Source organism: Sminthopsis crassicaudata, chromosome 6, assembly GCF_048593235.1.
Source record: "Sminthopsis crassicaudata isolate SCR6 chromosome 6, ASM4859323v1, whole genome shotgun sequence".
Lineage (NCBI taxonomy): Eukaryota > Metazoa > Chordata > Mammalia > Dasyuromorphia > Dasyuridae > Sminthopsis > Sminthopsis crassicaudata.
Genome location: NC_133622.1, coordinates 144402685 through 144546863, shown reverse-complemented (window position 1 = coordinate 144546863; position 144179 = coordinate 144402685). Strand labels below are relative to the sequence as shown.

The window sequence follows — 144179 nt, the reverse complement described above, 5'->3', positions numbered from 1 at the left end:
AATTGGGAAGAGATATTAGAGAGAAATTAATAACAATAAAAAACAACAAGTCAATAGTTTGATAAAGATGATTGAAAAAATACTAAAAAAACACCTTAAAAACAGACTAAGTCAAATAGTAAAGGAAGAATAAAAAGCCAATAAGGAGAAGAAAACCTTAAAAAATCAGAACTGACCAAATGGAAAGAGGTACAAAAATTCACTGAGGAAATAAAATACTTAAAAAGTAAAATTGCCGAATGGAAAAATTACCCATTAAAAATTAGAACAAAACAAATGAAAGTTAGTGATTTTATGAAAAGCAAGAAATAAATACCAAGAAAAGAATGAAAAAAAAATGTGAATATGAAATATCTCATTGAAAAAACAACTTATATGGAAAATAGATCCAGAAGAGATTTTATTTATGTGTGTATATATATATATATATATATATATATATATATATATATATATATATATATATATATATATATATATATATATATATATACATATATATGTATATGCATATATATATATGTATATGCATATATATGCATACACACATAAGAATATTTGATCATCATGATCAAATAAAGAGTCTAGACATCATTTTTCAATAATTATCTTGATACTACTAGATAACTAGATAATTCTAGAACCTGAGAGTAAAATGAAAATAGAAATAATCTATGGGTCACTTCACTCTGTAATCAAAAATGAAAATTTTCAAGAATGTTATAGCCACATTTCAGAGCTTCCAGATCAAGAAGAAAAGATTGAAAACAGCTAGAGAGAATAATGGAACCTTAGCAGGGTAACAGAAGATTTAGCAGCTTCTACACTAAAGTATCAGAGGGCTTGGAATTGTGAAGGAAAATATGATTTTCATATTAATTGATAGGATTTGTATAGTGAATATACTAATTACTTTACATTTTTCCATGCTGACTTTTCTGACTTGCGAGTCAGAAACTTACAATGAAGCTTAAAAATATCAATTATTCTGATAATGGCTATATTTTTGTTCTGTACTACACTGATATACAATAAGTAAAAGGAATTGAGGACTGTATAAACTGTTTTGATTACAAATCTCTGGTTCTGTACTCTGGGAAGTGAGGTGGTGGTCATGACCTATGTAATCTATCTTTTCTCTCCCTTCCCATTTATGATTTGTGTATAAAATCTTTACTTGTACTGTAACAGGTAATTTCTCATTCTCAGGAAATCTTCTAGTTTGCAAATTACATTATTCACTTTGAAACTACAATTCTAACCAAAGTGATAGAGTAAAATTACATTGACATTAATAGGTGGCAGTGGTTTTAAGGGGTGCATATAGAAGTGGAACCTTGAGCTCTTCAGTACTTGAGAGAAGGGATAGGTGCCACCGAACTTTCCTTATCTGGCATGTTTTAAACTCTGTCTCTTATTCCAATATCAGGTCCTGCCTTTTGCTGATATTGCTTTTTATTGGGAAGAATGTTCCAAAGACCCTTTTCTTGATCCAGATCACTTTCGTAAGGTCTGTTTTGTACACATTGGCATTTATATGTATATCTTTTCTCTTTTATAAATGTATGGACTGTATTTTTTTATTTTTGCATGCATAAATTTTATCTGCAAAGAAATTGTGGTTGATTTTGTGTGTTTTTGAAACTGGTTGAAATTGGCATTTAACTGGCTAGTGCATTGCTAGCAAATTGCAGATTACTTATATTTGTCTTCTCATATCCCTTTACAATGAACTTGTATTTGTATATTTATTGTATCTATGTAGTTAAATGATGTTATTATCTGTGAGTGCGTACCTGTAAAATGTGATAGAAAAGTGTGAGCAAGTCAAGGTAGTTCCTATCAACTCTCCCTCCTGAATGAACATAAACATTTTAAATGTATAAAACATTTAGCTCTGATTTTCCACCTTATTGACAGGATTGAATGGATTTGATTAGTGATAATTCCAAACTTTGCTGATCCCATTGGGGAAGCTATGATAAGACCCGATTTATTTAAGTATTTAAGGCAGGAATTGATGAATAAGAAATTTCAGTTTCTTCAATGGGACAGCTGTAATAAATGGCATTCAGAGGTTAAAGGGAAGAGAAGATATATCTTGTAAGGGCCCTGTAAATGGGCGGCGCCACAGAGCAACAGGAGATTTGAGTGGCCCAGAAGTAATCTCTATGGACATAGGACTGTCCTGTGGGTGGGATCCTGGCCATATTGAGATAGCTTCATAATGGGTGATGACTCTCTCGCTGCTTGGCTGTGTGTGTGACCTCACAGGACCTTTATAAGCCCACTGCAGACAGCAGTTGCTCTCTTTAACCTGGCTTCCTAGCCTGGGGTAGCCAAGCCAAGCTGATGGATAGCCGAGAGGTAAGGAGTTTGGTAGTGAACTAGGGAACCAACAAGTCAGGGCATCAAGTCAGGGCATTATGTGAGTAGGTATAATAAAGGCTTTTTAGATTACATGTGGCTATTCTTGAGTGCGCTACCAGTTATTAAACTACAGATTCAAGAAATTGTGGCCAGAGACCTTTGAAGGCCTCAGAGGAGGCGAGCCGGGTAGAGTTGATACTGCAAAGGTCAAAGGTACTCTGTTGGGCCTAGGACAGACAAGTAATTGTAACTGCCAGGAGGGCATGTTACAAAATCTGAATTAGAATTAATCAAAGAAAGGATTAAATCATTTGGAAATATCCTTAATAGCTCCAAACTATCCAATTCTCTAAACTGTATTTACATTTACCAAAAGACCCCCTCATTTTCCAGTGTTTCTTTTTCAAGGAAGGTCCAAGTCAAAATGTACTTAGGAAAAATTCCTAAAGACAGTACTTTGATCAGGATCTATGGTTTTAAATCCTGTCAGTAGGGAAAACTCTAGGTTTTTACCAAGGACAATCCTAGCTGCAGGGAGGATCTCATAGGCTTTGCTGAGCTGTTGTGACCTCAACCTTTTTCATATGGACCCTGGCATCTGGATCTGTAAAAACTCATGGCTGTCCTTGTTGGGAAGACAAAACTAACAATTCATGCAAAAAAAAAAAAATTTGATTGGGAAGAACTGGAGGAAGATCTTCACTTAGATTTGCATTTGGCCAGCACAGGTAAAGAACATGTTTTGGGTAAAACATTTTTTGAAGCCATACCTCTTGCTTTCCTTTGACTCACTGATTTAACAAAGGTCTGAGATACTAAATCACAGGTTCAGTTTTAGGACAGACTTGCCCAAGCTTTTGATTTCACTTCTGGTCTCAAACACAATAGTGCAGTGGGACAAGTTCACTTTCTTCTCCATTTTATTAATAATCTATTAATTATTAACCTATTTTTGATTGGCACCTCTCCAATATTGGAGATCTCCTTGAGATAGCAGCATGGCTAACAGTGTATCAGTGTATTCTGACAGAGGACGATGAAAACAGTAAAAAAAAAAAAAAAAAAAAAAAAAAAAAAAAAAAAAAAAGACCTTAAGGAAGCAAAAAGGAAACTTTTCCTTGCAACCCTTTTGCTGCTGCAGCAATCCATTCCTTACTATCCCCAGCTCATCCTTCATATCCACAGTAGCCTATCCCTTACCATCAAAATCAATCAGGCCAGTAATTTATTTTACCAACAGAAAATCTGGCCACAAGATTTGAGAATGTAAAATGGGGGCTGGGATAGAAGCTGAAGAGAAAAAAAAAAGATAAAGCATCCTAGAAAACTTTGAGCAACCTCCATATAATCTCGCTCACTCAATGTGACAGCACTAAGGAGGGCTGGCAGAATGGGTGTCACAGCAGTGGGTATTCAGTTTATGCCAGTTATCCCCATGACTCCTGTTGAGATACATGCTTACTCATGTAGGGGAAATATGGGTCCACTTGAGTTGATCCCTGTGACATACTATCTGTTTATATCCCTCTGCCTTCCCCACTCCCCTCTCCTGGCATCAAGATTCTATCTCAATTATAGGAATTGCTAATAAGATCATCTTGGCCCTTATCTCAGAGCCATTCTCTCTTTTATTGGAGAAATCAGCATCTTTCACTCTTTTATCCTAGTCCCTGAGACTTATAGTCACCTACTAGGATGTGATTTTACCTATAAATTACAGGCCACTATTTCATGTGACTCAGGAGGAAGCACTTCCTTGTGTTTTTTTATCCCTGGCACCCTCCACATCTGAAAGTGTCCCCACTCATTTAAGTTTTTTTTTTTTTTTCCTTGAATACAGTACACATCAACAACAAGATTATAAAATTATCAATTCTGATGGATATGGCTCTTTTCAATAATGGGGTTATTCAGGCTAGTCCCAATGATCTTGTGATGAAGAGAGCCATCTACACCCAGACAGAGAGGACTGTGGGGACTGTGTGGAGCACAACATAACATTTTCACTCTTTTTGTTGTTTGCTTTCATTTTGTTTTCTTTCTCATTTTTTTCCCTTTTTGATATGATTTTTTTCTTGTTCCTCATGATAATTGCAGAAATATGTAAAGAAAAATTGCACATTTTCAACATATATTGAATCAATTGCCATCTGTGGGAGGGAGTGGAGGAAAAACAGGAAAAAAAAATTAGAACACAAGGTTTTGTAAGGGTGAATGTTGAAAATGATTCCTGTACATATTTTGAAAATAAAAACAACAACAACAAGAAGTTTGTTTTCCTTAATGCCTTTTAATCATCTAGCTCTTAACCAAGTTCCCTCCATTTGGAGATTTCAAATGCCAGACATCAGATCAGTTAAGAGTGTCCCACTTTGTGGTATAGCTAGACTCATTGAAAACCTTACATTCCACAGGTGACTATCTATTCAGCATTGGAACCATTGAGTGTTTGATCCCTTATTAATGTCTATCTATCTAAAGGTCTTATTGTCCCTTGTACTTCCCCTGTGAATATGCTTATCTTTCCAGCCCCATTAACCTAGTGTGTGTATGTTTTACCCAGAGCATGTTTTCCCAACCCCCCCGCACTCTACTTAATCTTGTACCACTCTGAGCCACTCATTTCATGGTGGCTGACCTTTGCAGTTATCATCTTTTCAATCCCAGTTGCTCCTGAAAGGCATTTCATATTTGCTTTTACCTGGAAGGAATGACAATACACCTGAACTGTCCTTCCATAGGAATTCACTGAATCACTGACCTATTTCTCCCAGTTATTAAAACAAGGTTTGTCTTCATTAGATTTTGAAGGCTCCAGGATGTTGATGACTTATTTCTTTGTTCCCAGGACATTTCTGTTTAATATTCTATGTACTTCCTTAATGCATTAACAGCAAAAGGCCATAAGTTATCTAGAGACAAACTGATCTTTTACGTCCCTTGGACATTATCTTTCTGCTCCCAGCCTTTGTCTGGACTCATCCCATCTTAAAGCTGTCCTTCAGTTTCCTGTACTCTGCACCGGGTGTCATGCTTTCTTTGGTCTAGCAGGCTATTCTCTTTAGATTCCTTACTTTTCTGGTATTCTCCGAACCCCTTTATTACCTCCTAAAGGAATCTCTACCCGAGCCTTTGCTTCTCTCCTCTGAAACTCAAAACTCCTTTGATTTTCTGAAATTAGTCCTCCAACATTCAACAACTTCAGGCCTCTCCAACTATTTTCCCCATTTGATGTATTTATCTTTGAGAAAGGAAGGAATACAATTGGTGAACTGTGTGGGACAGCCACTCTTACCCAAATTAAAATCAGAGGCTCTCAAGGTAAAATGAAAAAAGGATTTATTACGATCTTGCCAGAAATGTCAACTCCCAACAGAGAAGGTATCATCAGTTTAGGAGTGCAAAGTACAAGCTTCAAAACCCAGGATTATACGGACCCTAGTAGAAGGCTCCCCACTCCCCCCTCATTCTTCCCATTGACTGGGAATCTGGACTTACACTTAAATCTATCTAAGGACAAAGAATAGCCAATGACATACTCTTTACTATATTATAAATAATGCTAATGAAAAAGTGTGGGTGGGGGGACAGCAGGTAAATGTATGTTTATCTAAGATAATCAAATTGGTCTATAACACAACTTGTTATTGCAAAATTTCAAATTATAATTAGAGTATAGGTTGAAACCAGATTCTTATGAATAGTCTTCACTTATTAAATCCTATTCACAATCCCTCCTCTTATTTATTAATCTTTGAAGTCCTCTCATATCCTTCTTGATACATTTCTTCAATCATCTTATCCTCAATCTCCAATCCCTCTGGGTCTAGTCTGCCAACAAATCCTGTGCCTTAATTATTTTGAAAGTGGCCTGGAACCTAATGAGCTTATTTAGCATATAAATGGGGGATCTGCACCCCAACTCCCATCTGGGACCATCCATCACCCCAATCATTTGCATCCCTGTCATTGGAGAAGGTAATCTTTTACAAATAAAGATGTCTATTATGAAAATAAGCAACAATAGAAATATTAATAGGAACAGACAGATATATACATCTAGCAACAGATAGATGACTAAGACAAATGCTCACTAAACTACTTACTTAGGATATAATGACACATATTTTCAGATCAAAAACTGCAAGTTCTTACATATTTGAATTGTGCCTATAATTTCTACTAGCCATTTGCAATGATTATAGAAATTTCATATAAGAGGAAAAAAGCAGAGACATGATATAATAGCATCAAAACTAGTCCTTCAGGCCTCACTCTGAGAGCATATGCATGACAGTATAAACATCTTTAACTAATTGTATGCATTAAAAATTTCACCTTACAGCAAGACTCAGAAATAATCAATAGGTTCTTATTCAAAGGAACACAATGGGGAAACTGAGTTAGAAGGATCCCATCTTAAGTGGAGGACAAAATTGTCCTCCAAAGTCTTATCCAGATACCAACCTCCATCTGTAACAATTCAGGATAACATTCCTCTGAGTAACTTGTGGCATTTTTCAGATGGTAGGTTATTGAGTTGATGATCTATCAGACAATCATTCCTGAATTCAAAACTCCAAATAATATCAGTTATAGTCCCAAGAGATTTCATCTCAAATAGCATATCTTATTAATTAAAGCTTCAGGTGAATTTAGCTCTCAAGGATTATATATCTTAAGTAAGTATTGACTATAATCTTACATTGCTAACAGTAAGAGATTCATATTAGAAAGTTCAAAGCTTATCCTTATATCTAAGTAGATGGTTTTAAATTCAACATTACACAAATCATACTACTTAAAGATATTCAATAACCAATCTATAGGAAAACATGTTCAGTTATTAACAATGTTCAGAGAGACAAACACATAAATCACTGTTATCAGAATTCCCCTAAACAATGGAAATAGCTTTAAGATGATTCAATACAACCAATTAAAACTCACATAGAATATAGAATATACGGTCCTAATTTCACATTAAAGAAACTATCAGAATTAATATTAAAAATTTCTTCATCCTAAAATATGTTACTTCAATGTCCTCCAACCATGTTCATGAGAGTCTCTCCTGTACAGAATCCTTGGTCAGGTGCCTTCTGGAGATTTCACTGGTGGTCCTTGGACTCAGTTCAGGAACTCCCACTCTGATAGAGTATGACTTGTGAATGCTATGGAACTATCAGGGTTTCCTCACCTGCTCAGAACTTATCTCTCAAAAACAAAAGAAAACAACTACAACAATAAAAACAAAACAAAACAAAACAAAACAAAACAAAAACTTATGTGTCACATGACAGAACATGTTCATTCAGTTTTTGAGCACCTATTGGAACTATACCAAAAATATTGATGAGAAAGTTTTCACAGCGCTGATGTCACTTTCTATGAAGTATGTTCCATCTGCCCAGGCAATGCATCCAAATTTCTGATACACCCTTTAAAACTTGATGGAACAACTTTATTCAACTGCCTCCTACTAGTATTAAACAAATATTCACTGGGTATGGTCTGTATTTTTTTCCCCAGTGAGTGGGAGTGTACCCCTGCCACAGTCTCTGGGGTAATAAAAATCCTCTTAGAAAAAAGTCATTACATTATTAGAGGATGAAGAAGAGGATTGATCCTAAAGAGATAAATAACAATACAAGTACTATTTTATTTACTAAACCATTTTCATACTGGCCACTTACTCAGCACCTCTGCTGTGCTCATCATCCCCAGTAACCAGGAATGGTTGAAAGAATTAATGGGAAACTTAAAACCTCTTTTGCTAAATTCTCTGAGGTGCTACATACTCCCAGCCAATAGCCTTTTCTTTAGCCCTGTTAAACCTTTGATTAAGAACATATGATTTCCCAAATCCAATCCTTATGAAATAGTAGCAGGATGCCCATTGCCATTATATTCATGACTGTAAATCATAGCAGCCAAAGGTTTCCTCCCACAATACTGTATTCCTCCTACAATACTCACTCAGAAAATAACAAACTTAGCCACTGGTCTCATTGTCTGATTCTTTAGAAATTTCAACTGAGACTCAGTCCCTAATCCAATCTAATCACTGAGTCTACTGAAAATGTAATCTCTGCAAATCCTCCTTGAAGTTATAATAGAAAGTTCCCTTTGAAGGCTTCTTCACTAGCCCAACTGCTGCCAAATTATGGGAAATAAAGTGCTGTATCTAATCATATCTCAAAAGAACAGTGTGGTATCACATGGATTGTAGAACCTACAGGTGACCTGACCTTGAAAATCAAACAGGGTCTGAAACAGCTGACATCTGAGGTAGACAACTGTTCCCAAGATCCCCAGGCTGAGAAACAAATGACAGCAGATATAGATAGCTGTTTCCAAGAAACCAGATGTTGGCTGACAGTATAAACAATATCTTTCCTCTCTATTTGCTACTGTCCTTTCAGTACCAATCACAGTATTCACTGTAGTAGCAGTTTTTATTTATTTATTTTTTTTATTTTCTTCTTTCTACCTTTAAACTATAAGACAGTCTCCTTCCTTCTGGGAAGTCATTTGTTCTTTTGTATATACACTATGCCCAAATTGTCCCTATTTCCCATTCCACTAAAGTTCCACTTTGGTTAAAGTTGTCCTTCTACTAGTAGTAGAGGCTTACTTTTCTGCTCATTGTGGCCCTAAAGGTGGATCCTTTTGGATCCCTTCCTGGTACTACAGCTACCTTTGGTATCCTGTACCCATCAGTTGGGAACCTCTAAAAAGATCTAGCAATGGACTTGGAGCATGCAGGGTAGCTTGTCATTAGCCTCCAAACCACATTAATTGATAAAATCATTGGAAGCCTTAATGGCCAAACAAGCAAGCAGAATATTTATAGAAGAGGGGCCAAAACATTCTGAAATAGTTCTTCTCATCTTCCTTTGATTTTGATTTGATCCACTTCCTTGGAGTTTGCCTTGTAACTCATTTATTCTTATATAAAAACTAAATAGTATTTCAAGTGAATATTCCTCATTGATCTTCAGTCTTTCTGATCTTTGACCAAAAAGAGGAAATATGAAGGAAATTATTTTCATATTAACCAATATTATAGACTTAATGAATATGTTTAATGAATAATAATAATTTAAACTTTTCAGACCAACCGTTTTCCCAGAAGATTCTGATTTGGGAGTCAGTCAAAATGCAGCTTGAAATAATTAATCAATTCCTATTAATACTCTCCTGTGTGTAAATTAAAAGGAATGAATCAAATAATTCAGAACTCGTTCCTATCATATAACTCTGGTCCTGTTCCTAACCAAGTAACAACCACATAGATTTGAAGCAATCACTTCAGGGACTACTCTTTTTAAAAATAGCTTTACATTTTCAAAATACATGCAAAGATAGTTTTCAACATTTACTCTTGCAAAACCTCGTGTTCCAAATTTTTTACTCTTTTCTTTCCTCTACTACTATTACTTGCTAGGCAGCAAGTAATTCAATATATGTTAAGCATGATCAATTCTTCTATACATATTTTCACAATTATCATGCTGCACAAGAAAAATGAGATCAAAAGGGAAAATATTAGAAAGACAACAAAAAGCATGCAAACAATATAAAAAAGATGAAAATACCATGTGGTGATCCATACTTAATTTTCACAGTCCTCTTTCTGGATGTAGATGCTCTCTCCATTACAAATCTTTTGGAATTGGTCAGGAACTATTCCCACAGGACTTGAGAAGATCCATATTTTCTTGTACTACTGGACTTTTCTTGGAAACTACTCAGAATGAAAATTACTGCATTATAATCAACTTTCTCTTTCCCTTCTTATTATTTATGTATAAAATCTCTGCCTTTACTGCAACAGACAATGTCTCCTTCCCAAGAAAGTGTATTGTTTGCAAACTGCATTCTTCACTCTGAAATTGATTAATTAAATCATTACTTAATCTCTTAAAAATCTGCCTCTATGCCTGCTTTATGCAACTCCAACTATTCACAGTTTACTGGCAGATACCCTGAAATTTTGTTATGATATTTTGGAGGGCAAAGAAGATAGGATTATAATCAAAAACCACTTATCCAGAAAAACAGTATAATTCTTCAGGGAAAAATTGGCATTCAATGTCATAGAGAAATTTCAACTATTTATGATGAAAAGACTAGAGCCAAATAGAAAACTTGATTTTCAAATACAAGATTCTTTTGAGGAGTCTTAAGTGAAAGGAGAGCAAGAATAGAATAAAGAGGGTGATACAGTTAGTAATAATATTTTTGAAAAAAAAATTGAAGCAAGTTTCTGTGGAAAAGGCATCATTTTTCAAACACATAGAGAACTAAGTTAAATTTATAAAAAAATAAGAGCCATTGCCACACTGATAAGTGATCAAAAGATATGAACCTTTTTCAGGTAAAATAATCATAGCTATCAAGTCATATTCAAAAAATGCTTTAACTCACTAGTGATTGGATAAATGCAAATTTAAACAATTCTGAGGTATGGGACAGGAAATGACAAATTTTGAAGGGGATATGGGGGAAATGAAACATAATGCACTGTGGAGTGCTGAGAGTCACTGAGAAGTGACTCAACCACTCTATAGAGTAACTTGGAAAGTTGCTCAAAGGGTAATAAAACCATGAATACTCTTTCACCTATCAATAACACTACCAGGTCTGTATCTTAAAAGAGATTTGAAAAAAAACTCAAATGATTTTTATGTATAAAATATTTTTAGTTGTTCTTTGTTGATGACAAATCATCAATTGAAAATTGAGGGGATATTCATCATTGGGGCCTGGCTGAACAAATTGTGGTATGCAATTATGATGAAATATTATTGTGGTATAAGTAATGACTAGCAGGATGCTCTAAGAAAAAAGTGGATAGACTTCCATGAGCTTATTCAAAATAACACATACTGGGTACAAAGTAACAACTATTTAAAAATGATCAGTTGTGAATGACTTAACTATTCTCAGTAATATAATGATCCAAGACAGCTCTGAAGGACTTAAGATGAAAAATGCTATTTGTACCCCCAGAAAGAACAGATAGTGTCTGAATACAGATGGAAACATATCTTTACTTTTTAACTTTATTTTTCTTGAGGGTTTTTTTTTTTTTTTTATAAATTTTTTATTTTATTTTATAATTATAACATTTTTGACAGTACATATGCATGGGTAATTTTTTACAACATTATCCCTTGCACTTACTTCTATTCAGATTTTTTCCCTTCCTCCCCCAACCCCCTCCCCCAGATGGCAAGCAGTCTTATATATGTTAAATATATTACAGTATAATTTAGATACAATATATGTGTGTAGAACCGAATTTTTTGTTGCACAGGAAGAATTGGATTCAGAAGGTAAAAATAACAGTTTACATTCATTTCCCAGTGTTCCTTTTCTGGATGTAGCTGGTTCTGTTCATCATTAATCATTGGAATTGGATTAGCTCTTCTCTATGTTGAAGAAATCCACTTCCATCAGCATACATCCTCGTACAGTATCATTGTTGAAGTGTATAATGATCTTCTGGTTCTGCTCGTTTCATTCAGCATCAGTTGATGTAAGTCTCTCCAAGCCTCTCTGTATTTCTCCTGTTGGTCATTTCTTATAGAACAATAATATTCCATAACATTCATATACCATAGTTTACCCAACCATTCTCCAATTGATGGACATCCATTCATCTTCCAGCTTCTAGCCACTATGAAAAGGGCTGCCACAAACATTTTGGCACATACAGGTCCCTTTCCCTTCTTTAGTAGTTCCTTGGGGTATAAGCCCAGTAGTAGTATGGCTGGGTCAAAGGGTATGCACATTTTGATAACTTTTTGGGCATAATTCCAGATTGCTCTCCAGAATGGTTGGATTCTTTCACAACTCCACCAACAATGCATCAGTGTCCCAGTTTTCCCACAGCCCCTCCAACATTCATCGTTATTTGTTCCTGTCATCTTAGCCAATCTGACAGGTGTGTAATGATACCTCAGAGTTGTCTTAATTTGCATTTCTCTGATCAATAGTGATTTGGAACACTCTTTCATGTGAGTGGAAATAGTTTTAATTTCATCATCTGAAAATTGTCTGTTCATATCCTTTGACCATTTATCAATTGGAGAATGGCTTGATTTCTTATAAATTAAAGTCAATTCTCTGTATATTTTGGAGATGAGGCCTTTATCAGAACCTTTAACTGTAAAAATTTTTTCCCAATATGTTACTTCCCTTCTAATCTTGTTTGCATTAGTTTTGTTTGTGCAGAAACTTTTTAATTTGGTGTAATCAAAATGTTCTATTTTGTGATCAATAATGGTCTCTAGTTCTCCCTTGGACACAAACTCCTTCCTCCTCCACAAGTCTGAGAGGTAAACCATCCCATGTTCCTCCAATTTATTTATGATTTCGTTCTTTATGCCTAAATCTTGGACCCATTTTGATCTAATCTTAGTATGTGGTGTTAAATGTGGGTCCATGCCTAATTTCTGCCATACTAATTTCCAGTTTTCCCAGCAGTTTTTGTCAAATAATGAATTCTTATCCCAAAATTTGGGATCTTTGGGTTTGTCAAACACTAGATTGCTATTTTTATTCACTATCTTGTCCTGTGAACCTAACCTATGCCACTGATCAACTAGTCTATTTCTTAGCCAATACCAAATGGTTTTGGTGACTGTTGCTTTATAATATAGCTTTAAATCAGGTACACTTAGACCACCTTCCTCTGACTTTTTTTTCATTAGTTCCCTTGCAATTCTCGACCTTTTATTCTTCCATATGAATTTTGTTGTTATTTTTTCTAGGTCATTAAAATAGTTTCTTGGGAGTCTGATTGGTATAGCACTAAATAAATAGATTAGTTTGGGGAGTATTGTCATCTTTATTATATTCGCTCGGCCTATCCAAGAACATTGAATGTCTTTCCAATTATTTAAATCTGACTTTATTTTTGTGGCAAGTGTTTTGTAATTTTGCTCATATAATTCCTGACTCTCCTTTGGTAGATATATTCCCAAATATTTTATACTATCGACTGTTATTTTGAATGGAATTTCTCTTTGTATCTCTTGCTGTTGGATTGTGTTGGTAATGTATAAAAATCCTGAGGATTTATGTGGATTTATTTTGTATCCTGCGACTTTGCTAAAATTCTGAATTATTTCTAATAGCTTTTTAGCAGAATCTTTGGGGTTCTCTAAGTATACCATCATGTCATCTGCGAAAAGTGACAATTTGATTTCTTCATTTCCTACTCTAATTCCTTGGATCTCTTTCTCGGCTCTTATTGCCAAGGCTAGAGTTTCTAGTACTATATTGAATAGTAATGGTGATAGTGGGCAACCTTGTTTCACTCCTGATCTTACAGGGAAAGGTTCTAGTTTATCACCATTACATATGATGTTTACTGAAGGTTTTAAATATATGCTCCTTATTATTTTAAGGAATAGTCCATTTATTCCTATACTCTCAAGCGTTTTTAGTAGGAATGGATGTTGGATTTTATCAAATGCCTTTTCTGCATCTATTGAGATGATCATATGGTTTTTATTAATTTGATTATTAATATGGTCAATTATACTAATAGTTTTCCTAATATTAAACCAGCCCTGCATTCCTGGTATAAATCCCACTTGGTCACAGTGTATTATCCTGGGGATGATTTTCTGAAGTCTATTTGCTAATATCTTATTTAAGATTTTAGCATCAATATTCATTAAGGAAATTGGTCTATAGTTTTCTTTCTCAGTTTTCGATCTACCTGGTTTAGGTATCAGTACCATGTCTGTGTCATAGAAGGAATTTGGTAGGACTCCTTCAATCCCTATTTTTTCAAATAGTTTACATAGCATTGGAGTTAGTTGTTCTTTAAATGTTTGGTAGAATTCACCTGTAAATCCATCTGGTCCTGGGGACTTTTTCTTAGGAAGTTGGTTAATAGCTTGGTCTATTTCTTTTTCTGAGATGGTACTATTTAGACTACTTACTTCTTCCTCTGTTAATCTGGGCAAGCTATATTTTTGAAGGTATTCTTCCATTTCATTTAAGTTATCGAATTTATTGGCATAAAGTTGAGCAAAGTAGCTCCTAACTATTGTTCTAATTTCCTCTTCATTAGTGGTGAGTTCACCCTTTTCATTTTCAAGACTATCAATTTGCTTTTTCTCTTTCCTTTTTTTAATCAGGTTTACTAAGGATTTGTCTATTTTGTTAGTTTTTTTCATAGAACCAACTCTTAGTTTTATTAATTAATTCAATAGTTTTTTTACTTTCAATTTTATTAATCTCACCTTTTATTTTTTGAATTTCAAGTTTTGTGTTTGTCTGGGGGTTTTTAATTTGTTCCTTTTCTAGCAATTTTAGTTGTAAGCCCAATTCATTGATCCTCTCTTTCTCTATTTTATGCAAGTAGGCCTGTAGAGATATAAAACTTCCCCTAATTACTGCTTTGGCTGTATCCCACACATTTTGGTATGATGTCTCATTATTGTCATTTTCTTGGGTGAAGTTATTTATTATGTCTATGATTTGCTGTTTTACCCAATCATTCTTTAGTATAAGATTATTTAGTTTCCAATTATTTTTTGGTCTATTTTCCCCTGGCTTTTTATTAAATGTTATTTTGATTGCATTATGGTCTGAAAAGGATGCATTTACTATTTCTGCCTTACTGCATTTGATTTTGAGGTTTTTATGCCCTAGTATATGATCAATTTTTGTATAGGTTCCATGAACTGCTGAGAAGAAAGTATATTCCTTTCTGTCTCCATTTAGCTTTCGCCAAAGATCTATCATATCAAACTTTTCTAGTATTCTATTTACCTCTTTGACTTCTTTCTTATTTATTTTGTGGTTTGATTTATCTAATTCTGAGAGTGCAAGGTTGAGATCTCCCGCTATTATAGTTTTGCTATCTATTTCCTCTTGCAGCTCTCTTAATTTCTCTTTTAAGAATTTAGATGCTGCACCACTTGGTGCATACATGTTTAATATTGATACTGCTTCACTATTGATGCTTCCCTTTAGCAGGATATAATGCCCTTCCTTATCTCTTTTAATTAGATCAATTTTTGTTTTTGCTTGATCTGAGATGAGGATGGCTACTCCTGCTTTTTTGGTTTTGCCTGAAGCATAATAGATTCTGCTCCACCCTTTTACTTTTAGTTTGAATGTCTCATCCTGTTTCAGGTGTGTTTCCTGTAAACAACATATAGTAGGATTCTGACTTTTAATCCAGTCTGCTAACTGCTTCCTCTTTATGAGGCAGTTTGCCCCATTCACATTTATGGTTAGAAGGACTAATTCTATATTGCTTGCCATCCTATTAACCCCTGCTTATGCTTTTCCCCTTTCCTTCCCTTTTACCCTCCTATCCAGTATTAAACTGGTAAACACCACTTGCTTTTCACAGCCCTCCCTTTTTAGGATCCCTCCCCCACCTTAAAGATCCTCCCCTTATTTTACCCCTTTTCCTCGAAATTACTGTATTCCTTTCCCCTTAGTTTACTCCTTCCCTTTCACTTTTCAATGAAGTGGAAGAAGTTTCACCATAAATCGAATATGTCTATTGATACACGCTATGTTCATCTCTCTCCTTTCTTTCTCTCAGATATAATAGGTTACCTTTGCCTCTTCATGAGATGTAGTACCACCACTTTACACTTTTTTATGATATAATCTCCTTTCCACCTCTAGTTTCTAAGACAAATTGTACATATGTTCTTTACATATTTTTTTGACAGAAGTATAGTTCTCAAGATTTCTTTTTACCTTTTTTAGAAGTCTCTTGAGTTCTGTATTTGAAGATCAAACCTCTTATGTAGGTCTGGTTTTTTCATCAAAAATAGATGGAATTCATTTATTTCGTTAAATGTCCATCTTCTTCCCTGGAAAACGATGCTCATTCTTGCTGGGTAAGTTATTCTTGGCTGCATACCAAGTTCCTTAGCCTTTCGGAATATCATGTTCCAGGCCCTGCGTTCTTTTAATGTGGATGCTGCTAGATCCTGTGTTATCCTTATTGTGGATCCTCCATATCTGAATTGTTTTTTTCTAGCAGCTTCCAATATCTTTTCCTTTGTCTGATGGTTCTTGAACTTGGCCACTATATTTCTTGGCGTTTTGATTTTAGGGTCCCTTTCAGTAGGTGATCGATGAATTTTCTCAATGTCTATTTTACCCTCTGTTTCCAAAACGTCTGGGCAGTTCTCTTTGATAACTTCCTCGAAAATGGTGTCCAAGCTCTTTTTTTCCTCCCATTTTTCAGGGAGTCCGATTATTCTCAAATTGTCTCTCCTGGATCTGTTTTCCAGGTCTGTTGTCTTTCTGGTAAGGTACTTGACAGTCTTTTCAATTGTTTCATTTCTCTGGTTTTGCTTGACTCCCTCTTGGTTTCTCCTTGAGTCATTCATTTCTACTTGTTCCAGTCTAATTTTCAATGATGTATTTTCTTCACTCACTTTTTTTATATCTCTTTGTAATTGTCCAATTGAGTTTTTATCTTCTATGGAATTTTTTTCCATTTTATCCATTTTATTTTTTTAGAGAGCTGTTTTCTTTTTCCAGCTCTCTAATCCTGTTTTCCTTGGAGTTGTTTACCTTTTCCAGCTCACTAATCTTGTTTCTCAATGATTTGATTTCTTTATCCATTCTGTCTTTGAATGCATGGGATGACTTCTCCAGGCTCTCTTGCCAAGCTTCCCTTTCCTTTTCCCATTTCTCTTCCAGCTCTCTTGTGAGAGCCTTTTTGATTTCCTCTATGAGGTTCTTTTGTATTGAGGAGCAGCTTATATCCCTCCCAGGGGATACATCTGGGGACAGTCTGTTCCTAGTCTCCTCAGCATTTGAAGTCTGCTCCCTCTCCACACAGAAGCTATCAATGGTTAGAGCCCTTTTGAATTTTTTGTTCATTTTGTCAGAGCAGGAATCAAAGAAAACAAACTGACAAGAGAAACAATTGGTCTGTTTTGCGGGGGATAGGGCTGGATGTTGTTAATGGGCTTCCTCTACAGACTGGGGGTAGGGCAGCAGAGAGCCACTAACAGAACAGCAATGACTGTACTGAGTCTGCGCTCTGAGGCTCTGAGAATGCACCGAGTCAGTCCAGGTGGGGGTTGGGGGTGGCCGGGCTCTGAGAGACGCTGGCTTTCTGGGGTTTTAATCCTCACCTCCGGTGTTTACACCCTCTCTGCTGCTCCTGGCTTGCTGCCAAGACGGAGCATCCACACTGGGGCAAAAGCCCTTTCACAGAAACGGCAGAGATCACACCCCTCCCCCTCCGGTCTGAGCTGTGTGAGCTGCCTGTCTTGCTCTGGCTGTCTGCCCTCAGTCTGCGCCCAAGTCTGATTGACCCTCCCCCGAGCAAACACAGACCTTTTCTGGCGACTTTCAAGGATGTCTTCTCTTGGTGATAATTTGTGGATTTCTTTCTGGGTCAAGCATTAAGTCAGAGGCTTGTCATGAAGTAAGTTCTGAGAGAAAACGAGGAGCTCAAGCAGCTGTCTGCCTCCACGCCGCCATCTTGGCCGGAAGTCTCTGAGGGTTTTTTTTTTAACAACATGGGTGTTATGGAAATATTTTGCATGACTGTGAATATTTAACCTTTAACAAATTTCTTGTCTCCTCAATGGGATTGAGGTAGGTAGGGTAGACAGGAGAAAATCTGAAACTTAAAATTTTAAAAATAAATGTTGGGGCATCTAGGTGGGGCAGTGAATGTCAACCCTGAAGTCAGGAGGACTTGAATTCAAATCTGGTCTCAGACCCTTAACACTGCCTAACTGTGTGATCCTGGACAAGTCACTTAACCCTCATTGCCTCACCAAAAAACAAAAAACAAAACAAAAAACTGTTTTTACATATAATTGGGAGAAAATAAAATAATAAATAAGAAAAAAACAACAAAAACTATAAAAATACTTCGTCCAGTCAACTTTTAATACAGAAACATCCTCTCCTTTCCTACCTCCATGTTTCCATTAATAATCTTAAATTCTGCTCTTCATGATCCATGTAAATTTGATTTCTGTTATGAAGGTTATGGAATATTACTGCTCTGTAAGAAATGACCAGCAGGAGGAATACAGAGACGCTTGGAGAGACTTAAATCAACTGATGCTGAGTGAAATGAATAGAACCAGAAGATCGTTGTACACTTCAATGCTGTATGAGGATGTATTCTGATGGAAGTGGAAATCTTCAACATAAAGAAGATCCAACTCACTTCCAGATGATCAATGATGGACAGAAATAACTACACCCAGAGAAGGAACACTGGGAAGTGAATGTAAACTGTTAGCACTACTGTCTATCTACGCAGGTTACTTATACCTTCGGAATCTAATAATTAATGTGCAACAAGAAAATTGGATTTCCACACATATATTGTATCTAGGTTATACTGTAACACATGTAAAATGTATGGGATTGCCTGTCATCTAGGGGAAGGAGTAGAGGGAGAGAGGGGATAATTTGGAAAAAATGATTACAAGGGAAAATGTTATAAAAAAAATTACTCATGTATATATACTGTCAAAAATTTTATAATAAAGTGACTTTGTTTTCAAAAAAAAAAAAAGAAAGTTTCCTTTATCCATCTCAGTTTGAAATTACCTTTTGTTTATTAGAAATATTGATGGATGAGTTTTCATCTATTTTATATATTTATCAAGTTCCATGTGCCTCAGACACTTATGGTGTGATTCTGCGCAACTCACTTAACACCTGTTTGCTTCAGTCTGCTCATTTGAGAAATGGGAATAATAATAGCACTTCTCTCTAAAGATTGTTGTATCAAAGGAAATAATATTTGTAAAGCTCTTATTATCATGTCTGGCACATAGTGAGAACTATATAAATGTTAGCTAATTGTGATTATTAATCTTTTAAAACTATTTTTGTATATTTTATCTTCATTACCAGGTTATAAACTCCTTGAAGGATTTTTGTTTTTTCTGTATCCTTAATGCCATGCTTTCTAAAGCAATTAGCATACATTCCTCAAATGAATGAATACATTTCAAATTTTCCTCTATGTTGTGTTGTTAATTCATTGGAACTCCAATGAATCAGCCCTCCTCTCAGGCTGCTGAAGAATAAACAATTTTTCTTCTATTTTAAAAATAGCCTCTAAAAGAAAACAAGTCAGGTGGATTTGTTCAGTTATACAAACAAGTCATATGTTCATACAATCTTCAAAAGGAGTTTGTAATGTTCATTACATGGAATTCCCTGACAATATGTAATTTTTTATTTCTTTCAGTATGGGACAGGCTTGCATAAGAAGTGTTTAATTGCACTGGTAGCAGAAAAAAATTAGGTATTTGTCTCCCAATAAAAAGTAGAGTTCTCTTCTTGACCTTTATTTATTTATTTATTTTGCTTATTTACTGTTGCAGTAAAGGCAGAGATTTTATATATAAATAATAAGTAAGAAGGGAAAGAGCAAGTTGATTATAATGCAATAATTTTCATCCTGAATAGTTTCCAAGAAAAGTCCAGTAGTACAAGAAAATATGGATCGTCTCAAGTCCTGTGGGAGTAGTTCCTGACCAATTCCAATAGATTTGTATTGGAGAGAGCATCTACATCCTGAAAGAGGACTTTGGAAATTGAGTGTGGATCACCACATAGATATTGGCTTTTATTTGGGGGAAAACTGTTGATAATTAAATGAAATTCAACATGTCAAGCTGTCCTTTCTCTTATACATAAATGTTTTTTCTACACATTTTTAATCATTGTCAGTCTTTGTCATGATCATTTTAATTTAAGGGATAGGATATGTGAATATATATATATATATATATATATATATATATATATAGATATAGATATATAGATATATAGATATAGATATAGATATAGATATATAGATATATGTGAGATACATAGGTAGATATTCTATCTATATATCAATAATGATTTACAAATCAGACCATTGAATAGATTTTCAAGCTATTTGGAGTAACAATTAGAAAAGATTAAAAAATTTTAGCCTGACCTTTCTGTAGTTTAGAATTATTTATTTATTTTTATATTCTCTATCCATTTCTTAGCCTTTCCAATTACTATTACAATTACTTTGAGCAGCAGGTTTAAATTCCAACTTAATTCCTTAGTTCAAATTTCTTATCCTGGCATTCACTGCCTTGTCTAATCTGGTACCAATATAACTACCGAATCAAATTTTATGCTACCTTCCCTTATGAACCCCTTTTTGAGCCAGAAAATTCCTGCAGGCATGCCTGAACATTAGGCTCTTTGAGTCTCAGTGTCTTTTCTACAAAATGGGCTTATATGTAATACTTATCTCCCAGGGAGTTTATTCATGAATATTCTCTAAGTACTATTGTCTTTTCTTACCTCCCTTGACATTTATTTCTCTATAGCATCTGTCTTTTTGTTTAGTTTTATTTTTTATTTATTATTTTTCATGTGTGAATCATATTTTCCACTAAAATAAGTTTCTATAAGAGAAAAAAAGCCGTAGGATTACTTTTTTTTGTGCCCCAGTACTCCACGATACATATTAGAGTACTTAGGTGCAGAATAGCTGAATTCTAGTAACATGGAGTTTATACTTTTATTGTTTTATGATTATGGAATTACAATTTAATTCATCTCAAACATATTTTATTAAGCTTCTATTGTGTGCAAAGCACATGATCTTCCTCACTACCTATTTTTTTGCAAGTTGAATCTCTGCATACTTCTCTCTGTGTATGAATATTTTCAGCAATGTTTGTAGGTCACTGATGGCTAGGATCAGCTTTTCAGTCTATGACACCTTGGTTTATTTCTTAAGCACCTGGTTAATCACCCCAGTTTGGACATTGTGTAGGAGTATCTCAGAATATCCTATAGATAAGGTACTGTGCTGAGCACAAAGAACAGAAGAGGATAATAAGGTATAGTTCTGGCCCTCAAGGACATTCCATTAGAGGACACTGGACATCAACAAAAGTAACTATAGTATGATATAAAATCAATGTTTGTAAGAGAGCTCTAAAGTACTATAAGAATTCACCCTTTAAAACAACAGTACAGCTAAAAAACCAGCAATGTAAAAGTTTTGCTCAATGCATTAAAATCAAGTAGCTATTTGCTGACAATTAAAAGCTGGTAAAAAAGAAACAAACACATAAAAAAACTCATAGTGTGCTGCATTAATTATTATTATTATTTTTCTTCTTTATATAAACATTAAACAAATTAAATATTAAATAAATATTAAACAAATCCCATCAGGATGAGTGTGGACACATTTTTTTTAGAGAATGTACACTCAAATTGATAAAAAAAATGGTCGAGAGGATAGAGTAGGAAGTAGAATAATGGTTTCATAGAGTGGAAATTCAGGTATCTTAAATATTTTTGTATGAGATTTTAATTTTCAGTCTTGTTATTTTGAAGGCTTAAAAATAAAGTTAACATGCAATGTATTTTGTAAATCTTTTTATTTATGTGTTTATAGTTTATGCATTTTTCTTATATGGAAAAGAAAAATAAATATTTAATCTAGTCTAAATAATTCTATTTCTTGGTAATCAAACTCATTATTGGATGAATTTGTATTTTTGTATAAACTTTTTATATTAGTTCTTCATAGAACCTCTAGAGTTACATTCTAGTTCTTAAATTATTAGTTTTCTACTGTGGAAGATGATCATGACAGTAAGTATTGAAACAAAATATGTTGGGAGAAGAAAGGAGGTAGATACATCACATTCTATATTAGGTATTGTATTACTTGACTAAGTGATGGGTTATTTATTGTAAGTTGCCCACTTTACCTTGCAGCTATTTTGTGATTCATATTATATGATATGATTATGGTTGCTATCCTTCTCTTTAAATTGACGTATCCTTCATTGCTGTTAGCTAAAATACTATTAAAATTCAAAACATTATTACATTTCTCTCATTTCTATTTCAAACCAAACCTGTTTCTTACTCATTTTGTTGTCAGAACCTGTAAGGTATACCTGAAAGCTTTCATACTTTTGATAGGAGGAATGAGAATCAATTTTACTAAAAAGAAAAGGAACCTTACAGGCACAATTTTTTAAAAAATGAATTACAATTTTGTACTGTATTTATCTTTTAAAGTGCTGTTAGAGGTTCTCAGAATATGAAGTCTAAATGATTTGCATTTCAAATATTTCATGTTCTTTTTTTAACATTAGGCATCAAGAAACTTAAACTTAATTCAGATCTATTTGCATTTAAACAGGTTATTTTCACTTCAATTGTTTATTAATCAATCAATTTTTGTTAAAGAGCTATAATGTGGCAGAAAATGTACTCTACTACTCAGACAACAATCACTTATTAAACACCTACTTTAAGTGAGGTTATGTGCTAAGCAGTGATGATCCAAAACGATTTATAAAACAGTCCTTGCCTTGTCTATCAATTTCATGGATATAAGTTAAAAAAAAATCTCTGCTTTCGTACATTCTGTCAAGTCAATTGTTTTCCTCTGTATAAAATCTTTAAGTTCTTTTAAGAATATAACTTTTTTGTTTTTCTTCTGCTTTTTTTTTAATGATTTCTGTGTTTTTGTAGTTAAATGTCCCATTGTCTGTCCTAAACTTTAAATACCTCCATAACTCTGTTTTTTTTTTTTTTTTTTTTTTTTTTTTACCCAAATTCTTTAAAAAAGCCATTTATATTTATTGGCTCAACTGAATTCTTTACTTGTTCATTTGGTCTTATTTAATCATATGTAACTGATATGTACACTGTTCTTTTTATTCTATGATTTTTTTCTTTAATTTTGCAGCATCTTATAATTGTCTTTTTAAAATTGTATATTTTTTTTGGCAAGACTACTGGGGTTGAGTGACTTGCCCAGAGTTACATGGAGTGTTAAGTATCTGATGCCAGATTTGAACTCTGTTCCTCATGATTCCAGTGCAGGGTTCTATTCATTGTGTTTTTAGTTATCCCTCATAATTGTCTTTCCATAACTTTTGTTTTCTAGTCTTCATCATTATCTGTTTAAATTGGATTATTATCATAGATTCATGTTTTCACTCCCTCTCCTAATATGTATAAGCAACTATTCTGTTAGTGACTTGCCCACAGACATATGTCTTTCTTGCTTTGATGCTATCTTTCCAAATACTATGTGACAGTGTCTTCTGTATGATATCAGTTCATTACATTCACACACTATAATTTGCATAGACATTCCCTTACATTGTTGGTCTGTAAGTTCCTTATGTAGAAACTATATAAGCTGCTTAGTTATTAATAAAGTGGTTTGGACTTATTAGGTGATCAATAAATTCTAATTTAATTGAATTAGACTTTAAAGTTTCATATTTTTACAAATAATTGAGCTACAAAAGTATTTCAACAGATTTTTCTTTTTTTATTTGTTTATTGTTTTTGATAACCATTATCCCAACAAAGGATATAGCAAGTTAACAGATATCATTATTTTCTATCATAATTCACTTGAAATATAGTTTGTCATTCTATCAACAATGATCCATTTTATCTCTTTCAGCACTCTCTTACTGATACCATTTCATTGATTTTAATATTTTTGCCATATTTATTAATGTGAAATGATAATCAGTTTTTCAATTTTATTTCAATTTCAATTCAATTCAATTTTAATTCAATTTAATACAGTGTTAAATAATAACATGTTGACATTTTTTCAAGTAATTAATAACATTTTTCTTCACTCTAGGAATTCATCTTATAGAAGCAAAAAAAATCTTAAGAAAATAGTGAAATAAAGTAATAGATTTCTATACTACATAACAACAAGGGAATAATACTCAAAACTTTGACATTGTTTTTTTTTTTAAATTATAAATGATTCCTCATGACTACATTTGGAGTTTTCTTGGAAAGATACCTGCATACCATTTTCTTCATCAACTCAATTTACCGATGATGTTATAAGTAAACAAGGCAAAGTGACTTGCCCAGCATCATACAACTAGTAAATGTCTGGGGCTAGGCTTGAACACTGACCTTCCTAATTCCAATCCAGGCATTAAATCCATTTCAAAATGGTCAAAAGATCAAGGTCTAATTATTCAACAAAAATTGCTAGAAAAACTTGAAAGTCTATTATTATTTAATACTGTATTACAAATTGAAAAAAAAAGACTTTATCATCTCACATTAATAATTATGGAAAAATATTTCAAATCGATGCATGAACTAAATTTTTTGAAAAAGATCATATTAAAAATTAAACAAGCAGGGAGGAGGACATAATTGACAACTACACATAAAAAGAAGAATTTTTGTCCAAACAAGAGAGAGGATTATGGGGGGGCGAAATGGAAAAATTGTCTATTTTGATTATATAAAATTGAAAAGTTCTTCATAAATACAATTAGAAAAGAATAAAAATGTCTAAAAATGTTTGCAGCAAGTTTCTCTGACACAGGTCTGATATGAAAGATATATAGGGAACTGATTCAATAACTAAGAATGATAGTTATTCCCCAAAACATATGTAGTCAAAAATATAACAAGCAGTTTTCAGAATAAGAAATATACCAGATGAAAAAAATGCTTCAAGTTCATAATGATAGAAATAATCCTGAGATTCTAATTCACATAAACAAGGTAGGCAGAAATGACAAACTAAGAAAATGACAGTGGAGAAACTATGAGGTAGGAAGGCAATCAGACTCGAAAATATTAATATATTACTAATCGTTATTGCTATAGGCATTTTGGAAAGAAATTTAGAAATAAAAGTGATGTCACTAAAACTTATACATTCCATGGGTCAGTGATACCATTTGTAGCTATATATCTGAGAGAGATGAAAGGGATCAAGAACCTAGATGTTCAAAAATAGTTATAAAAGCATAACAAAAATACTGAAAACCCAGAAACTGGGAAAGATCTTAAGAAATTATGATATGTGAATATCATTGAATATTATTGTTACATTAAAAGAAGTTACAAAAGATCAAATTCAAAGAAATGAGAGAAGATCTATAGGGATTGAAGGTGACTGAAATGAATAGGATCAGGGGACAATTTTTTCAGTAATTATAATATTTTGGAGAAAAATTATTTGCAATACTCTGATGGATGAAGTTAGAACCATTCTATAGTATTGATAGAGCATTATATCCATTAAATGGCTTATGGATATGAAGGGGATTTATCCTTTTGGACAATGTGCCAATTTGTTTTGATTTGAGTAAGATATTTTTTAAATTTGAAGGGAAGAAAGAGAAAAAAAAATGAAGATGTTTAAAAATTAAAGAAAATGTCACTGAAATATTTTAAAAGCACAGAAAAGATGGAAGTTAAAAGGTTAACAGATAATGTTAACCTGGAATAGGTTCTGAGACAAATGTTGAATTTAGTAATTTTTTAAAGTGAAGCTCCACATAAGAGAGATTCATAGTTTCATATATTATCCTTTCTTTTTTCTCTTTATATAAAAATGTTACTGTTTGACAAGTTTTTAAAGTTCCAAATAAAAATTAAAATTTGATAGACTTAATTATAGGTTTATGTTTAGTTTCTAGAGATGACAAATATACATTTTAAATTTCTATTCTACCTTCCTGATGGATTAAATTTAAGAGTTGGTTTATATTCACCATTCCAAATGTAGTAGAAAATTTGTGTTAGGATACCTAGTTCAGGTGTAGTTAAATTGAGCATGATTAATAAATTTTCCTTTGAAAAGCAAATGAAGAAATTGTAAAATTGGTTTTTATCATATATTCAAAGGTAAGAGAAAGCATCATTTCTTGGCATGCTTAACAGAATGTGCATTTTCAAAAGGCCACCATGGATATAATTAACATTTATATTCCCAAACTTGTTGCAGAAGATTAGGAGGTAGAGAAAATCATGATAAGCACCTTTAAATTAAATTAACTATAATTTAATACTCAATGATTTCAAAGTGTCTCAAGAGGAATATGGGGAACACTGTATTGGAACATGGTACTCAAGAGTAATAAATGAAAGAAGCTAAATAGCTTTTAGCATCATAAAAAACCTGATTATATCTTAACAGATGTGAAATGATTTCTTACTGATCTAAGAGTCACTTCTGAATTACCTGTATGAGTACACTCTGATCATCAACTTATTAGGGCAAAAATAAAAATCAATATTCAATTAGGAGAGAGAGGAAAAATGGAAAGAAAATGTGATGAGAAGTTAAAACAATTCTAAGCTTATCTACTTAGATGAACTATTGATGGATTAAAAAAATGGAAAAGGGATAAAAGTAGGGAGAGCATAAGCTAATTCTATTTGCTAAAAATGTTTAAACCATGGAAATGCAGTGGGAAAGCATGTTTCAAAAGACCGGACATATTTCTCAAAAAAAGGATCTTTATTATCATAAGCAAGCTGCATCAGGAAACTGGTTGGTTTCTAGAGCTTCTCTGTGATGGATATATTTATATGACAAGGTTATCTCTTCTCAGGGGAAATAACCATTCCACCACTGGTTGGGACTAACAAGGTTCCATTGTGATCCCAGACCTTGAAATATTTAGCAAGACCCAAACATTTTACACCTGGCTGAGTGGGCAATAGCATCTTTTTTTTTCTTGCCCCTGCAATTAGCTACCCCTACAGGAACTAACAAAGTCCCTGCTGGAGCCTATTACAGAAAATAAATTCATCTAATCTGAAGAGTATGATTGTCCAGAGTCTTTCTCACCAAATAAACACTTGCTTCTCTTATTAAGAAATGAAATTTTACAACTAAGAGGAAAAAACGTTTAGAAAAAAAAATTGTAAAATCTTGTGGGAATGGATGATGGAAATCTCTAAGGAATATCTCATAAAATATTGTTACAATTCATAACAAACCTTTAAAATGAGCAATTAAACCAGATCATTCCAAAAGATGTATAAGAATGAAACTGGATTGCCAGCAAAGGAATACAAGTTAGAAAAGATCTGTGAAGAATACTATGATCATTCTGATGGACAGGGACATCTTCAGCAATGAGATGAACCAAATCAGTTCCATTAGAGCAGTAATGAATTGCACCAGCTACACCCAGGGAAAGAACTCTGGGAGATGACTATGAACCACTACATAGAATTCTCAATCCCTCCATTTTTGTCCACCTGCATGTTTTATTTCCTTCACAGGCTAAATGTACACTATTTCAAAATAACTGTTTTATATATATATATATATATACATATATATATATATGTATATATATATAAAACAGTTATTATTATATTATATATATAAAATATTTAACTTATACTTTAACATATTTAACATGTTTCAGTCAATCTGCCATCTGTTGAAAGGGGTGGGGGGAAGGAAGGGAAAAGTTGGAACAAAAGGTTTTGCAATGATCAATGCTGAAATATTACCTATGCATATATCTTGGAAATAAAAAGCTATAATAAAAAAGAATATTATGATTAATTATTATATTAGGGAATAGATTGTATTCTTTGTGAATAGATTGACTTCAATAGGTGTCTCAATGCTAATAGTACAGTATGTAGAAGTGGAAATGGCACCAAACAACAAAATAAAAACAAAAAAACAAAAACAAAAACACCAGCAATTGGACCTAATAAAGAATCCATGCTAAAATTATACCATTTTCAGGTCTTTGAATAACTGATAAGTAGGGAAACTGGTAAGGAAATTTTCTCATTTCTACAAAGTTTTCATAAGAGCAATCTACAAACATATAAAAACATGATTAATGAATTATCAAAAAGGAATATTTAGTAAATGACATTCTGTAATTGACTGACTTATAGACATAAAATTAAATGAAAGATGTAAAAAATCCTGCTATTTTTCCTGACTTTTGTTTGTTAGTTTCAATAAGTCTGATCTTGTAATGAATAGAAGCTCTTACCCAAAAGCATGTTTTTTATTTTTACTAAAATCAAAAAAAATTCCTTGAAAGATGAAACAGATGAGAGCTGACCATCTCATTTTTAATATAATATGAATTAAAATAAATATATTTACTAACCAAATGAATTTGCCATTATCATGGAGGATGCCCCATACATTATCCATATGAGAAATTTCATATAGTGAATCACTCTAGATGCTCCATTTTGCAGATGTGATAAGTGTGGCTAATATAAATATATTGCATTACATGAAATCTATAGTCTAACTTATTCAACCAAGACTCTTAGCATTTCAATTTTTTCTTTCTTTTTATTCCTATCCATATGCTATATGATCTGCCGATACTAGATTTCTTCCTTTCCCTTATCTATTACACTTCATTTACCAATCCTTTCCTTTTTACTGAATCTTCTCCAGGCTCATCTGGCTCCTGGAAATTACTAGCTTACTTAATGTTTTGTCCAATCTGACACTGAATACTTTCCTGGTTCATCTTGTGGTGTCCCTTCCTCCCATCTCTCAACCCTAGCTACAACCCCACTACCAATTAGTGCTGACATTGCCTTCTATTTGCATTATATATTTTTGAAAGTATGGTGATTATTTTTCTCTTCTCCATTATAATAAGAACTCCTTGAGAGTAGGGACTGGTTTTTAAATTTTTTATGTGTTTCCAAGGCCTGTTTTCTCACTCAGGATTAGTTTTTAATAAATGATTTTTGATTTATTCATTTGTTCAATTGATGAATTCAAATGTATAGAAAACTGCTTTTTTTGGGAATTCATTCAGTGTATGTTTATTGGCAACTCATCTGTAACTTAATATATTAGAAAGTTGCTGGAGGTATTCAGGAGTAAGGACAGAAGTTGAATCATATCTACATCATGCTGCCATAAGGTTATGCTATGTAAACTATATTATGAGAAAATTTATAAGTGTAAATTTGTGTTGGTTACTTAGCAAAATTAATGAATAATCAGGAAATATGCTGGGCAACTCTTTCCCATGCAACAGCTAGAAATTTAAAAGAGGACCTCTGACTCATGGGAAGGACTTGATGTGAGTCCATGGGTAAGAGTCTTCAGAAGATTAAAAAGATAGAGATGGTTCCCTGGACCATGGAATAGATCAGATGGATAAGGTCAGGAATCCAATGAAGCAATTAGCAGTGGAAAAGCTTCAAGCACATTTCCTTGAGTGTCTAAATAAAAACCAATCATTACTAAGACTGGAGAGACTTTTAATTAGGTTGAGTAATTTTTTTTTCTCCATGGAAGATTTCAAAGATATATGATATTGAGTTAATAAATACATAGTATGTGATAGCAAAATCTTCTGCCAAATCACTAATCCTAGAAATATTAAACATTAAGAAGCTAATTATATAAAGTATGAACACTTGGATTTTCTTTACATTATTATTTTACTCTATGTGGTTTCTCTCTTGTTCCATAAGGTTTCTATTTTGGAAGGAGAAATGAACTAATTTCCATTTCACTTTTACCTCTATTTGCAAAATGTTTACATATTTCTTCTTAGTAAACCTTTTATCTCATTTCTGATTAACTTGTAGCAGTTCCAAGGAAATTGTTTTCCTCTTGGCCTTTGAAATTAAAATTTCTTTAAAAGCTCATTTGCATCATGTAAATAATGTGATTTAATAAACATTTTAGTTTTATCACCTGATTGTCAAAAAAAAAAAAATGCAGCTTCTTTTTTCTTTTGCAGGCTAAGCTGTGAATCATAAAGCAATACAGGGATTTATTCAGAGCTGACATTTGAATGATGACTAATTCAGTGTAAGTGGATATAAACAGTTTTTAGCATTTACATTAATTTTTTATCTTCATGCTTCTGATGTTATTGATAACAATACAAATAATACTTCATTTCATCATTATTCAAATACTTTGTTTTAGTGTTATCAGCACCTCATAAATGGTAGCTTTTTCTCTTATTACACCCATGAGAAGTTTTTCTACTTTGAGATTCTAAATCACAGAGAAATGTATTTTATTTTGTGGTCAATAGATGGACCTTAGTCTTTTTTTCTAGTAGAATGTTGTCTGGTCTCTTAATTATTTGAAATATCTTCCTGATTTTTGTCCTTGGTTTCCAAAAATTTGAGCAAAATTGGAATTGTGCTCTTCAGAGAATCAATAAAATATAATTGTTGATAGTCTAGACTTTCCCTCTAAACATTCCCCTCAACAGTCTTTGAAAAACACATATTTTATTATGGTATATTGCATTGGACTTTTTTGATTTGATTTGGTTTGATAAATTTCTAAGGTGTAAAGAGCTTTGAGTTGGGCCAAAAACAGTTTTGTTTTATCATGTTATTAAATGAGAACATATTAATATATAAGTACTATGAAATCATCTAATAGTCTAATAACATTTAAAAATTTCATGATATGTAAAATCCTTAACTCTCTCTTACAACTTCAACACTCTACTTATAATGATACCATTTGTATAACAATAAAACCATGAGAATATGGAAATTAATGCCATCAATTCATAATAATAATTCTTATATAAGGCAAAGACACCATTTAATCTAAAAGAATAATGTATGAGGGAGGAAATAAATGATTCAAATTTCACTGTCATAAAAAAGAAATCCATGATGATTACTAGAAATAGAAAGAAAAAAAAACAGTTGTAAAGATGCAGTCATAAAATAGAAGATTTTGATTACATCAAACTAAAAAGTTTCTGTACAAACAATACTAATGCAAACAAGATTAGAAGGGAAGTAACAAATTGGGAAAATATTTTTTAAAGTAAAGGTTCTGACAAAGGTCTCATTTCCAAAATATATAGAGAACTGACCCTAATTTATAGGAAACCGAACCATTCTCCAATTGATAAATGGTCAAGGGATATGAACAGACAATTTTCAGATGATGAAATTGAAACTATATCCACTCATATGAAAGAGTGTTCCAAATCACTACTGATCAGAGAAATACAAATTAAGACAACTCTGAGATACCACTACACACCTGTCAGATTGGCTAAGATGACAGGAACAAATAAGGATGAATATTGGAGGGGATGTGGGAAAACTGGGACACTGATGCATTGCTGGTGGAGTTGTGAAAGAATCCAGCCACTCTGGAGAGCAATTTGGAACTATGCCCAAAAAGTTGTCAAACTGTGCATACCCTTTGACCCAGCATTGCTGTTATTAGGATTACATCCCAAAGAAATACTAAAGAGGGGAAAGGGACCTGTGTGTGCCAAAATGTTTGTGGCAGCTCTTTTTGTAGTAGCTAGAAACTGGAAGTTGAATGGATGTCCATCAATTGGAGAATGGTTGAGTAAATTATGGCATATGAAGGTTATGGAATAGTATTGCTCTGTAAGAAATGACCAGCAGGAGGAATACAGAGAGGCTTGGAGAGACTTACATCAACTGATGCTGAATGAAATGAGCAGAACCAGAAGATCACTATACACTTCAACAACAATACTGTATGAGGATGTATTCTGATGGAAATGGATATCTTCAACATAAAGAAGATCCAACTCACTTCCAGTTGATCAATGATGGACAGAAATAACTACACCCAGAGAAGGAACACTGGGAAGTGAATGTAAATTGTTAGCACTACTGTCTATGTACCCAGGTTACTTATACCTTTGGAAGCTAATAATTAATGTGCAACAAGAAAATGGTATTTACACACATATATTGTATCTAGGTTATATTGTAACACATGTAAAATGTATGGGATTACCTGTCATCGGGGGGAGGGAGTGGAGGGAGGGAGGGGATAATCTGGAAAAATGAATAAAAAAAAATAAAAAAAAAAAAGATGCAGAGTCAAGATGACAGATTCAATATGAGCGCTCCCAAATTCCAAATTTGAACTCAAGTCTTCATGATTCGCTGCAAGGGTTTTCAGATGAAACTATGCCCAAAAGGCCATAAAACTGTTCATTGTTTTTTGACCCATCAATATCACTACTAGTTCTGTATCCCAAAGATCAAGAAAGAAAAGAAAATGGAACTATAGGTGCAAAAAAGTTTATAACAGGTCTTGAAGTGGTAGCAAAGAATTGGAAAATGAGATGATGCTTATCAATTGGGGAATAGCAAACTTATTGTGGTATATCATAATGACGGAATGCTACTGTGCTATAAAACATGATGTCCAAATAGCAAAAAACCTGGAAAGAGTTTTACAAATTGATGCAAGATGAAGAGAACTGTACATAAAAACACCAATACTGTACAATGATGACTTCACTATTCTTAGCAATGCAATCCTCTGAAATAATTTGGAAGGAATTTTGAGGAAAAATGCTATCAGAGAAAGAAGAAAAATGCTATCAGAGAAAGAACTGATGGAGTCTGAATTTATATTGAAGCATACACTTACTTTTTTTCATTTTTTGTTTGTTTCTTCTTTTGTTTCTGTTTACTTTCATGAATATGGCCAATATAAAAATATTTTTGCATAATTGCACTTGTATAACCTAGATAAAATTTCTTGACTTTTTGAAACACTCAGAATCAACACCAGATCAAGCCTCTGAATGGATTTTGGAGTGACAGAACCCTCAAATATTTGGAGTACAAAGTATCTCAGAGTTGTCTTAATTTGTGTTGCATCTTTTCATATGACTAGAAATAGTTGAAATTTCTTTGAGAATTGTCTGTTCATATCCTTTGACCATTTATCAATTGGAAAATGCCTTGATTTCTTATAAATTAAAAGACTCCACATTTTATAGATGATAAAACAAAGGTATAGATATTTAGCTACTATTATACAGGAAGTATTAAAGACAAGTTTTAAGCTAAACTTTTTTTGTAATACATGAAGAAGCAGGAGAAGGGACAAATCAAATTAGGAGGAAATTGTATAGGTGACTGGGAGAATTTGGAATATTGTAACGTTAGAAGTCAGATTTGGGGAAGAAAAATATAGTCAGAATCTGCAGGTAATTGAAAAACAATCTTCAGGTCCACATACTGATCAATATTCTGCTTCTGGATTGTAAAGTAAGAAAGATACATAATAAATAATGACAACTTAAAAATAAGGAGGTAAATAATGATCAAAGTAGATTAAAGAGTAGAATTTAAAGAGATAAACTCAAGAAGAATAAGATAGTTGGCAAAGCAATGTAACATATGTAAGGAAAAATAAGTGGAACAATTAGAGGGTTAAGAAAAATGACGGAATAAATCAGTGGGTAGAATAAGTTGGTGAAACAAACAGAAGATTGAAGTGAAGCTGAGGATAGGGTGGTGGTTGGTGTGTGTTTGTTCAAAAATTGACTGTATTTTATCTAGACTGGAGGCTTCTGAAGAAAATAAGAGATAATTGTATTGATATTGATTTCTTTATATATTGTATACACATCCCAAGGCAGGATTCTTATTGGATCTCCCCTCCTCCAACCCCCTTAGATGAAAATAAAGCTGATAACTATTGCTGTCTTTTTGGATTGGGGAAGATTTGGCACTATTGAGTCATACTGCCTTATTTTATATACCCCATCCATCTGGTATGCATGGGAATTTTTCTCTGTAGGAATAAAAATGTTAGGGCAAAGATTGGAGAGAAGGGCCTGTTTATAGGAAGAAAAAGAGTAGAAAAATCTGGTAACATCTACATCCCATGCTAGGGACACAAAAGATGGAGAAGTTACCCTATTTCATTGCTTTATACAGTTTTTACATAGCATCAGGCTATACTTTACTTGTCTTAAGGATAACATAATCCTTCAAGAATTAAAGAAATTCACAGAAGTGAATAGTCTAGTCTATCTAAATCTCACTATCAGGTGCTGAGGTAAATGAAATGAACATTTCATTGAACAGGGGAAAAGAAGTGGGAGGTCAACTGGAAAATGATCACCAATGCTAGGAGTATAATAGAAGAGAAGAAATAGGAATATATAAATATGTCTATTTATCTATCTATAGATTGATATATGGAAATTTGGAGAATTAATTCTAAGGAAAAAGAAGAGTATAATTGTGATGAGGATGAAAAAGTGGTATTTTTATAAGGATATCAAGGTAGATGAAAAGGGAACTTATTGAATAATTTAGTATTTAAAAGGACGTATAAAATATGGACATAAGTTCAGATAAGAAAACAAATATTTTTAAATAACTTGATCATTTACTATCAGCGAGAATAGTTCCAATTACTAGAAAGGGTTTTTATTAATCTGTTTTGGGAGAAAAAGGAAGATAAAAGAAAATATAGACAGTCTGTGTGGGATGGAAGGGATGATGACACCATACAGAGTAGAAAAGGCAAAGATTTTGCTTCTATATCTTCTGCTAAGAAGAGTGCCAGAGAATTCTGAAAAAAAATATCTAACAGAAAATTAAAGCAAATATAATGAAGATAGATGTCAGAGGCCATTTTCCTTTTCTTGACTTACTCAAGTCACCTACACAAGATAAACTAATCTGAACATACAAATAATGAAAGAGTGGGCAGATGAGACCCTGGCAATGGTATTTCAAAGTCTGGAGAAAAAGCAAGATATAAACGCAATGGAAAAAGGAAAATTTCATCTTGATTTTCAAAAGAGGGAAGAAAATAGTAAATGATAGGCTAGTGTGCTTAGACTTTAATTGCTGACAAAATTCTGTATTTCTTAATGCATATCAAATTATTGAAAATCTAGGGAAGGAAGAGATGGCTTCAAGGAGCTATAATTTGAAAAAGTCTGTTTTCATTTCATTTTTTAAGCAGAGAATAAGAAAAGCAATTATATTTCTTGTTCAGTCATTTTCAGTTGGACTTGAATACAAATATACACAATCTAAATGTAAAAAAAAATACTTGATTTACCATTTCCTTCTCCAGCTCATTTTACAGATGAGGAAACTGAGCCAAACAGAATCAAATTACTTGTCCAGAGTCACACAGGGTCTAAAGTAAGATTTGAACTCAAAAAGTCTTCCTTATTTCATTTTAGCTATAGTGTTTCCAGCAGTACTTACTGCATAACCTATCTGCCCTACAGTACTTATACAATAAATCACAACATTTTAAGTGCAATATTAAACTTTTGGGGACAGACTATAGTTTATTTTAAATTTATCAGAGTTTTATGAAATATCTTTTTATATTTTTGTGTAAACAACTATATTATAATAAAATTACACTGAAAAAAATGAATGACTGAATTTAGAAAATAATCATTAATAGTTCAGTGACAAATTAGATTGGAACTATGCCCAAAGGTCTATCAAATTGTACATACCTTTTCATTCAGCAGTGTTTCTACTGGGATTATATCCCAAATAGATCTTATAGGAAGGAAACGGACCCAAATGTGCAAAAATGTTCCTGCCAGCCCTTATTGTAATGGCAAGAAACTGGAAACTGAATGGATGCCCATCAGTTGGATAATGGCTGAATAAGTTATGGTATGTGACTGTTATGGAATATTATTGTTCTGTAAGAAATGATCAGCAAGATGATTTCAGAGAGGCCTGGAGAGACCTACATGAACTTATGTAAGTGAAATGAGAAGAACCAGGAGATCATTGTACACCGCAACAACACTAGTATATGATGATCAAATCTGATAAATGTGGCTCTTTTCAATAATGAAATGATTCAGCCAGTTCTAATAGTCTTGTAATGGAGATAACCATCTGCACCCAGAGAGAATACTTTGGGAACTGCGGATGGATCACAACATCGCATTCTCACTCTTTTTTGTTGTTGTTTGTTTGCATTTTATTTTTTCTCACTTTTTTACTTTTTGATTTGATTTTTCTTGTGCAGCAAGATAATTGTATAAATATATGTGCATATATTGGATTTAACATAGTATTTTCATTCTTATTATTTGCTTTCATTTTGACTTCTTTCTAATTTTTCCTTTTTTATCTGATTTTTCTTGTGCAGAACAATAATTGTGGAAATAGCTATAGAAGAATTGCACATTTTAACATATGGAATTATTTGTTGTCTAGAGAAGGGGATAGAGAGAAGGGAGGGAAAAATTACAACATGAGGTTTTGCAAGGATGAATGTTGAAAAATGTCTATGCATATGTTTTGAAAATAAAAAAGCTTTAATTAAAAAAAAAAAAAACAGAAAAAAATAACAAATTGGAAGGAGGCCTTCAGAGGACCGGTCCAGGAATCTGTATTTGGGTCTTGTGCTATTTCACATTTAGTGATTCACATAAAAGTATGCCTATGAAATTTGTGAATGATGCATAACTTTGGAAGTTAGCTTACCAAATGGGATAAAAATGCAGAAAAGAATAGTGCAATTGGTGGCACCTAATATATTAGAATTTTTATAATAAAACTCGATAGGTATACATATAAAATTGACTTTTACAAGATAGGGAAAGCAAGTTTCGACAATATTTTGAGAAAAGTTCTTACTAGACAAAATGCTAATAAGATCTTGGGCTACATTAAAACATACATAGCTTTCAGAAGTAGAGAAGTCCCACTATATTTTGCCCTGGGTAGGCCATCCCTAGAATGGTCAGCATATTAACCAAGATTAAGGACCTTGTCCCTTGTCTCTTATGATCACTTGAAGGAATTCATGATAGTCACCTTGGAGATGTGAAGACTCTGGGGGATGTAATTACTATCCAAGTATTTTTATGATTGTTATCTGAAAGAAGTACTATACTTGTTCTGCCTTTTTTTTTTTTTAGCTAGAGAGACGACCCTTGAGAAACAGGTAAATTGGAACAAGGTATATTTAGGTTTGATATCAGGAAAACTTCCTAAAGATTGTGCCTGTAGTCACGAAGACCTAAACTAAAATCAAGCCTTGGAGATTTAGTAGGTCTGTGCCTGTGGGCAAGCCATTTAATCTCCATTTACCTCAAGTTTCTCATCTATAAATTGGGAAAAACAATAGTGAATACATCCTTGGTCATGGTGAGGAAAAGAATGAATTTTTTTTAGGGGGGGAGGAAGGGAGAAAATTTTTTATTCATTTAAAATTGAAAACACAAAACTAGAAAAGAGAAACACAAGACTATTTCCATGTTCATAGCAGAAAATAAGAGAGGTTTCATTACAAGACAATAAATTTCAATTCAAGAAAACCTATATAATAAATGTTACGTTGTTTTCCAAGATAACTCAGTTTTTCTGGGTATCTTTGTAACAGAAATTCCTATAGACTTAGAAAAAACTCAACACTGGACATATCAAAAATATAGATCTCTCGGTCTTTTTTCTTTTTTTTTTTTTCTTGAAATGTTCAGTATTTATTTTTACCCAGTTACATAGAAAACATTTTTAACATTTGTTTTTAAGTCTTTGAGTTTCAGATTCTCTCCATTCCTCCACTACTATGATTGAGAAAGCACTTACAAAGTCATGCAAAACATTTCTGAAAAAGTAGTATTGTGAAAGAAAACATTCAAAAATACTCAAGGAAAATACTCCAGAAAAATAAGATAAAAATCAAACCAAAACAAAGCAACAACAGCAAAAAAAACCACACTTCAGTCTATATTCAGATACAATCAATTCCTACTCTGAGGATAGAAAGTATTTTTCATTATAAGCCCTTCAATGTTGTTTTGGATCATTGGACTGGTTAGAATAGCCAAGTCATTCACAATCTCCCAAAACAGTTATTACTTTCTACATTTCACTTTACATGAGCTCATGGAAATCTTTCTAGGTTTTTCTGAGAGCATCCTGCTCTTCATTTCTTATAGTACATTAGTATTCTAACATAATCACATATCATAATTTGTTTGTTCATTTACTAATTAATGGGTATCCCTTCAATTTCCAATTCTTTGCCCCCAGATAAGTACTGCTATGCATATTTTTGTACATATAATTCTTTTTCTTTCCTTTAAAAAATCTCTTTTGGGATACATAGCTAATAGTGGTATTGTTAGGTCAAAAGATATTAGGCCAGAAAAAAGAAAATGAGGAACTGTGGAAGAAATGAGACATTGACTTCTTGTTGGTGGAATTGTGAACTGATTCAACCATACTGTAGAGCAATTTGTACTATACCCAAAAGGCTCTAAAACCATTAATATCTTTATTGATTTTCTGGGATCCAGAAGGAGCTGGTAGGGCCTGTATTGGATTTCATTTCATTCTCACCCTGGTGTAATAGACCCTGCTCATCTTCATAGTTATCATAACCTGGAAAACTACTTCACACTATCTTTTTGTGGGTTTTCATATGCTAGAATTTATTTAGAGTCATTATTTAAAGATATTTAGATGGGTTTTGGGAAAAACTCAGGCAAGTTTCTGTCTTTACTCCATCATCTGGACTCCACCTAAAAAATTTTAATGCATTTTGCCTACCCCAACATGCTATACAAAATGCTTGCTGCTGTTGATTTTATTATTTAACTATTTTAGTGGGTTTTCCTCTCATGAAATCTTCAAGCAGGGGCAAGATGATACCATCTCAATTATGTTGTGGTACAAATTCTTTGTCCGGTATGGGTAGAGCTAGATGTCTGTTGAATTCCCTGAAATTCAATGATTTTATGATAGGTGATAGAAGACAGACTTTTGATGAATATGTGTTTGACCTCAGGAAAAAGAAAGAAAAAGAATAGGGGCCTTAAACAAATATCTTAATTTCCCCTGAGGGCATCTGACCTTTCCAAGGCTCAAATTGTACAAAGCCCAGATTTTTTGTCACCCCCATTAAGAAGCAGTCCTATTGACTTACCTTAGGGAAATTGAAAGTTAATTAATTGAGGTTAAAACATCCTCTCTCTTAGACCATGGGACAATGGAAACCTCATCTTATTCATCATGGTGGATTTGTGACCTATTTAAGCTACATTAAAAATAATTTTCTCAGCCAACTAACTACACTTTGATTCTTCTACATAGCTACCATTACATAGGGAAAAACAAACTCATGATCAGGCAGGGGTGGGGGAATTGGGAGCAAAGGGCACAGACCTGATACCAGCCACTCAATGGCCACAGAAATAATTACCAGTTGCTTCTGATTAGTGAATGGCTGGTTTCCTATTGACTGCAAAACCCCTTAATTGTTTCCCTGTTACTATTTATTTACCATCTATTTTCTCTTAAATCTCATATTGTATAAAGAAAACACTGTCAGATTGGAATTCTACTGTGTATTTTCCTTATTGTCTATGGTTTCACCTTCTTTGAGTGAAACCTGAAAGATGATTTGACTGTGACTACTTTAAAAGCAGAAGATGCCAGTGTGCAGCTATGTGACAAAACTAGGGGGGGTAATCTGGTTTCAGCAGATTCCGATGATTTCTGATCCCAAAGGAGTTTATAAACCCTTGGGTCATTTAAGGCAATTTGAAATTCATTAAATGAACAAAACTAGTAAATTAAAAACACACCTAATGTTCTCTTTTGTCTTCCATCTGGAGCTCACTTTTTAGAATTTCATCTTTCCTTTTTTTTAACCTCTTGACCTCCTTGAAGGCTTTCTATTTTTAAATCTCTTTCACTTTTTGCTTATTGTCACCTTGCTTCTTTCTTTTCTTCTTCTCTCTGGTTCTGTTTATTTGTTCACATCTCTATGAATATTATTTGGAACAGATTTCTGAGGTTTATGCAATAAGCATCCTTTAAATGAGAAAACACCAATTTTCTTACAATTGTCTACATTAGTTTGCTGATGTGTGTGTGTGTGTGTGAGTATGTGTGTGTGTTTCTTGAACAAAGGAACAAGAAAAAAGAAGAAAGGAAGAGGAAGAAAAGAAGGAATGAGGAAAAAGGAAAGGAAGGAACAAAGGAATAAAAGAAGAAAAAAAGGAACAGAAGAAAAGGAAAAAAACTTTCTTTTCTCTTCTTTTAGTCAATTTTCAATATAATGATTATAACATGGCCTATAAATGAGCACTTAAAAAATTTTTAATATAAGGGTAGCTAGATGGTGCACTGGATAGAGCTCCAGCCTTGGAGTGAGGAAGACATGCTTTCAAATGCAGCCTCAGATAATTAATAGTAAATAGCTGTGTCCCCCTGAGCAAGTAGCTTAAACCTACTTGTGTATGCTTCACATACACACAATAAATAAGCAAAAAATATATGAAGAGTTAATAGTTAATATGCTATATTATTGGAACAAACTCGATAATGCAAATATAAAAATATGATGTTTAACTAGAAGTAGTTGCCTATAATTAATATATGGACTTTGTAAACTTTTTCTCACTTAAATCTATTTATGGATAAATCACATAAATCACATCAACTATACCATTTTACTGTTATCATCTACCTCAAAGTCTTATAGTAATCAAGCAAGTGACAAAGAAGCAGGTGCAGATAAACTGAGAGCTTTAGTAGCAATCCTGTTCAAAAACAGCCCAAGATATAGTATTGTATTTTTAATGAATTCAAGAAACTATTCTGCAGCCCTCTGTATGTCTGAGATGCCTTTTTATAAACCAAACTGTTCATTTCTTGGCATGAAGAAGGGGATAGAACATTTGCACTAAAACGTGTCTGCTTCATCCAATCTTAGGACTGTTTCCTAAGAGAGGTAGAGATCCCATCCTATGGTTGAAACACACAAAAAAGTTGACAAAAACTTTTGAAAAAATGACTAGACTTGCCATCAGTACCAAATATACCATTATATACCACATGCTGATGGACAGCATGAAGTCCAGTTGTTTTTGCAAGAGAACCCCACAGATATTACAATGAAATAGAACCTTGAGTGGAACAAGGTTGGCCAATGAAATCTACTGAGACATTTTCAAGGTCTCTCTGAAGAACTTTGGAATAGGGACACCAGTACACAACTACCCAACAGATCATGTATGCATCAAAGAAAGCACTGTGCACTATAAGCATTTGTAATAGTTAAGAAGAAATGTTAGATGTGCAAATTTAAAGACATTGCCTCTCCAAATCTTCATGTGGACTATTTATGCCTGACCAGTGGTAGAAACTTCTGAGCTCAAATTGTTCTGATAAGTCACAGTCAGATTCACTGTACCTTAAGTCCAACAAAGTGACGTGATTTTGGTTCTCTCCAAGAATAAAAAATAGCAACTGATACATATGTATTTAAAGATGTATACACATATATTTCAAATACCACTTTCATTTTGGATTTCTACCCAACTGAAAATCCTTATTCTCTTTTCATTTAGACCAAAAGAATGTACCAAATCTCTATTCTGTGAGATAGCACCTTAAGAAAACCTTCCTCTTAAGTATGCTTTTCTTTCTGATTGACTTTCAGGTGAGTTTTCTTATTTCTTTGATATATATATATATATATATATATATATATATATATATATATATATACATATATATATATATATATATATATATATGTATAGTAAGAAAGCATTAGCTTTTCCTTGGAATATATTCATTTTTTATGAATGCTATTTGCTTCTATGAAACAAAATATTTCAAGCCAGTTTTTTTTTTTTTTTTGGCTTCCTAAAAGTGTGACTCTAGTTTTCAATTCATGATGACATTACAAAGTGAATATGGGAAATTTAAACCTAAAATAGTTATAGAAATATTATCTCATGAAATAATACCAGGTTTACCTGAAAGTTGAACTTTCTCCTTTGACCTCATGATAGAATTGCATTTTTTTAAAATGTACATATATGAGGATTCTAAAGCATTGGAAAATAGGAGGTCTTTGGAGAGTTACTATAATTACTCTGACCTCAAAGGCTAAAACATTAAGAAACTCAAGAGAATTGTAGAGCAGGGAGAGTAGAGTGCCTTCCAGCAAAAGCCACACTTTCTATTGTGATATTTCAATTTTTTCCCTGTGCCCTTTACCATAATCATTTATATCAATAGTTTAGTCTCACTTTTATAGGTCTAAATAATGTAAATCACCTCAAGACACTACCAACAGCACAAATATGAAGGACAATTAGTCACTGATTAATCATTTGAGTGCATGTGCTGTGAGGAAAAAAAAACCTTTTTATATTCAGGATGAATAGAGATTACGCAATGGAACTGTGAGTCCAAAGGGGGAAGGGGAGAAGGAAGTTTTGAATATAGTTGGTGCATTTCTTTATTTAAAAATTATATTTTAATACTTGCACAACCTAATCACATTTTATGGAATCAAGTTATATATATATATATATATATATATATATATTAAACAGTAAACTCCGAAACTTTTCTAACTTAGAACACAAAGTAACACAGAGCAAGTAAACAAAAGTGATTATGTCCTCACCTACTTTTCCTACTTGAAGAACTTCAAGCAATGGAATAAAGTGGAAAATTTCCTAGATCTGTAATAAGAGGATACACAGTCAGATTAAAAAATTCTGATATATACTTTCTATATGAGTTTAGTCAAATAAATTAATATTTATATGTCTTAGTTTTCTCATCTGTGAAAAGATGATGTTGGTCATAAATAACTGGAAAATCCTTTCCAGCTCTGTGGCTATAATGCCAAAAGTGTATTAGCCACCTATCTTTATTATCCTCAGGACTAAAACTCTGTACTCTGTCCCTGTGAGGGACTAAGATGAGATGAAAAGTGTCTAGAAGAGGGTAGTCTCATATGATGAAAGATCTCATGATTATGCTAACTGAAGATAAATTACAAGAACTAAAGATGCTCAACTTGCAAAAGAGAGAACCTGGATAATGGATAGGATGACTCATGTTTTTGGTTGTTCAGTTATTTTCAGTTATGTCTGATTCTGTTTCCCTATTTAGGATTTTCTCTGTAAAGATACTAAAGTGTTTTACCATTTCCTTCTCTAGAAAATTTGGCAGATGGGAAAATTGAGACAAACGGAGTTAAGTGATTTATTCAGGGTTATACAGTTAGGGAAGATTTTGAACTCAGGCTTCCAGATCCCCATACTTGGTGCTATATCTACTATATCACCTAACTCCCTTTGAAGACACCCAGCATGCAAGCAAGAAAGACAGTAAAGAACAAGGATCAGAGTCATATTTAGCATTTATATAAGATAAAGCAAGAGAATAACTGCCTTTTCAAACATCAAGTATTTCATAGCATCTCAAAATATGAACCAAAAATGAACTCATATGTGAAAGGAATATTCATAATATTCCAGAAAAAATGTCTTCATTTTCCTTTCATGATGTCCTTTAAGGGAGAAACCATTGTCTCTTAAATCAAGCGCTGCTATTTTATTTTATTTTATTTTATTTTATTTTATTTTTTATTTAGTCCTTTAATGTTTGCAAAACATCTTACATGCATTTTATCAAGTGATTCTCACAACATTCTAGGATGCTACTTATTAAAGGCCCTAGAGGAAAGTAAGACTGAAAGATTTGCTGTCTTGTTTATAGTTACACAACCAGAGAATATCAGAGATGGGATTCCAAATCAGGTTTCTCCTGATTTCAGCAGCCTTCTGTAAAACCCCATAACCTTTGATAGATCCCTTTAATAATTACCAAACATGTGACTTGCACTATCTCATTTGATTGCTATTATTGTCCCCATTTTACATCTGAAGATATTAAGTCTATGTGAGATTTTATAGTTTGTCAATCACCGTCAGAGGTGGGATTTGAATGCATGTTTTTGATGATAATCTTTCTTATTTTTTCAGTGTACTGCATGGCCGCTAAAGAACCACTGAGGTCCTTGAGGATTGAACAGCAAGAAAACTGATGTTTAACTACCAAAGGGCTTTTTGAAAGACAGGTGCTATTGTGAGCATTGTCAGAAGGCAGCTTTGGGGAACACTCAAGTTTGTGTTTTTATAAGCAACTATATACTTGAATAGGGCCTACTAACAGAGATTGGTATTAGAAAAGTTTGTAAAGGCTTGTATTAAAAGGTTATCAAAAGCAGTCTGGAATCACTACTACAAACTTGCCTTTGGTTTTCAAAGGAGTAATATAAAACATTAGTTTTTTTTTTTTTTTTTTTAAGTTCTCTAAATGTTCAAAGGTTTTCAAGCCAATACTCCCTCTTCTTATAAAAGTTATGGATTGATGAAGGGATTTTGGACTTGCAGAGAAAACTTGTTTTTGTTTCTTCTATTATAAACACTCCCACCCTGCCAGGAGTTCTCTTGATTCCCACGATGGGTGATGATCTATTCATTCAACAAATGGTTTTAAGACCTATATTAGCCAGAACTTCAGATGACTACATTGAAGAAGAAAAGGATTTGTGCACTGGCTAATTATTATGAACACACTCTTCTGAAATGGTGCAAAGTTAAAAGTACTTCATTTAATAATGTGAAATAATGTGAAATACTTCAAATATAATGGATTGGATTTCTGGAACCATCAAGTTGTTTAGCTACTGAAACTTGGTTAGATTTCTATGAATGATATAACTCATTATTAATGGGCTGCAGTATTAGAAAGTATGTCCTCAATGATTATATAGCTCTGTAAAGCATAACTGTTAATCTTATGGATAACTGGAATCTTATAAGTGGGAAAGTGAAAGAGAATGAGGAGTTGCATATTTTTAATTAATCTAAAAATCCATTGACTGGCATATTATTGGGTCTACTGGTTGGCAGCAGTATCAAAAGGCTTCATGATAAAATAATTTATTTGATATGTATCCCTGGTTTATAGGATAGTGCCTGGTACATAATGGACACAATAAGTATTTTTGAGTGATTCTTTCCATTGAAAATCAAGATTGTGACTTTTATTAAAGAATTTCAACACCCTAAATAAATGGGTGATTATTGAAATTCGTGAAAACAGGTAGGATTCTTTTTTGGTTGTTGTGGTTTGGAAAGAAGTAGAAGATTGTCCTTGAGGTGATGCAAGAGGAATTGAACTAACAACTTTGAGAAATTTTTGCCAAATATGAAGTATGATGTGAAGCCATATTTCTTAGAGTTGTCTACCTAGCCCTATATATCTTATGCTACTTGTTCAATTATTAGTGCACTTAAGGAACTGATCTAATGAAAACAAAAGCAGTGAATTGAGCAAGGAACTGATCTAGTGAAAATAAAGGCAGTGAATTGAGCAGGGCTCTAAGAATGGATTAGCTGGAGTCGAGTAGCCAGTCTAGTTAATTAGGACTTGTCTTCCTCTGAATTCATTCATGTCTTGGACAGGGTGGATTTGCTTTTTAGCAGATCCTCTTCTCACTGCTGCAAAGACCTCCTTTGGCTTCTCTCGTTTAATCAGGGGCTTTTTTGCAGGAGCCTTTATTCTCCACATGACCACAGGATGCCGGGGCCCTGTAGAACTTTGGATCCTGATGATCTTGGTGGAGGCAATGTAGGACATTTTCATGGTGGGGACTACAGTATTCATCAGGTTCTTGGCAGCTTGGATTAGAGAGGTGATACTATCCAAAGCATACATGATTAGCTCTCCTCCCAAATTCTGGATTTCAGCTTTCGCTTGACTGCATATTTTGAGCTGGTGAGAATAGAATTTTATCTGTTCCAGATAAGCCAATAAATCTTGCTTGCAGGATGGGTCAGGGCATTGTTTGGCGATCTGCCTAGCAAGAATATCCATCTTTGAGCCTGAATTGGATATCATTTTAATTGCATAAATCACATCAGTTGTGTGCTTCAGTGGGCCTCTGCCCTGGTGAAGTCTGTCATCTCCATCATAATCATGCACATCTTCTTGGCCAGGACGATGATGTCATTGCTGGTATCATCCCATATCTCAATTGCAGCATCCAGTTTGCTCTTGACTTTCTTGAAATCAGCTCCTTGCTCTGCAATCTTTTCCTTTTCAGCCTCAGGTAGTTGAGGCATTTTAGCCCTGTCTGTCTTCCCTTCTGTCTGAACATTCATGTGACTGCAAACATCATGATCTTCTTCCAGATCTGAAATGTCTCCCAGCTCCTCAGGAGTCCTGATCATCATGACAGCACAGCGGATATCGTGGATTGAGTCAATGTTGAGGCAATGTTGACTTGGGTGATGACCTCTGGGATTGCGTTGTTAAGGTAGCCAACTTTCCTCAGCACTCCTTCAGTGTAAGCCCCAGGCACACAACTGCCCATTTCTCCCAAAACGATGTGAGCAACTCTTACAGCCCTTCCTTTGATTGCTCCAGCTGCACAGTCTAAATTGTCAATATCTTGGTCTCTTAGAGCAATGAATGATACACTTGTTGACATCCTCCAGGTGGCTCTCAGAGACAGCAAGGAAGCCATCAATGTTTGTGATGTCATCTATTGCTTCAGTGAGAACATGGATGTGGTTTTCCCACAGACGCTTATACAGGTCCATATTGGATTTTACCGCCTGGCTTTTGGGTCGGGCAGTGAGAGCTAGAGCTGCATTGATAACCTGCAGGCACAATGTTTCCAGGTGACTGGCTGCTGTCTTAACAATTTTTATTCCGTCTTCATTTGCAGACAGGGAACAAGCAAGATTAGCCACCTTTGCAGTGTCAACTCTACCCAGCTCGCCTCCTCTGAAGCCTTCCAAGGTCTCTGGCCACGATTTCTTGAATCTATAGTTTAATAACTGGTAGCGCACTCAAGAACATCCATTTATAATCTGAAAAGCCTTCATTATACCTACTCACATAATGCCGTGACTTAATTCCCTGACTTGTTAACTCCCTAGTGAACACCTGGTCTGAAGACCCACGTGTTCACTACCAAACTCCTTACCTCTCTGGGCTATCCATCAGCTTGGCTTGGCTACCCCAGGCTAGGGAGCCAGGTTAAAGAGAAGCCCTGCTATTTTAAAAGAAGCTTTGGAAGGATTCTAGACATGAAACCTAAAATTGCCTCTTTATAACTCCCATGTATTGCTCTTGGTTTGGATCTCTACCTCAAATAAGGATGATTCTTCTCTTTTCTTCATATGATAGCTTTTCAAATGCTTAAAGAAAGCAATATCATTTTTCCTTCAGACTCTCCAGTCCTCTTTTATTATAAATTAAAATTCTCGAATTCCTCTGAAGAATTATCTTAGATTGTGAACCCAAGTTCCTCACTCTTCTGGTTACCTTGCTCAGAAAATAAATTGCTAAAAGATTTGCAGCAGCCTTTTTTGAAGTGGCAGGAACTGAAAACTGAATAGATGCCCATCAGTTGGGGAATGGTTGAGTAAGTTATGGGAGATAAATAAGTATTATGGAATATTATTGTTTTATAAGAAACAATCAACAGAATGATTACAGAAAAGCCTGGAGAGACTTACATGAACTGGTGCTAAGTGAAGTGAATAGAACCGAGAGAACATTATACATGGCAACAATATATGATGATTAATTCTGATGTACCAGGCTCTTTTCAACAATAAGGTGATTCAGGCCAATTCCAGAAGCCTTGTGATCTAGAGAATCATCTGCATCCAGAAAGAGGACTGAAGAGACTAAATGTGGATCACAATATAATATTTTCACCATTTTGACTGGATTTTGTTTACTTTTTCATTTTTTCCCTTTTTGATCTGATTTTTCTTGTGCAGCATGATAAATGTAGAAACATATATAGAAGAATTGCTGAAGCTTAACATATATTGAATTATTACTTGCTGTCTAGGGGAAGGGGTGGGGGGAAGAGAGGGAGAAAAAATTTAGAATACAATGTTTTGTGAGGGCAAATATTGAAAATTATTTTTGCTTTTATTTTGAAAATAAAAGAAACTTATTTAAAAAGAAAATAAAATAAATTGCTAAACTACAGTTTAGCGTTAGTATTAAATATTATATTTTGGTTTTTGGCTGCCTCATAAAATGTTGTATAATTGCAGACATATTAAACTTACAATGCACAAAAAGCCCTAGATCTTTTAATGTTTTAACTTTTTTATTATGCTTGGTTCTTATTTTTTTAAAAGTAACCTGACACTCTCACTGGCTCTGACCATAATTAACATATATGTGTGTGTGCATGTGTGTTTCTATTTCTGCATGTTTTTGTATATAAGCATCTATGTTATCATTGTGAAGTTGAACTAATAAAAACTCCTTTTTGAGTCCGTTCTTCCAAACAATTCTGAATCAATCTGCTTATATTATTATCTTTACGCTATATAGCTCCATCTTTTGAAAAAGAGAAGTATCATGCTTTATTAAGAACTTTGATGAAGTCTAAAATGTCCATATTTATGGAGTACAATATAGTAAACTGGATTTTAAAAGTTCTCCAAATTAAAAGATGAAACTTTTAATGTTTTGTAAATAAATGTTTCTATGCTTCATTGCATGATTAGCTGTTTATCAGTAAAACAAAATAAATTATTTCAATAAATAGGAGTAAATAAATGATTTTTGATAAAAAATAAGGTAGGGGGAACTATGCTTCATCAATATTTTTTTTAAATTTTATTTATAATTTTTGACAGTATATATTCATGAGTAATTTTTTTAAACATTATCCCTTGTATTCATTTTTCCTAATTATCCCCTCACTCCCTCTACTCCCTCCCCTTGATGACAGGCAATCCCATACATTTTACATATGTTACAGTATAACCTAGATACAATATATGTGTGTAAATACCATTTTCTTGTTGCACATTAAGTATTAGATTCCAAAGGTATAAGTAACCTGGGTACATAGACAGTAGTGCTACCAATTTACATTCACTTCCCAGTGTTCCTTCTCTGCGTGTAATTGTTTCTGTCCATCATTGATCAACTGGAAGTTAGTTGGATCTTCTTTATGTTGAAGATATCTACTTCCATCAGAATACATCTTCATACAACATTGAAGTATACAGCGATCTTCTGGTTCTATTCATTTCACTCAGCATCATTTGATGTAAGTCTCTCCAAGCCTCTCTGTATTCCTCCTGCTGGTCATTTCTTACAGAGCAATAATATCCCATAACCTTCATATAACATAATTTACCCAACCATTCTCCAATTGATGCACATCCATTCATCTTCCAGTTTCTAGCTACTACGAAAAGAGCTGCCACAAACATTTTGGCACATACAGGTCCCTTTCCTCTCCTCAGTATTTCTTTGGGATATAAGCGCAATAGCAGCAATGCTGGATCAAAGAGTATGCACAGTTTGATAACTTTTTGGGCATAGTTCCAAATTGCTCTCCAGAATGGCTGGATTCTTTCAAAACTCCACCAACAATGTATCAGTGTCCTTGTTTTCCCACATCCCCTCCAACATTCATCATTATTTGTTCCTGTCATCTTAGCCAATCTGACAGGTGTGTAGTGGTATCTCAGAGTTGTCTTAATTTGCATTTCTCTGATCAGTAGTGATTTGGAACATGAGTGGATATAATTTCAATTTCATCATCTGAGAATTGTCTGTTCATTTCCTTTGACCATTTATCAATTGGAGAATGGTTTTATTTCTTATAAATTAGAGTGAGTTCTCTATATATTTTGGAAATGAGGCCTTTATCAGAACCTTTAACTGTAAAAAATATTTTCCTAATTTGTTACTTCCCTTCTAATCTTGTTTGCATTAGTATTGTTTGTACAGAAACTTTTTAGTTTGATGTAATCAAAATCTTCTATTTTGTGATCAATAATGATCTCTAGTTCTCCTCTGATCATAAATTCCTTCCTCCTCCACAGGTCTGAGAGGTAGACTATCCTCTGTTCCTCTAATCTATTTATGATCTCATTCTTTATGCCTAAATCATGGACCCATTTTGATCTTATCTTGGTATATGGTGTTAAGTGTGGGTCCATATCTAATTTCTGCCATACTAATTTCCAGTTTTCCCAACAGTTTTTTTTTTCCAAATAAAGAATTTTTATCCCTATTGTTGGTATCTTTGGGTTTGTCAAAGACTAGATTGCTATAGATGTACCCTTTTTTGTCCTTTGTATCTAATCTGTTCCACTGATCTACCGGTCTATTTCTTAGCCAATACCAAATGGTTTTGGTGACTGCTGCTATATAATATAGCTTTAGATCAGGTACACTTAGACCACCTTCCTCTGAGTTTTTTTTCATTAGTTCCCTTGCAATTCTCGACCTTTGATTCTTCCATATGAATTTTGTTGTTATTTTTTCTAGGTCATTGAAATAGTTTCTTGGGAGTCTGATTGGTATAGCACTAAATAAATAGATTAGTTTGGGGAGTATTGTCATCTTGATTATATTTGCTCGGCCTATCCAAGAGCACTGAATGTCTTTCCAATTATTTAAATCTGACTTTATTTTTATGGCAAGTGTTTCGTAATTTTTCTAATATAATTCCTGACTATTCTTTGGTAGATGGATTCCCAAATACTTTATACTCTCAATATTTGTTTGGAATGGAATTTCTCTTTGTATCTCTTGCTGTTGCATTTTGTTGGTGATATATAAAAATGCTGAGGATTTATGTGGATTTATTTTGTATCCTGCCACTTTGCTAAAATTCTGAATTATTTCTAATAGCTTTTTAGCAGAGTTTTTGGGGTTCTCTAAGTATACCATCATGTCATCTGCAAAAGAGTGATAGTTTGATTTCCTCATTTCCTACTCTAATTCCTTGAATCTCTTTCTCAGCTCCTAATGCCGAGGCTAGCGTTTCTAGTACTACATTGAATAGTAATGGTGATAATGGGCAACCTTGTTTCACTCCTGATCTTACTGGGAAAGGTTGCAATTTATTTCTATTGCATATTATGCTTACCAACCGTCATAAGTATATGCTCCTGATTATTCTAAGGAATAGTGCACATATTCCTATACTCTCAAGTGTTTTTAGTAGGAATGAATGTTGGATTTTATCAAATGTTTTTTCTGCATCTATTGAGATGATCATATGGTTTTTATTAATTTGATTATTTGTATGGTCAATTATACTAATAGTTTTCCTAATATTAAAGCAGCCCTGCATTCCTGGTATAAATCCTACTTGATCATAGTGTATTATCCTGGGGATGATTTTCTGAAGTCTTTTTGCTAATATCTTATTTAAGATTTTAGCATCAATATTCATTAAGGAAATTGGTCTATAATTTTCTTTCTCAGTTTTCGATCGACCTGGTTTAGGTATCAGTACCATGTCTGTGTCATAAAAGGAGTTTGGTAGGACTCCTTCATCCCCTATTTTTTCAAATAGTTTATATAGCATTGGAGCTAATTGTTCTTTAAATGTTTGGTAGAACTCACATGTAAATCCATCTGGTCCTGGGGATTTTTTCCTGGGGAGTTGATTAATAGCTTGTTCTATTTCTTTTTTTCTGAAATGGGACTATTTAAGCAATTTATCTCCTCCTCTGTTAATCTAGGGAGCCTATATTTTTGGAGGAAGTCATCCATTTCACTTAAGTTATCAAATTTATTGGCGTAAAGTTGGGCAAAGTAACTCCTTATTATTTCTCTAATTTCCTCTTCATTGGTGGAAAGATCCCCCTTTTCATTTGTAAGACTAACAATTTGATTTTCCTCTTTCCTTTTTCTGATCAGATTTACCAAAGGTTAATCTATTTTATTGGCTTTTTCATAAAAGCAACTCTTGGTTTTATTTATTAATTCAATAGTTTTTTTTTTCTTTCAATTTTATTGATTTCTCCTTTTAAGTTTTTATATTTCAAGTTTGATTTTTGGTTGGGGGGTTTTCATTTGGTCTTTTTCTAGCTTTTTCAGTTGCAGGCCCAATTTGTTAATCTTCTCTTTCTCTAATTTGTTCAAATAAGCCTCTAAAGATATAAAATTTCCCCTTATTACCACTTTAGCTGCATCTCACAGATTTTTGTATGATGTCTCATCATTGTCATTATCTTCGGTGAAATTATTAATTGTTTCTATAATTTGCTGTTTCACCCAGTCATTCTTTAAGATGAGATTATTCAGTTTCCAATTACTTTTTGGTCTATTTACCCCTAACTTCTTACTGAATGTAGCTTTTATTGCATTGTGATCTTAGAAGAAGGCATTTATTATTTCTGCCTTCCTACATTTAATTTTGAGATCTTTATGTCCTAATATATGGTCTATTTTTGTATAGGATCTATGAACTGCTGAGAAGAAAGTATATTCCTTTCTATTGCCATTCAATTTTCTCAAAAGGTCTATCATACCTAGTTTTTCTAATGTTCTATTTAGTTTTTTAAATTTCTTTCTTATTTGTTTTGTGGTTTGATTTGTCTAAATCTGAGAGTGCAAGGTTGAGATCTCCCACTATTATAGTTTTACTGTCTATTTCTTCTTTCAATTCTCTTAACTTTTCCTTTAGAAAGTTAGATGCTATACCACTTGGTGCATATATGTTTAGTATTGATATGGCTTCATTGTTTATGCTACCTTTTAGCAGGATATAGTTTCCTTCCTTATCTCTTTTAATTATATCAACTTCTGCTTTTGCTTGATCTGAGATAAGGATGGCTACCCCTGCTTTTTTGGCTTTACCTGAAGCATAATAGATTCAACCTTTTACCTTTACTCTGTATGTATCTCCCTGCTTTAAGTGTGTTTCCTGTAAACAACATATTGTAGGCTTCTAACTTTTGATCGAGTCTGCTATCCGTCTCCGTTTGATGGGAGAGTTCATCCCATTCACATTTACAGTTAAAATTACTAATTCTGTATTTCCTGCCATCATATTATCCCCAGATTATGCTTTTTCCCTTGACCCCCCTGAACCCCTTCCCCTATATTTAATTTATAGACCCCACTTGAGATGCGCAGCCCTCCCTTTTTTATTATCCCTCCCCCTCCTTCCAAGTCCCTTCCCTTATTCCCCTTTTCCTTTTCCCTTTTCCTCTCCCCTCTTTTAATGAGGTGAGAGAGAATTCTCTGAAAAACAAATATGTCAATTATTTATTCTTTGTTGCTCCATTAATTTTGCAAACCATTGAATTAGATGTTACCCAATATTCTCCCTAATTCTAATATCCAGTCTTTTTTATCTTATATCAATTCTTATATTGCAGATTAGAAAGGAAATAGTAATTTCGGCACAGGTATTGCTCATATTCATCTGACCAGAAAAAAAAAAGAAAAAAAATTAATTGTGGTAACCAAAAATATGACTATAGCTTTAGGGGGCATTAAAAGAGGTGAATATCTCAATTTCTGCCTTAGAGATCCGAGGTGGAATTGTGTGCAGCACCACAGTCACTACATTTGAGCAAAGATTTTGGAGCAATTAAAGCAGTTCAGAGGAGTATGACTAAGGTAATTGAGAGGACTAGAATCCATGCTATTCAAGGACTATTTGACACATATTACATGGTTTAGTTCAGAGAAGAGAAGATAATAGATTTTCTGGAGGACAAAGATTTAATTTTATTTATTTATTTTGAGCCTTAGAGGGAAAAAAAAAACTTGCAATAAGAAAGGAGATGAAAGAAAACTAGAGGACAGGAGAGAAACAGAAAGACATACAGAGAGGGAGAGAGACAGAGACAGAGAGACAAACAGAGAGAGACAGAGACAGAGACAGAGACAGAGACAGAGATAGACAGAGAGAGAGAGACAGAGACAGAGACAGAGACAGAGACAGACAAACAGACACACAGACACAGACACACAGACACAGAGAGAGACAGAGACTGAGAGAGAGACAGACACAGACAGGAGACACAGAAACACAGAGACAGAGACACAGAGACAGAGATAGAGACAGAGATGGGGGCAATGAGAGAATATTCATCCAAGATGAGTATAAATTCCATTTAGAAATTGGCTATAATATTTTCCGTTTCAGGTCTTAAAGCACCAGACTGGCTAATTGCTTGATTAAACTCACTTGTAGTATAACTGCTATTTTTATGAATAGAAAGAGAGGTATGTGTGATATTTGTTCAGCCAATCTCAAGATTCATCATGTTCTGTGTAATATGTGTAACATCATGTTCTATAATCCATTCAAACTGAATAGCTAATTTATAACTATAAATTATAAACTTATTTATAACTAATTCTGATTAATTCATTCATAGAGGTGTCTTTTTTCTTCAGTGATTAAAATTGTTGTAGAATTGCTCTCCTAAATACACATTATATGATTTACCTTGGTAATCTTCCTACTGGATTTGAGATTCTACATAGAATTTATTTAGTCCTTAATCTGTTAGCACTCTACTGATTTTCCCTACACATTTGAATATTCATAAACATCCCCCCAAAGCTTCCTATTATTGTTAACGAATTATGAAAAAAACCCACAAAACTTAACTTTTGAACTTTTTTTCTTTTAATATTTTCTGGAGCTGTGCTGAATTTTAGAAAACATTTCCTCTATTAACTTAAAACATTGTTTTCCAAGGGAATCTAATTAACAAACCATGTTTTCTTTTTTTCTAATCAAAAGCAAGCCAAGGCTATACAAAAAAATAAATACTGTTGTTAGGAAATTATTCCTGCTCCAATTATTTGGATTTCTAGGGAAATAAAACAAAAACAAACAACTAAACAAAAAGCACACAACTGTTCAGAACTTGTGCTTTGCCAAAATCAAAATCAATCCAAAACATATGATTATGACATTATAAACCTAAGCATTAATAAAGTTCACATTTTCTAGTGTTTTTATGAGAAAAAAGTTTTTCTTTTAAAAAGTGTTACTATAAATTTAAATAAGCTTTACATATTTTATTTACTTGAACTTGAATATAAACATAATAAGTTATGTATAAGTGTGAAAAATATAAAGATAGGGGTCATATTTGATTATGAGCTTATGCTTAAAATTAAATATTCATTTAATAAAATTATAATCATTAGCAAACACATATGTAGAAGTCTGGAAATCTGAAAAGATGTACTTGAATCTAAGATAGCAGAGTGCTTAAGGTTAAATGCCTACTCAATGTGAGATAATGGTTCTTATGTTTATAGAATATTTAATTGATATGGTGATGTGATGGCTCTCCTCACAATTGGTGCTTGCTGAATGTGTTGTGGTGAGGCAAGAATTGGAGGACTGAGGGAGAGGGTCAGAGACTCTCTGTTGCAGCACATTCAGGAGGGGCTTCAGACTCCAGAGTTCAGGTTCCATCTTTGACAAGCCATGTGGCAACTTGTCTGCCTCCTTTACTTCTCCTCCTAAAGACCAAGAACTTTGACTGTTCCAGACTCTGACTGATCCTGAGGCCTTCCAGAGAGCTAGCCCAGACATTATACACATATTCCAATGTTAATATTAGCACAAAAAGAATTATACATGAAACCATGGACCTCTGTCAAGTATATTTTGTTTCAAGAGTGAGACATTAAATTTAACATAATAATAAAATTGGTTATTTGTAACTGAATATATTTTTTCTATTTTAATAATGTGATTTTATTTTTATTTTTTCTAATTAATAGTTTTTTTTCCCAATTATATAAAAGCATGGTTTGCAACATTCATTTTTATTACATGTTGAGTTTCCAATGTTTTTGTTTTTTCTCCTCCTTTCTTGCCTCCCCTTCAAGACAACAAACAATATAAGTTGCACATGTACAATCGTGTAATACACATTTCCACATTAGTAATGTAAAAGAAGAATCAGAACAAAGGGAAAAATGAGAAAGAAAAATAAATAAAAACTAATAAAAAGTTAAAAGTTAAAATATTAGCTTTGATCTGCATTCAAACTCCATATTTTTTTATTTGAATATAGATGCCATTTTCCATCACAAGTCTTTGGAATTGTTTTGGATCATTGTATTACTGAAAAAGTAAAGTTTATCATATTTGATCACTTTACAATGTGGCTGCTACAATGTACAATGTTCTCCTAGTTCTGCTTATCTCATCATCAGTTTATAACAGTCTTTCCAGATTTTTCTAAAATCTGCTGGCTCTAACACCATATACCAACATAAGATCAAAATGGGTCCATGATTTAGGCATAAAGAATGAGATCATAAATAGATTAGAGGAACAGAGAATAGTCTACCTCTCAGACCTGTGGAGGAGGAAGGAATTTATGAGTAGAGAAGAACTAGAGATCATTAGTGATCACGAAATAGAAGATTTTGATTACATCAAACTAAAAAGTTTCAATACTAATGCAAACAAGATTAGAAGGGAAGTAACAAATTGGGAAAATATTTTTACAGTTAAAGGTTCTGATAAAGGCCTCATTTCCAAAATATATAGAGAATTGATCCTAATTTATAAGAAAGCAAACCATTCTCCAATTGATAAATGGTCAAAGGATATAAACAGACAATTCTCAGATAATGAAATTGAAACTATATCCACTCGTTTGAAAGAATGTTCCAAATCAGTAATGATCAGAGAAATGCAAATTAAGACAACTCTGAGATACCGCTACACACCTGTCAGATTGGCTAAGATGACAGGAACAAATAATGATGAATGTTGGAGGGGATGTGGGAAAACTGGGACACTAATACATTGTTGGTGGAGTTGTGAAAGAATCCAGCCATTCTGGAGAGCAATGTGGAACTATGCCCAAAAAGTTATCAAACTGTGCATACCCTTTGATCCAGCAGTGCTACTACTGGGCTTATATCCCAAAGAAATACTAAAGAGTGGAAAGGGACCTGTATGTGACAAAATGTTTGTGGCAGCCCTTTTCGTAGTGGCCAGAAACTGGAAGATGAATGGATGTCCATCAATTGGAGAATGGTTGAGTAAATTATGGTATATGAAGGCTATGGAATATTATTGCTCTGTAAGAAATGACCAGCAGGATGAATTCAGAAAGGCTTGGACAGACTTGCATGAACTGTTGCTGAGTGAAATGAGCAGAACCAGAAGATCATTGTACACTTCAACAACAATACTGTATGAAGATGTATTCTGATGGAAGTGGATATCTTCAACATAAAGAAGATCCAACTCACTTCCAGCTGATCAATGATGGACAGAAACAACTACACCCAGAGAAGGAACACTGGGAATTGAATGTAAAATGTTAGCACTACTGTCTATCTACCCAGGTTACTTATACCTTCAGAATCCAATACTTAACATGCAAAAAGAAAATTGGATTTTCACCCATATATTGTATCTAGGTTATATTGTAACACATGTAAAATGTATGAGATTGCCTGTCATCGGGGGGAAGGAGTAGAGGGAGGGAGGGGAAAATCTGGAAAAATGAATACAAGGGATAATGTTATTTAAAAAATTACTCATCCATATATACTGTCAAAAATTATAATTATAAAATTAATAAAAAATAAATAAATAGATGAATGAATGAATAAATAAATAAATAAATAAAATCTGCTGGCTCATTTTTTCTTACAGCAAAATAAAATTCCATTACTTTCGTATACCACAACTTGTTCAGTTATTCCTCAATTGAAAGATGTTCTCTCAGTTTCCACTACTTTGTCACCACAAAAAGTTGTTATAAGTATTTTTCTATAGGGAATTGTGATGGAACATATCATCTACATTCAGAGGAGAACTATGGAGACTGAATGTGGATCAAAATATAACATACGCATCTTTTCTTTTTTTGCTAGTGGTATTGTTTGCTTGTTTGTTTTTTTTTTTAATTGTGTTTTTCCCCCTTTTGATCTGATATTTTTGTATAGCATGAAAAATATGGAAATATGGTTAGAAGAATTACACATTTGACGTCTATTGAAGTGCTTGCTGTCTTGGTGAGGGAGAGACTAGTTGTAAAAATGACTTTCCGGCTCTCTGCTTTTCTTCTAATTTTTATTGTATTGATTTTGTTTATGCAAAAATCTTTTAATTTAATGAAATCAAAATTATCCATTTTGCATTTCATAATGTTCTTTATCTTTTGTTTGGTCAAAACTCTTTCCTTCTCCATAGATCTGACAAGCAAACTTTATTTTGCTTTCCTAATTTCCTTATGGTATTCTCTTTTATGCCTAAATTATGTGCCCCATTTGATATTAACTTGATATATGATGAGAGGTATTGTTCTGTGCCTAATTTCTTCCATAGTATTTTCCAGTTTTTCAAGTAATTTTAATATAGTCTTCTTAATATTCCTTTAAATTCTATTGTGTAAAGGCTAACACTATATGTGATACATCCACACACAGGTGGCATACGAAAGAATGAATACTCAGGCTACATGTGACAAGGACAGCTGAATGGAAGGATAATTTGTAACTTAACCACTGCAAAATTATTATTGGCTCTTGCAGATAGCATTGTATTACTCTTTTGGATCCACTCTGCTACAGACATTCCTTTCTGCTGCTCTCTGACAAGCTCTCCCCTTTAAATCCACCCATTCATTGTCCTATACTACTTATTGTCCAGTATTTCCATGGTAAGGACACTAAACTGGTTCACTGTTTCCTTCTCTTGTTTATTTTACAGATGACGAAACTGAAGCAGATAGGATTAAATGATTTGCAAAACTAGTCACATCTAGGAAGGCCAAATATGAACTAAAATAGATAGGTCTTCCTGAATTTGGTGCCCATTATCACCATTACTATTCAATATAGTACTAGAAATGCTAGCCTTGGCAGTAAGAGCTGAGAAAGAGATTCAAGGAATTAGAGTAGGAAATGAGGAAATCAAACTATCACTCTTTGCAGATGACAAGATGGTATACTTTATAAATTTATAGAAACAATTGATAATTTCACCCAAGATAATGACAATGATGAGACATAATACCAAAATCTGTGGGATGCAGCTGTCCTCTATACATAGTATGTACCCAATGAATGTTTATTGATCAATAGTTTAATTGTTTGATGTCATATAAAATACCCTGTATATGCTGGGGCTTGATGAAATTAGCATTATACCATCTACAAACAAGGACTTAATAAGAACAGGAATTTCTTCTTGCACTTTTTGGACCTCACATGAGACAAACTCTATAGCAATATTAGAAACAATAGGCAAACACATTTTTATTGTGATGCTAGTATGCCTCATTGGACAATAATCAGAGAGTCAATGAGCAAAGATACCACAGTTGTTGATCTTTTATAGAATTCTTCATGAGTCTGGCAATGAACCAGAAAGAAATTAGGCACTTTTGTTAACAATTTTAACTTGTTCACAAGGGGAAAGAGAGTCACATAGTTCTAACACACTGTTATAATTGTGTTATGTTTTGAAACATACAATTTTTAAGGTAAGGAATATCTTTGAAGTATCTACATACTTTAACAAATTTGATAATGTTATTTTAGAACAAAGAAGAACATTCCTGGCACATTTTCCTCTATCATCAATATCTGTAGCTGATTTCACTAACAGATGTTTTGCTGATACATCCTTTAGTTCAACAAGCAACAAGTTTTGTTCTTTTTCAATTTCAACACAGGAAAGACTTTTGTTGGAGGAAAAAAATTAAAACAGCAATTGTTCTATCAAATCAAAAGCTTTGTTGTAGGAGGGGAAATAGGTATCTTATACACACTATACTGTTTTTCAGCCAATTAAATACCTATAAAGGTGTAATTCTATACAATTTTAAAAAGTCATTATTAAAGCTTTTCATTTTCAAAACATATGCATAGATAAATTTTAACATTCATTCTTGCAAAACGTTGTTTTCCAAAGTTTTCCCTCCCTTCCCCATAACTCTTCCCATAAACATCAAGTAATTTAATATGTGGATCCCTTGTTCTATATGCAGATGGCTCTCTCCATCACATCTGTTAGAACTGACCTGAATCACCTCATTGTTGAAAAGTGCCACATCCATCAAAATTGATCATTGCATTGTTTTGTTGTTCTAGTGTACAATGTTCTCTTGATTCTACTCACTTAATATCAGTTGCTGTAAGTCTCTCCAGGCCTCTCTGAAATCATCCTGATGATTGTTTCTTATAGAAAAATAATATTCAGGGGCAGCTAGGTGGCACAACCAGCCTTGAATTCAGGAGAACCCGAGTTCAAATCTGGTCTCAGACACTTAACACTTCCTAGCTGTGTGACCCTGGGCAAGTCACTTAACCCCAGCCTCAGGGGGGAAAAAAATTATTCCATTACATTCATATACCATAAGTCATTCTCCAATTGATGGACATCTACTCAGTTTCTGTTAGGTTCTTACTAAGTGCTAATGAGATAATGAGATATTAGGTTCTTACTAAGTGCTAAGTTGGTACTTGACAATTCTCTAGTTCCGGCCTTTCCTGGGGAAGAGCTTGTATGCTTAGGAGGAGCAAGTTCATTGGTTGAAGTAATTCTTCCCAGAAGCCCTTGCATTATCCCACGCCCATTCTCTGGGAGGATAAAGAGGGTAGCTCTGGAGGAAAAAGGGAGTTGTTTCTGGACCAGATTTGAGGCTGCTCTCTGCAGGAAGGGAAGTCGGCTCTCTACAGGAAGAAGAATCTGTCTGAGAGATTTGAGTTGAAAAAGCAGATCTCCTCCCAGAGAGTGAGCGGCAGCTTCTGGAGACAACAGCACATTACAAGTTTCCAGTTTATTGTCACTACAAAAAAAGGGCTTCCACAAACATTTTTGCACACGTGGATCTCTTTTCCTCCTTTATGAGACACAGCTAGATCAAAGGATATCCACAGTTTGATAGCTGTTTGGGCATAGATCTAAATTGCTCTCAAAAATGGTTGCATCACTTCACAACTTCACCAACAATGTAATAGTGTATGAGTTTTTCTACAGCCCCACAAACATTCATCATTATTTTTTTCTGACATTTTAGCCAATCTGAAAGCCCGGAATGGTGGACAACCATAGTTGTCTTAATTTGCATTTCTCTGATCAATAGTGATTTAGGGCATCTTTTTATATGACTAGAAATGATTTCAATTTATTCCTCTGAAAATGAAAATCTGAATCTGTTCTTATGTTTTGACCATTTATCAATTGGAAAATGGCTTGAATTCTTAAAAAAAATTGAGTTAATTCTCTATATTTTTTTGAAATGAGGCCTTTATAAGAACCCTTGAAAGAAATTTATTTTCTCAGTTTATTGCTTCCCTTTTAACCTTGTCTGAATTGGATTTGTTGTACAAAAGCTTTTTGAATTAACATAATCAAAAGTATGCATTTTGCATTCCCTAATGTACCTTAGTTCTTCTTTGGCCACAAATTCCATCCTTCCCCAAAGATCTGAGAGGTAGATGCTTTGTTCTTCTAAATTGTTTATAATATGACTAAATCATTTAGACATTTAGACTTAATCTTGATATGGGGTGTTATGTGTTGGTCAATGCCTAGTTTCTGTCTTACTAATTTTCAATTTTCCTAGTAATTTTTGTCAAATAGTGAGTTCTTATCCCAAAAGCTGTTGTTGGATTCGTCAAAAACTAGATTACTATCGTCATTGACTAATATGCCTTATTAACCTAACCTATTCCTCTGATCAACTACTCTATTTCTTAGAGACAGTATCAACTGGTTGTAATGTGTACTACTTTATAATATAGTTTTATATCTAGTACACCTAGTTTATATTCATTTGCTTTTTTTTTCATAAATTCCCTTGAAATTTTTCTTTTCAAAAAAAATGTATTAAAGTTTTTTATTTACAAAATCTATGCACAGGTAATTTTCCAACACTGATCCTTGCAAAACTTTTTGTTCCAATTTTTCCCTTCCTTCCTCCCACTACCTCTACTAGATGCCAAGTAGTTCAATACATGTTAAATATGTTAAAATATATATTAAATACAAAGTATGTATACATATCTACACAGTTATCTTGTTGCTCAAGAAAGGTTGGATCTAGAAAGAAGATAAAACAATGTGAGAAGGAAAACAAAATGCAAGCAAATAACAATAGAACGATTGAAAATGCTATGTTGTGATCCACACTCAAATCCCACAGACCTCTCTCTGGGGGTGTATGGCTCTCTTCATCACTGAACAATTGGAACTGGTTTGAATCATCTCATTGTTGAAGAGATCCAGGATGTCCATAAGAATTGATCATCATATAGCCTTGTTGTTCCCATGTACAATGATCTCCTGGTCCTCTTCATTTCACTTAGTAAGTTCATGTATCTCTCTTCAGGAGTCTCTGAAATCATCCTTCAGGTAGTTTATTTCAGAAAAATAATATTACATAACATTCATATATCATAATCTATTCAGCCATTCTCCAATTGTTGGGCATCCAGTCAGTTTCCACTTTCTTGCTATTACAAAAAGGGCTGCTACAAACATTTTTGTACATGTGGATCCCTTTTCCTCCTTTAATATCTTTTTGGGATATTATTCTTGTAGAAACACTGCTGGGTCAAAGGGTATGCACAGTTTGATAATTTTTTGAGCATAGTTCCAAATTGCTCTCCAGAATGGCTGGATCTGTTCACAGTTCCACCAACAATGTATCAGTGTCCCAGTTTTCCCACATCCCCTCCAACATTTGTCATTATCTTTTCAGGTCATCTTAGCCAATCTGACAGGTGTGTAGTAGTATCTCTGAGATACCACTGTGGAGTTGTCTTAATTTGCATTAATCTGATCAGTAGTGACTTGGAACACCTTTTCATATGACTACAAAGTTTCATCTGAAAATTGTCTGTTCATATCCTTTAAACATTTATCAATTAGAGAATGTCTTGAATTCTTATAAAGTTGAGTTAATTCTTTATATATTTTAGAAATGAGACCTTTATCAGAACCCTTGAATGTAAAAATGTTTTCCCAGTTAATTGCTTCCCTTCTAATCTTGTCTGAATAAGTTTTGTTGTACAAAATTTTTTTAACTTAATATAATCAAAATTGTCTATTTTGCAATTAATAATGATCTCTAGTTCTTCTTTGGTCACAAATTTCGTCCTTCTCCAAAGATCTGAGAGGCAAACTATCCTATGTTCTTTTAATTTGTTTATAATATCATTCTTTATGTTTAGATTATGAACCCATTTCAACATTATCTTGCTAGATGGCGTCAGATGTGGGTCAATGCCTAGTTTCTACTATACTAATTTCTAATTTTCTCAGCAGTTTTTTGTCAAATAGTGAATTCCTATCCCAAAAGCTGGGGTCTTTGGGTTTGTACTAAATTACTATAGTCATTGACTATTTTGTCCTGTGAACTAAAACTATTCCACTGATTATTCTATTTCTTAGCCAGTACCAAATGGTTTTGATGACCACTGCTTTATTATATAGTTTTAGATCTAGTATAGCTAAGCCACCCTTATTTGTTTGTTTGTTGTTTTTGTTGTTGTTTCACTAATTCCCTTAAAATTCTTGGCCATTTTTTCTTCCAGATAAGTTTTGTTGTTATTTTTTCTAGGTCAGTATAATAATTTCTTGAGAGTTTGGTTGGTATAGTATTATGGATTAAATAAATAAATTAAATTAATGGATTAGTTTAGGTATTATTGTAATCTTTATTATATTTGCTTGACCTATCCAAGAGCACTTGATATTTTTCAAATTGTTTATATCTGATTATATTTGTATGGAAAGTGTTTTGTAGTTTTGTTCTTATAGTTTCTAACTCTCCTTTGGCAGATAGATTCCCAAATATTTTATACTATTGATAGTTATTTTAAATGGAATTTCTCTTTGTATCTCTTGCTGTTGGGTTTTGCAAGTGATTATAAAAATGCTGATGATTTATGTGAATTTATTTTGTATCCTACAACTTTGCTAAAGTTGTGGATTATTTCTTAGAGTTTTTAGTTGTTTCTCTAGTGTTTTCTAAGTATATCATCATACCATCTGCAAAGAGTGATAATTTGGTTTCCTCATTACCCACTCTAATTCCTCTAATCTCTTTTTCTTCTCTACAAATCCCACTTGGTTATAGTTTATTAACAAAATTAACTTTTTTGTTTTAAAATTCATTTTCAGAATTCCAGGGATGGAGCCAAGATGATACAGTGAAGTCGGGAAGCTGCTCTAGCTCTTTTGGTTTCTCTCAAAAACCACATGAAACTATGCCTCTGAATAGAGTCTTATGAAATAAAACCATTCTCCAGCTCAAGATAGATTGGAAAACCTTCAAAGAAGTTCAGTCTCACTGATTTGAAAGGGGTGTATTAATTAATTTTAAATTTTAATAAATGAGTTACATTTTATTCATGCAATTTTAAAAACTAATTTGTTAACAATTTAACATATCATTGTAATGTAAAAACGCAAGTCTGCACACCAGGAACTGAAAGTTAAAGACAAAAATGAAACATTTTATTGCCAAAATGCTTACATTCTACTGACACGATCAATTGGTACCATGAAAATCATATCACTCAGTAAACAAACAAAAAAAGTGAAATGGAAAAAAAAAATACATAGAGCAAAACAACTCATTTATAAACTCAATTGGATGTATATAAAATGAAGTAAAAAAAAATAAAGCTCATGAAGAAAGGATAAATATGTTGGGCAGAACCAAGATGGCAGAGAGGCACATGCTTCTTTCTGAGCTCTTCTGCTACCAACACACTATTTATGAAATTCAGCCTCTGAATTAGTGCTAGACTGGCAAAACCCACCAATATTGGGAGTACAGCAAATTACCAATAGAAGATAATTTTGAAGATCACTAGAAAAGCTCTGTTTTGATGGGAGGAGGTGGGCAGGCATAGGCCCTCAAGCAGAACCTGGGGGCCAGCTCTGAGCAGACTGGGAGCAGGGTGAGATCTTGAGAATCTACGAGTAAAACTATTCCGTATTGGCTATTCCGATCTGGTTGCAAGCCAGGAAATCAGCAGAGAAGTTATAAAACATAAAGAGTGTACTCCAAAGCTCCTGAGTATCACTGGACCTGATCACGCCCAAAATCAGGAGTGACTCAGAGGGATCCCAGCATACCCATTACCAGCACAGCTGCTGCTGCTCTGTTGCTGCTTCACTGCCTCTTTGCTGCCATTTCCAGGGGCCTGTCAAGGAAGGTTGGAAAGCCTTCATTGCCCTAAAAGCAGACCCCAACTTTTTTTAAAAAATGAGTAAAAAACAAAGATAGCTTCTATAGTAAAAGAGAACAGATTTCAAGCCCTGAAGAGACTAAAAGCAGATTGTCTCCAGATGAAGCCCCAAGGGGGGATATAATCTAGTCCCCACCACACAAGGCTCTCCTAGAAGAAATTAAAAAGGATCTTAAAAGAGAGTTACAAGAAGAATGAAAGGAAAACACTGCAAGAGAGTTTAAAAAAAGGAATATAACTCATTAAAATAAAGATTTGATAAAGTGGAAAAAGAAAACAACTCCCTGAAATGTGAAATGGAAATGGTAAAGGACTCCCAGCAAAACTGAATTTGTGAATTGTAAACAGAAAATAACTTCTTAGAATTTTTTTGTGAAATGTAAAAAAATTCCATAGAACAAAACAACTCATTTAAAAACTCAGTTGGACAAATACAAAAAGAAATTTTAAAAAATAAATGAAAAAAATAATCCATTAAAAATCAGAACTGAACAAATGAAAATGAATGACTCAATGAGACATCAAGAATCAGTCAAAGCACTGATAATTGTTGGTGGAATTGTGAATACATTCAGCCATTCTGGAGAGCAATTGGGAACTATGCTCAAAAAGTTATCAAACTGTGCATACCCTTTGATCCATCAATGTTACTACTGGGCTTATATCACAAGGAGGTTTTAAAGAAGGGAAAAGGACCTGTATGTGCAAGAATATTTGTGGCAGCCCTCGTTGTAGTGTCCAGAAACTGGAAACTGAGTGGATGCCCATCAATTGGAGAATGGTTGAATAAATTGTGGTATATGAATATTATGGAATATTATTGTTCTGTAAGAAATGACCAGCAAGATGATTTCAGAAAGTACTGGAGAGACTTAAATGAACTGATGCTGAGTGAAATGAGCAGAACAAGAAGATCATTATATACGTCAACAACAATACTATATAATGATCAATTCTGATGCACGTGGTCCTTTTCAGCAATGAGATGAACCAAATCAGTTCCAATAAAGCAGTAATGAATTGAACCAGTTACACCCAGCAAAAGAACTCTGGAAGATGACTATGAACCAATACATAGAATTCCTAATCCCTCTATTTTTGTCCACCTACATTTTTTTATTTCCTTCACAGGCTAATTGTACACTATTTCAAAGTCCAATTCCTTTTGTACAGCAAAATAACTGTTTGGGACATATACATATATATATATATATATATATATATATATATATATATATATATATATATATATATATATATATATATATATATATATATACATGTATATACATATATACATATAGTATTTAACTTATATTTTAACATATTTAACATGTATTGATCAACTTGCCATCTGAGGGAAGAGTGGGGGGAAAGGAGGGGAAAAGTTGGAACAAAAATTACATCTCACAAAGAGGCCAAAGAAAACCTGTAAAATCTGAGGGAAAGAAGGGAGGGGGATGAACATTGTGTGAATATTACTCTCATCACATTTGGCTCACAGAGAAAATATTAGACATATTTTGTACACAGAGAAACTTCTCCCATCTCATTGAAAAATGGGAGTGGAAAAGGGAAAAGAAAAGGGGTAGGCTAAATGGAAGGGAGATAAGGAAGGAAACTATATCGTGTAAAGAGTACCACAGATAATGAAGCAGTATCAGTACTAAACATATATGTACCAAATGGTGTAGCAAGAAGAAAGAGACAGCAAAATTATAATAGTGGAATATCTCGACCTTGAGCTCAGAACTATATAAATCAAACTATAAAATAAATAAGAAAGAAGGTAAGGGGTAAATAGAATACAAGAAAAGTTAGATATAATACATCTTTGGAGAAAACTGAATGGAGACAGAAAGGAGTATACACTTTCTTCTCAGCAGTTCATAGAACCTATACAAAAATTGACCATATGTGAAGACTTAAAAACCTCAAAATCAAATGTAAGTAAGGCAGAAATAGTAAATGCATTCTTTTCACACCATGATGCAAGAAAAATTTCATCCAATAAAAAAAGCCAGGGGGAAATAGAACAAAAGTAATTAGAAAACTAAATAATCTCATCCTAAAATGAATGATGGGTGAAACAACAAATCAGAGACACACATAACTTTGTCCAAGAGAATGACAATAATAAGACAGCATACCAAAATTTGTGGGATGCAGCCAAAATGGTAATAAAGGGAAATTTTATATTTCTAGAGGCCTACTTGCATAAAATAGAGAAAGAGAAGGTCAATGAATTAGGCTTACAACTAAAAATGCTAGAAAAGGAACAAATTAAAAACTCCCAGTCAAACACTAAACTTGAAATTCTAAAAATACAGGGAGACATTAATGAAATTCAAAGTAAAAAAAAAAAAACTATTGAATTATTTAATAAAACTAAGAATTAGCTCTATGAAAAAGCAACAAAATAAACCCTCAGAAATCTGATTTTAAAAAGGAAAGAGAAAAATCAAATTGTTAGTCTTAAAAATGAAAAGGGAGAACTCACCACTAATGAAGAGAAAAGTAGAGCAATAATTAGGAGTTACTTTGCCGAACTTTGTGCCAATAAATTCGATAATTTTAATGAAATGGAAAAATACCTTCAAAAATATAGCTTGCCCAGATTAATATAGAAAGAAGTAAATTGGATAAACAGTCCCATCTTAGAAAAAGAAATAGAACAAGCTATTAATCAACTCCCTAAGAAAAAAATCCCCAGATAGATTTACATTTGAATTCTACCAAATATTTAAAGAACAATTAACTCCAATGCTATATAAACTATTTGAAAAAATAGAGATTGAAGGAGTCATAACAAATTCCTTTTATGATACAGACAGGGTACTGATATCTAAACCAGGTAGGTTGAAAACCAAGAAAGAAAATTATAGACCAATATCTTTAATGAATATTGATGCTAAAATCTTAAATAACATATTAGCAAAAAGATTGCAGAAAGTCATCCCCAGGATAATACACTATGACCAAGTAGGATTTATGCCAGGAACGCAGGGCTGGTTCAATATTAGGAAAACTATTAGCATGATGGACTATATCAATAAACAAATTTACAAAAACATATGATCATCTCAATAGATGTAGGAAAAGGATTTGATAAAATCCAACATTCATTCCTAATAAAAACACTTGAAAGTATAGGAATAAATGAATTTTTCCTTAAAGTAGAGTCAGGGGTATATATTTAAAGCCATCAGTAAGCATCATATGTAATGGTGATAAACTGCAACCATTCCCAGTAAGATGAGGGGTGAAACAAGTTTCCCTATTATCACCATTACTATTCAATACCAAAGAGAAAATCAAATTATCACTCTTTGCAGATGATATGATGGAATACTTAGAGAACCCCAGATATTCTACTAAAAAGCTATTAGAAATAATTTACAATTTTAGCAAAGTTGCAGGATACAAAATAAATCCACATAAATGCTCAGCATTTTTATACATCACCAACAAAATCCAACAGCAAGAGATAAAAAGAGAAATTCCATTCAAAATAACTGTTGATAGCATAAAATATTTGGCAATCTATCTACCAAAGGAAAGTCAGGAATTATATGAACAAAATTACAAAACACTTTCCACACAAATAAAGTCAGATTTAAATAATTGGAAAAATATTAAGTGCTCTTGTATAGGCCGAGTGAATATAATAAAGATGTCAATATTACCTAAACTAATCTATTTATTTAGTGCTATACCAATCAGACTCCCAAAATACTATTATTTGGACCGAGAAAAAAATAACAAAATTTATGTGGAAGAACATATGATCAAGAATTTCAAGGTAACTAATGAAAAAAAAATAAAATGATGGTGGCCTAGCTGTACCAGATCTAAAATTAAATTACAAAGTAGTGGTCATCAAAACCATTTCGTACTGGCTAATAACCAGAGAAATTGATCAATGGAATAGTTTAAGTTCACAAACAAAATAGTCAATAATTATAACAATCTAGTGTTTGACAAACCCAAAGATCCCAGCTTTTGGCATAAGAATTTATTATTTTACAAAAAGTTCTGGGAAACTTAGGAACTATTATGGCAGAAACTGGGCATTGACCCACACTTAACACCACACACCAAGACAAGGTCAAAATGAGTTCATAATTTAGACATAAAGAATGAGATTATAAATAAATTAGAAGAATATAGGAACCTCTTAGACCTGTGGAAGAGGAAGGAATTTGTGACCAGAGAAGAACTAGAGATCATTACTGATCACAAAATAGAAAATTTTGATTATATTAAGTTAAAAAGTTTTTGTGCAAATAAAACTGATGCAGACAAGATTAGAAAGGATGGAATAAACTGGGAAAATCTTTTTATAGTCAAAGGTTATGATAAAGGCCTCATTTCAAAAATATATAGAGAATTGACTCAAATTTATAAAAATAAAAAATCAAGCCATTCTTCAACTGAAAATTGATGAAAGGATAGGAGCAATTTTCAGATGAAGAAACTGAAACTATTTCTAGTCATATGAAAGGTGCTCCAAATGATTAATTATCAGAGAAATGCAAATTAAAACTACTCTGATGTAGCACTACACACCTGTCAGATTGGCTAATGATACAGATAATGATGTGTTGGAGGGAATGTGGGAAAACTGCAACACTAATACATTGTTGGTGGAGTTGTGAATGGATCCAACCATTCTGAAGAGCAATTTGGAACTATGATCAAAAAGTTATCAAACTGTGCATACCCTTTGATCCAGCAGTGGTACCACTGGCCTTATATCCCAAAAGAGATCTTAGAGAAGTGAAGGGGATCCATATATGCAAAAATGTTTGTGGTAGCCCTTTTTATGTGGCTAGAAACTGGAAAGTGAATGGATGCCCATCAGTTGGAGAAGGACTGAATAAGTTTTGGTATGCAAATATTAAAGAATATTATTGTTCTATAAAAAATGAACAGCAGGATGATTTCAGAGAGGGTTGGAAAGACCTACAAGAACTGAAGCTAAGTGAAATGGCAGATAGAGGAGATCAGTATACACAGCAACAATAAAATTATATGATGATCAGCTCTGAGGGAGGTGACTCTTTTCAACAATGAGATGATTCAAACCAGTTCTAATTGTTCAGTAATGAAGAGAATCAGCTACATCCAGAGAAAGAACTATGAGAAGTGAGGGTGGACTACAATATAGCATTTCTACTCTTTCTGTTATTGTTTGCTTGTATTTTTGTTTTGCTTTTCAGTTTTTTTTTTTTTACTTTCTTTCTAGATCTTATTTTTTTCTTGTGCAGCAACTTAACTGTTTACATATGTTTACATACTTTGGATGTAACATATACTTTAACATATTTAACATATATTGGACTACCTGTCATATCTGGGGAGGGGTGGGGGCAACGAAGGGAAAAGTTGTAACAGAAAATGTTGCAAAGGTCAATGTTGAAAAATTACCCATGCATATGTTTTGTAAAAAAAAAAAAAGCTATAATAATAAAAAAGATAACTTTATATTATATAATATTATGCATATTTTTGCATTTTTGAATTTCTACAAATATTCTGTGTTCTCTACTGCCTTCATATCCCATCTGCAGCTTCTCCTCAAAAATCTTTTTTTAATTTCTTATACTGACATGCAATGTAATGAAGCCACCATGGGAAAGTTGCAATTGGAAGGGATAACTGTATGTATGCCTATGTTTTGAAACTCTAAGGAAATATACTACCTTTTGTTCCACCTCTGATCATAACTCTTTTATCTTTTATTAAACTGTAATCCTCTAGCTTTCATAGCTTGAAAACATTCTCATGTAGCCAATTTCTATTGATGTACAAATTTAGTTCATTTAACATCACATATAGTTCATCTTTATTTATATATAATTGAAAGATTTTCAGCATAGTAGAACCCATCATAATTTAGGATTCCATCAAAGCAAGAAAGAAGAAACATCAGAATAGGGTGTTTATGAAAGCTACACCTGGGTAACACATTATATTTCCCCAAAGGTTAAGGGAATAGCCTCAGACTTTCTGGATTTCTGGGATTTGAGTTTTATCTCATTTCTATGGGGGAACACAATATGTAAAAGTGAAAGGACTTAGAGATGTTTAAGGAAAAAATATTGGAAACAAGAGAAAGGAGAAGAATAAGCAGTTTATTCTTTTGTTTCCTCAGGGTGGTGGCAACAGTGGAGAGGGCAAAACAAACCAGAAAAGTTTCATATGAACAATTCTAAGAGCGAAGAAAAGTGGCTGGCATTCATGTTCCAGCCTAAAGAAAAGAAAATAAAAAGAATTGGGGGGGGGGAATGTGATTAGTGAGGAAACATCATAGTTTACCTATTTCACCCATATAACTGGAAGTGTGGTAAAAGCAAATTCTTTCCCATGAAAGTGGAGCACATCACTGGTGTTTGGTCCTTGATTTCATTCCCTATCTTTATGTGGGTGCAAATAGACTCTGTTTCAGTTATTCTGCTACAGTTTTTAACATAGTTTTATTTCTCATAAATGTCTATGGTCAGCCCAGACATTGGCATTTCCTTATGTCCATATGTTTGTGGTTTTAATATGTGGTGGGATTTTAGTCACACAGATAAAAACTGATTTGGAAGCTTTTTTCCTTGCTTAGTTCTGGGAACCATAATCACTGACTCATTGTTAAAGGTTTACTCTAACTGAAAACCGGGCCATTTAGCCTACATTTTTATTGTTACATCATTAGTTCCGAAAGCAGAATACTACGATGGAATGCTAGATATTCTACTCCTTAAAGACTACTAAACTTTGCTGTAAAGTGATACCTACTATTATCAGTGATTGAATGAATAAATAATAAATGCATGAAATGAATTTTCATTCATATATATATATATATATATATATATATATATATATATAACATACACCATAATTGTGGCTAAAAATACACCTCTGCCCCCACAAAATGTAATTTTTGATCTCACCAGCATGCTTTCTAATAGAGAACCATATGAGGAATGATGGATTTTGGTTAGTGAAATCACAGAGATGGTGAGGTGATTCACAAGGCAGCCTATTGAACGAATTTTCCAAGAATAATGACACTATAGATTACATTGCTGTGGACAAAGCAGACAGTGAAAAGGGGTATGGGGTTGGGAGCAGGTAACACTGTCTTGACAAATGGCAAGACAACTAATTGGATATGAAACATACTGTGGGAACTTTCTTGCTAGAGCACACAATATAAATTTTCATACACTGAACAGGCAATCAAAATTTCCTAATACACATAGCAAGAGCTCCAAAGTTAAATGGATTGATAGAGCATCTAAATTCTTAGAGGAGAATCCCATTTTCTTTTGTTTTAGACCACAAGTGGTCGCACCATCCGTGACTTTTCAAGGAGGTGAGAACCCCAAAAAGGAGGTGATCACACCCCCCTTGACTTCTCAGGAGGGGAGATGAAAGCACTAAAAAGGAGATAATCATGCCCTCCCTGACATCTCAGGAAGGGAGATGAAAAGCACCAAAGAGAAGTGGGGATTGCTAGCGGGTTTCTGGGTTGAAGAGCCTTATTAGAGACAAGTATGCACAAACTCATCAGCATGGGAGTTACTACACAAGCACACAGCAATAACACAGAGGCTATTAGTGGTGACTCTCCCCACAGTCAGTGCAGACTCGATGTGGTGTAACAAACAGGAATTGTACATGCAAGTAGTGATATAACAAATAATATAAATCAACACGGTTTTGTAAAAGGTTTCCAGAAGTCCTAGAGAAGGAGGGTATGCAAACATCAGTCACACATACACCTTCTTCAGCAACCAAGAGATAGTCCAAAATCAATCTATTGTCCATTGCTTCACGTGTTAGGGAATCCAATGATCCTCACAAGTTTTTGAAGTCCCACATCAGTCTTTTTATATGTTAGGGGATCCAATGATCCCTACAGGTTTTGAAGTCCCACAACAGTCTTATGATGCCTCAGAGAATCCAATGATTCCTGAGGACTTTCAGTCCTACAATAGTCTTATGATGCCTCAGAGAATCCAATGATTCCTGAGGGTTTTCAAGTCCTATAATGGTCTTATCACATTTCAGAGAATCCAATGATTTCTGAGGATTTTCAAGTCCAACAGTTTTTGATGTCCATGAATCAAACGCCATAACTGCCAGGTTCTTTCAGTGGTGGGCACAATCATCAACAGAACTGCCCGATGTTTCTTGGGTCTTCTCCTTCGTTTCAAGGGTCTGCTCTGTCTCTCTCCGATGAACAAGGTGAATATGGCTCGTTGGTACCCATCTGATTCCTTCTCCATCTGTGGAGATACAAGCAAACCCTCTCCCCCAAGCAGTTAACCTATCTGGTCCCTTCCATTCACTACTTTCTGGGTCTCTCCACATCACCTGGAGATTATCTAAAGACAGTGGAGCTGCTTGCACTGGACACTGCCCTTCCAGTGGGTTATAAAACCTGTCTGCCTGAGCCAGTGCATCTTTGTAAAAATTTTAAAAATTAATGGTATAGAGAACTAAATTTAGAAGTTCTCTAGGGTTACCCGTTGCTCCCTCTTTCTTTTGTTTTTGGAGGAGTGTCTTAATATCTCTGTTTCTTCTCTACTATTGCCTGCCCTTGAGGATTAAAGGGTATGCCTGGGGTATGTAAAATCTTATACTGTGCACAAAAGTGTGCAAAATGTTTAGACGTATGAGCAGGTCCATTGTCTGTTTTTATTGCTTGTGGCACACCCATAATGGCAAATGCTTTTATAAGGAATTCAGTGACCACTTGGGCTGTCTCTTTTGCTGCTGGCATTGCAAATGTGAATCCTGAAAAGGTGTCTACCACAAAGTGGATAAAAAGTAGACGACCACAAGATTTATAATGGGTCACATCCATTTGCCAAATTTCATTAGGTCTCAAACCACAAGGGTTCTTACCTGGAGGGAGGGTAGGAGCATAGAAAGGAAGGCAAGCTGTACAGGATTTTACCATGCTCCTAGCTTCCTCTTTAGTTATCACAATTTGCAAATATAAGACTTTAGCAGCCTGATTGTAAAAGATATGACTTGAAAGTCCACTCTGAAAATGGATATGTAGGGTATAATATTTATTTGAGCACTTTCTCACTCGCTCTTGAAGTTCTTAAAAGAGGTGATACCTTTTCAGTGGTCTGCCACTCATACAGATGAGAAAAGGAATATGAAAGCTTCAGTCCCTGATTTCCCTGAATTCTTTTGCCTAAAATCAAAGTTTGAATTTCTGATACCAAATTGTACTTCAGGAGTGTGAATCAATAAATCTGACATTACTTTTCCTCCTGGGTCAAAGATCACACATTTTCTATCTATTCTAGTGATAAAGACAGCAATTTTCCAAACCATTCTAAACATAAGCACTGTTTTATAAGTACTTATAGGGGGTTGGGAAACCAAGCCCACCTGTGGAAGTGAAAAATCCGCAAGGTAAGAAAAGAGGAGTTCCAACTCTCCAAAGACGATCCCAGAGGTTTTATAAGTATAAACCTCCATTCTCTCTAACTGCAAAGTCTTATCCTTATAAGGTTTCTTAGAAATTAACTGAACTGTAATTTTTTTATTAATTTTAAAATTATACATTTTTTGACAGTATATATGCATGAGTAATTTTTTATAACATTATTCCTTGTATTCATTTTTCCAGATTTTCCCCTCCCTCCTCTACTCCCCTCCCTAGATGACAGGCAATCTCATACATTTTACATGTGTTACAGTATAACCTAGATATAATATATGTGTGTAAATTCAATTTTCTGGTTGCATGCTGAAGTGTATTTTTAAAATTTTTTCTGAATATTATAGTCAATACACCACAATTCCTTTTTGCCTTGGGCCATAAAGCCTACTCCTGTCTTTTGAAATGAAGACACAGGAGTATTGAATGGATTAATGGGCAGTGCTGATGGATATTATAGCCCTTCCTTTTCCTCCTCCTCCTTCTCCTTCAGCCCAAGAAGGTGGGACTGAGGGAAGAGGTTCAGGAATTGGAAAATTCCTCAAAGGCCAATTTAGATTCCAACCTGAGCTTTGCACATAAAAAGAACTAAACTTCTTCTCAATAGAAGAGTAATCAATAAATTCCTTAAAACAATAATGCATGAGGTAAACACTAAGAAGAGTTTCTCCAACTGAAGTCCATGTGGTTCGTTTATTTCTCTCTTTAACTTCAGCCACTGGTTTGAACTCTTCCTGTTCTAACTGTAGTAATCTAGCTTTGTCTACCTTCTCTATCTCAACCTGTAATTTAACCTGCAATTCTAGTAACTTTTTAAAAATTGTTTGTCATTCTATTTTTAACTCAACTTCTAGTTGTTGCATTTTATACTCTAGGTTGCTCCCTGTCCAAGCTATATCTAATGGGTGTGGGGATAGCCTTCTCAGAGCTTGATTACAAGCTTCCTGCTGTTCTTCAGTGGTGATCTTTGTTAAAAGATCTTCCATCTGGCTCTTTAACCTATTTATATAAGCATTATGTTCAGCTGTATCCTTGAGCCTGATCCCGGAGTTACCTGGGTCCATATTGCCTGCCTTCCCTCCTAAGTGGCGTTTCTACCGGATCTTTCAGAATCTTAACTCTGAATATTAAATATTAATTTTCAAAACCTGATAATTTCTGATGCCCCATGTTGAGCTCCAAATATGAAAATCTGTCTTCCCAGAAATCAGTTGGAGTCAGGATCACTAAACGTCTTTATTCTTGATCTTTTATGGTCAAGTTCAAGGGGTTAGGTCTAACAATCTCAAACATTCTTTCCTCCCTCAAATGCCAGGAGAGACTGACTCAATGTCAGCGTCTCAATTTCCTCTTCCTCCTCCTACTCCTCCCACACATGTCATTTCTCCCTCTTTGTCCCACCAATCATGTCAGCACAGAACAGCTGGGGAGGGTCAACCTTCAAACAAGTTAATAGGGAACTATCCAATTGGCAATTAGTCTTACGTGCTTCATTATCCAAGTTCATTGCTCAGTTCTAGCCCTTCACAGGAGAAGTTAAGTGAATTGCAAGAAGAAAAAGAAAGTAAAAATATACTAGTGTGGGATATCAAACTTCTCTATCTGAACTGCATAAATCGAACTACAAAATAAACAAGAATAAAGTTAACTGGCTGGTTCAGTATAAGGAAAACTATCAGCATAATTTATCATATAAATAATCAAATTAAAAATAGATGCCAAAAAAGCATTTGAGAAAATACAATATCTAATCCTTGTAAAGATACTAGAAAGCATAGGAATAAATGTAGTTTTCCTTAAAATAATCAGTAGCATCTATCTAAAACCATTGGCAAGCATTATCTGTAGTAGGGATAAGCTAGATGCATTCCAAATAACATCAGGAGTAAAACAAGATTGCTTATAATCTTTTTGTATTTCCTTTTGCATCACTTTAAATTATTTCCCTAATTTTTCCTCTATCTCTTTTACTTGATTTTCAAAGTCCTTTTTGAGCTCTTCCATAGCCCAAGACCAATTTTTATTATTATTATTTTTTTTTTTTTGAGGTTTTTCATGAAGAAGGTTAGGCTTTCTTGCCACAATAGCAACTTTCTATGATCAGAAATTTTTCTGTTGTCTGCTCATTTTCCTAGCTGAAATTTTTTAAATCTAAAAGTAGGGCTCTGTTTTCAGGGACTTTACCACAAACTCTCTTTTCTGCCCTGGAGCTGTTAGGCGTGTTCCCACCTTACAGCAATAGTAAGATATAGTGTGCTAAAGCAACAGAGCCCTGGTTGGCTGTGACTGAGCCTGGGGCTGGGCCCACGATTGTAAAGGCACAGCCTGTATTGGGATTGTGCTCTGGACTCTCATCCTGTTTTCACAATTGTTTTCTTCTGACTTTCTGATCTTCTGTGTCTCTGAGCTAAGTGTTCTGGAAGTCACCAGTATTTGTGATGAATCACAAATCCTTAGACCCATATTTAATTTACTGGTATGGGGCTAGAGGTAGGGTTGGCTTTCACCAGACTACATGCTGAGTTCCACAGAAATTTTCTTCTGGCCTTCTAAGTAGTCTTCAGCAGAAAAAAATATGTAGAGAATTGACTCAAAGTTATGAGAATATAAGCCATTTCCCAGTTGGCAAATTTTTAAGAATATGAACAGATAATTTTCAGATGAAGAAATTAAAGATATTTCTAGTTATATGAAAAATACTCTAAAACACTACTGATTAGAGAAATGTAAATTATGACAACTCTGAGGTACAACTTCACACCTCTCAAATTAACTAAGGTGATAGGAAAAGATAAGGACAAACACAGAAGGGGATGTGTAGAAACTGGGACACTATTACATTGTTGGTGGAGTTGTGAATTGATCCAATCATTCTGGAGAATAATTTAGTATTAATTCCAAAGGACAATCAAACTGTGCACACCCTTTGATCCAACAGTGTCTCTATTGAGTCTGTATCCCAAGGATATCATAAAAGAGGGGAAAGGACACAAATGCACAAAAATGTTTGTAGCACCCCTTTGTGTAGTGAAAAGGAACTGAAAATTGAGTGGAAATCAATCAGTTGGGAAATGGTTGAATAAATTATACTATGTGAATTTAATGGACTATAATTGTACTGTAAGAAATGATGAGCAGACTGATTTCAAAAACATCTGGAAAGACATATTAGTAAAGCCAAATCATGCAAGCATAACCAAGAGAACATTGTACACAATAACAAGATTATGTGATGAAAAACTGTGGTGGCTCTTTTCTAATATAAATTTTATTGCATTGTGGTCTGAAAAGGAAACATTTACTATTTCTGCATTTTGCATTTGATTGTGAGGTTTTATGCCCTAATATATGGTCAATTTTTGTTTAGGTACCATATAATGCTTAAAAAAAGGTATATTCCTTTTTATCCCTACTCAATTTTCTCCAGAGGTATAGCATATCTAGGTTGTCTAAGATTCTATTAACCTCCTCTAGTTTCTTTCTTGTTTATTTTGTGGTTAAATTTGTCTGATTCTGAGAGGGTAAGGTTGAGTCCCTCATTAGAATAGTTTTGTTGTCTATTTCTTCTTGTAACTGACTTAAAATCTTCTCTAGGAATTTGCCTGCTCTACCACTTGGCTCATACACATTTAATATCATTACCACTTCATTATTTATCAAGATGTATTTTCCCTCCTTATCTTTTAATAAGATCAATTTTTACCTTAGCTTTATCTGAGATCAGAATTGTAAACCCTGTTTTTTGTTTTTTTTTTCTTCAGCTGGAGCATAATAAATTCTGTACTAGCTTTTTAGTTTACTCTTTATGTGTTTCTCTGTATCTAGTGTGTTTCTTGTAAACAACATATTGAGAATTGTTTTTTTTTTTTTAATCCACTCTGCTATCTACTTCTGTTTTATGGTAGAATTCATTCCATTCACAGTTAAAGTTATGATTACCAGCTCTGTAATTTCCTGCATCAAATTTACTTCCCTTTATGTATTTTTATTTTCTCTTTTCACCCTGTCCTTAGTGCTATTTTTATTCTCTCCACCTACTACACTATCTTCTATCAATTCTTCCTCCCTTCTCTTTCCCTAGTGCTTCTGCCCTCCTTTTTATCTTGCCCCTCAATTTTCTTTTTCACTCTCCTACTTCTTTACAGAATTAGATTGATTTCTATAACCAACTGAATGATCAAGTTATTCCCTCTTAGAGCCAAAATTGATTAGATCAAGCTTCAGACAAAGCTCATCTCCCTTCCTTCTTTCCCTCAATTATAATAGAACTTCTGCATCTCTTTATGTGATCTAATTGTCCCATTATATCTCTCCTTTCCTCTTTTTTCCTATCCTTTAATGTCTTATCTTTTGATTTCATCACATAAGAGTTCATTTACAACCACATCTCAGTCCATGTGATGCCCCATTCTGCCTCAATGACAGATACAGTTCTTAAGAGTTACAGATATCACTTGTGTCCTGTGTTAGTAGATTAAATGTTATGTTTAGTTCTGGTTTTATCAATAGAAATCATTGTTAAGTCTAATAGTTTCTAAAAGACAAAATTATATATAAAGTAACATGGAATTAATATTATGCTCAAATTCTTCTCTAATATGTCATTCACAATCTAATATAGTTATGTTTCCACAACAAACATCATGGTAGAACTGACTGTATAGCTAGAGCAAGAATGATGATATGGGAAAGCATTAAGCATTGCCCAAGATCATTGAGGGCTTGCAAAACTGATAGTAAATTATGATTGATTAAGGCAACTTAGTGGTCATTAAAACAGAAGCATGAGTACAGTTATCTCTTCTATATAATGAGGGCTAGAGACGTGGTGTCCTCATTAACTAAAGTGTGTAAAGCTTTTGGCCCTACAGTCATACCAGGAATAACTCTGAAGTATTATAGTATTAAAAGATAAACTATAGTATCATAATACTACACATATATACATATATATTATGCCTTTCTGAGTTTTTAGACTTTTTCCTTATCATCTTCTGGCCTACACATGTTGTTTGCAAGCTTCCACAAAACTCAAAAATTCCCATTTAGTTGTTTTATTTCAACCTGCTACATATTGAAATCATGATGGGAAAGACTGTGATCTGAAAGAGGTAACTGTACTTATTGGATGACAAGATCAATAATAACTATGACAATCTCTTTGGGATGCTAGGGTGTAGAGGAAAAGAATATTATTTGAATAGATTTGGGGATCTGAATTTGATTTGAATAAATTGGGGAAAAGTTAGGTTACTTAAGGAAACATCTATACGCATGGTAAAGGTGAAGGTAGGGTGAAGGATAATGTAAGCCAGATAGAAAGACAGAAAAATATCCTGAGCTTTGGTAACTAATATATCACTCTCAGATCTGAATATTCTGAATATTAGCACACTCCAGTTTGTCATATAATGGGAATTTGAATGGCTAGTCAGGCTCCAAGAAGGTTACATTTTCTGACTGGTGGTCTGATTTTTCTTCATCAATGGGGTTATGTCCCAAACTTTATTTAAAAATAGTTTAGAATTTATAACAATGATATATATGTGTAGTTCTAAATTGCTCTCTAGAATGGCTGGATCATTTCACAAATCCACCAACAATGAATTAGTGTTGCAGTTTTTCCATATCCCCTCCAACATTATTTTATTCCCTGTCATTTTAGCCAATCTGATAGGTAGGAAGTGGTACTCCAGAGTTGTTTTAATTTTGATGGATTAATGTCTTCATCTGAAAATTCTCTGTTCATATTCTCTGACTATGTATCAATTGTGAAATGAAAAGTTTCAAAGTTTTGGTCTTTCCCTCTACTTTAGTATTCAATCATACCACTTCTCATTTTTTTTTTTTTTTATGGAGTTGCTATTCTATCAGATGATCCTGCATTTTGGGACAGAGTAAGTAGCAAATGCATTGTGATGCCAATTTTAGATTGCATGGCACTGTCTTACCTTTAGTGCCCACACTTCTTCTAAACTTCTGCCATTTTCCTAAATTTGAACACCATCATCTTAATTACCTTGTTTCTCATCATTCCTATTTTTTTTTTCCTGAAAAAATATGCTCTCTCCAAAGACCATTTAAAATCCTTTTCTTTTAAGAACTCTCATAACCTTTGACACTTACACTCTGCTCTGGAATCAAGAAAATGATATAAACATTTTGTTAACTAAAACACTATCTCTACACATAAAAGGATAACTAAACAATTTTAAAATGTTTGAAAACATTCAGAAGTGTTCAATAGCTTTTAAAATCATTTATTTGATAAAATATTTTAAATATTTTTATGATATTTACAAAAATACTTAATAAGAAGGAAAGATAGAAACTTAGTAGCCAAATTCAATAAGTTAAGTGCATGATTAGTGGATTCATTTTTAAAAAGATTATAATGTAAGCACAAACAAAATGATTCTTATTTTCTATTTGGAGCTATAAATCTTTGTGTAGTATCATTTGGGAGGCTCTTGGTGGTGAATAATTTCTTTTTTCTTTTTTTTAATTAAACCTTTTTATTTTCAAAACATATTCAAGGATAATATTTCAACATTAATCCAATTCCTCCCCCCTTCTCCTCACTCCCTCCTCTAGATGGTAAGTATTCCAATGTATGTTAAACATGATAAAATATATGTTAAATATAATATGTACATACATGTTGATACAACTGTCTTTCAGCACAAGAAAAATCAAATCAAAAAGGGAAAAATGAGAAAGAAAATAAAATACAAACAGCAACAAAAAGTGAAAATGCTGTGTTGTAATCTGTAATGTTCTTGGTAGTTTTCTGGAGGCCTTCCTTTCAGAGGATTAATCACCACAAGAATAGCCAGGTGTTAAAGTCCAAATTCTTTATTTTCTCCTTCACAATCCATTTCCTTGCCTGGGGCTAGGATTAGCTCTCTTAGAGTCCTTCAGACTGGCTTGGGTCTCAGTGGGGGAAGTGCAGAAGGCCAGGCCCCACAGAGGTGTGAGATGATGTCATCTGAGTCCAGGGGCTTATGTTTCAGCCTCCATCCACCACAGTTCTGAGTGGTAAACTATCTTTTGTTCTTCTAATATGCTTACAATATGATTCTTTATGTCTAAATCATGAACTCATTTTGATCTTATCTTGATATATAGTGTTAGGTGTGGGTCAATGCCTAATTTTTGCTATATTATGTTCCAGTTTTTCCAGCAGTTTGTGTCAAATAGTGAGTTGTTATCCCAAAAGCTTGGGTCTTTGGATTTGTCAAACACTAGATTGCTATAGTCATTGACTATTTTGTCCTGTGAACCTAATCTCTTCCACTGATTGACTATTCTATTTCTTTGTCAGTACAAAATGGTTTTGATGACTGCTGCTTTATAATATACTTTTTGATTTGGCATATCCAGGCCACCTTCATTGGCATTTTTTTTTTATTAATTTCTTTGAAATTCTTGACATTTTATTCTTCCAGATGAACTTTGTTACAATTTTTCTAGATCTGTAAAATAATTTATTGGGAGTTTGATTGGTAATTCACTGAAGTAGATAAATTTAGATAATATTTTCATTTCTTATTATATTTGCTGGACCTATTTTTATTTAGCCATGAGCACTTGAAATTTTCCCTATTGATTAGATCTGCCTTAATTTATGTGGAAAGTGTTTTGTAGTTGTGTAATGGGCCAAAATTCTGGAGAAATGCACTTGAAACAAGAAATCTTACTTTCTTGTGTTTTCTACTCTAGCATGTGAATTCTCTAGCTCAGTATAATTGATTTAATCTTACAATAAATAATGGTTCTGTAGTGATATAATGATTGGTTTATACTCAGCGTACTGTAATGAGGTAATTGTAATAGAATATATAAACTGGGGGAAAAACTCATCCAGAGACAGATTTCAAGATAGAGACTATCCTGATGGTTCTCTTGCCCCTGCATTTCCAGAGGGCCTTCAGAAATCAAGCCTGGCACCAGGTGAAGGAGACAGACTATGAAGGAGATAATAAAGACTTTGGGCTTTATTCCTGATTATCTCCTGGTGATTATTTCTGCTGAGCCCAAGGTTGGTCCCGAGAGCTCAAAGAAAGCTAAACTAGAACATTTTGGCACCCGAACATGGAAATAAGGACTTTAACTCAGCAGTCCAGACTGACACAATCCTGAGTTCAGTGGACCCTGTGACCTAGAAACTAGGTTGAGTACAAAAATAGACAAGAAGGAAACTTTGTTAAGGGCTAAACTAGTGTTTCAGCTGCAATGGGAAAAATGCTTAGAAAAGAAAAGTGCCTTCCCTACCCTAAGGGAAGTGTGTAGAAAGCATAGTTAGGCTAATAAAAAAAAATCTGGGCAATCTATACTTTTGTAGCTATTACTTTATTTCACTTAGATTATCAAATTTATTGATATACAGTTGGGCAAAATAACTCTAATTTTTTCTGTGGCTCTTTTCAACTAAGAGATGATTGAGACCAGTTCCAGTGATCTTGTGATGAAGAGAATCATCTACACCCACAAAGAAGACTGTGGGAACTAAGTATTGATCATTCAGTATTAATAGCATTTTCACTCTTTTTGTTGTTATTGTTTGCATTTTATTTTCTTTCTCATTTTCTTTTTCTTTTTCATTTGTTTTCTTGTGCAACAAGATAATTGTATAAATATTTAAACATATATTGGATTATTGGATTTAATATATATATATATATATATATATACACATACACACACACACACACATATATATATATATATATATATATATATATATATATGTATATGATTTAACATGTATTTTACCATGTTTAACATATATTGGATCACTTGTTATCTAGGGGAAGGGGTAGAGGGAAGAGGGGGTAATTAGAACCCAAACATTTTCAAGGGTTAATGTGAAACAATTATCAATGTATATCTTTCAAAAATTAAAAGCTTTAATTAAAAAATAAAAGAATATGTTAAGTAGTGTTTTAGAAACAAGGAATAGGTTATAGGCTAAAAACAGTATATATGAACTTATTACCATAATAGCAAGAAAAGATGATTTCCTTAATGTGAAATTACATTTATAGTACACACAAGTATATCTTCTTTGTTGTGCTCAACAAATGTTTTCCTATAAGTTGTTAATAAATCAAATTTCTGGAAAAACAAAATAAATAAAGGTCCTTTTCTTTCCCAATATCAACCTTTCTACTTGTGTTTTTGATTTGATCTGCGCAGATCTCTTCCAGGAATTTGACCATTTTATACTTTCTACTGTGCATATCCTGTCTTCCACTTACTTCTGTCTATTCCAACCTATACAACCATGTCATTATGCCATAAAATTTTAATAATTATACTTGATATTATCTTCTAAAGTTCTTGTTATTTTTGTGTTCTCTTTTCCACACCCAAACTCCTACCATACTGGTCTCTTCCTTGACTTCTTAGACCACCAATTATCTAAAATTTCTTTCTTCAAATTTAAAAGCAATGTCTTACATGTGGAATGCAAAGACCTTTTATCAGTCCTTATTTAACTCATAATGAAGTTTATGATCTCTCCCCTTTCCCCCATAATGTTTATATGTGAAATGGAGAGATTTACTTTGTCTCTTGTACCACGGTGGAATATTTTGTGTCCAAAAATGAGTTTTACTAGACACCTTAACTCTATTAATAGGAAGGCAGCTGTTCTCTAGACTAGCACAGTTGCCTACTTCTCTAATGTCTTTTGTTTATAGATCATTAGCTACACATGATTACAAACAGATCCCAATTGGAACATTTATCATATTATCAAACACTATTTTCTAAATGTGAAATGTGAAACCAAAATTTGGATTTATTGCACGGAGAAATTCAAAATAATCTAATTAAAGCAGGAACTACTTCAGGTTTGGAAATGTTTTAAATTAGCTTATATATAGCTCTATAAGATTTTGAAAATTGCTTTATAGTAATTGATTCTTAAAAGTCTTTGAATTGTTATTTTAATTAATTCTATCATTAACTCATATTTCAAATATAATGTTTATTTATTTTAAAGGAAACAACAATATGAGATATTCAAAACAAAAGTGACATTGTCTCTTTCTGATTTTTGAGTGAGTGGAACCAAGTTTAAATTATCATTTTTGATGCATACAATTTGTATGGTCACAAAGAAATCAGTTCATCTCTTGAGACATTATTTTCTTCATCTGAAAAATGAAGGGATAGTTCTGAACTCATTTATATCTTATACTTTCAGGCAGCTCCTGGTTCATTCCTGCCTCAGATAATTAAATATATGGTTGTGGCCTGGTCTGTTAACATCTTTGAGCCTCAATTTCCTCATATGTAAAATGAGAACATAGTACTTGGCAGCCACTAATAGCTCTCCTTGTTCTAATTTATGATCCTATAAATCTTATTCCCAGAAATAGTTAAGATGGAAACTCTGAGAATGGGTATTAAACAGCTATTGGCCATATCTCAGCTCTGCATACAGTTCAGCACTGCACTCTGAATATTTATGAATATAAGCAACACCTAGAAAGACATATTCTTTTCATTAGTCTGTATGTTTCTAATAACAGTGGCAATTAGGTTTTATGGAAAAACCAGCTACAAAGTTAAATTAATTTCCTCTTTTCATAAATCTTATTTGGATAATATATTATAAAGTAGGAATCATGGGAAAGGGAATCAACACTTTTAAAGATAATGAAGACCATGCCAACAGCCTTTTAAATACCATTTTTAACCTTGATATCTTGTTAGAAAAGAGTAGGACCTGAAAAGATCTGAGAAACTGTGGGAAAAAATATGGTATAGCTAAAAACAAACAAGCAAGCAAAAAAAAAAAAAAAGAAAGAAAGAAAGAAAGAAAGAAAGAAAGAAAGAAAGAAAGAAAGAAAGAAAGAAAGAAAGAAAGAAAGAAAGAAAGAAAGAAAGAAAGAAAAGAAAAGAAAAGAAAAGAAAAGAAAGAAAGAATCCTGAATTTAAAATTAAGGTACTTGATTTCAACTTTTTTTTTTTTTTTTTAATGAAATTGGGTTGGTCCCATTTCTCTTAAAGGAGAAGACTGAATTACATAATCTTTAATGTACTAATGATAATTAAAGTACATTAATCGTGATCTTACTTTAAAGACTATGCCTTAAATCTAGGGTGGCATGATAGGGACTCAATTTGAAAAGTGAAAGTTAGATTTAGGGGATGAGAATCAGGTGTAGCAGAGTAAAACTTAGTGTTCAAAGGATAGCACTATTAACAAAATGTGTATCTAAGAAATTTTTGGATTACACACACACACACACACACACACACACACACACACAAACAACTTTCATGCATGTAACACTAAACACATAAATATGTCCTGTCTAATATAAAAAAAATCAAGAAAAATAAGACTTTCAATTAATTTGCCCTAAGTATAATTTGCCATAATATTTTACAATAAGTGACACTTATGATAAGAAAAGATAGGCAAAATGATGGTGAAAGTTACTAATATTTTACAGATGTCCTTCTTTTCATCCCTCAGCAAACTTTTCTTCAAATGTTTCTTTCTCTTGAAATATATTTTTTTGTTCTATTGTCAGAGCAAATTTTGCCACATGGCAAGTACATCTCAGAGTTCAATTTCAGTGACAATGATGACATGCATCAATAGTTTTTGAGTAAAAATGTTAAAAAATGAGGGAACTTCTAAATTACATTTAATTACAATTCTCTCTCATGACAGGAAATTATTCTGGGAAGAGACAAATAAAAGAGCAAAAAAACCCCGATGATTTAATATTTTGGCTTCTTCTTCCCCAGAGATAGATAACTAACAAAAGCTGCAGCTTGGTTTGATTAAGTCTGCATGTTTTTCCTGACCTCATTAACAGAGTCAGCTGATGGATTTCCAGATCAATTTGTATGCAAATGTAACAGAAATGGGGCTGGAGTATTATAATGGATCTGACCCTTCTTCATTGATTCTCTTTCTCCCTATGATCTCATCTTCATTTGAGGTAAGGGGAGAAATGGAATTTTAAAGGTGGATAACAGAAAGTTTTGATGACTATTTACTGGTTATTTGAAACAAGACATTCCAAGATTAGCAATTTTCTTTTTCCTTCACGGGGGTGATGAAGTGTGGCAATATTCTATCACTTCTCTCTTTAATTTGTATAAACATAGACAAACATTTCTACTTTATTCCTAAAGCATTCTAGTGCTTCTTGTAATGCCTAAGGAGGACTATTTAGAATGTACAGATAATGAAATATCTGCTTTATTAGGACTGAAGGTAGATTCAGGCCCCAGTGTGCCTAATCCTTCATCATTAAAATAAACAAATTAATAAATTTTGTGAAAAGTAGAAATATTAATCACTAGAGGATAATTCTTATTGTGGTTATCATTTATGTATGTATTTTACTTGCCCTTTTATTGACTAAATGCTGCCTGATATGCAATTCACCTGAAAGCATTTTTTATGAACTTACTATATGCTCACACTCTCAAATTTAAATGTTAAGGGGCAGGTCAATTCTCCAAGAGCCTCCACAGCTGTGGATCATGACATTGGAAGGAGCTGCAAGGCAATTTTTGCTGACACAGGTGTTATGGATTGGGAATGAGATAAATAGGAGACAGAGGGAAGAGTAGAAAGGTCAGACAATGCAACAGCCTCTTAGTCAGAGAGATCAGAGAACAGCAATTGCCTTTCAGTCTCCATATCATCCTCTCACAAGAGGAGATCCATTCTGGGTTGGATCTCCAACAGCCACTGTCAGGTGGCTCCCGTGTATTCCAGCAGCTCTACGGTGTATTCCAACACTTAAACATATGTAACAACACAATAAATATTTACATATATATGCATATATATATATATATTTATGTACATACATCACAAATAGAAAAGAAATATAATAGAAAAATATAAATTAAATACAAAATACTTATAAATATTTTATATTCTACATAGATATATAAATATGTATAATATATACATATATAATATATATATATATATATACACATAAACATCTCTATAATTCTATTTAGACAAATCCATAAAATGGGGATGATTATAACACCTAACTCCCAGTGTTGTTATGAGATATGAGATAATATTTATAGTATTAGTACAGAACCAGAAATATACCAGGCATTTAATAAATAGGTTGTCCCTCTCCCTCCTTCCCTTCCATCCCTTTTTCTTTTATTTTTACATACCTTCCTTTCTCCTCCTTCCCTTCTTTCTTCTTTCCCTCCCTCTTTCCTTCCTTCCTTTCCTCCTTCTCTCATTCCTTCCTTCTTTCATTCCTTCTTCCTCTCCCTCCCTCCTTCCTTCCTTCCTACCTTTCTCTCTTCTTTTTGTCCTTCTTTTCTTCCTCTTCTTTCCTTTATTTCCTCCTAGTTTTATGACTTTTTGTGAAATTAATAAACACATTTTTAATTGTAACATAAGTATATGAGATTTATTGTTGGAGATTCTTTATATGTTGACTGATAGGTGAAAACAAATATCCAAAAAATACACAAAGTACAAAAGAAAGTTGAGTAGATCTTGTAAGAAATATCTCTGGGAATTATCCCAGAATATCTGGGAATTATAACTAATGATGAAAATGATAACAGTAATGATGATAATGATGATGATGATGATGACAGTAATATCTAGCATTCACATAGTGATTTATGGTTTGTAAATCACTTTAAGATTTGCAAACCACTTTACAAATGTTATCATTTCAAAAATTCTAGAAGGTGGGAGATATTGTTATTCCCACTTTAAAGATAAAGAAACTGAGGTAGATAGCTACAGTGCAAATACAGGATTATAAAATTAATAGTGTCATTCCCATCACTTAAGTAGTAAGTGCTGAAAGATGAATTTGAACTCAGTTAGTTATTCCTGAATCCAGGTTCACTATTTTGATCCCCATTTCACCAAGCTGAGTTTAAGAAATTCAAAGGATCAAAACATGTAAAAGTTTTCTGATCTCTAAAGTTTGAGAGAATACTCTCATTGGTGAGATCAGGCATCTATTGCAATATAAACAGTGAAGCTTCTCTGGCTGCCCTGACATACAGTTGACCACAATAAATTTGCAGGCATTAAAACCCTTGGATATTTTTGAATAGAAATGTATTTATTAAGCATTCAAACGTGAAGCACATTACTGAAAGCTATGAATAAAAATGGAAATCTAAAGTAAATCTCAAAAAGTTCACTAAGTTCATATTCTAAAGAAGGAGATAATACCTATAAAAGATTTCCTCTGCCAGTCAGACTGAAAGTTCCCATAGCCCTTATAGTTTATTTGCATATTAGACAACGTTACTGTTTTCTGATGTCAAACAATTTGAGACTGCCAAATAATTTTATAAAAATGCCTAACACTCTGGATAGAGGATGCTCCCACACAAGGAAATCTTGAAATTAATATATAAAACAACTACACAAAAAATCGCAGCATCATCCATAATTAAAATGGTGTGGTTACTGAATTATGGAAAATGAAATCAAGTGGACCATTGAAACATTGCAAAAAATAATGGTAGTAGAGGTGATAGAATTTCAGCTGAGATATTTAAAACCCTAATGGACAATGCTGTTAATGTGCCACTTTCAATATGCCAGCAAATTTGGAAAACAACAGTATCCACTAGAATGGAAAAAAAAAAATTCCAATACTAAAAATTGGCAATGCTAAGTAATGTTCAAATTTAAAACAATTGTTTGTGCTCATTTCGCATATGACAAGATAATGCTTAACATTCTGTAAGGTAGAGATCTGGAAATGTGAACCAAATATTACCAGAAGACCAGTCTGGGTTTTGAAGAGCCAGAACTAGAAACCAAATTATGAACAGTTGCTGAATTATAGAAAAAGCAAGGGAATTCCAAAAAAAATCTACTTCTGGTTCATCAATTATACTGCCTTGATAGTGTGAATTACAACAAAATGTGGCAAATACTCAAAAAGATGAGAGCACCAGATCAGATCTGTCTCCTGAGGAACATGCAGGCCAAGAAGCTACAGTTATAACTGAAAATAAAACAATTTAATGATTTAAGATAGAAAAAAGAATTTGACACCTTATTTACTTAATTTATGGGCAGAATACATCATGTAAAATGCCAGATTGCAAGGATCAAATGCCAAAATCAAGGCTACTGGGAGAAATAACAACAATCTCAGACAGACAAATTAGATGCTATTCTAAATGGTAGAAAGTTGAGAGGAATTAAGAAGCTTCTTGATGAGGGTAAAAGAAGAGAATATAAATGCTGGTTTGAAACTTAATATCTAAAAAGCTATGTTCTTGGCAATGGATCCCATCACTTCCTGTCACATACAGGAATAAGAAATGAAATCAATGCCATATGATATATTCTTGAGCTCAAAGAATGGGCAAACAATGACAACTGCCTTGAAATTAAAAGGTGCTTGCTCCTTAGAAGTAAAGCTATGACAAATATGGAAAGAATACTAAAAGTCAGAAGCATTATCTCACCAACTAACATTCATATAACCAAAGCTGTGGTAGCAAATAGGCTTTGAGAGTTGGACTTTAAGGCAATCTAAATGTGACTGAATTAATGCTTTTGAATTGGGTGCTGGAAAAGACTTTTGAGAGGCTCTTAGATATCATGGAGGTGTAATCAGTCATATTAAATTAATTAAGGCTGGAAATTAAAATATTGAAAATGAAACTTAAATACTTTGGCCACATAAGGAGAAGATGAAACTCATTTGAAAAGATCCTGGTGTTGCAGAAGATTAAAGGCAAAAGAAAATGGGATAAAATAGAATGATATGGATAGTATTATGGAAACAATGAATATGAATTTTGATTAACATTGAAATATACTGGAGGATAGAAGATGCTTTATAGTTCATGGGATCATGAAAAGATGAAAACTATTGAATGATGGCAAAATTGTAACACATTGTCAACAGTTGGTATTGATAAAGAAGATAGATCCCTTCTTCATAAATGATTCACCTCCTCAATGATAGTTATGGGACCTGAAAGTAGAATTGGTGGTCTGAATTGTATTACCTACCATCAATAAAGTTTTTTTTTTCTTAAAATTCTAGATTATTTCCACTGGTACTTAAGAAAAATATTTGAGTTGGGAGTAATGGTGATATGTGTTACTTGATGCATGCTGTCTATCTCTATAAAAATGCCTTGCTACTTCTGTTAAACTGGTTTGCTAAATTCTTGTTTAGACACACATAGTCCATCTTTTACTTGTGCAGATGAGTATTTTAACCTGAAAAGGCTTTATATTCATGTGTATTAAATGTCTTCCTTTTAGATTTTGTTCATTGTTCTAGTCTGTAGGGATATTTTGGATTTCCACTCAATTTCAATATGTTAATTTTAACTAAAAACTTTGAGTCATCTACACATATGAGAAGTATTCCTTCAATTAAGTTTATATAGTTTTATATAGATATATATACATATATGTACATGTAATTATAGTTCTCTTTCTATATAACATGTGTCTGCATAGCATTAATATATTAATATATAAGAGATACACAGACATGCAGAAAGAGAGGGAAAAAGCAGGAGAGAAAGAGAGAGGAGAAGAGAAACAGAGATAGAAAGAGAGAGATAGACAGTCAGAGAAAGAGAGACAGAGAGATCCAAGGTCAAAGATAGATCTAAATTGTACTAAATACCCCTCCCAATGATGACAAAACTATTTATATTTGTTTTTTGTGTCATTTTTTAGTCAGTTCTGAATCTACCTCCCTAGATCAGGGTTATATTTTCCCATCATAGCCACAAGTATAAAAAATGAAGTAAAGTAATAATACACAAATATGTACATATATGTGTACATATATGTATGTATGTGTGTGAGAGAGAGGCAGAATACAAGATGGAACTCAATTCTAGAGTTAGGATGTGTCAGTTACTATAGGGTGGGCAGAGAGGAAAAGATACTTTTAATTTCTCTCAAATATTACTATCAAATATGTTAATGTTATCATGCATTCTTCAAGATTACATTGATCTCACTGATATTGTTAGAAGTTTTGTCCTGAATGCAATACTAATGGAGATTATTCTTGTTGCTGAGGAGGTGGGGAAATTTGTTCATATGCCCAGTAATTAGTGACTAAGGCAACTGTGTTGTAACAACTCATGATCAAATAGATTTCTGGGTTTTTCTGAAGATCTGGGAACTTTTGCTAGAGATATTATACTCTTTTGTGTGAAACTTATCACTAACTAATTCACATGAAAATAAAAAATGTATCATAAAACATTTTAAGAGATATATAGTTCATGTCTAAGCATGTATCATTTTAGCCAGTCAGTACCATTTCATTTCTTACCAAACTGAGCAGGTACAATTTCAATCATCATGCTGCCCTGTAAAAGCCACGAGTACCAGCTTTACAACTAACCTCAACTGTTTTTTGTAGATTGATCTGATGTTTGGATTAACTTCTTTCCAATTGACAAAAGGGAGAAGAAATTGTTTTTTAATATGCACCAAGAAATTGGGGTGTGTGTATATGTGTGTGTGTATGTGTGTGCGTATTTAGCATTGGACAGAGAATCTTATTTTTCTTTATAAAGCTAAGAATCTATAAGCCCTGCTCATAGGGCTACCTCATGTGAAGAAACAGGCAATTCTGCAAAAATGTTATTGTTGGACAAAGTCCAAATGCTGTAAGAAGTAGACAACAATCCAGTGTTCTTATAGTAGAAACACTCCACCTGCCAGGGAGGACACTTTGCTAATGAATTCTCTGAAGCTCAGATAACTGCTGGAAGAAGTAGTTTCATTTCAATTGACCCAGATGATTTTAAATATTCTACAAGCCAGGCTCAGTCTCCTGCAGCTCAGACACCTGCATGTAGATGCTATTCATTTGGCATTAGGTACTGATATTTTATTTTGACCAATTATACATATTTAGAGGTCTAAGCAAATTATTCAGTAATAAAGGCTATTTGTAACAGGTTCACAAATGAATTATTAAGAAATTCAGCAGCACTGTGCTTATAATCCATTAACTTCCTCTTATAGGGACATGCTTTGAAAATTTAGAGTTTTCACTAGTTTATCAAAAATTTGTCACTTAAATTTGATACTTCCCTTTTTGTCAGCATTTCAAGTTAAATGTCAAGAAATTAGGTAACCCAACAGGATGATTTCAGAAAGGCCTGGAGAGACTTACATGAACTAATGCTGATTGAAATGAGTAGGACCAGGAGATAATTATACATTTCAACAACAATACCATATGATGATCAATTCTGATGGATGTGGCCATCTTCAACAATGAGATGAACCAAATCAGTTCCAATAGAGCTGTAATGAACTGAACCAGCTACACTCAGTGAAAGCACTCTGGGAAATGACTATGAACTGCTACATAGAATTCCCAATACCCCTATTTTTGTCAGCCTGCATTTTTTATTTCCTTCACAGGCTAATTGTACACTTTTTCTAAGTCCGATTCTTTTTGTACAGCAAAATAACTGTTTGGATATGTATACATATATTGTATTTAATATATACTTTAACATATGTAACATGTATTGGTCAACCTGTCATCAGGGGAAGGGGGTGGAAGGAAGGAGGGGAAAAATTGGAACAAAAGGCTTGGCAAGTGTCAGGGCTGTAAAATTACCCATGTATATATCTTGTAAATAAAAAGCTATTAAAAAAAAGAAAGAAAAGAAATTAGGTGACCTTTGGAATGTTGCACGTTCACTGGGGGAATATCTTTTGCAAAGATTTTAAATTTCATACCATATTTCGTGATCATATGATAATTAGAAAATTGAAGTATTCAGGAAGTAGGATGTTCTATATTGATGATATATTCAAACATTTTAATAATAATAAAAATACTGGATTTTTTTTTAATTTCCAGGGTTAGGCTGTTAGATCATCATCTCAATGCAGTGTCTGCATCTCACTGAGAAAAGGCACATAAAATTTCATGTGATGTGTTTACCACAAAAATAAATGAAAAATTTAACACTTTCCCATGAGAGCTTACTTTCTTCTGATTTTCCTTTGTGAAAAGTTTGCTAAACTCTATGAACTGTGGGAGAAGATGGACTATGTCACTGAAATGGTTATACTATATGGACATTCTGCAGAGAGTAAAATTGTTATTGAATTCCATACAATGTTATTCCATTAAAATCAAAACAAAATAAACCATTGTGTTTTATCCCTGATACTGCATCTCATAATGATATAGCTCTTTTTAGTCATGAAATTCTAGTGATATGTCATATTCTCCTCAACCTAAAAGCACTAAAAACATCCATTATCTCCTTAATTGAGAGAGAGAGAAGAAGAAGAAGAAGAAGAAGAAGAAGAAGAAGAAGAAGAAGAAGAAGAAGAAGAAGAAGAAGAAGAAGAAGAAGAAGAAGAAGAAGAAGAAGAAGAAGAAGAAGAAGAAGAAGAAGATTAGAAGAAGAAGAAGAAGAAGAAGAAGAAGAAGAAGAAGAAGAAGAAGAAGAAGAAGAAGAAGAAGAAGAAGAAGAAGAAGAAGAAGAAGAAGAAGAAGAAGAGAAGAGGAGGAGGAGGAGGAAAGGGAGGGGGAGGAGGAAGAGGAGGAGAAAAAGGGGGAGGAGGAAGAGGGGGAGGAGAAAGAGAGGGAGAAGGAGGAGAAGAGGGAAAAAGAGCAAGAGGAGAAAAATGAAGAGGAGGAAGAGGAAGAAGAGGAGGAGGAGGGGGAGAAGAAGGAAGAGGAGAAGAAAGAAGAAGAGAAACACAGAAACAACTGAATATTCATATTCTTCTCCTATAGCCCCACAGTCAGTATACATAAAAACCTAGGTATGCCCATGAAATAAGTAGCCATAACTGAATCTGAACAACCACATATTGTGAGTCAGACCCAATAACTTTAGAGAGACATTAGGAGACTTATTTCATATGCACTAAAAAAGCCTTGGAAGATAAGTGGAAGAACTAATTTTGTCGTTGTATTTTAATGGGCTAAAGAATTTCAATTGTTTATTCATAGCAACAGTAGAGCTATCAGTTCCTGAAGTTATTGGTTGAATTGCCTCTATCTCTCCATATTAGATTCCCTTGGCTGTTAGATAAACTCAAATTTATTTATAATATCAGTATTTGACAAATATAATAGAATGGTTGTGAGTCATGCAACACCATAATGCATGGATAATTAATATTTAGTACTTCAATACCATTTTTGTTTTTTATTATAGCTTTTTTACTTACAAGATATATACATGGGCAATTTTTCAGCATTGACAATTGCAAAACCTTTTATTCCAATTTTTCCCATACTTCCCTTACCCCCTTCCCCAGATGGCAGGTAGACCAATACATGTCAAGTATGTTAAAATATATGTTAAATACAATATATGTATACATATACATACAGTTATTTTGCTGCACAAGAAGAATCAAACTTTGAAATAATGTATAATTAACCTGTGAAGGAAATAAAAAGTGCAACCAGACAAAAACAGAGGGATTGGAAATGCTATGTAGTGATTCACACTCATTTCGCAGAGTTCTTTTGCTGGGTGTAGCTGGTTCTATTCATTATTAAACGAATGGAACTGATTTGATTTATCTTATTGTTGAAGAGAGCCATGTTCATTAGAATTGATCATCACATAGTATTGTTGTTGAAGTATATAATGATCTCCTGGTCCTGCTCATTTCACTCAGCATCAGTTCATGTAAGTCTCTCCAGGCCTTTCTGAAATCATCCTGTTGGTCATTTTTTAAGAACATAATATTCCATAACATTCATAAACCACAATTTATTCAGCCATTCTCCAATTGATGGGCATCCACTCAGTTTCCAGTTTCTAAGCACTACAAAGAAGGCTGCCACAAGCATTTTTGCACATACAGGTCCCTTTCCCTTCTTTGGGATATCTCTTTGGGATATAAGCACAATAGTAATACTGGTGGATCAAAGAATATAAACAGTCTGATAACTTTTTGACTATAGTTCCAAATTGATCTCCAGAATGGTTGGGTCCATTCACAATTCCATCAATAATGCATCAATGCCCCAGTTTTCCCATATCCCCTCTAACATTAGTCATTATCTTTTTCTGTCATCTTAGCCAATCTGGCAGGTCCATAGTGGTATTAACTTGCATTTCTCTGATCAATAATGATTTGGAACACCTTTTCATATGAGTAGAAATACTTTCAATTTCATCGTCTGAAATTGTCTGTTTATATCCTTTGACCATTTATTTATCAATTGGAAAATGGTTTGATTTTTTTTTTATAAATTAATATTCAATTCTCGATATATTTTGGAAATGAGTCCTTTATCAGAACCTTTAACTATAAAATTGTTTTCCCAGTTTATTGCTTCCCTTTTAATCTTGTCTGCATTAGTTTTGTTTGTACAAAACTTTTAAACTTAATCTAATCTACCACTACACACCTGTCAGATTGGCTAAGATGACAGGAACAAATAATGATGAATGTTGGAGGGGATGTGGGAAAACTGGGGCACTGATACATTGTTGGTGGAGTTGTGAAAGAATCCAGCCATTCTGGAGAGTAATTTGGAACTATGTCCAAAAAATTATCAAACTGTGCATACCCTTTGACCCAGCATTGCTGTTATTAGGATTATATCCCAAAGAAATACTAAAGAGCAGAAAGGGACCTGTATGTGCCAAAATGTTTGTGGCAGCTCTTTTTGTTGTAGCTAGAAACTGGAAGTTGAATGGATGTCCATCAATTGGAGAATGGTTGGGTAAATTTTGGTATATGAAGGTTATGGAATATTATTGCTCTGTAAGAAATGACCAGCAGGAGGAATACAGAGAGGCTTGGAGAGACTTAAATCAACTGTTGCTGAGTGAAATGAGCATAACCAGAAGATCACTATACACTTCAACAACAATACTGTATGAGGATGTATTCTGATGCAAGTGGAAATCTTCAACATAAAGAAGATCCAACTCACTTCCAGTTGATCAATGATGGACAGAAATAACTACACCCAGAGAAGGAACACTGGGAAGTGAATGTAAATTGTTAGCACTACTGTCTATGTACCCAGGTTACTTATACCTTCGGAAGCTAATAATTAATGTGCAACAAGAAAATGGTATTTACACACATATATTGTATCTTGGTTATATTGTAACACATGTAAAATGTATGGGATTACCTATCATCGGGGGGAGGGAGTGGAGGGAGTGAGGGGATAATTTGGAAAAATGAATAAAAAAAATAAAATAAAATAAAATAAACTTAATCTAATCAATTTTTTTATATTTTGTGATCAATCAATGTCTCTAGTTCTTCTTTGGTCACAAACTCCTTCCTCCTCCACAGATCTGAGAGGTAAACTATCCTATGTTCTTCTAATTTACTTATAATTTCATTCTTTCTGCCTAAATCATGAACCCATTTTGATCTTCTTTTAATGTATGGTGTTAAGTGTGGATCAGTACCCAGTTTTTGCCATATTAATTTCCAATTTTTCTAGCAGTTTTTGTCAAATAGTAAATTCTTATCCCAAAAGCTGGGTTCTTTGGTTTGTCAAACACTAGATTATTAAAGTTATTGACTATTTTGTCCTTTGAGCCATACCTATTCCACTGATCCACTAGTCTGTTTCTTAGCCAATAATAATAAATAGTTTTGGTAACTTGTTAGGTTCCTTACTAGGTGGTAGTCAGGATTTAACAGTTCTGTAGCTCAGAATTCACACCTTTAGTTCACACCTTTAAAAGGAGTTTACACCTTTAAAGGAGTTTATACCTTTAAGGAGTTAGCTCATTGGCCCCTTAAGGAGTTCCCACAAGCCCTGGGAGTACCCACAAACCCATTTTCTGGGAGGATTTAAGGAGCCAGGATTCAGGAAGAAGAGGATTCGAGATTCTATTGTGGTGCTGACTGGGGACACTTTGACAAGAGCAGATTCACATGTCTAAAGGAAAAACCTGCTCATGGAGATTCACAACTAGTTTTGACTTCCGGGAAACCCACAATCCCACACTGTTGGAGGCAGAGTCTGATTCATCCCATGTCTACCTTTGCTCTAGCTGGAGGCTCCAGAAGCCTCCCAAGAAACCTCCTCCCAGAGAAGGATTATAATTGAGAGACAACAGAACTTCACATTTTGGCCCCTAACTTGGGGCAAGGATTTTTGCTTATCCTGACTCTGGCTGATTCTGAGCCCTTTAAGGAGCTAGATGGGATATAATAGTAACTGCTGCTTTATAATATAGTTTTAGATCTGGTTCAGCTAGGCCACTTTCATTTGATTTTTTTTTTATTATTAGTTTCCTTGAAATTCTTGACCTTTTGCTCTTCAAGATGAATTTTATTGTTATTTTTTCTAGGTCATTAAAATAGTTTTTTGGGAGTCTGATTAGTGTAGCACTAAATAAATTGATTAGTTTAGGTAGTCTTGTCATCTTTATTATATTTAGTCGACCTACCCAAGAGCACTTAATATTAGTTAGATCTAACTTTATTTATGTGGAAAGTATTTTGTAGTTTTGCTCATATAGTTTCTGACTTTCCCTTAGCAGATAGATTCCCAAATATTTTATATTATCAGCAGTTACTTTAAATAGAATTTCTCTTTGTAACTCTAACTGTTGGATTTTGTTAGTGATATATAAGAATGCTAATGACTTATGTGGGTTTATTTTGTATCCTGCAACTTTTATAAAGGTATGGATTATTTCTAATAGCTTTTTAGTAGAATCTCTGGAGTTCTCTAAGTATACCATCATATCATCTGCAAAGAGTGATAATTTGGTTTCCTCATTACCTGCTCTAATTCCTTTAATTTCTTTCTTGACTCTTATTGCTGAAGATAGCATTTCTAATGCAATATTGAAGAGTTATGGTAATAGTGGGCACTTTGTTTCACTCCTGATCTTATTGGAAATGGTTCCAGTTTATCCCCATTACATGTGATGCTTTCTGATGGTTTTAAATAGATGCTACTGGTTATTTTAAGGAAAAGTCTATTTATTTTCTACTCTTATGTTTTTTAATAGGAATGGGTGTTGGATTTTATCAAATGCTTTCTCTGCATCTATTGAGATGATCATATGGTTTTGTTAATTTGATTATTGATATAGTCAATTATGCTAATGGTTTTCCTAATATTGAACCAGCCCTGCATTCCTGGTTTAAATTCTACTTGGTCATGGGGTATTATCCTGAAGATGATTTTCTGTAATATTTTTGCTAATATTTTATTTAATATTTTAGCATCAATATTCATTAGGGAGATTGGTCTATAATTTTTTTCCTCTATTTTCAACCTACTGGTTTAGGTATCAGTACCATGTCTGGGTCATAAAAGGAATTTGGTATGAATTTTATTTATTAGGTATCTCTTTTGACCTAGGTGTAATGTGAAAAATTTACTGAAAAATTAAATGATTTGTAAGAAACCATAGCAGAGGGGCAGCTAGGTGGCACAGTGGATAGAGCAGTGGCTTGAATTCAGGAGGACCCGAGTTCAAATCTAGTCTCAGACACAACATTTCCTAGCTGTGTGATCCTGCGCAAGTCACTTAACCCCAGCCTCAGGGAAAAAAAAAAAAAAAAAAAAAAAAACTATAGCAGAACATATATAGTTACACACAAGCACATATTTATATACATACATTTATATATATATATATATATATATATATATATATATATATATATATATATATATACTGCTTGAAAAACACACACACACACACACACACACACACACATACACACACATATATTTGAAAACAAAGCTATACAATGATACCTTTACTAGGTTTACAAAATAACAGAACATCCTCAATGAGTAGTATATATGCAATAGAAAATCATACTTAGCTAATGATCAAATGATCAATTATGTAATTATATGCAAAGTATGTATTATATCAATATTACTATTAAGTTAAATTTGTCCATTTTCTCTCATTAACATCATAATTTAGACTTGTCATATAACCAACAGCTCTAGTTCTCCTGGAACCAATCCATCCTTGAGGGCAACTAGGAGACTAAGTGGATAAATGTATGGGCCTTGTAACAGGAACACCTGATTTTAAAACTGGCCTCAGAAACTTATTAGTTGCGTGATCCTGGACAAATTATATTTGCCTCATTTTCTTCATCTGTAAAATGAATTGGAAAAGGAAATGGCAAATCCCTCCTATATCTTTTCCAAGAAATTTCCAGATGATATCATGAACAGTCAGACAAACATGAAATGATTGAATAACTGTTGGTATTGATTGATCATAGTATTAATCAGAATTCCAGTTCTATATTCTTAAATCTAAACTTATATTTGGTCTATGTTGGATAACAGTATAATTTTACTCAATGGAGCATCTTTATATTTTATTAATACTATATTATATTATCTAGAATTAAAATACTAGGTATAAAATGTATTACCTTTGTGTACAACCTTTATTTCTAGCTGATCATTAAGGAATATTAAGTCTTCAGTTGAAATCATTTGTTCCTGAATCAATGTTGGGTTCAGAAAATCTTTAAAAACTGTTAGATATACTTTTTTGTTTTAAATCCATTGAGATAAATTCTTAGCAGTCTTTTTCTATTTATCAAGCAATCCAATTAATGCTTCCATAAGCAACAAATGATTGTACTTTAAAAATTCCCTCCGCATGTAAACAAGTTCAGCTTCTGTTGCAATTTTGTCAAAGGCCAAGTTGTTCATTTTTTCCATTATGAGGCCACAGAGTAGCTTTTTTTCAATTTGATAACTTATGTATCAGAGAAACACCAAAATTTCTTAGTAAAACTATTATTGTTAGCTTGTTGGTCCCAGTAAGAGATGAGTTTTGATGTACACTAGAAGAATTCATTATGTTGAAAAGTTTATTGGGAACAGGTTAGGTGCTCTTTGATTTGGGAAGACCAAGATAAATTTCTGCTCTTTTCTTTTATTTTTGATCTCCATTTGGATTATAATATCTTGTTATAGAGACTTAGGCTCCAACATATTTTTGACGCTTTTAATGGATCAAGACTGCCTCTGAAGGGGGAAACTTAATTTTATTTTTCCTTTTTTTTTTTTTTTTTTTTTTTTTTTTTTTTTTTGTGGTTTTGGGTGTAGATCTTTGAAAACATGAAACCCAAAACCTTATGAGAATATTGGATAATAACTGCATTTTATAATGGAGTAATCATGAATACAGCATAATTTCCATCAGATATGCCTATATTGTTGTGGAAAAATGTTAATTTTCAAATTATTTGTAAACTCTGGCATATGGACTTAAATTAAGGACAACACATATTTAACTAGATTAAGAATATAGAGGAGAGATAATTATACCCAAAACAAATGATATAATAATGGAATATAATCATATAATATATTAACATTAAGAAATATGATGTCTTCAAATGAATTACATAGGTTGTTACTGAGTATCTAGCAAAAAATGGACACACACTCCAAAAGACCTTAAAGAAGTTGATATAGTGAAATAAAGTAGTTTGAGATATGAAGTAGTTTAACAGCTAGAATTTGTAGAACTATTCTGTGAAAGAAAATGGTTTACAAGGGGGAAGAGGGAATTTGTCTCTCTTAACTGCATCCTCCCCATTGGCCATGACACATAATAAGCTACTTGACCAGAAAGAAATACTCCATTTAGTAGATGACAAGTTATTCTGATTAAGTTTGAGGCATTGTTTGGGGAATGGAAATAACATATTATATACAGGCACAAATGAGTCAAAACAGAATGTCACTTCCAGAAATAAGACATATTCTACAGACTATAAAAATGGACATTTTTATTGTTTCTCATATATGACATTTCATTTCCCAAGTCACTTCCAAAAGTAGCGAAGAAAGATATTGGGAAATGAAAACGGATGTGGATTGAGAATTCTGAACCTCCAGTTCTTAAGAACCAGACCTCTGCAGAGATTATGTTTTCATGACTCTGTACATTCATTGCTGATGACAGCACAAGAGGAGGGCTTCTGTGATCAATTACTAAAATTGCTTCTCTAATAAATTTCTTATCTTGATGATGAGTCAATGAGGGAAGCAGGAACAAATTGAGTCTCATTCTCCTATGACTAGAATAGCTTGAGCAGATGATTTGGGGAGGTGGTGGATAAGTACTAATGTTGTTTATTCATATTTCTTGCTGGATGCTTTATATTCTATCTTAATTAAATTTCCTTTCATCTTTAAAATGTTATCTCCCATCCATGCAACCCATCCTAGCATCCCCTCAGATTCCTAAAATCCTTAGTTTTTCATCAGAGTTCAGTTGATATGATAACTTCTACATGAGGCTTTTCCTGATTTCCCCAGCTATGAGCTAGAGGAGACTCTACCAAATTATGCTGTATTGTTTTTTACATATCTTATAAAATTGTCTATGTAGATACATGAATTTAACAAATTAGAAGTAAAGACAGTGTTTTTGATATTCCCAATATTTATGTAATAATTCACAGTGCAGAGTAGAAAAGCTAATAAATGCTGTTTCAAATGATTTTTTGATTTCTATTTTCTGCCCTGGACAAATAACATCTAGATTATTGTACTTAGTTCTGGAAGGCAATGAAAATATCTGGCCATTTCAGTGTTAATGATATCAACAGACATCTATTAAGCATTTCCAATGTCTCAATCATTATGTTGAATTTTGGGGATATATTAAAATACAAAAGTAGTCCCTTCTTTCAGGAAACTCACAGTCTTATGAGGAAGAAACTTTACAGAAAATTCTGTCTCTTGTCTCTGTCTTTCTCTTCATGCACACATATACACACATATATTTATACACACATACACACATATATGTATATTACATATGATAAACATATATGTGTATATATATATACATACACACATACACACATACAACCAAGTTCAATTTTCCACATGTTGAATTAAAGATATCCATAAAATATCTAATTTAAGATGCCAATAAGCAAATAGAGATATAAGACTGAAGGTCAACAGCATTAGGACTAGACAAGTAGATTTTATTATCATCAACACAAAGGTGCTAATTCCATTCACGAGAGGTGATAACTAAGTAAAATAGTATAGAAGAAGAAAAGATGATTCAAAATAAAGTCCTATGGGACATCCATGATTCAGAGTGATCTGAATCTTCATTCAGAATATGAAATCAAGGAGTGATTGGATAGTTTGGAGGAGAACAAAAAGAAAGAAGTAAGATAACAACAGAAAGAATACTGGGATCAACAGTCAAAAACTGAAGAGAACTAAAGAAGCATGAGCACTAAAAAAGCCATTAAATATAATAATTAAGAGGATATTAGTGACTTAGAAGAGCTTAGTTGAATGATAAGAAGCCTTACTGTAAAGAGTTAAAAGAACATGAGAATAATGGATGTAGACATAATCATAACAGAGGATCTCAAGTAATTTGATCAAAAAAGTGAGAGGAGAAAAGACATGACAGCTAGTGGGAGTTGAATTGTGTGAATTTTGTGTTATTTTTGAAAATGAAATGGGAATATTCACAGCAAGTAAGAAAGCATCCAGTAAGCAGGAAGAGACTGAGAATGAGAGAGTATAGAGGGAGAGAAGAGTAGGTAGAATAGGACCACACATGCATATTGAGGAGTTTTCCTTTGAAAGGAGAAGGAACAAGGGTCAAGATAATGGAGAATAGACAAGATTTTGCCTGAGCTCTTCCTGGCTTCCCTCAGAATCAACACTAGATCAAGCCTCTGAACAAATTTGGGGTGATAAAACCCACAAATATTTGGAGTCATATGAAAAGGCCAAAAATTATATTATATTTGAAGGAAAAAAGGGATGGGGATGAGCAGTGTTTAAATCTTAATCTCAGTAGATTTGGCTCACAGAAGGAATATCACACATATTTAATTTAAAATAGAAATTTGTCTCACTTTATATGGAAATAAGAAGGGAAAAGGGAAAGGAAAGGGGAAGATAAGAGAAGGGGAGGAGCTAATAGAGGAGAGAAGCAGCAAAGGATAAGAAAGGTTGGAGGAGCTGAAAAAAAGGGAGGGCAGATTGAGGAAAGTGGTGGTCAAAAGTACCACTGCTGAGGAGGATAAATGGGAAAGGAGAGGAGAAAGCAATATAACTTGAGAAAATAGAATGATGGCAAATATAGAGTTAGTAATTTTAACTGTAAATATAAATGACTTTCCCTCCTTTAAGATATCGTTGGGATATAAGCCCAGTAGTAATACTGCTGGATCAAAGGTTATTGTACAGTTTGATTACTTTTTAAGCATAGTTCCAAATTGCTCTCCAGAATGGCTTCTTCATTTTTCCCCCCCTGAGGTAATTGAGGTTAAGTGACTTGCCCAGGGTAACACAGCCAGGAAGTGTTAAGTACCTGAGCTCAGATTTGACCTCAAGTCCTCCTGACTTTAGGGCTAGTACTCTATCCACTATACCAACTAGCTGCCCCTTTCTTCATTTTTTAAGAAAATAAAGGTTTTTCTCTCTCTAGGCAGCCTTTAGAGGTCTCTATTATTTTATGAGATTATTATGTAAAGCATTCTTCTTCATGAATGAATTAGACTAGCCAGGTTTTGAGGTCCCCTTCAACTCTGAATTTTGGTCTTTCTGGATATTTTTGATAAATTTTTTTAAAATCTAATTCCTACTTAATTATAGTAATAGATCTCATCTAATTCAATTATTTTATTTTCCATAAAGCTGAAGTTCAGAAGTAAAATGAGTTACACAATACTTTACAATTAATTAGTGATTGAGCACAAATTAGCTCCTGGTCTCTTTACTAGCAGGCTCTGAATTTTTCTGTTACACTATGGCATTACTAATTTCTCACGTGAAAGAATAATTTCACATTTAGAATGAGGTCCAACTTTTGAGTTAGAAGGTCCGGGTTTCACTCTTGACTCTATGTGTTATTGTCTCAGTCATCTTTGATCAATTCCATTTCCCTCAGATCTGTTTCCATATCTGTCATCCTCGAACTATGTTGGAGATGTTTATGAGGATAAAGTATATACAATTATTTGTGTCATAAAGAACTACACAAACTATACAGATGTAGTTATTATAATTATGAGGGAACTTCATTTGTCAAAAGTTACTTGAAAAGCCTCTAACGCCTTTTAATACCAATTCTTTTTCTCCCAGTGATCAAAATAGACTATGTTCTCATCTAGTTGGCTAATGTTTTTGAAACTTTTCTTTAACGATCTAATTATTATTAGACAATGCTGATAATTGATTCCCAAACAACAAAGTTCAAAAAAGATGGATTGTTAAGGACCATGCCTAAGTGAAGAGGCAGATCAATTCTCCAAGAGCTTCCACAGCTGTGAATCATAACATCTAAAGGAGTTGCAAAGCAGCCTTTGCTGACACAGATGTTCCTTGTGGATGGAGAATGAAATAAATTGGAGGCAAGAGGGAAGAAGAGAGAGGTGAGGTCAGACAACACAATTTTTTTCTTAGTAGAGATATCAGAGAACAGTAACTGCCTCTCAGTCTTCTTGTATCATCATTATCCTCTCACATGAAGAGATCCATTCTACAGGTCTGAGTTAGATTTCCAATAGCCATTGGCAGTTGGCTCCCATATTACAACAATGGACTGCTTGTTAAAGTGCACACGTGTCCCCAGGATTTCCACATTTGGATTTAAATTCCCATCTTCTAACATAGACAGAATGAGGAGGGGACATAGACTTGTTACTGTAAACAGATTATTGTAACCTGCTGATTAAAAAAAAAAAGTTTAACCAGTAAAATAGGGCATAGATTTATATAATCCATCTTTTAAAACATATACAAATATGTTAAATAAGAAATATAAATTCCTTTTGTGGGAATTCAATAGTCTCTTTATATTCACTATATATTATTTTCTCAAATTATAATCTATCAATTTATTTAAATATAGGAATAACTATGGTAGCTTGCATTAAATTCAGAAAATTCTCATTCTATAAATTAAATGGTTACCATAAATACATGTTTATAAATATGCTTTTAAATCATACAATGGTGCATACAATTCTGACATAGTGAGCCGATTAGCTTGATAACTCACATTCTTACTGAAATAAGAAGAAATTTGTCATTCTGAAATCTGAAATCTTGTCAGCATTGTTGTGGATTTATGAGGGTGCATAATCATTTCTCATGATTATCTGTCCTATTGTTCTCCATTACTGCTTCTTCAAGGAGGGTACTTGGCCATGTCTTCTTGTCATGCTCAAATGAAGAATAGCTCACTAGAAGACCGCCTACATTTTGGGTATATTCGCACACAAATGAATGGATGTTAGTAAAGTTGTACATCCATTAAACAGAGTGTTTTGATGCTATTCACTTATCATTCACATCTGTTTAGACATATGAGCTCTCTGAAGGCTTGCTTGCTAACAAATGATGTATTGGTGTTAAGAGTGGGGAAATGAAAGATATGGCTGCTGTCAATAATGTTTAAGGCTTTTATTCAAAAATCTCAAAAAAAAAAAAAAAAGAGATAGAACTCATGGCCTCTTGAAATGAGGTGTTTCATTTATGTTGGCAAAGCCAAATCCCTGCATAGGCTATTATTATGTTGTAATAAAAGAAAAATCACAACTTACTCTGGATCTTGCACTAACAAATGACTAAGTTCTCTGTGTATCTCAAATACAATCAAGTATACAATGTAGTGCAATGATGGTCTTCAACTTCCTAAGAAGATTGGAATAGTTGATTTATGGGTTGCAATTCAGTTAATTATGAGCACATTTGTTTTACAAAAATATTTAATAATTAGTTTTCTTTTTTTTTTTACTTATATCTTTCTACTTTTATCCTTTTCATGGCCATAATTATTAGGGGCATAATTGTTACAGGCCTAGACCTAGGTCTATGGACTCCCAATACAAAATGGCATAATGAAAAAATATGTTAAAATAAAATTCATATAAATTTTCATACATTTGATAAGCATGTCATCCATGTCTTCCTAGTTTTTTCTTCCTAGTTTGCTTTAGTAAGTCATATTATCAGTAGATTCAAATTTGTAAAATTGCATGAAAATGAGAAGAAAAAATAGCATGTTATGTGATAGAATGAAAATCTCCAAAAAAATTTTGTACCTCAAAAAACAGATCAAATCTAATTAGAAAAAATTTTCTTTTTTTTATTTGATAATACATATTTAATTGGCTTCTGATGCTTTTTTATTTCCTTAGTTGTTAGTTTTTAAAATTCTGTAATGAACCATGGATATCTCCATCATTAGCATGAATTATCATGTCCTTCAGTAGTTCTGGGGATTTTCATAAAGTTATTGAAAATATTTGCAATTCTATGAAACATATTTTATTATTATTATTATAGATTTTTATTTACAAAACATATGCATGGGTAATTTTTTAACACTAACTCATGCAAAACCTTCTGTTCCAACTTTTCCCCTCCTTCTCTCCATCCCCTCCCTTTTTTTGGTAGGTAATACAATATATGTTAAATATATGTTAAACCCAATCTCTGTGTGTATAGACACACACAATTATCTTGCTACATAAGAAAAATTGGATCTAGAAAGAAAAAAAAAACTAAGAAAAAAACAAAAAACAAAAATGCAAGCACACAATAATAGAAAAAGTGGAAATGCTATGTTGTTGGTCCACACACATTTCCCATAGCTTTTTATCTGGGTACAGCTGATTCTCTTCAATACTGAACAATTGAAACTGGTTTGAATCATCCCATCGTTGAAGAGAGCCACATCCATCAGAGTCGATCATTGTATAATTTTCTTGTTCCCCATGTATAATGATCTCCTCGTTCTGCTTATATTACTTAGCATAAATTCATGAAAGTCTCTCCAAGCCACTCTGAAATCATACTGTGGGTCATTTGTTACAGAAAAATAGTGTTCCAGAGCATTTATATATCACAATTTATTTAGTCATTCTCCAGTTGATGGGCATCCATTTAATTTCCAGTTTCTAGCCACTACAAAAAGGGCCGCAACAAATTTTTTTGCACATGTGGGTCACTTTCCCTTCTTTAATATCTCTTTGGGATATGAGTCTAACAGAAACACTGATGGATCAATGGGTATGCACAGTTTGATAACCTTTTTAGTATAGTTCCAAAGTGCTCTGCAGAATAGTTGGATCTGTTCACAATTACATAAACACTGTATCAGTGTCCCAGTTTTTCCACATCCCCTCCAACACTTGTCATCTTTTCCTATCATTTTAGCCAATCTGAGAGGTGTGTAGTGGTATTTCAGAGTTGTCTTAATTTGAATTTCTCTGATCAAAAATCATTTGGAGTACCTTTTCATATAACTAGAAATAGTTTCAATTTCTTCATCTGAAAATTATTCATATCATTTCTTATAAATTTAAGTCGATTCTCTATATGTTTTAGAAAAGAGCCTTTATCAGAACCTTTAAATGTAAAATTATTTTCCGAGTTGATTGCTTCCCTTCTAGTCTTATCTGCATTAGTTTTGTTTGTACAAAAACTTTTTAAGTTAATATAATCAAAATAGTCTCTTTTGTGATCAATAATGGTCTCTAGTTCTTCTTTGGTCCCAAATTCCTTCCTCCTCCACAGGTCTGAGAGGTAAACTATCATATGTTCTTCTAATTTATTTATAATTTCATTCTTTGTATCTAGATCATGAACCCATTTTTACCTTATCTTGGTATATGGTGTTAAGTGTGAGTCTACACCTAGCTTCTGCCATACTAATTACCAATTTTCCCAGCAGTTTTTGTCAAATAGTGAATTCTTATCCCAAAAGCTGAGGTCTTTGGGTTTGTCAAAGACTAGATTGCTATAGTTGTAAACTATTTTGTCCTGTGAACCTAACCTATTCCACTGATCAAATGATCTATTTCTTAGCCAGTACCAAATGGTTTTGATGACCGCTGCTTTATAATATACTTTTAAATCTGGTACAGTTAGACCACCTTCATTTGATTTTTTTTTCATTAGTTCCCTTGAAATTCTTGACCTTTTTATTACAGATGAATTTTCTTGTTATATTTTCTAGGTCTAAGTTATCTTTTCTTGGGGTTGGCAAAGCACTAAATAAATAAATTAGTTTAGGGAGTTTCATCATCTTTATCGTTTTAGCTCGATCTATCCAACATCACTTAATATTTTTCCAGTGTTTAGCTACTGACTTTACTTATGCCGAAAGTGTTTTGCAGTTTTGCTCATATAGTTCCTATCTTTCCTTTGGCAGATAGATTCCCTAATATTTTATACTATCAACAGTTATTTTAATGGAATTTCTCTATGTATAGCTTGCTGTGGAATTTTGTTAGTGATGTGTAAAAATGCTGATGATTTATGTGTATTTATTTTGTATCCTGCAACTTTGCTAAAGTTGTGGATTATTTCTAATAGCTTTTTTAGTAGATTTGTTGGGGTTCTCTAAGTATAGCATCATATCATCTGCAAAGAGTGGTAATTTAATTTCCTCATTACATACTCCAATTCCTTATTTATAATACAATATTGAATAGTAATGGTGAAACTGGGCAACCTTGTTTCACTCCTAATCTTATTGGGAATGGTTCCATTTTATGTCCATTACATATGATTCTTACTGATGGTTTTAAATACTGAGTATTTTAAGAAAATTTCACTTATTCCTATACTCTATAGTGTTTTTAATAGGAATGGGTGTTGAACTTTATCAAATGTTTTTTCTACATCTATTGAGATGACCATATAGTTTTTGTTAATTTGTTTATTGATATTGTCAATTATGCTAATAGTTTTCCTAATAGGGAATCAACTTTGCATTCCTCATACAAATCCTCCTTGGTTGTGGTGTATTATCCTGGGGATGATTTTCTGAAATGTCTTTGCTAATATTTTATTTAAGATTTTTGCATCAGTATTCATTAGGGAGATTCACCTTTAATTTTCTTTCTCTGTATTTGTCTTATCTGGTTTAGGTATCAGTACCATGTCTGTGTCATAAAAGGAATTTGGCAGGAGTCCTTCATTCCCTATTTTTTCAAATAGTTATATAATATTGGGATCAATTTTTCTTTAAATGTTTGTTTACATGTTAAATTCACATGTAAATCCATCTGGTCCTGGGATTTTTTCTTAGGGAGTTGATTAATAGCTTGTTCTATTTCTTTTTCTAAAATGTTACTATTTAAACAATTTATTTCCTCTTCTGTTAATCTGGGCAACCTATATTTTTGTAGTTATACATTCGTTTCACTTAGGTTCTTCAATTTATTGGCATAAATTTGGACAAATTAATTACTAATTATTTCTCTAATTTCCTCTTCATTAGTGGAAAGTTCTCCCTCTTCATTTTTAAGTCTAATAATCATATTTTTCTCTTTCCTGTTTATAATCAAATTTACCAAAGGTTTAGCCATTTTCTTGGGTTTTTCATAAAACCAACTTTTTGTCTAATTAATTCAATAGTTTTTTTTTTTCTTTTAATTTTACTTATCTCTCCTTTTATTTTTAGAATTTCAAATTTATTATTGGGGGGGTTTAATTTGCTCTTTCACTAGCTTTTTTATTTGCAAACCCAATTCATTGATTTTCTCTTGTAAGTCTCTAGAGATACAAGATGTCCCCTTATTACCATTTTGCATCCCATAATTTTTGGTATGTTGTCTGATTATTGTCATTCTCTTGGATAAAGTTATTGATGGTGTCTGTGATTTGCTGTTTTACACATTAATTCTTTAGGATGAGATTATTTAGTCTCCAATTACTTTTTGATCTATTTTCCCCTAGCTTTCTTTTCAGTGTAGTTTTTATTGGATTGTAATCTGAAAAGCAAGCATTTACTATTTCTGCCTTTCTGCATTTGATTTTGAGTTCTTTATGTCCTAATATATGGTCAGTTTTCATATATGTTCCATAAACTGCTGAGCAGAAAGTGTACTCCTTTCTGTGTCCAATCAGTGTTCTCCAAAGATCTATCATACCTAATTTTTATAGTATTCTATTTACCTTTTTAACTTCTTTCTTATTTATTTTGTGATTTTATTTATGTAATTCTGAGAGTGCAAAGTTGAGATCTCCCACTGTTATAATTTTGCTGTTTATTTCTTCTTGCAGCTCTCTTAAGTTCTCCTTTAGGAATTTAGATGCTATAGCATGTAATGTTTTATGTTGAGGTTATCTTGGGGTTTCTGGGGGTCTTGGGAGCAGCCTTAATTTCAGTTCAGTAATCACCACAAGAACAGCCAGATGTTAAAGTCCAAATCATTTATTATCTCTTTCAAAGTCTTGTCTCCTTTCCTAGGGCCCCCGTTACCTTTCTTATAGTGCAGATCCTTTATTATCTCTTTCCTGGGGCTGGGCAGCTTTCTAGAGAGCCTTTCAATCTGGCATTGGTCTTAGTGGGAGAAGTACAGGAGTCCACCCGGTGCAGGCCAGCCACCAGGAAGATTGAAGATCAAATAGAATTTCTCCCCTTGGTTCTGAGAGCTTAACCTTCTGCCGCCAGTCCTTTGGCTTCTCTCCAAATGTCCCTGAATCTCCCTGACTGAGGCTTCTAGCTTATATGCTCTACACTGAGTACAAACCAATCATTATATCATTAGGAAACCATTATTTGTTGTAGGATTAAATCAATGCTAAACTAGATTTAACCATTGTCTCCTCAATTTCACTTAATACCTTCTTTCAAGTTCTGGCCCATTACATCTCCTTGTAGGATTAAATCAATCATACTGAACCATGCTAAATTAGATAAGCTATAGTCTCTAACAATTCCACTGACTTACTACCTTGTAAGAATCCTTTATTTCAAGTTCAGAATTCTGGCCCATAACAATACTTCTTGGTACATATATGTTTAATATTGACTTCATTATCTATGGTACCCTTTATCAAGATATAGTTTCCTTCCTTATCTCTTTTAATTAGATCAATTTTGGCTTTTGCTTGATCTGAAATTAGGATAGCTAACCCTGCTTTTTTTACTTCACCTGAAGCAAAATGGATTCTGCCCCAGCCTTTTACCTTTACTCTGTATGTATCATCCTGCTTTAAATGTGTTTCCTATAAACAACATGTTGTAGGATTGTGGCTTTTAATCCAGTCTGCTATCCACCTCTGCTTTATAAGAGAGTTTACCCCATTCACATTTACTGTTAAAACTACTAATTCTGTATTTCCAGCCATCTTTTTATCCCCAGATTATACTTTTCTCTTTCCTTTATCCTTTATCCCCATCTCCAGTGTTTAACTTATGGGCACCACTTGCCTCAAACAGTCCTACCTCTTTCTTATACCTTCTTCCTACTATTTCTCTATTGCCTTCTATTTAATCTACCCCTTCCCTTTTTACTTTTTTCTCCCCACTTTTCAAAGAGATGAGAGAAATTTCTCTGTATACCAAATATGTCTAATATTTTCTCTTTGAGCCAGATCTGATGAGAGTAAGATTCATACAATGTTCATCCTCCTCTCTTCTTTCCCTCAGATACAATAGGTTTCTTTTGCTTCTTGATGATATGTAATTTCCCTCTTGTTTCCTCCCCTTTTCCCTTTTTCTGGTATAACCTCCCTTCTTCCTCTAATTCCTTTTTTATATTATAACAGTAAAATCAAATTATATATGCACTTTCTATGTATACCATAGCAGAAATACAGTTCTCAAGAGTTCTTTTCACGATTTTATGTTTCCTTTGAGTCCTAAATTTGGAGGTCAAATTTTTCGTTTAGCTCTGTTTTTTTTTCATGAAAAATAAATGGAATTTTCCTGTTTCATTGAATGTCCATATTCATTCCTTAGAATGAAGGAATTCTGGAAGAATTTTAAGATGGTTTTTATTTTTTTTCTAGGAGAGCTTTTTTGTGGTGGGGACCAGGTTATATCCCCCTTTGGGGCTTCATTTGAAGACAATCTGCTTTTAGTCTCCTCAGGGTTAGAAATCTGTTCTCTTTCACTATAGAAGCTATCTATAATTAGAGTCCCTCTTGCCTTTCTCCTTATTAAAAAAAAATGTTGAAATCTACTTTTAGGGCAAGAAGGTATTGAGCTTCTTCTACAGACATATGGAATTGGCAATGGCTCTTTTGGGATCATGCTGAGTCACTCCTGGTCCTGGGTGGGCATAGCCAGGTCCCGTGAGACTCCATTGCTTTGGGGCATACTCTTTATCGTCTGTGCTTATATTGGATGTTTTATAACTTTTCTACTGATTTATTGGCTTGCAACCAAAGTAGAGTAGCCAACAGAGTTCTCCCTTTAGATTCTCCACCTGGCAGACACGGCACCTTGACCCAGATCTGCTAAACATGAGCTGGCCTCTGTTCTCTGGCTTCCTGCCTGTGCCTGGCCACCTGCTCCTGGTGTGATTAAAACAGACCTTTTCTGGTGATCTTCAGAATTATCTTCTGCTGGTAATTTGATTCACTCCCAATATTCGTGGGTTCTGGCAGAGTAGTATTATTTCAGAGGCTGAATTTCATAGTTAGTTTGAGGGTAGCAGGAGAGCTCAGAAATAAGTGTCTGTACTCTCCACTATCTTGGCTCTGCCCCTTGAGAAGACTATTCTTAATGTAAACATTTTATAATAGTAAATGTTTACTTTAACATGCACTTGGTATAAAACAAACAAAACATATTCATATTACATATATGATTCATATACAACATGAGACATAGTCAAACATAAAAAATACCTGAGGACTTTAGTTGATTATAAGATTTTAATAATCAAAAGCATGACATAGTAGCAAAAAATTAATAAAATTAGATTCTGTACCAATAAAATTATACTGCCCAGAATAAGGTCACTGAGAATTTGAAAGGACTTTTTTCCCCATCAGATAAGAAATATGTGGTTCTGTTCTGGTTGCTAAATTTTACAGATGATATTGACAAGCTGGATGTATTAAAAAAAAAAAAAAAAAAACAAACACAAAAAAAATGTTGTCCAGTGGATGGTCTTGGTTTCATTCATTCATTTATTAAGTGCTTATTATGTGTGAAGTTTTCTATTAATAATAAACCAGATGACATAAATAAAATATAATCTCTTACCTCAACAATCCTTAAAATATTTAGTAGTTTAACCTGACAAAGAAAAAATAGGAAATCCCGGAGAAAGTAAAATATAAAAATAAAAAACCACAATTATTCGTTTTGATGGTGAAAAATGGAATTAGGACTAATTGGTGGAAGGCAGAGGGATGTAGATCTTGATATAATACAATCCTGTAGTTTTAATAAATAATTTGCCTTATATGAAAAAAAGGGCAGCTGCATAAGGTAGTGAATGTGGGGTCCCATCACCAGGAGCATGCAAGCATACATGGGATTCACTTCTTGGCTTTGGTATTTCAGAGAATATTTATGTTTCAAGCAAGACTTTGGTGAAGTAATATCTAATATTTCCTAAGTAAATAGATTCTATGATACTTTTTGTTCTGTACTAAATATCTTTTAGCTTAAATATCAATGAATAGCATAATGACTCAACCATATAACTTGCATTTTAAAATATTTTTTACAAAATTGAAAATAAAAACAGCCTTCTTTTTCTACTATAAAGATTTTCAAATTTCTTTCAATTTTTCAGCCTGATTGTCATTCATATATATAAATCTCTCATTTAATTCTTCATAAAATCACACTGGTTAGTGTAACTTCCTTTGCAATATAATTCTTCATAGATCATCAACATGACATAGGAAGAAATCTATTATCAATTATCAATGCTTTGCTGGCCAGGTTTCCCTCATCTGTTCTCCAATCTAGAGTTTTCCCCAGATCAGCCTAGCTCAGCCCAGCTCCAATCCTTCTCTCCCAGTATAACTCTCCTTGTCTCCCCTCACTTTCCCCTTTTTCTCTCCTAATTGTACTTTCATTCAATATAATAAAAACTTATTTAGTGCTCAATACATAGGCAAAATATGTCAATTATTGTAGTCACAAAAATAAATTTGAAATCATTCCTTATTCTCACTAAACTTAACCTTCTACTTAGAAGGGATACAACATATGAATAGATAAGTAAACAAAGGGTATTTGAGAATGGAGAGCTTTCATAATTGCATCCAGAGTGAGGTGGGAAGAGACCAAGGTAATTTTTATTAATGATGTAGCACTTAATCTAAGACTTGAGTAAAGGCATTTCTAAGAGGCATAGATGATGAGAATACATCACAAGAATGGGTTACACCTCCCACAAATTCATGAAGATGGGTGATTGAACCCCAATTTAAATGATCAGTTAGTTTGACTAAAAAATAAGTACCAAATCTAATGATTTTTTAAAAATTCCTCATCTTCTATATACCTCTTTATATTAGTGGATTTCTCCCCTCTCTATTTCCCTGTTTTTCATTACAATATTCTTCTTTTTTTTTTTTTTTCTACATATGGTAGAAGTTAATACTTATTATGTGCCAGGCAATGTGATAAAAAAGTTTATAAACATATTATATCATTTGATGCACACAGTAACTCTGGGAGATAAGTGCCATTATTATCCCCATTTTCAAGAGAAGGAAAATGAGGCAGCAAGAGATTAAATGGCATACATAGCTAGTTTCTGAATACAGATTTGAATTATGTTCTTTCTACCCGGCTGGCCTCTCTCCTCTGAGGTCTTCAAAGGTCTCTGGCCATGATTTCTTGAATCTATAGTTTAATTACTGATAGATAGCACACTCAAGAACAGCCACATGTAATCTTAAAAGCCTTTATTATACCTACTCACATAATGCCCTGACTGATGCCCTGACTTGTTGGTTTCTGAGTGAATACCTGGTCAGAAGACCCACGTGTTCACTACCAAACTCCTTACCTCTTTTGGCTACCCATCTTGGCTTGGCCACCTAGGTTAGGGAGCCAGGTTAAAGAGCACCAGGTTAAAGAGAGCGACTGCTGTCTGCAGTGGGCTTATATAGGACCTATGAGGTCACACACGCAGCCAATCAGTAAGAGAGTCACCCATTACAAAGCTATCTCAGTATGGCCAAGATCCCACCTACAAGGCAGTCCTAATATCCAAAGAGATTTCTTCCGGGCCTCAATCTCCTGTTGCACCTTGTCTGCCCATTTAAAGGGCCCTTACAATTCTCTTCTCTTGTTTTGCGGGAACTACATCCTTACAATTCCCTTCTCTTGTTTTGCAGGAACCGCGCATCTCATCAAGCTAAACTTTTAGCATCAGCTATAGTTTGATCCATGAGATGACAGAGTGTTATTAACATAATCCCCCATCCTCTAAAGGGGAATACTGTGAAATCTTTTTTTGAAAAGATGTTTTGAAGCCAGACTGTGAAAGACATTATGATGAGATGTTTATTTTTTATTCCATAGTTATAGTAAGAAGTTTTATGAACAAATAATTACTTTTTGAGTGTAGCAAATTTATTTACTTTTAATACACATTGCTTTATGAATCATGTTGGGAGAGAAAAATCAGAGCAAAAGAGCAATTGAATGAGAGAGGGAAAAAAAAAAAAAAGAAAAAAGAAGTGAACATAGAATGTGTTGATTTATATTCAGTCTCCTTAGTTCTTTTTATGGATGCAGATGTCTTTTGGGATTGCTTTGGATCACTGAACCACTAAGAACAATTAAATCTTTCATAGTTGATCATAGGACATTCTTATTGTTATTGTGTACAACATATTCCTGGTTCTACTTGTTTCACTCAGCATTAGTTCATGTAAATCTTTCCAAGCCTTTTTAACATTAGTTTGTTCATCAATTTTTTATACAACAATAATATCCCATTATCTTCATATACCACAACTTGTTCAGCCCTTCCCCAATTGATGGGCATCCATTACTTTTCCAATTATTTTGCTACCACAAAAAGAGATGCTGCAAACATTTTTTCACATGTGGATTTGTAAAGGGCTGAAATTCTGAGTTGATGCACTGAGGTCAGACAACCCAGCACTTAAAGCTAATTACCGTTTGGACAATACTCTATTAGCATATGCTTGGAATGTGGCCCTTCCCACTATTTTGTGATGGTTCAATCTTTGGTGGATACAAAGAACTGTGGGGAGGATTAGGGGGTGGAGTAAGACAAGACAGAGTCACCTTGTGTGGGAGAAAAAAGAGAGGAGAGGTTGTGCAGATCCTGTCTTGATCCAATTCACTTCTATCCCTAAGACCATGAATAAAGACTAAGGACTAAGGATTTTTGCTTATCCTGACTCTGGCTGATTCTAAGGTATCTAGAGTGCTAACTCATCTTCACATGGATCCTTTTCCCCTTCTTTATCATTTCCTTCTCATACAAACCCAGTAATGGCATTGCTGGGTTAAACAAATGATTATTCAATTACTTTTATACATCTTTTTTTTTTTTTTTTTTTTTTTTTTTCCTAGGCAGGGTTTCCAACTCACTGGGAATGATTTAATTTTTATTTGTTTTTGGCTTGAACTTTATAAATTGCTGTTTGCTTCTCTCAAATTACTATCTTTTCTTATTTTTACTTATATGTGTGTTCTAAAATTGCCATCTTTTCTTTCAGAATCTTTACTTCATTAGTAAGATTCCCCAATATGCTTTACAAGTTTTGTGTCTTATTGCTTGTATTCTTCAATCCTGCCTAGAGATCTCTGAGTTCTGACCTATTTTATCACTGTTTTGAATTGTTTTGAAATCTCTTGCTTTTGTTATGATATAGGATAAACAAACCAAAAACATAAAATAGATAATCCTCAAGACTGGATTTGAAACAGGTGATAAAGTTAGCATTCTTCATGCAGCGAAATTTATCAACTAAATACAAAATCCTAGTATACAAGGAATCAGAAGTAGTTCTGCTTAGAAACATATTTTTTGACCAAGCACACCACTTTTTCAAATACAGAAACAAGAGAACTTTATCCAATGAATCTGTATCCATGATAAATATCCATTTTACTTAATTTTTTCAACATATTTATAGGCCTGGTTGTAGTGTTCTTTTTTGGTTTTCTGGAGGTCTCTGGAGCAGCCTTTGTTTCAGAGTAATCGCCTTGAGAATAGCCAGGTGTCCAAATCCTTTATTATCTCCTTCACAATCTAGTTGCCTTGCCTGGGGCTGGGCAGCTTTCTGAAGAGTTTTTTAGACTGGCTTTGGTCTCAGTAGAGGAAGTGCAGGCAGCCAGGCCAGCCACTGTGCTGATGAAGATGGAATGAATCTCTCTCCTTGGTTCTGAGAGCTTGAGCTCCCAGAATCCTCTGTCTTCTCTAGCTCTGACTCTGGCTGAAGCTCCCAGCTTATATGCTCTATATTGAGTATAAACCAAGCATTATATTACTGGAAACCATTATTTGTTGTAAGATTAAATCAATCATACTGAACTTAAAGAGCTATTAAGCACCATGTTAAACTAGATAACCATTGTATCATCAATTCCACTGACTTGTAGGAATCTTGTAAGAATCCTGGTTTCAGAGTTCTGGCCCATAATACATGGTTTTTATTTGTTTTATTTGTGTTTAATACACATTTCTTTATGCATCATGTTAGGAGAGAAAAATCAGAACAAGGAAAAACCATGGGAAAGGACAACAAAACAAAACAAAAGAAAAAAAGAAATGACCATATCATGTGTTCATTCACATTCAATCTCCTTAGTTCTTTTTCTGGATGCAGATGGCATTTTCTATCCAAAGTGTACCAGGATTGGTTTGGATGACAGAACTACTGAATAGACTCAAGTCTTTCATGTTGACCCAGTTTTCCCACATTCCCTCCAACATTTATCATTATCTTTTGCTGTCATTTTAGTCAAACTGAGAGGTATGAGGTGGTACCTCAGAGTTGTTTTAATTAGTTTCTCAAATCAATAAAGATTTGGAGCACTTTTTTATGTGACTATAGATAGCTTTAATTTCGTCATCTGAAAGTTGTGTGTTCATATCTTTGACGATATATTAATGAAATTGAATGACTTATATTCTTATAAATTGACACATTTCTTTATTTATTTTTGAAATCAGACCTTTATCAGAAACATTGGCTGTGTAAAAAAAAAAAAAAAAAAAAAAAAAAAATTCCCAGCTTTGTACTTGCCTCTTAATCTTGTTTCTGTTAGTTTGTCTTCTGCAAAATTTTTTTTAATTTAATGTTTCCAAAGTTGCTTTTCATAATATTCTCCACTTCTTCCTTGGTCACAACTTCCTCCCTTCTCCAAAGATCTGATAGTTAAATTATCCTTTGCTTTCCTAATTTGCTTACTTATTTATGCCCAAATTGTATACCCATTTTGAGCTTATTTTAGTATGGGATATGAAATGTAGTTCTTTGCTGAGTTTCTGACATTATTTTCCAGGTTCCCCAGCAATTTTTGGCATATGGTGAGTTCTTATCCTAGAAGCTGGACTTTGGGGGTTTATCAAATGCTAGATTACCATAGGCCTTGATAATTGTGTCATGTGTAACATTGATCCACCACTCTACTTTTTTAACCAATACCAAATGATTTTGATTACTGCTGCTTTATAATATAGTTTTAGGTCTAGTACTGGTAAACCAATATGTACCAAGGATTTTTTTTTTCATTAATTGCTTTGATATTCTTGATCTTTTGCTCTTCCAGATGAATTTTAATTTGTTCTGTTCCTAGCTTTTAAAATTGCATATCCATTTCACTAATCTGACCTTTCTCTATTTTATTTACATAACCACTAGATGTATACAATTTTGCCCAAATATTTCTTTAGTTTCAACCCATAAATTCAGATATGTTGTTTTATTATTGTCATTCTCTTTAATAAAATTATTGTTTCTATGTTTTTTGATTCAGTTATTTTTATATCAAAGTCTATTTATATCCATACCCTCTAAGTATACCACTTCTAAGTACCCTAATGAAGATAGATTTATTAAAACTTAAAATTATTATCTTCCCATGTAGTAATGTAAAACTTTTAATCTTATTGAATTTTAATTTTTTTCTTTTATATATATATATATACATGTATATATATACTTTTATTTATACTAACCAAATAAATAAAAAACTTATAGTAAATATATCTATGTATATATATATATATATATATATATATATATATATATATATATATATATATATATATATATATATATATATATATACTTCTGTTGAGTTGAAGTAGAGTTGAAGGGCACATTTTTTTTTCTTTTCTGAGTGGCAAGACTGTAGGACAAAAGATCACTAGGCTCAGATTCTTTTAGTCTAATGATGTGAAGCTCCCGTAGGTGGATGTCCATTGATCAGAAAAAGTATGTTGAGTTGAAATAATTTTTTTTTCCACTCCAAGTAATTTAATAGATTGAAATCAAGGTTTGGCAGTTCAGATAAAAACAAAAGAATTAAAAACACACACACACATACACACAGTCAGGGCAGCTAGGTGACTCAGTGAATAGAACACCAGCCCCAAAGTTAGGAGAACTTGAGTTCAAATCTGATCTCAGACACTTAACACTTCCTAGCTGTGTGACCCTGGGCAAGTCACTTAACCCTATTGCCTCAGCAAAAAGAAAATACACAAAAAAAACCGCATATAGTCTAAGTTTAAGGACTTTTTTTTTTTTTTTAACCTGTCTGGATACTGCTTATGGGAATGAATTTGTAAAAAACCATCAGATAAGAAAAAAAGTAGAGATTTCTCCCTATGGGAAAAAGAATGGATAGCAATTGTCAGTTAGTAGAAGAGGAACATATGGTAGGAGAGGATAACGGTGGGTTTCAATAGAGGCAGTATCATGGAGAACAGCGTAACCAGTTTGCAGATACCCTTCAAGGGTATCATCAGATCAGCAGATGATAGCAGCTCTGTATGTAAGGAGTAAGCACTAATATCAGAAGGGAAATGTGGGTAATTCCTAAGTGTTGAAAGTTATCTTTGCTATTTATGTTTATAGTACATGTATTACACTTGTACTTTCTTCATGTATGGCAATGCATATTCCTATAATTGTCATCTCTCCACATGTGTATCCTGGTCATTTGTGGTCAAATCTGGTCATACCTTTTCGAAGATCAAATTTTCTGTTCAGCTCTTAGTTTCGCTTCAGGAAAGTTTGAATGTCTATCTTTTATTCTTAAAGAGTATGCTCACTTTTTTTTCTTCTGGATAGATTCTTTGCCTTACAGAATATCATATTACAAATACTCTAGTAATTTAATGTGGAAGGTGTTAAATTCTATTTGGACCTGACTGTGGTTCCTTGATACTTTAATTATTATTTTTGTTGTTTATTTCTTTTTTTTTTTCTGGAAAATTTGTACTGTTTTCTATTTGTCTTGATAGTTTAGAAGTTGGCTACAATATTCCTTGGAGTTTTCATTTTGGGATTGCTTTCAGGAAATGACTGGTGGATTTTCAATGACTACTATACTCTCTGGGTCTAGAATATCAGAACAGTTTTCCTTCATAAATTCTTGGAAAATTGCTGTCCAGTCCCTCTCTCTCTCTCTTTTAATCATGGCTTTCAGGTACTCTAATAATTCTTAAATTATCTCTCCTGCATCCATATTCCAGGCAGTTCTTTTTCTAATCCATTAGTTTACATTTCCTTTTATTTTAAAATTATTTTTTTCATTTTATTTTTCTTTCATTTACTTTCACTTTACCATTTCTAATTTTAATGAATTATTTTCTTTAGTTAACTTTTATACCTTCTTTTCCATTGGGTCAAATTTACTAAAGTTATATCCTTCAGTAGATTTGTTCCTCCTTTTTATTTTTAAAAATTCTATTTCATTTATTTATTATAGCTTTTTATAGACAAAACAAATGCATGGGTAATTTTTTAACATTGACCCTTGCAAAATTTTTTGTTTCAATTTTTCCCCTCCATCCCTCCCTCCTTTCCCCTAAGTGGCAGATAGTCCCATACATATTAGATATGTTAAAAGTATTTGTTGAATACAATATATGTATACATATTTATACAGTTATCTTGTTTTACAAGAAAGATCAGATTTTGAAAGAATATAAAAATAACCTAAGAAGAAAAAAACAAAAATGCAAGCAACAATAACAGAAAAGAGTAGAAATGTTATGTTGTGATCCATACTCATTTCCCACTATTCTTTCTCTGGGTATAGCTGGTTCTGTTTATTTCAGATCATTTGGAATTGATTTGCATCCTCTCATTGTTGAAGAGAGCCATGTTCATTAGAATTGATCATCACATAGTATTGTTGTTGAAGTATATAATAATCTCCTGGTTCTGCTCATTTCACTTAGCATCATTTCATGTAAGTTCCTCCAAGCCTCTCTGTATTCATACTGCTGGGAATTTCTTATAGAACAATAATAATCCATAATATTCGTATATCACAATTTATTTAGCCATTCTCCAATTGATGGGCATCCCTTCAATTTCCAGTTTCTGGCCACTACAAAAAAGAGCTGCCGCAAACATTTCTGCACATACGGGCCTTTTTCTCTTCATTAAGATCTCTTTGGGATATAAGCCCAGTAGTAACACTGCTGGATCAAAGTGGGTATGCACAGTTTGATAACTTTTTGAGCATAGTTCCAAATTGCTCTCCAGAATGCTTGAATCTGTTCACAACTCCACCAACAATGCATCAGTGTCTTAGTTTTCCCACATCCTCACCAACATTCGTCATTATTTTTTCCTGTCATCTTAGCCAATCTGACAGGTGTGTAGTGGTATCTCAGAGTTGTCTTTCTCTGATCAACAATGATTTGCAACACCTAGAAATCAATTTCTTCATCTGAATATTTTCTGTTCATATACTTTGACCATTTATCAATTGGAGGATGGCTTGATGTCTTATCAATTAGTCAATTCTCTATATATTTTGGAGATGAAGCCTTTTTCAGAACCTTTAGCTGTAAAAATGTTTCCCCAGTCTATTGCTTCTTTTCTAATTCTTTCCACATTAGTTTTATTTGTACAAAAGCTTTTTAAGTTAATATAATAGAAAATTTCTATTTTGTGATTAGTAACGACCTTTAGTTCTTCTTTGGTCACAAATTTCTTCCTCCTCCACAGGTCTAAGAGGTAAATGATCCTATGTTCTTCTAATTTATTTATTCATTCTATTTATTTTAAAAGATTTGCTTTCCTCACTCAAATTTTGTCCTTCTTCTAAATTTGTTGATGTTTTCTTTCATAATTTTCTTGCATATCTCTCATTTCCCCCCAACATTTTTCTAATTCTTTTATTTAATTTTTTTGAAATCCTTTTTTGAGCTCTTACAAGAGGACTTTTGGGGCTTGATTCCAATTGATATTCCCCTGTGAGGTTCTCATGTAGATATTTTGACATTGTTTTCTTCTGAGTTTGTTTGTATACCCCTGTCACTTTTTACATTTCAGGGCTCCTTTTTATTTTGCTTAATTCTTTTAAAGTTGAGATTTCTTCCTGAGTACTGAAGTCACTGTCCCAAGATTCATGTACTAGGGGCCAAGGGCCTGATGCCTGCCTTTCTGTGACAAGGCCTCTGGGTCTAACACTTTATAAGTTGGGTTGAGCCCAGCCTAGTTGTGCCTGCTTCACCCTGGTTTCTGGAACTGAGAAACTGCTTCTTTATTAGGTCTGGAAGTCTCATAACTGTCTTGTTGTTCCATTGGCCTGCTAAACCAGGAGTAAGGGGCCCTGGTTACTAATTTGTGCTTTAGTAAAAGCCTTCCTCTTGCTTGCCTGGATACTGCCTCTACTAAGTTCTACTCACACTGCATGAGTGTGATTCTGCATGGATTCTGATCCCCCAAATTAAATAGATCTTTCCTGAATTCCTTGACTGGATTTTTTTTTTTCACTGTGTGTGTGTTTATTTTTTTGGGGGGGTATGTCACTCCTTTTAGAAACTTGATTTAATATTGCTTCTGAAAAAAAATGGAGGAAAGCTCAGGTAACTTCCTGACTTCTCTCTACCACTTTTGCCCCTGTGCAAGCAACTGCTGAAGAGATTATTTAGAATAATGCCTTAGGCAATATACATGACTTCAATCTTTTTGCCCCCTGTCTTTTTTAAAGTCTCTGCTCCCTCCAGTTTCAAGTAATAGTTCATTTTGCAAGTTACTAACAACACACTAGTACATTCTTTAGGGTCAGGTCAGTGACTACCTCAAGTTAGTTTTAGGGGGACAAATCCCTAAAACTTTCTAGTTTACCAAAATGGATCTTATTTCTTGGCTCATCCATCCATCTCTTCTAATTAATTACATCCAATCCAAATCTCTCAGTTTGATTCATGCTAACACAATTTAGAATTTCAGCACTCAATGATTAAATAAACCTGTCAATTTAATCTATTCCCCTAATACATTTGGAGTTACTATCCCTTTGTGTGAGAAAGATGCAGACAGATTGGAAAGACTCCAAAGAAGCATTTCAAAAGTGACTCAGGGAATCTAATGATTTCATGGGATTGGAAGAACTAAATACATTTAGTTTCATGGGAGTTTAGACTTAAAATGGCAGAACCTGCTAACAATATGAAAAATGAAAGATCTTTCCTATAGAGAGTGGTTTAACAGTGAAAAAGAAGAATAAAGATGACAGGAAACAATTTTAAAAAGGAATGGTAACAGACCATTGTAAATTTAGAGGATTAATAAGTATACAGTATAGAGGCAGCACATGTGAAAGATATGTTGGTTTACTAGCATAGAATAAGAGGGAAGAGAAAGGAGGATCCAATCCTGTGATTTCAACAATATAGAGAATTGGAGTGTAGAAACTCCTTGCACTAATGAAATTCTGCTCTAACAAAGCATTTAGATTACCTAGGGCTTTAAGAAATTAAAGAATTTGTTCATCACATTTAAAACATAAAACTTGGATCCAGGTCTTTCATATTCCAAAGCACATTCAGATTGTGTTTATCTTCTAATTGTAAAAAAAAAAAAAAAAAAAAAAAAAAAAAAAAAGTCTTATTCTTATATGGGTTAAGTAGTGGTGCAATGGACTTTGGTGGAACTGAGTTCAAATTTTGCTTCAGAAGCTTACTATCTGGATATCTCTTTAGTAAGTATTTTACTTTGTTTACCTATTTCTTCATTTATAAAATTAACTGGAGAAAGCATACCATTATCTTTGCCAAGAAAATCCCAAATAAGGTCATTAAAAATCAGAAACAACTGAACAATTTACTCATATGTATCCTTCTTGCTACTCACACAAACAGAAATCTAGTTCATATCATCAGCACTTCTTACTTAGGCCATTGCAATTGCCTCCTGATTGAGCTCCCTGCATTAAGAATCTCTACTCAGGTGGAGCCAAGATGGCGGAGAACACACAGGCAACATTCTAAACTCCTCTCACTCCCTCACTACTAATTACCAAATTCAGCCTCAAAAGTAGCACTTGACTGGTAAAATTCACACAGATTGGAAGTGCAACAACTTACCAGCCAAAGATAATCTCGAAGATCGACAGAAAAGGTATCTCCTGAGTGGCAGGAGCAGTCCAGCACAAGCAGGGAGGTAGAACCAGAGGCTAGCATACTGAGTGCATTGGGCCGGGCAGTCTCCATGGCTGGAAAATTTACAAGAGGATTCTACCACAGGTTGGCTGCTTTGCTTTGGTTGCAAAGCAGTAGATCAGCAGAAAAGTTAAAGCCAAAGGTAGAGTGTACTCTAAAAAATGCCAAAATCTAACAGGATCTGGCTACACCCACCCAAAACTGAAGTGAGTGACTGAGCACAGACCACAACACAGCTGTGCAGTCACATTCTGCAACACTGGGCTTTTGCCAAAGACAGTCACAAATCTGCAAGGCAGGGGGACTCAGCTCAGAGCAACCTCTAATCTGCACAGTGTGGGAGGGAGTGGACTTTGCCTGGGCCAATAGAACTTTTGCAGGGAGACGGTGCTCTCCAGGGCAGAGACACTTCTGGTGAGCTGCTCAGAGCAATTGCTAATCCCCACAGTGGGGTTCTGTCTGGGGCAGTGACACTTTTGCTACTCAGACTCTTTCCCCAGGGCAGTCACTAATCCAAACAGTGGAGCTCTTAGCTGGGCACTTCCCCAGCTTGCCTTGTGCTACCCAGGGCAGAGACAGTTTCAGTGCAGGGCTTTTCCCAGAGCACTTCCACAGTTCAGATGCTCTTTGCAGCCCTTTTGCAAGATAACTACTGTCCATATATCTATCCCTGCTCTGCAGAGGAAGCTGGTAACCTCTTTGCCCTGAAGGCTGACCCTAAGGGCTTGGGAAAAAAATGAATAAAAAAGCCAAATGGACCATTGATAGTTTCTATACAGAAAGAGAGCAAGTTTTCAACCCTGAGGAGACTAATCGCAGACAGTCCCCCCCACAAAACCCCAAATGGGGATGTAACCAGGTCTCTATAACACAAGCTTCTCCTAGAAGAAATTGTAAAAAAAAAATCTTAAAACAGAGCTAGAAGAAAAATTGGGAAAGGAAAGAGAACCTATGCAAGAAAGTATAGGAAAGGCTTGTAACTCACTTAAAGAAAAATTTGATAAAGTGGAAAAAGAAAACAGCTTCCTGAAATGTGAATTGGAAAAGATAAAGATCTCCCAAGAATTAAGCAATAAACTGGGAAAATATTTTTACAGTCAAAGGTTCTGATAAAGGCCTCATTTCCAAACTATATAGAAAATTTACTCTAATTTAGAAGAAATCAAACCATTCTCCAATTGATAAATGGTCAAAGAATATGAACAGATAATTATCAGATGAAGAAATTGAAACTATTTCCAGCCATATGAAAAGATGCTCCAAGTCATTATTAATCAGAGAAATGCAAATTAAGACAATTCTGAGATACCACTACACACCTGTCAGATTGGCTAGAATGACAGGGAAAGATAATGTGGAATGTTGGAGGGGATGTGGGAAAACCGGGACATTGATACATTGTTGGTGGAAACGTGAATACATCTAGCCATTCTGGACAGCAATTTGGAATTATGCTCAAAAAGTTATCAAATTGTGCATACCCTTTGATCCAACAGTGTTACTATTGGACTTATATCCCAAAGATATCTTAAAGAAGGGAAAGGGACCTGTATGGGCAAGAATGTTTGTGGCAGCCCTCTTTGTAGTGTCCAGAAACTGGAAAGACTTTAGATGGTCAGTGAGTATCTTTTTATTTTGTTTCAATGCAAAATCATAACTGTGGAATTGGAGACTTTGGCTTCTGTCCATTATTGCATTAACTACACATGAAGCAAAAGATAAGATTGTGTTGCACAATACTAATGCCTGTTAAAAAGGAAGGTCAGAATCAAAATCAATACTATTCCCTCTACACTGAGATGGATTCACAAATTGCTTACCTTTTTCAAGGTATCCAGCCTGCAAACTATCTATAAAATATTCTGATTTAGAATTGGAACTAAATTAATTGCCTGGAAATTACTTACTGGACTTGTGCCATGTAACACTTCACCAGCAAGCTTGGAGTAGAGGGAAAGAATAATGACATATTTGAAAACTTTCTGTAGCTTTTTATCATTGTGCAGAATGGGATCTTCAAAAGCATATCCAGAATTCTTGTTCACAATTTTTGCATGTCCCTGAATACCTGTGTCTATTCAAGATTCTTGAATTAGGTGTTCTGACAATTATTTTCTTTTAGAGAGGGCAGCTGTAGTCAGAGAACAGAAGGATGTTTACTTTGCTTAAATGCTTGTATTAGTTTTACCTTAGTGATTTAACAGAAGTATTAAGCATAATACTTCATGTAAGTATTCTAATTAAATAGCTTTAAATGGTTGAATTTGACTAGACATTTGTTTGAATAGTTTAATAAAAAATATAAAATCCCCACATTTGGGGAGGCTGACATATAAACACAATCACAGATTCAGGGATGGATTTCATGGAAAGAAAATGTCCAGTTTGATCTAATTAGCATACCCCATGTGTATGTCAATCAAACAGTTCCCATTGCTGAATGGCATGAGCCAAAACTTCCAGTTCAGAATTGAAGTAATTCATGTATACATCATGCTTCCTTAAAATCTGCCTGATTTCTCTGTTTTTATTCAGGAGAAAAAGGAGGGGAAAAAAAAGTAAAAGCAAATACATGAAAAAATTATTCCATATATTATATACAATTCCTTATTCTTAGAAGTAGCATTATTTTAAAATTTTGTATCACATATTTCATATTATTTCAATGTGATCTTTCCCCCCTATAAATTTAAACTACTTGGAATGGTGTCATGGCAAATAGTTGATTGACAATGATTGTCATTTTTCTCAGTTAAAATGTTATAGGTCATTTTCTATTTTATTATTGATATAATTTTCCATTAATTATTTATTCTTAACCTGAATATCTATTCAAACCTAGAAAATTAGAAACATTAATGTTTAGAAAGATACAAATATAATTACTTAGAAAATAAGTATTAATGAAAGTTTTAATTTTTTAAATCAGTTTATTAAATAACTAATGATTGTTTAACTCTGAGATTATTTGACTACTTAAGATATCTCTGGAAAAGTATATTAATCATTCTTTAAAATGCACAAACATAATCATAGATAAACCTAAAGTTTAGGATGACAAGAATAAATATGGGGGAAGTTAGGTGGCATAGTAGATAGAACATCAATCCTGAAGTCAGGAGGCCCTGAGTAGCAGATAGAGCACCAGTCCTGCAGTAAGGAGCATCTGAGTTCAATTCTGGTCTCAGACAATTAACACTTCCTAGCTGTGTGACCCTGGGCAAGTCACTTAACCCCCATTGATGCAGCAAAAAATAAAATAAATATGGGAATGTGTCTAGTATCAGTTAAATGGGAGTGGGTTTATTGTTACATTTCACCAAGGTGCACATTGTTCAAATATGTATATATATATACACACATTTATATAGAGAGATACAGATACATATATATATATGTATATATCTCCTCTCCTTGGTCATTTTGACAAATGAAAACTTTCTATGAATATATGGAATTTTAAGGAAATATGCCTATGTTGTTCTTTATTTTTGTTCTTAGACAAAAACAAAGTATTAGGATTAGAATAGAGCTTGTCATATATAGGTTACATAGTTGAGTGAAAGTTATTAATAGTACATTAGATACATGTTTGTATTGGCAGGCTATTAAGCATGATCCAATTATAGGAAAGAATAAAGCAGAGATAACAAACTCTATTGTATGTTTTATAAGACCCCCATAATATGAAAAATTGATTAAATCAATTTAAATCTACTTATTTCATATGTACACCAACTCCCAGTTCCTTAGCATCTTATTTAAATGGCAAATAGTTTTCTGGAGTCCAGGCTTTAGAAGATTTGCCCCTTTTGAAAAATTATCAAATATCATCTTAGCAACAGACTCCTTTTCCCACAAGCCCTCTCCATCTTAAGCATCTTTTCTAAGTTCAGAAACAGATTCATCTGTGGTAAATTCACCACTTGGTGATGAAGATTATTATTCCATGGAAATGCATTAAACAAAGGAAACTAGATATTGGTCTTCTGGAGTGTAAAAGTCCCACCTGCACTACTGTGATAGTGACAGAAAAGAAGATAGATAGCTCACAGCACCATTTAAAATGTTTCTGAACATTTGATACTCTACATTAGAGGCATTTGTCTAGCCCTCAACCAATGGACATAATATTGTGGAAAATCAATTATATTTGTTCTTGCCATCCTTTCTGCTCATTAAGCAAATGACAACTGAGAATTATAAAGAAATAAAATAATGGTTCTCATATCCCCCTAGTTGAAGCAAATGAAGTTGGGTAAATGTTGGTTTTCCATCCCAAAGCAGAAAGAATCATCATTGTTGGCAACATGCAAAGAGATCAATAAAAAATTATTACGTTTTATACATTAATATCCATTGCAGAGAAAGAGTAGATGAATAAATTTTAAGGAAAAAAATAACATGAGAAAATCCTCCGAATAGTAATCATGTTCAAATGCAGATATTTTCTAGGATGGATCAGCAATTAGGAATGAAAACTTGTAAATTGCATAGAAATCTTATACTTATATATCACCAATACTTTTTCTTTGATGAAGGAAATTAAGGCCTTGACAATGGCAAATGCAGAATGTGATTAAAAAAAAATAAACATGACTCTTTTAACAGACTGTATATGATTCCTTACTGACATGAGAAAATATTCCTGAATTAACTACCTCTGTATAATCATACCAATAACTTGTTAGGAAAAAAATTCAAAATTCATATGCATGGAAACTGAATAAAAATGAGAACAAATGTAATATGTAATTAAAACACTCTTTAAAGAAGTTATTGGCTTTGGAAAAATTAGAAGTCGATAAATGAAAGAACATCAGCATCAGTTCCATTAATGTCATATAGAAATTTAAATAATATGAATCAATGTGCATAATGAAGTGAACTAAAAAAATGAGAAATGAACTCAGTAAGCAAATGGGGTTTTCATAAGCAGCTATAGACAACACACAACTTGGAGATATGCTTTTCAAAAAATGTCTTAATGGGGAAAATTTAGGAAGATTATAAGCCAAATTGTGTTAGGAAACGGCAATACTGAGGGATAAAATACACTAAAAATAACAAGAACATCAAATAAGCAAAGTCAATGTGTTAGAATTTATAAGATTAAAAAAGGGGGCAAAGAATACAAAAGATGACAAAACCTATATAAATTTTGATAAAATTATCATCATCAAATAGAGTAGAGAGGTGACTGAATAGTGTTACATTGATAGGAGCAGTAGCTGAAATAGATGAAGTGTGCATAGAAGAGATCTGTGATGAGGTGATAGAATTTTAGGAATCATGGGTAATATATTAACAAGTTGTCTTGTAGGCAAAACATCAAACACAAGATAAAAATTCAAATATTATTACCAAGAAGTAGAGAACACTAGAATATCAATAGATATAAATGTTTTCTGTCTCTTTTATATAAAATCTGTATAAATTATTTTATTCATGTTTTGATAAAGATATTAATAGGTCACATGCATTAATCCATACACCTATATAATTTACTATATATACATATTTTATAGGTATTCAAAATAAAACAGAGAATATGAAATTCTATTGTACTTGTTGTGTGGTAATAAAAATGAAAAAAAAATTAATTTGGTAAAAAAAAAAAGCTACAATTAAGCATGTTCTGGGGGACAATATTTCTTTAAATGTTATTAAAATTATATGAATCCTTAATCTAAAAAACAATAGAAACAATCCTATTCCATGATTCTGACATCATGAGTGTCAAGTAAAACAGGGAATGCTATGTTAACAAAGATGTTAGGCTTTGTCTGGAGATTTCCAGTATAGTCTGTCTATCTGTCTGTCTATCTATCTGTCTTTCTATCTGTCTATCTAAAGTCCCCTAGGTGCTTCTATATGAGGTTTTGTGTGTGTATTGACTGTGTGTGTGTGTGTGTGTGTGTGTGTGTGTGTGTGTGTGTGTGTAGGTGTTGATTTCATTAAGCCAGGAAATATTACAAAACCCTCAAACATGATGAACCAAGCAAGTTTCACCTATACATTTTTCTTTTTTTTTTTTTATTTTTTTTTTATACATTTTTCCAAATTATCCCCTCCCTCCATCCACTCCCTCCCCCTGATGGCAGGTAATCCCATACATTTTACATGTGTTACAATATAACCTAGATACAATATATGTGTGTAAATGCCATTTTCTTGTTGCACATTAATTATTAGCTTCCGAAGGTATAAGTAACCTGGGTAGATAGACAGTAGTGCTAACAATTTACATTTACTTCCCAGTGTTCTTTCTCTGGGTATAGTTATTTCTGTGTCCATCATTGATCAACTGGAAGTGAGTTGGATCTTCTTTATGTTGAAGATATCCACTTCCATCAGAATACATCCTCATACAGTATTATTGTTGAAGTGTACAGTGATCTTCTGGTTCTGCTCATTTCACTCAGCAACAGTTGATTTAAGTCTCTCCAGGCCTCTCTGTATTCCTCCTGCTGGTCATTTCTTAAAGAGCAATAATATTCCATAACCTTCATATACCACAATTTACCCAACCATTCTCCAGTTGATGGACATCCATTCAACTTCCAGTTTCCAGCTACAACAAAAAGAGCTGCCACAAACATTTTGGCACATACAGGTCCCTTTGCACTCTTTAGTATTTCTTTGGGATATAATCCCAGTAGTAGTACTGCTGGGTCAAAGGGTATGCACAGTTTGACAACTTTTTGGGTATAGTTCCAAATTGCTCTCCAGAATGGCTGGATTCTTTCACAACTCCACCAGCAATGTATTAGTGTCCCAGTTTTCCCACATCCCCTCCAACATTCATCATTATTTGTTCCTGTCATCTTAGCAAATCTGACAGGTGTATAGTGGTATCTCACAGTTGTCTTAATTTGCATTTCTCTGATCAGTAGTGATTTGGAACACTCTTTCATATGAGTGGAAATAGTTTCAATTTCATCATCTGACAATTATCTGTTCATATCCCTTGACCATTTATCAATTGGAGAATGGTTTGGTTTCCTATAAATCAGGGTCAGTTCTCTATATATTTTGGAAATGAGACCTTTGTCAGAACCTTTGCTTTTAAAAATATTTTCCCAATTTGTTACTTCCCTTCTAATCTTGTTTGCATTAGTATTGTTTGTACAGAAACTTTTTAGTTTGATGTAATCAAAATCTTCTATTTTGTGATCAATAATGATCTCTAGTTCTCTTCTGGTCATAAATTCCTTCCTCCTCCACAGGTCTGAGAGGTAGACTATTCTCTGTTCCTCTAATCTATATATGATCTCATTCTTTATGCCTAAATCATGGACCCATTTTGATCTTATCTTGGTATATGGTGTTAAGTGTGGGTCCATATCTAATTTCTGCCATACTAATTTCCAGTTTTCCCAACAGTTTTTTCCGAATAATGAATTTTTGTCCCTAATGTTGGTATCTTTGGGTTTGTCAAAGATTAGATTGCTATAGATGTACCCTTTTTTGTCCTTTGCATCTAATCTGTTCCACTGATCTACCGTTCTATTTCTTAGCCAGTACCAAATGGTTTTGGTGACTGCTGCTATATAATATAGCTTTAGATCAGGTACACTTAGACCACCTTCCTCTGACTTTTTTTTTCATTAGTTCCCTTGCAATTCTCGACCTTTTATTCTTCCATATGAATTTTGTTGTTATTTTTTCTAGGTCATTAAAATAATTTCTTGGGAGTCTGATTGGTATAGCACTAAATAAATAGATTAGTTTGGGGAGTATTGTCATCTTTATTATATTCGCTCGGCCTATCCAAGAGCACTGAATGTCTTTCCAATTATTTAAATCTGACTTTATTTTTGTGGCAAGTGTTTTGTAATTTTTCTCATATAATTCCTGACTATTCTATGGTAGATGGATTCCCAAATACTTTATACTCTCAACATTTGTTTGGAATGGAATTTCTCTTTGTATCTCTTGCTGTTGCATTTTGTTAGTGATATATAAAAATGCTGAGGATTTATGTGGATTTATTTTGTATCCTGCCACTTTGCTAAAATTCTGAATTATTTCTAATAACTTTTTAGCAAAGTCTTTGGGGTTCTCTAAGTATACCATCATGTCATCTGCAAAAAGTGATAGTTTGATTTCCTCATTTCCTAATCTAATTCCTTGAATCTCTTTCTCGGCTCTTATTGCCGAGGCTAGCGTTTCTAGTACTATATTGAATAGTAATGATGATAGTGGGCAAACTTGTTTCACTCCTGATCTTACTGGGAAAGGTTGCAGTTTATTTCTATTGCATATTATGCTTATTGAAGGTCTTAAATCTATGCTCCTGATTATTCTAAGGAATAATCCATTTATTCCTATACTCTCAAGAGTTTTTAGTAGGAATGGATGTTGGATTTTGTCAAATGCTTTTTCTGCATCTATTGAGATGATCATATGGTTTTTATTAATTTGATTATTAATATGGTCAATTATACTAATAGTTTTCCTAATATTAAACCAGCCCTGCATTCCTGGTATGAATCCTACTTGATCATAGTGTATTATCCTGGGGATGATTTTCTGAAGTCTTTTTGCTAATATCTTATTTAAGATTTTAGCATCAATATTCATTAAGGAAATTGGTCTATAATTTTCTTTCTCAGTTTTCGATCGACCTGGTTTAGGTATCAGTACCATGTCTGTGTCATAAAAGGAGTTTGGTGGACTCCTTTATTCCCTATTTTTTCAAATAGTTTATATAACATTGGGGCTAATTGTTCTTTAAATGTTTGGTAGAATTCACATGTAAATCCATCTGGTCCAGGGGATTTTTTCCTGGGGAGTTGATTAATAGCTTGTTCTATTTCTTTTTCTGAAATGGGACTATTTAAGCAATTTATCTCCTCCTCTGTTAATCTAGGAAGCCTATATTTTTGGAGGAAGTCATCCATTTCACTTAAGTTATCAAATTTATTGGCATAAAGTTAGGCAAAGTAACTCCTTATTATTTCACTAATTTCCTCTTCATTGGTGGAAAGATCCCCCTTTTCATTTGTAAGACTAACAATTTGATTTTCCTCTTTTTTTTTTCTGATCAGATTTACCAAAGTTTTATCTATTTTATTGGCTTTTTCATAAAACCAACTCTTGGTTTTATTTATTAATTCAATATTTTTTTTTACTTTCAATATTATTGTTTTCTCCTTTTAATTTTTGTATTTCAAGTTTAATTTTTGGTTGGGGGTTTATAATTTGGTCTTTTTCTAGCCTTTTAAGTTGCAAGTCCAATTCGTTAATCTTCTCTTTCTCAATTTTCTTCAAATAAGCCTCTAAAGATATAAAATTTCCCCTTATTACTGCTTTAGCTGCATCCCACAGATTTTGGTATGATGTATCATCATTGTCATTATCTTGGGTGAAATTATTAATTGTTTCTATAATTTGCTCTTTCACCCAGTCATTCTTTAAGATGAGATTATTCATTTTCCGATTACTTTTTGGTCTATTTATCCCTAACTTTTTACTGAATGTAGCTTTTATTGCATTGTGGTCTGAGAAGAAGGCATTTATTATTTCTGCCTTCCTACATTTAATTTTGAGATCTTTATGTCCTAGTATATGGTCAATTTTTGTATAGGATCCATGAACTGCTGAGAAGAAAGTATATTCCTTTCTATTGCCATTCAGTTTTCTCCAAAGGAATATCATACCTAGTTTTTCTAATGTTCTATTTACTTTTTTAATTTCTTTCTTGTTTGTTTTGTGGTTTGATTTGTCTAAATCTGAGAGTGCAAGGTTGAGATCTCCCACTATTATAGTTTTACTGTCTATTTCTTCTTGCAACTCTCTTAACTTTTCCTTTAGGAAGTTAGATGCTATACCACTTGGTGCATATATGTTTAGTATCGATATGGCTTCATTATTTATGCTACCTTTCAGCAGGATATAGTTTCCTTCCTTATCTCTTTTAATTAGATCAACTTCTGCTTTTGCTTGATCTGAGATAAGGATAGCTTTTTTGGCTTTACCTGAAGCATAATAGATTCTTCTCCAACCTTTTACCTTTACTCTATATGTATCTCCCTGCTTTAAGTGTGTTTCCTGTAAACAATATATTGTAGGGTTCTGATTTTTGATCCAGTCTGGTATCCGTCTCTGTTTGATGGGAGCGTTCATCCCATTCACATTTACAGTTAAAATTACTAATTCTGTATTTCCTGCCATCATATTATCCCCAGATTATGCTTTTTCCCTTGACCCCCCTGAACCCCTTCCCCAATATTCAATTTATAGACCCCCCTTGTGACGCACAGCCCTCCCTTTTTTTTTGTATCCCTTCCCCCTCCCTCCACGTCCCTTCCCTTATTCTCCTTTTCCTTTTCCCTTTTCCTCTCCCCCCTTTTAATGAGGTGAGAGAGAATTCTCTGAAAAACAAATATGACAATTCTTTACTCTTTGAGCCTCTTCTGATGAGAGTAAGATTTACACAATGATTCTCCCCCTCTCTAAATTCCCTCAGATATGGTGTATTTTCTATGCCTCTTCCTGGGATGTAGTTTCCCTCTTTTTATCACTCCCTCCCCTTTTTCTGATACTACCCCCTTCCCTTTACTACACCCCCTCCTTTTTTTTTCTTTTATATCAGTAAAATCTATTTATCTATGCATACTTTCTATATACCCACAACAGAGCTATAGTTCTCAAGGGTTCTGTGTACCTTTTTCTGTTTCTCTTCAGTTTTTTGGATGTAGATCAAATTTTTTGTTTAAGTCTGGTTTTTTTCTTAGAAACATATGGAATTCCTCTATTTCATTGAATGACCATCTTCTTCCATGGAAAAAGATGCTAAACTTAGCTGGGTAGTTCATTCTTGGTTGCAATCCTTGATCTTTTGCCTTTCGGAATATCAGGTTCCAGGCCCTTCTATCTTTTAATGTGGAGGCAGCCAGATCTTGTGTGACCCTTATTGTGGCACGTTGGTATTTAAATAGTTTTTTTTCTAGCTGCTTGCAGGATTTTCTCCTTTGTGTGGTAATTCTGCAGCTTAGCCACAATATTTCGTGGTGTTTTTTTTTTTTAGGGTCTATTTCAGAAGGAGTTCGATGAATTCTTTCAACATCTACTTTCCCCTCTGTTTCTATTATTTCTGGACAGTTCTCTTTGATAATTTCCTGTAAAATAGAATCTAGGCTCTTTTTTTGGTCATAGTTTTCTGGAAGTCCAGTGATCCGCAGATTATCTCTCCTAGATCTATTTTCCAGGTCTATAGATTTACCCAGTAAGTATTTGACATTATTCTCCAGCTTTTCATTATTTTTGTTTTGTTTGACTGATTCTTGGGTTCTCAATGAATCATTCATTTCTATTTGTTCCATCCTGACTTTTAAGGAGTTATTTTCTTCATTCACACTTTTTAGTTCTTTTTGTAAATGCCCAATTTCATTTTTAAATTAGTTATTTTGCTTTATTGAATTTTTTTCCATTTCCCTAATTTTTTTTTTGAGAATTATTTTCTTTTTCTAATTCAGAAATCCTATTTTCTTGGGACTTTTTTATCTTCTCCAATTCAGAAATCCTACTTTCCTGTGATTTTTTTTTACCTTTTCTAATTCACTAATTTTGTTTCCCTGCATCTCCTGTGAATTCTTTATTTTTTCCAACTCCAATTTCATAGCTTCTCTTTCCTTTCCCCATTTTTCTTCAAACTGTCTTAACTTTTTAATATTCTCTTCAAGGAGAGAGTTCTGTGATGGGGGGCAGGAATCGTTCCCCTTAAGGTTGTTATCTGCTGACTCTCTGCTGTTAACTTCCTCGGGGTTGGATACCCGCTCTTTCTCTGTGTAGAAGGAATCTATGGTTTTTTTGGGCTTCTTGCTCATACTTACAAAATCTTTTGGGGTCTGTCCCTGGGGTAGGAAATTATTTATTTATTTCTTTACCACTTCCTCCCAGACTGGATGGATGCAGTGGCCCCTGCGCCTGAGCTAAGAGAGAGCTCTGGGAGAGAGTTCCCCATGCCCTCCCTGGAAGTGCCTCAGAGGTGATCAGCACTGCTGTGCCCTGAGGGCGCTGTGTTTTATTGGCTTACCTGAGGTTGAGACTGAACAGTAAAGGCAACTCAAAGCGCAGGCTATGTGTCCTGGTGGGGCGTGGATGTCTGGAGCAGGTGATGTGAAAAGCCCCTGCGCTCAAACTGGAAGTGTCTGCCAGGAACTGTGGTCCCTAGTTCAAAGGTTCAGCTTCTCTGGGACTTCCGTTCTACAGCCTCCAGCCAGCCAAGCCAGGCACTATGAGTTACCACCCCGCCCACTCTTCAATCTCTTAAATACTCCGAGGTAAAAGCCTGGATTGCCTATGTCGGCCACACCCCCAGTGCCGAGATCTGCTGAGTCACCCCTGGGATCTGGGAAGATCCAATCTAGTTTTAAATTTTAAAGTGGCTTATATTTCTCTTCTGAACTGCTGTTTTATAAGCAGAGAAGAGCCAACAGCCTGTGCCAGATTCTTTTATGTCAGTGGATTCTCTGATCCCAGAGCCCTCCCCAGTGTGACCGGCACAGTGTGCCACTACCCCACCGTCTGCACTGGCCTCTCTTCTTCCTCCCCTGGGAGCTGACCTTTCCTGCTGAAACTCCAGATTCTCTTCAGCTGGTAAGTCGTGCTTCCAGTCCTTGTGGATTCTATCAGTCCAACGCTATTTCTGAGGCTGATTAAATCTAGTTGGTTGTGAGGGAAGAAAGGACCTTACACAGTGGTGTGTATCTTCTCCGCCATCTTGGCTCACCTATACATTTTTCAAACAAAATCAAGCTGGTAAATAATTCCTATTGTTCAGGACATGGCATACATGTAGACGTATAATCTTTAGAACTTCTCTTGTCTGTCTCTCTTACACACACACACACACACACACACACACACACACACACACACACACACACACACTAACACATGCACAGAGTATTTATTAATGTCTTACCTTTCACTAGGTACATGATAACAGGTTTGATTTTGTAATCCCAGAAGAAAAAAGTATGTTCATTTCTTCAGGTTTGGTTTTGTTTTTAAAGTAATAAAAGTAATTGTTTTTACAGAGCCTTATGATTTAAAAAAAATACTTTAAATACATTATCTCACAGTTTTCTCATCATAATCCTTTTAGGTGGACAATAAGATATTATCATTCTTATTTAACAGATGAAAAAGCTGAGGTTCAAGGAAGTGAAATTGTTCCCTGTTATATAGAAAAACATATAAAGGAGAGAACTATCTGCTAACTAAGTACTATTTCTAATAAATAAGGCCCCGAGACCACTACTACAGATAAAACCTCACAACATAGAAGTGTCTTAGAGAGACTATTCTTAGGCAACAACATATTTTAACTTGGAAAATACCTTTTTATGAGAAGTCCTACTTTCAGATAAAGATGCTACCAAGTAACAAATTATATAGAGACAACAATCATATAGAGAGTCTGAGGGATACAGAAGCCATATTAATTCTTTTTGATCTTTCTCTTTTATATTTTTTTTTCTGAAAGTGAATAATGAGGAAAGCTCCTAAGAATTATAAATAAATCTTGGAGATTCAGAGTTGGAAGAAGGAAACAGAGGGAGTTCAGAAGAATAGAGTGAGAATAAGGCTCCGGGAAAGGCTAAAACTAGGAAAAAAGGAGAGATGATGAAAAATAACGATTGGAGAGATACGGTTACTATTTGGCAGTCTCTTCTAACTCTGAAATTATAAAAACAAATTGTGAAATTTCCATGCAAAGTTTGAGTCTAAGAATTTGAAAGACCTCTATTATTTATGAAGTGCTAAATAAGCAGAGATTTTCCTTCTTTTCATTTCTATCCCTCTAATAGAGAATGCTTGAATAATATTTAGATCTTGCTTCTCTAAGTCCTAAACCTCAGCTAATCTCAGTTTAAAAATGTCAAAGGACTGAAAGAGTTTTTGAAATGGGCTTTCTGAATTGGTTATTTGAATAATTGCTTCTGTCATTTATAGGACAAATGACAGATATATTTTTTTCCAGAACTCCAGTTCCATTTCATTCAAAGCTTAGGAAATATAAAATTATATTCAATAATAATAGATTATACTATGTATAGTGTGTTCTTCAGGTGTCACCAACCCATATCCCTACTCCTTATTCTGCATTTTGTCATAAAGTTGTCTCAAGCCATGAAATCATCAGGCAATTTTTGTGTTTACCAGTGGTATTAAGATGCCCTGTTATACTGAAATGGTGTCTTCCCACAGCACGGAACCCCAAATATTTACAGATTGGAAAGTAAATAAGCATATAGTATATGCTAATTCTTTCCTTATGAATAGTTATTTGTGTTATCACTGTTTAATGAAGTTATGGACTGTGGCCTTTCTCCAAAAGTATAATAATTAGGAATCAATTACACTTCACACTAAAACACTCATTTTGCTGCAAATGTGGGTAATTGGGAAGTAACTATATTGTCATTTTTATGTTCTTTGGCTACATTGAATCACATCTTTTTAGTAGCTTTGCTCTGGCAAATTACACATACATTTGTTCATATTAGGTCATGGAATGTGCAGACTCTGTGTGAAATTACTGCTTACTTGGAATTAGCTTGGAAGATAATGTGTAAGTTCATGGAACTAAGCACAGATAGCAAGAGCTTCTCAATTAATTTCCATTTTGAATGCAATTAGTGCCACTTAATAGAATGTGGTGCAGTATTAGCAAATAAATTAAGATGCTGGGCAGTTCAAAAAAATTCTGATCTCTAAAATATAAAGGTGCCAAAACTAGTCTCCTTAAGAGAAGAAAATCACTCCCTTAAATGAAAGTAAATATCTTTAAGAATTTCAAGGATTAAGAAATTAAATGGAATATGGGTAGTAGACACTATTTATTGCATATTGCCCTAGAGGGACTTTTTGATTAAGGACCTTTAAAAAAAGGATGATAGTCTATTAATAATGGTGCCGATGAACAGACTATAGAAAGGGAGATGAAAATTTAATCTCAGAGATTCACGTCACAAAGAAGCAACCAACAGAGAAATAAAAATGAGCAATTTTATTTGTTTGTTTTTATATTCATTCATTCATTTTTTGTAAAGAATAAATATTGTAGGATCTAATTCTAGTGTCTACAAAATATTGTTCTCAATTTAATTTTGTGATTTTGAACAGTTATTGATGGGAAGAATTAGGATTAAGATAGACAAAGGCAACATTATTGAAAACTCCTTTAGGTGCTTCGAATCTACAGTTTTAGCTTTATTTCTATCAGGTAGATAGCTATATTAGATAGCTAGATAGAAAGATACATAGATAGATAAAAATAAAGATTAGAGTTGATATAAATATAATTGGAGAAATAGAGAGAGGTAGATAATGTGATATCTGTGTGCATGTGTGTAATATTATAATGAATTAACTTAACCTGGTCTTTAGATACAAGACATTAACTGTCAATATGCCATTCTTTACTTCTTTCCAGCTTTGTTAGAACTGATAGAGGCATATTTTTTTCCTTAAAATAATTCACTTATTGGGGTGGAGCCAAGATGGCTGAGAGGACACATTGTCTTTCTGAGCTTTCCTTTACCCTCTTGAAATAAACTGGGAAAACAATCTTATAGTTAAAGGTTCTGAGAGAGAATTGACTCTTAATTTATAAAAAAAATCAAGCCATTTTCCAGTGGTCAAATTGGTCAAAGGGTATGAATAGACAATTTTCAGACAATGAAATTGAAAGTATTTCTTATGTGAAAAGGTGCTCCAAATCATTATTGATCAGAGAAATGCAAGTTAAGAGAACTCTGATATGCCACTACATATCTGCCAGATTGACTAATATGACAGGAACAGATAATAGCTTATATTAGAGGGGATATGGGAAAACTGGGGCACTGATGCATTGTTGGTGGAATTGTGAATGGATCCAACCATTCTGGAGATCAATTTGGAACTATACTCAAAAAGTTATCAAACTGTGCATATCCTTTGATCCAGAAGTGTTATTACTGTGCCTATATCCCAAAGAGATATCACAAAGAAGGGAAAGGGACCTCTATGTGCAAAAATGTTTGTGGCAGCTCTTTTTGTAGTGGCTAAAAACTGTAAATTGAATAGATGTCCATCACTTGGATGATGGTTGAGTAAATTGTGGTATATGAATGTTATAGGATATTATTTTTCTGTAAAAAAATGATCAGCAGGATGAATACAGAGAGGTTTGGAAAGGCTTACATGAATTGATGCTAAATGAATTGAGCAGAACCAGGAGAGATCATCATACACTTCAACAACAATACGCATGAGGATCAATTCTGATGGAAATGGCTATTTTCAGCATTAAGAGGATCCAAATCAGTTACAATTGATCAGCAATGAACAGAACCAGCTATACCCAGTGAAAGAACACTGGCAAATGAGTGTGGACCATAACATAGCATTTGCCTTCTTTCTTTTGTTGTTTGCTTAAATTTTTGTGTTTCTTCCTAGATTACATTTATCTTCTTTTTAAATCTGATTTTTCTTGTGCAACAAGAAAACTATATACATATGTATACATATATTGCATTTAAGATATACTTTAACATGTTTAACATATATGAGACTGCCTGCTATCTATGGGAAGGGGTGGAGGGAAAGAGGGGAAAAGTTGGAACAGAAGTTTTTTCAAGGGTTAATGTTGAAAAACTACTCATGCATATGTTTTGTCAATAAGTAGCTATAATAATAAATAAATAAAATAAAAAATAGAATAATTAACTTATTTCTACAGTAAGGACACATGTTAAGTAAAATTCAATTCTCCTTTAGAATGGAATTTGTGTTTGCTTTAGGAACATATGATTACATACTCAGGTACTCCTTTCTTTTGAGAGAATCCATAATATCATTTCAAATTCATCTATTTTTCCCTTTTGCTTATAAAATGTATTGTTCTTTTTTTTTTTTTTTTGTTATAATAAGTCTAGTGGTCAAATCTGCCTATGGTCTGCAATTTAAGTTCCTTTGGGGAGAGTAGGAATGGATTCTACACTGGTCTTCCATTTTCTTTTGAGAAGTTTGCCTAATTAAATATTGAAGTGTGATTGGTGCTATAGTACAGGGCAATCCCACCTTCTAAGGAGGCTCATTAACCACATGTTATAATTCAGTTTTTTCTCTTCTTCTTCACTCAGTATTTTCCATGACATTCTTGCCATTTTGAGCTAATACAAATTCCTCTTACTTACAATAGAGGCCTTTCTAATTGAAGGGACTACATTTCTCATGAGGCTTCAGGCTTTAAGGATGGACCTGATTGATATTCCCACAACAAAAATCTTATGAGGCACAATGTCTTTGTGCTTAGATTCTTATACTAGAATAAAGAGACAGAAATTCTGGGGGACAGAGATGGAATAAGTTATTAAGTATCTATGTAGAGAAAATTCTGTGTCAAATATCTGGAGGTCTAGAGTATTGGTGAGTTAACAAGGGTGATGAGATGAATTAGTGCAATCTGATGTCATGGGTGGTAGTCTATTAATTAGGAAAGCCATTGTTAAGGGTTTCATTCACTTTCCTTTATTCTCAGTGATTGGAGTGAAAAGAATCCTAGGAAACTGAGACCATATGAAGAGAGATGACAGTGTCCAGTGCAAGAGTCCTGAAATAAGACTGCACCTTGCATGGCTTAATCTTCACAACCCTCAGTATGATTTGACAATTTGCAACTGCATCCTAATTGGGTAATTTTGAATATACTTCCTATCTCAGAGAATGATTGTTAATAAAATTGCATGTAAGGAGTTATTATAGATAATATATGTAATGTATAACATATATAATACATAACATGTTTACATATGTATATAGTATTATGCATAAGTATTAAATATAAAGAATGTTCCTACTCCTGACATTAATTGTTTGGTGGAACTATGTGTTAATTACAACTTTTCAATATAATACTGTACAATGAAAAATAACGTATTGTGCTATATGCACTGTTCTAAGAATTGTTTTTCTTTTTATTTACCTATTGAGTCAGTAAACTGGTGGTAATGAAGTAAAGACTTTCCTCACAGTTTTCAAGGCAGAGAAGAGTATTTTTGGTCACTTACAGACCACAGCATATCATATTAGAGGAAATGAAAACTTATAGGTCCTTAGAAGTATCTCTGAAAATAATTGCACAAAATTCCTGAACTTTGGCACTATGTACCCTACATCCTAGAAGTGGAACCCTACTTTAAGAAAGACTTAAAAATCAAGAAATAGATTGGAAAATTGAACAAATACCAGAAAAATACATTCTAATCATATACAGTTATTATGGTGACAAAGATTAAAATATACACTCAAAAGATAATAAAAATCAAAGCTCTTAAATCCAAAGTTTCAAGAATAATATGAATTGGGCTCAGGTTTTGGAAGAACTAAATTTTTTTTGAATATTATTTGCTCCTAGGGTAGGAGGAGTAATGTTTAAGGCATCTTATGCCAGTTGCTGCAGGCTCTTGCTGTTTACCTGGTGTTGTACTGAAGCTGCACTGCATCCATGGGGCCTCTTGTGTCTGGCACTACTATGGGTGGGAAGTTCTAGGCACTGGTGGAGGCCATAGGGTTCTAGCAACTTACCTAGTGCTGAGCTGGGGTCCTAGAGGCAATTTCTAGTGTATGATTCTATTTTATAGTTGTCTTCAGGGGAGTAGGAGAATTAGAGCAATTCATCGCTTATTCTTCCATCTTGGCTTCTGGAAGTAATATCTCCTGAAAAAAAAAAAAAACAACAATATTTAACATTTGTTTTTAAAACTTTGAGTTCCAAATTAAAACAGCTCTGAGATACCACCTTATGGCTATCAGATTGACTAATATGACAAAAAAGAAAGTGATAAACATTGAACAGGATGTGGTAAAATTAGCACATAAATGCAGTGCTGGTGGACTTGTGAACTGATTCAACTATTCTGGAGAGCAATTTGGAACCTTGCCTGAAAGGCAACTACATTGTGTATGCCCTTAGATTCAACACCACCACCACTATGTCTATATTCCAAAGAAATCATTAAAAACAAGCAAAGGACTGTCATGTGCAAAAATATCGATAGTTTTGCCTTTCATGGTGACAAACTACTGGAAATTGAGGAGAAACTCATTATGGGATGGTTGAACAAGATTTTGTAAATGAATGTAATGGAATATTCTCAATAAGAAATGATCCACAGACAGATTTAAAAAAAAAACTGGAAATACTTGCACAAAATGATGCAAAGTGAAACAGGATGAACTAAGAAAACATTATACAAACTATTAGTAACATTGTTTGATGCTGAATTCTGAATGACTTAGCTCCTCTTAATAACACAGTGATCCCAGACATTGTACAAAAGACTTGCAAAGCAAAATGCTGTCTATATCCAGATAAAGAACTTATGGACTGAGAATGCAGATTGAAGCATATTTTTTCCACTTAATTTATTCTTTCTTGTAATTTTTTCTCCTTTTTTTCTTCTTTCAAAAATGACTAATATGGAAATATGTTTTATATGATAGCATTTGAATAAACTATATCAAACTGCC

At 33.6% G+C, this 144179-nt stretch overlaps 1 pseudogene; it reads right to left on the bottom strand.

Moving 5' to 3' along the window:
• Positions 1-45219: 45219 nt before the first annotated feature.
• LOC141547296 (catenin alpha-3 pseudogene) lies at positions 45220-124697 on the bottom strand (annotated as a pseudogene).
• Between the last annotated feature and the right edge of the window lie 19482 nt (positions 124698-144179).